The following is a 123,074-nucleotide window of genomic DNA, read 5'->3' on the forward strand; positions in this document are numbered from 1 at the left end:
TACCGATAAAACAGGAGTATGCAGGAGGATTTACCCAAATGTGCAGGGAATGTTGGCAGCTGTGAAATGGACTATGCCAGAAGGGTGCGTTAGGAGAGAAACAAGTTAAACCATGGCTGATCCCTGGAGACTTACTGTCACTTGTGGTCCAGTGGTGGAGCAGAGATGGACCAGGCCGCCACAAAGCCATCCCCTTTGCTAGCCTCCTCCTCCAAAGGGAAACCTGCCACCGTGTCTTAAGTTCCCCAAAAGAAATGAAAAAAACAACACATCCCCAATACAAACATCTGCTTGTATTTGGTGGAACATGATGCCAGATAAAGAAATGAACACCTAATTTGCCATGGGACAATTTCATAAGGCAGTGTTGGAAAAAAAGTTTTAAAAATTACATCAAATACAAATAAATTTGGGTACTTGTTTCCTAGCACGGCGCCCATCTCGTTGATTGTATGCCTTAACTTTAAGGTACTTAAGGCATACAATCAACGCGATGGACCCGATTTTCTGTCAATCACCAGCTAATTTGCCGGTGAAAGAGAAAATCGCGTTGATCGCGTCCATTGCGGCCCTTAATAAGGGGCTGCGATGCGACCGACGTGATCAACACAATTTTTCCATAGACTTTAATGTTAAATTATTTTTAAAGTGAAAATTGGGTTGATCGTGTCGGTCGCGGGCCATTATGCGATCAAGGCGATTTTACATAGGTGACAATGTCACATTGAATATAGTTGTAAAGTATGTTTACTGCCCCCGTCATTATTAACGCCACCACGCTATGGACGCCAACCCGAAGCGTGGAGTTGATTTTATAAAGTGCGGCGAGCCCGAATCGTGGCGAGCGCAGTGAGCCCCGCGAGGGGACGAGTATACCTGTGAAGTTATGCGCGTCCCCTCGCCACGCTTCGGGCCCGGTGACTCGCTGCGCTCACCACACTTTATAAAATCAACTCCACGCCGACGTGGATAGTGGGGGTATGAAAAGTTCGGACGCGTACCGCCGCCCCTCACGGGCGAGGGGGGTGGTGGAAGAGTCAGTCAGTGAGGCTGGCGGACAGTCAGTGATGGGGAGGGGGGGTTTGTGTGTGTGTGTGTGCGGGGGGCTTCTGGGGGAAGTAGTTACTCCCGGCCTCTGGGTGTCATACAGGGGCCACCGTGGCTGATGTGCCTCCTGTCCGGGGGGAGGGGGGGGGACTGAGTGTGCTAGGCCCTCCTCACCGAGCGCTGGGTCCCGCTTGCCTGTGCGTGTGCCGGGCCCTCCTGCCCGTGGAGAGAGGGAGCTGGAAGCGATCTTCCTCCTCCGGTGGGGGGGTGGTCCCCGGGTCGGTGGTGCCGCCGGGGGATTGTGCTGCTGGGGAATGGTACCAGGGATGCAGCGCTGCGCTCCTCCGGACGGATGCCGATGCACTCGGCGCTCCCCGGCAGACACAGCAGTCTCCAGCCGGGTCGCCGCAGCAGCCTCCGCTCTCTCCCCCTGCCTCTCCTCCGCCAATCTGCACGCCGCTCCGGAGGCCGGGGATGGTGGAGCTCCGTGGATGAGGGATCGGAGCTCCACGTGCATGCGACCATCCCCGGCCTCCACCGAAAGTGCGCCGAATGCATCCTTGGCACTGGGGATGCCGCTGAAGACTAATCCACACACGCACAGCTGCGAATGTTCAGCATAAACTTCCATTTGCAGCCTTGGGTCTCTGGTGTCTTACATTTGCGCGCTCCCTGTACGGGAAGCGGGCGGGCAGTTTCATCTGCTAACGTCAGCTGCCTGCACCACGGGAGCATTTACATGGGCATACTGCTAGGTGCGATTGCGATGGCGAACTAGCAGTTCACCATGCCCAATCGCACCCAGCGTCTGCACATGCGCATAAATGACGTTCAATATCGCTCCCCCATGCGAAAGTGCGGGGGAGCGAACATACCAAAATAAGGCCCTAAGCATAATCAAAGATAGATGAAATTGAAAATAAAAACAAGGAGTTCTACTTATTACTTATGGATAAATCTGAAATCTAAATCAAAATGCAAAAGCAATTTTCAGAGAGAACACACACAGAGGCGGAATTCAGCAAGTACTGGGAATGCCACCTGCACGAAGCCATTTTGAATAAAATCACTAGTTTTTTTTTGTATAACAGGTCGTGACGCCTAGATTTTCAAAGGAAACATAACCAAATATACATATAAAATGGATTACTATTTATTTGGCAAGTTTAGGCACTCCATTGATCAGTGAAGAAAATGTGTAGATATGAGGTATGAGATCTGTTAAGTATAGGAAATCATTTACATTCAGTTATTAAGTTATAGTGCACAGAAGATACATTTCAGTTTTACTTCTTATCGTAATCATTGAATTATACACATGGGGCAGTTCAAGAAGAGGTATAAAAATTAAGTGCAAAGCACAAAAGCATTCAATAATTTCAAAGATGAGCAATAATTTGCTAAATCTAGTTCAAACTCTTTAAAAATCAAGAAAAATCTGATCACATCCTTCAGAGGAAAGCAATCAAACACAAACATGTACTTGGCTACATTGCATTACTGAGGTTATTATAAATCTATATATACACAGTCCCTTCTTTTCAGACATCTGGATAAGCAGCACCATACTAGAACTGTAATGTTTTACATTAGCCTCATAAACTGTGCTTAATACAGTCAGGGTCACAAGTCTTTTAAGAGGACGGAATGATATAGATGAACAAAATCACATTGGATACTTGTGAAGAAACCGATTGAAGGCATCATAGATTGCTTGCCTAGAAAAAAAAGAGAAAAAAAAAAAAAGTTAAAAGCTCAGCACAAATATAACAACCATGTATACAAAAAATATCTATTTGGGCCAAAGCTGCAGATTGTGAACTTACATAATGTAAGTAAAAATAGCCAGTGCTGTGCAGTCATCTGCCAACTGTAGGAAGACTAAGGGTCTATTACAAAGCCATGGAGAGAGATCAATTACCAATCAACCAGCTACTAACTGCCATTCTTCAAACATAGCATGAGTCTTGGCAATTAGGAGCCGTAATTTAATTTTAGGCATATTACATAAACACAATATTTAATTACCGTATATACTCGAGTATAAGCCGACCCGAATATAAGCCGAGGCACCTAATTTTACCACAAAAAACTGGGAAAACTTATTGACCCGAGTATAAGCCTAGGGTGGGAAATGCAGCAGCTACTGGTATATTTCCCTGTATAAAAATACCAGGACACAACAGACTGCTCCCCTTGCATAATAGCAGGACACCACAGGCTGCTCCCCCTGCCTAATAGCAGGACACCACAGGCTGCTCCCCCTGCCTAATAGCAGGACACCACAGGCTGCTCCCCCTGCCTAATAGCAGGACACCACAGGGGGCTCCCCCTGCCTCATAGCAGGACACCACAGGGGGCTCCCCCTGCCTAATAGCAGGACACCACAGGCTGCTACTCCTGCATAATGCATTACAGGCTGCTCAGGCTGGGGGACACCACAGGCTGATTCCTGTGCTGACAGCTGGGACACCACAGGTTGATCCCCATGCAAGGGACACCACACACGGAGGGGGGAGGGAGCAGCCACCGCTTACCTCCTCCATCATCCGACTCCAGGGTGTTTAGGGTGCGCCGCTGACAGGCTCCACGGGGGGGGGGGGGGGGGGGGGGGGGGGGGGGGGTACGCGGCCGCCGCCACTGCCCTGCCGTCCACTTCGCTGCCCGGCTCCACTTTGAAAAAAGGCGCGGCTACGGCAACATGGCCGCCGGCCTCCTGCACTGAGGACATGTATAGTGCAGGAGGCCGGCGGCCATGTTGCCGTAGCCGCGCCTATGTTTAAAGTGGATGGCTGGACGCAGGAAAGAAGCCACTGACTCGAGTATAAGCCGAGTGGGGGCTTTTTCAGCTAAAAAGAAGGCTGAAAAACTCGGCTTATACTCGAGTATATACGGTAGTCCGTGGAGTGCCGATAATGGCTTTTTTTTTTGCGGATTAGCAATTTGTTTGCATTCTGATGCTCAGTGTTTTGACAAAAAAAAATATCTTCTGTGATGGATTCACATTAAAAGAGGAGTGCTGTCTTGTCTATATCCTTGGATATACAATTTTCTTATAATTAAGTCTGGACTGGCACCCCAACTTTTACTTATGCAAGAGTGCGGATTTCTCAAGCTTTGCGATAGATAGATCCGATGTCCGGCACTCAATCCCTCTTGCCTTGGTGCCATCCTCAATGCCCCTGTTGTATATAGTTGTGTGGAGAGGTGGCACTTTCTAGGACTTTGTATAAACTTAATGTATAAACTTATTCAGGCGTGAAACACCATTTAGATAAGTAAATGGTGTTTCATGCCTGAATAAGTTAATACAAAGTCTTAGAGGCTGTCGCCTCTCCATGCAACTATACTATATATCAGACAATAAGTTGCTGTACTACTATTATGGTAAATTGACTAGTACCTGAAAAGCCCTTGTTTGAAGAGGTAGGCACTGACATGACCTCCTTCCAGATATCGAATTTCACACCCTGGCCAAATCTCTTGGAGGCTGCGTACACCAACTCTCGGTACATAGGCATCCTCTTTGGCTTGCACAACTATTATTAAACTTGGATCCACTGGAACTGAATAGAAAATAATGGTAACAATTCAGAATCAACAGGCTACAATGTAAATAGATAGAATTCCCCATTAGTACATATTCCAGTACTGATTGTCATATTTCACTCAGTCCCTGAGAAGTACAATAGCGGGAACATGATTAATCTGTTAAAGCTGTATTAAGGAAAACAAAGGTTGTCTGCACAATATATTTGAAGAGTATTTCCTACACAAACAAGCCACTTCTGTTCTTGGATAGCCTTTAGGTCACATTGTAAAAACATTTATATTCTCAATACTGGCTTGTGCTTGAATCATCTACTAGCCCTCATGGCACAGGCCTTGGTAGGAATTGTTATTGAAGCAGAATAATAGCTTAACCTATGGCCTGCCTACCACCAATATCATTAAGGTCTACCAAAGATGCTAGGCACATTGGTATCCTTACACCTTAAATTGACAACAACTTTGATCCACCTGTATCAGGGATATTTTATTGTATGTTTCAGGAAGAGAACAGAATATAACAAACCGTGTACTGTGTATTGACACTTAGGGGCATATTCAGGGTCCGTCGTTAGGACATGCAGATCCGCCTGTTCTAGCTTTTACATCAGCTAGACAGGCGGATTCTGTTTCACCCTTTCACCAACTAGTGTATTCAGGGTGAATACAGGGCGGAACGCCTCCTGGCGTTAAAACACCTATCAGGCGAAAGGGGGCATGTCCAATTCGCCTGCAGGGGAGTTCTCTGGACACCCGGTCTGTATTCACCCTGAATACACCAGACAACATGCCTGGCCCAGTGGCTGAGTTCCCCGTCCCACCCTCCCTGCTGGGTACTCACCTATCCCTGTCCAGCTGCCATGCAGCAAGTAATACTGTCCCTCCGCCAGCTCCCCGGCCATGGCTGTGTCCTGCCGCAGCTGTCCGCCCGCCCACCCATCAATCACTGCCGGCTGTGTCCCCCGTCCTCCAGCCGTGTAGTGCTGCAGCCGTCTGCCCGCCCGCCCGCTGCCCGGCCGTCATGGCTGTGTCCTCCAGCCTGCATGTAGTGCCGCAGCCGCCCGCACGCTGCCCGGCCATCAATCACCGGCTGCCATGGCGCCCAGTGATACAGCTAGCGCCCGCCGATCTCGGCATGTAGCGCTTCCCCCAGCAGCCATGGGGAAAGTGCATGCCCGCTGCCCAGCCATAAACCCCCATGTATGCCCCCCTTCCTCCCCCGGTGTATCTATGCCCTCTGCCTCCCCCACTTCTGGCCACCTGCACCCCCTCCTGGCTGCCTGCACCCTTTGCTGCCCTCCTCTCCCTCCCCCCCTGCTGCCCTTCACCACCCTCCTGGCCACCTGCACAACCCCCCCCCCCCATTTGCTGTCCTCCTTCACCCCCCCCACCCCCTTGCTGCCCTTGACCCTCCTCCTGACCACCTGCACCCCCCTGCACCACAGAATGTCGACATGGGGATTAGGTCGACATGAGGGGGGGGGGGGGATGTCAACATGTGATTGGGTCGATATAGGAGATTAGGTCGACATGAGGGGGGAATGTCAACATGTGATTAGGTCGACATAGGAGATTAGGTCGACATGAGGGGGAATGTCAACATGTGATTAGGTTGACCTAGGTGAAGGTCGACATGGTGGGGACGGTCAACATGGGGTTAGGTCGACATGGTGGGCACGGTCAACATGGGGTTAGGTTGACATGGTGGGGAAGGCCGACATGTGGATTCAGTCGACAGGAGGGAATGTCAACATGTGGTTAGGTTGACATGGTGGGTAAGGTCGACATGGGGATTCGGTCGACGGGAGGGAATGTTAACATGCGGTTAGGTCAACATGGGGATTCGGTCGACAGGAGTGAATGTCAACATGCATTTAGGTCGACATGGTGGGGAAGGTCGACATGGGGATTCGGTCGACAGGAGTGAATGTCAACATGCGTTTAGGTCGACATGGTGGGGAAGGTCAACATGGGGATTCGGTCGACAGGAGTGAATGTCAACATGCGTTTAGGTCGACATGGTGGGGAAGGTCGACATGGGGATTCGGTCGACAGGAGTGAATGTCAACATGCGTTTAGGTCGACATGGTGGGGAAGGTCAACATGGGGATTCGGTCGACAGGAGGGAATGTCAAGATGTGGTTAGGTCGACATGGTGGGGAATTATTGACATGGGGTTAGGTCGACATGGTGGAAGGTTGACGGTCAACATGGGGGAAGTCTGACGGTCGGCATGGTTATTAGGTTGACATGGTGGGGAATTTTCATCATGGTGGGAATTTATCGACATGGAGTTAGGTCGACATGGTGGAAAGTTGACGGTCAACATGGGGGAAGGTTGACATGGTTATTAGGTCAACATGGGGAAAGGTCGACAGTCTCAAAATGGGAGTGAGGGATAACAGAATCATGGGTAAAAATTATCACATGGGTACAACACTGTATGCTGGGAAAGACAATGCAACATGGGTAGAGTAAAAAAAATATAAAAAAAAAATCTAAATATATTCATATGAGAAATAATAATTATACAAAATATATTTATAAAAAAAATAAAAATAAATGACATTGATTCATGTAAAAAACTACATAAATAAAATAATATTTTATGTTTTGTAGAGCAGTCCCGACAGAAGAAATTGTCTAGTTCACTTTGTCTAAAGCCTGCCTGAAAGCTGTAGAATCCATTTAGACAATCACACACTGAATAGGCTAAGTCAGATTAACATGGCTGAGTTTAGACAAAGTGAAACAAAAAGTCTAAATGACTCATTTAGACAGGCGAGGCAAACGAAAAGAGTTGACAGGTGAAATGCTTTAGACTGTCTAGAAAAAATGATAGTGAATACTACAATTCATCTAGACTTTTTTTTCAGGCGGAAAATATGCTGTTTTAGACAGAATGGACCTAACGACCAACACTGAATACACCCCATAGGGTGAAATTTAATAGGATGAGAGATTCAAAAGTGAGTGATTTGGGAAGAAATCTCCCATTTTTTAAAGCGGCAATCATTTATACTGCAAAACCAGTTTGATTTTGCAGTGTAAATGATTTCCGCTTTAAAAAAACGGGAGATTTCTTCCCAAATCTATCACTTTCTGAATCTCTCATCCTATTCAATTTCATCCATAGTGTGTCCCACCACTTTGCAGAAAACCATCAAAGTGATACCTCAAGACTTAAAGTAACTGGTGTGGAGCATGTCACCGTATCAAAAAGGGGAGGTAAGAGATTCAGGCAGCTTAGAAAAACAAAAGGGGTTTTGACAGTCGCACAGAAATTACTGGTTATAATCAACATGGGGTGAACCCTCTTATGAATAATGTCTTCAATCGGTATAGAACAATCGAGGGTGTGCTACCATAGACACTAGCAAGGAGAAAAAAAGTGGGTATAGAAAAGAGTGTCTGGGGCTGGTGCACCTGAAGAAAAACTTGACTAATAAAACATAATTTTTAATGGGTTACTTTTTAAAATAGTTGCGAAATAAAACCAAACATACAAACATATAACGACATGAAATAAAAAGGATAAATATCCTCACTTAGTGGACCCCACTCTGTTGGATTCCTCCCATGTTTAATGCAAAGCAGTGCAAAAACGAATGTGTGTTAAATTTGTAGACAATTTTTATTATTACTGGGGACTGTGCCCTTAATCACACTTTGGTTCACACTTTAAATAGACCTATAACAATCTTATACTTGAAAGCGCAATTTATATAATGTTGCGAATGTTTATACTTTGAAGAGGTCTGACCACAGCCGGCTGTACTGTCAGAGCCGACTGCCCTTAGACGGGGATATGAGTCCTGCCAGGCGCTGCCGCTCTCCACAGGGGCCGCTGATGGAAGCTGTGTGCCGTCTGTTGCCCGGGTCAGACGTGTGCCGCGTGCACAGTCTCACAGATACGGGTAGGCAGAGCAGCAAGGGGATGTGTCTCAGGCGCTTGAGACCACGTCACTGACAGAGTCACTGTGTGTATCGGGACCCAATTTGCACTGCTATTACAGATAATCACATTGGTATGTGGGGAAGGGAGAGTGGGGTATAAGACACACTAAATGTGTAAGAGGTCTGTGTACGCTTCGCAAAAAGCTTCCTTCTGATTGCCTCCCATCTATCCTGAACGAGATGGTAGAATTTAACACAGCCACACACCATAATGCCCCTGACACAATATGCTGCACACTGTAATGCCCGACACTATACCGCACACCGGAATGCCCCTGAATAAAATATGCTGCAAACTGCAATGCCACACAGTAAGGCTTTTAATTTACCTGCTAGTTGCCAGGGTTGTCTTGCTCGTTGCCAGAGGTGAAATGCTCATCGCCTGGGGGGTACATTGTCAAAGATGCAGCTTTGCTGAAAGCTGTGCTGTCAGCGCTAAGTGCTCCTGGCACTTCCAGGTAATGCTGTAGTGTTGTGCTCTGTGTCAGATGCTAGAGGTCAAATATGACTTCTAGTGTCTGTCTCCACTGAGGTGGAGGAGCGGTGCGAACCGGCAGAGAAACGGTGCAGGAACAGTGAAGGACGAGGAGCGGTGCTGGAGGGTGAGCAGTTTGCAGTGGTAGATCTACCCATATCGCTGCAGCGAACTACTGTTAGCTCGCGAGTGACGGGTTGGCGACCACTGGTATAGACCATATACATTGTACTCAATTTAGAACTCCTGCTTAGACTTATGAGCCCTACATACAGAGCAATATTCAGGCATTTTCTGAGCGGTTTTACATAATTTCACTGAATAGCTCAGAAAATGTCTGAATATCGATATGTGTGTAGTTTACATAGCGATTTAAATGCGCAGCCCAGCAGGTCTATATCTGGTACTGCTTAATAACTGGCACGTAGGTTATTATTCGGTCACTGAGAACACTGACCCAAACAGATCTCTCAGCATAAATCGTTAGCACATTGATGTGTGCTAAGTGATCAAGTAAAGCAGGAGTGCGCAAAATGTGGCCCTCCAGCTGTTGTGGAACTACACATCCCAGCAGGACATGGCATGGTATGGTTTTTCTATTAGGGAATTATAAATAGTGGCAAAGTGTGTGTGCATAGATAGGGATTACAAGTTAAAATAGTATATTTAAATGATGGCTGTTAGTTCTCAAGAAGGGATATGGCAATTTGCAAACCTGAGAAGTTGCCGACATGTGTGCACTCATCCATGACGCCTTTCATAAAGGAGAAGGCTTCCCTCTGTAGAGAGTCACTTTTCTTTGTCACTTCTCTCTTCACATAGCTGTTCACACCACCAGACATCGCTTGTCGAATATAGGACACTTTCGATTCACCTTCGAAACTTAGTTCATTGTTACGTGAAGCTTGAAAAGCATCTGTAGATAATGATTCCTGGGTGCGATTAAAGCGTAAGATACTCGTGGCAAGTTTTAGGTTGGTCAGGCTGTCAACGCTTCTTGGTGAATTTTTTACGAAATCCTGTCCCATCTTGAAAGAATCATTCTAGAGGGGCGGAAAATAAATGACGTAAAGCATAGTAACTCTCATAATGCCAATTCTAGCAAAGGCTCTGCCTCTTCTTGGGCATTAAATAGATTTTGTAGGGGTCATTGTTTCTATAAATGCCTTTGTGTGTGTGTGACTGCGGCTGTATCGTCATGCAAAAGTATATGTTACAGTGATTTCCTGGAAAACGCTCTAATGTAGCATTTTGTATGCATATACAGCCACAGTCACACACAGAATATAGACATGCTTATATTAATCAGCAAAATTTGCTTGTGCACCTTATTCACATAGCTATGCGAAGAAGATGCATTTTAATGTAAAAAGTTACAGAGTAACGCCATGGCATAGTATGACTAAACGGGCTATTGAATAGGCAATGAGGCTATATAAGTACTCAAGTACTCCTTGTAGAGAAGCAATCAACCTATGTACACACTATTTATTTTTCACAGGACCTACTTCAAGCCGGACCTAATTTCCCCTGAAGTTCTTTGGCAGCTTCCCGAGAGGGCTACATATGATTTGGCACTTGATGTGCCGATTTATCGCATGTAAGGACTCCCAGGAGATGCCGCCGGAGGAACAGGCTGTGGTAGCTGTGGACAGGCAGGAGATTTCAAAACTCCCATTGAAATTAATGTGCGGCTGTTGATTGGTTGAGAGTGCTACTTAAATATGATAGGCTTGCCTGAAGAGGTGAGTTTTCAGGGAATGCTTAAAAGTTTGGAGGCTAGTAGAGAGTCTTATTGTGCGTGGAAGAAAATTCTATAGGGTGGGAGCAGCCCCCTAAAGTCCTGTAATAGTGAATGGGAGCTAGTGATCCGTGCAGAAGAGAGACGCAGATCTTGAACAGAGCAGAGTGGCCGAGATGGGAGATATTTTGTGAGAGGTAAACAGATATATGCTGGTGCAGTATGGTTAATAGCTTTATATGCGTGTAGAAATATTTTATATTGAATACGGTAAAATACAGGCAACCAATGGAGGGACTGGCAGAGCGGATCAGCAGATGATGAGCTTCTTGCTAGGAAGATCAGCCTAGCAGCAGCATTTAAAATGGATAGCAGTGGCGAGAGTCTGTTCTTGGGAAGATAAGTTAGAAGACTATTGCAATAATCAATGCGGGATATAATGAGTGCATGGATGAGAGATTTAGTAGTGTCTTGTGTGAGATAGGGTCATATTCTGGATATGTTTTTAGATGCATGTAACATGATTTGGAGACTGATTGATTGTGGGGAACAAAGGACAGCTCAGAGTCGAGGATGACCTCTAGGCAACAAGCTTGTGGGGTATTGTAGATTGTCGAGTTGTCAACAGTTATGGAGATATCAGGGTGGTAATTGTTCTTGGCCGGTGGGAATATAAGTAATTCCGTTTTGGAAATATTGAGTTTGAGGTAGCTAGAAGACATCCAGGATGAGATGGCAGAGAGGCATTCAGAGACTCGGCGCAAGACCACTGGCGACAACTCTGAGGTTGATAGATAGATTTGCATATTGTCTGCATACAAGTGATACTAAAATCAGAAAGAGCTGATTAGTTTGCCAAGAGATGAGGTGTAGATTGAGAAAAGCAGAGGACCTAAGACTGAGCCTTGCGGAACTCCGACTGACAGAGGTAGTGAAGAGGAGGTAGAGTCAGAGAAGTGAACACTGAAAGAGTGATCAGATAGGTAAAATGAGAAACAGGAAAGAGCTGTATCATTAAGACCTAGGGAGTGTAGTGTCTGTATGAGAAGAGTGTGATCAACAGTGTCAAACGCAGCAGAAAGATCTAGAAGAATAAGTAGTGAGCAATGGCCTTTAGACTTGGCAGTTACCAGATCATTCACCACTTCAGTCAGTGAAAGAACATGAAAGAACTAGTACTTGCCTATGGATATAGAAAAGTTTACAGAAGTGTGGATATACAAATCTTATTGTACAGTCTTAAGCTCCGTACACACTGGTCGACTTTTACCCGAAAGCCGCTTAATTTAATCGTCTGAGCGGCTTTCAGCAAGAAAGCCGCCCAGTGTGTACAGGGGCAGCGATGAGCAGTGAGCGCTGATGCGCACTCCCACATCATCGCTGCCGGCCGCCGCTCAGCAGATAAGCGACGGAATGGAGGGCTTTCCATAGCGTCCTACTATGGAAAGCCGTCCATCCTTGGTATGTATGCACTGAGCGTTTTTCAGCCCAGCCATTTTCCCCATCATCGGGCACCATACATGCTGGCAATATCGCCCAGTGTGTATGTACCTTTACCTTTAGTAAAATCAGGAGACTGCTAAATGTTGAGACTGGTACAATGACATAGTCGATGGCAACATCATCAGTTCTAGATTGTCTGATCCATATTGGAACAGACCCAATACTGGAAGAAGACCAAGCAGGATTAACAGGTAGACATTTTATCAGTAACAGAAGTGACCTTGAGCTGTTTATACGATCCCTTTATTATTAAATCATGTTGGTTTGCAGACTAGAATTGCACTAAACAATTCTGTATTATATCTTTGAACTCTGAAAGTGGCAGATAGACACTAGAATATAGAAAATTTAAATAACTAGACACCTCCCAGTAATGTTCTATATAATATAATCAACCTACCCCACAGTACTCAAGGAGATGCAGGATTTCCTCCTCATAGACCGCCTGTGTGCAATACTGCTTTTGCAGCTCTCTCCAGTTAACAGCTTTGCTTAGAACACCCTAAATCAGACAAACAAAAAAGAAGGTGAAGAACATATTGATAACAGTACAATCAGCTTAGTTAAAGCTTCCTAAAATTGATTACAAACTACAAATTGTGTACAAATGTAGCACAAAATGAAGAAACAATTAGGGAATATGAAAATAATACACAGAGATATAAGAACAGATGCAGAGTGTGTAACAAACCAGGTTGTGTAGTTTTTCTTGCAAGTATTTGCACCATATGTGAACACATACACAACTGCCCATTTCCAGATTATTACACATTGAGACTGTGTCTAACCTTGCAGAATAGGGATGGGAAGAGGCTTAATCACATGGGCAAAGCTCAATAAGAGCACATATATGCAATTCCATGCATGCAGAGCAGAAAGAATATACATGTTAGAAAGTGTGTCTTGCTCAGGCTATAGTACATCTGCAAATATAATGAGGATGAGGAACTAGGCACATGTGCTAGGGATGTGGAAGGGTACACATCATGGGAGGCATTTATATATAAACTAGATTTGCAATCATTTATCGCTTGAGTAATGCACTCCCAATTTGCTATGAACTCTGCATCAGCCTATGAGTTAGCATGAAAGAAGACACTCACTGTTGTGAAGACTGCAGAGGCGGTAGACCAGGACAGACATGGGACTAATGGAATTGGTTTTGGCCAGTTGGTGACTGCCAGCGATGCCATCTTGAAAACGTATAACAAAAATAACAGTTCAACATGCAACAAAGCACAGATTCTATATACAAAACTGATGTCAAGTGAGAAAACAACTGCACTTGTCCAATAAGGTTGATTATTAAAAATCTGTTTTGGTACTCTTTACCTAGCACGGCGCCCATCGCGACCATCAAATGCACTAAAAAACGGGTGCGACGCGATGCCCGCGATTTCCCATACGGAACAATGTTAAAAGTGTGATTGGACGCGATTTTACTGTTCAATGCCCGCGATTTTTCCATAGGAAACAATGTTAAATGGGCCACAGAGCCCAAATAGTCCCCCTGAAGTCTGAAATGGCCCCCACAATTGTTAACGCCACCCCACGATCAACGTGAACCCGAAGCGTGGCGAGCGCAGCGAGCCCACGAGGGGCGGCGGTACGCGTCCTCCGACCGTTTCATACCCCCACTATCCACGACGGCGTGGAGTTGAGAATAGAATAGTGTGGCGAGTGCAGCGAGCCACCGAGCCCGAAGCGTGGCGCGCGTAGCGAGCCCCGCGAGGGGACGCGGATACCTTCACAGGTAAACGCGTCCCTTCGCGGGCTTCACAGGTATCCGCGTCCGCTCGCCACGCTTCGGGCTCGGTGGCTCACTGCGCTCGCCACACTATTCTATTCTCAACTCCACGCCGACGTGGATAGTGAGGGAATGAAAAGGTCGGAGGACGCGTACCGCTGCGCTCACCACACTTCGGGTTCACGTTGATCGTGGGGTGGCGTTAACAATTGTGGGGGCCATTTAAGACTTCAGGGGGACTATTAGGGCTCTGTGGCCCATTTAACATTGTTTCCTATGGAAAAATCGCGGGCATTGAGGCATTGAACAGTAAAATCGCGTCCAATCACACTTTTAACATTGATTACTATGGGAAATAGCGGGCATCGCGTCGCACCCGTTTTTTTAGTGCATGCGATGGCCGAGATTTTTTACCCCCGATGACCGCGATGGACATCGTGGGCGCCGTGCTAGGTAAAGAGTACCTCTGTTTTTACTATCTTGTTATCTTGAGCAAATGGGACACTATAACCCCTGGTTATGCTACATACAGTATGCCCTCTAATACAGTCAGAAAATTATACACGGCTGAGATGTTTTAGGGGCTTATTTCTGTAAAAACATCAGTTAAACCCCATTGCACAAAAAAAATCCAGACCCCAATCCATTGGCTTAATTGGCATTCTTCAAAAGAGACTGATAAGTTTATACAGAAGACTCATACTTCCTGCTGTACATGCTAATAAATCATGAGATGTATTTACTTACTGAAACATGACATCATGTTGGCTTGTTTTTTTTTTCAATAAATTAAGACAGAGCAAAATCTTATGTGATTATCGGTTATATTATTCCATTATTTCAGTTTTAGGACTTGATGGGGTGTCCTATTCTACAGGGTGGTGTGCATGGACTGCAATTGCTGCTGCTACTGTAAATCCCAAAGTGGGACTTCAACCTTTAAAAAAATAGATCCCCAAAGCTGCTAATGTGCATTTAACCATGCATGACTGCTACATCAACACTACAGTTTGGAATGGAAAAAAAAATGTCCATGACTTACGTGGCCCCCCATTGAAATGCCAGTCATCCCCAGAGGTCCATATCCTTCTCTCTCCAGCCAGTGTAGTAGGACAGCAGACTCCAGAACAAGAGCTCCACCCATCACAAACAAGTCAGAGACATTCTTTAAGCTTGACCGCCTTTTCCATGTAGGAAAAGAAAACACATTGATTGTAACAGTGCAGATATTGCAGACGTAATCTCTGCTATCCTGTACCATTTCCATTCTCGTGTCCCTACTCTGTTGCACCTTTAGCCAGTCACAGGCCATTCCTGCCACTGTGTTTGAGACTCTCCTGAGATACAAGATTGGGGTCTAAGCTGAACATGTAGGCGGCCAACTTGAAGAAGAACAGTTGTTTGAGTCTTTTTTCACCTGCACAGTGGTCTATTAGCTTTGCTGACAGATGACCATACATAGGCAAATAGCATTCATACACCAAAAACATTGACAAACATACCACATAACGACATATGCTGCAGTATCAGTACGTGGCAAAAAAAAAAAAAAAAGGATATATATATATATATATATATATATATATATATATATATATATATATATATATATATATATATATATATATATATATATATATATATATATAGATATATATATATATATATATATCTCACTCTAGAAAGCTCAAGAGAAAGCTACAGATAGCAGCAAAACACGTAAGTTATTTATCTCCATTGACACCAGGTCCTATTTACACCTTTGCCAGAGGATCCAGTCTCTGCAGCCTTACGGGATCGGCCAAACTTTGCCAAACTCGCCCCCTCCATTGAGACACTCCTCTCAGGTAACCCACCTGGTTCCCTTCTCCACTTCAGGGCACAAGAAATTTTGTTTGGAGGCACGCCACCCCCTTAAAAGGCCCACCATCCACCTTGAGGCACAAGAAATCTTGGAGGCACACCACCTCCTTAAAGGCCCGGTACCATTTGTGGAAGAGGACTTGATTTCAATACCAGTTCCTGAGTCCCTAAAACCTCAACAGTTGGATTACAATAAAGCTTCTGTTCTTGGATCCATAAAAACATTGCTTTTGGAGTTTTCCTAATTCTGGCACCACGGAAAACAATGGGTGACTATTGACCTGAGTATCAGTATGTGGTCAGCATTACATTTCCTCCCACTACTGACTAAATAGCAACATGCGTCATGTCTGTTATAGAACCTATATCACACCAATAAGTTCTCAGATCTTAACCCTTTGAGTGTCAAGTGAATTTGTCAAAACAAGTGCAAAATTTGCCAAACAAATATTTTTATTCATCATAATGACCTGTAATGTTTAACTTACATTATATATGAAATCAAAACTTTTTTTTACACAGCATTTTTTATTTGAATTTATATAACAAATGTGACGCTGGAATTTTTAGCGGATATTTTGCACATCTCTCACGGAGATGTTGGCACACAAAGGGTTAAGAGCATATTTAGATACCGTATAAGTCGACCCGAATATAAGCCGAGGCACCTAATTTTACAACAAAAAACTGGGAAAATTTATTGACTCAAGTGGGACCCTCACTCTAGTGCAAGCCGAGGGGGACTTTTTCAGCAAAAAAGTAGTCTTATACTCGAGTATATATGGTATGTAACTTAACTCCAAGAGGACTCCTAAATCAAAGCGGTCACTATATTATCCCTTACAATACATTTACATATATATTCTAACAATTTTCATATTACTATTCCTTGCATATTCTGTCCCGATTTTCAACCAGGACCTATGTTGGATCTTGCAGGCACAAGAATGACACTGGAAATATTCATCTAACCAAGTAAGAAACAATGGTCAGAATAATCCAACTAGGGATGCCAATCCCGGGGCATTTTTTCAATCCCGGGACCCGGGATTGAAAAATGCTCAATCCCCGGATTCCCGGGATTGGCATCCTTAGTTCGCAGGCGTGTGACCCATACCCACCCCCACACCGGCCGACCCGCACATTTACTTACATTGGCAGGCGGGCGGCCGGGAGTGGGTTCCGAGGTGCATGGTGCCCCTGGCACGTGCACCTCCTCATCAGCACTGCAGCCAGATAAGAAGCAGGGAGGAAGGCACAGGTGAAGGCGCGGGCGGCCGGCGTCGGTGAAGGGGCGGACATTCAGGTGCAAGAGAAGAGGTGGGAGGCTGGCGGCCAAGAGAAGGGGTGACACTGACAGCAGTGTGGGCGGCGTGTGTGGCCTGCGCAGCGTGACCGTCACGCTGCGCAGGCCGCACGCAGGGGTCAGGAACAGCGAGTGCTCAGACGCTGCCCGGCATTAAACTGCGCATGCGCAGTCTAATCCCGAAATCCCTGGATTGGATACTCCAATCCCGGGATTGAAATCCCAGACTTTTAGGGCCAAATCCCAGGATCCCGATGCCGGGATTGGCCACCCTAAATCCAACCTATTACACTGCATTGTCAGACACAGATAATAGGGGCCTGTTGAATCAGGATCAAACGGGACAAAATAGGAAAACCCAAGGGGCCTCTTCCCATAGGGGAAACACATGTAAATTATACTGCAGAAAACTACAACAATATACAGTTTAGGAAAATGAACAAACTCACAATAATACTTACATCTGGTCCTTTGGCTTTCTGCAGCCATGTAGAAAATTATGTCAAGGAAAGGAATTCTATGCATTTCATTGCGCGATTATTTCAGAAATGAAAAATACATTTTTATGACGGTTTAAATGTCATTTAAGGCTTCTGGGTACCTCTAAAAATGTTTTACAATACTCAATTACAAACAATGAAACACGCCATTGGTGTTTGGGATTATGCACTGTATAGCCTGAGCAGTCTCTTCACTCCCTATGCTACTCCAATCTGTTTTACCCAAATAGTGTCATACTTCACACAAATGTGCCAAGACCTGAAGATGCCCATACACTGTACAATTGCCGGGCTGCGATGACATTGCACAGCTCAAAAAGTACGGTATGGTACGGTACGGTACGCGTCCTCCGACCTTTTCATACCCCCCACTATCCACGTTGGCGTGGAGTTGATTGTAGATAGTGTGGCGAGCGTATCGAGCCACCGAGCCTGAAGCGTGGTGAGCAAAGTGAGCCCCGCGACGCGGAATACAAGCCCGAAGCATGGAGAGCGCAGCGAGCCCCGCGAGGGGATGCGGAATACATGTAAAGTAATCCGTGTCCCCTCACGGGGCTCGCTGCACTCACCATACTATCTAATATCAACTCCACGCCGACGTGGATAGTGGGGGGTATGAAAAGGTCGGAGGACGCGTACCGCCGCCGCTCGCCATGCTTCGGGTTGGTGTTGATAGTGGGGGTGGCATTGACAATGGGGATGCATTTAACATTGTAAGCACCCATCTGGATGCTTGTACAATTAAAAATCGCATTGCATGCCGCGATATTGCATGAAATATGATTGTATAAGATGCACTACGATGGAAATTGGGGGCGCCGTGCTAGGAAACAAGTACCCACATTACTTTATTTAAAAAAAGGATATAATAAGGATTTTCTAGTAACAGGGAAGCCATTCCAGCCTCTTTCAGCATAGGACGGGCCATGAGTGTTCGCCTTCTCCAGTAGTACTAAAATAGAGGAAAAATATAATGCATCATTCTCAGCAAGATACAAGATAAAGCAGAGTATTATAATATTACATCAAAGTTAACTATTGTTATAAGAAATCTTAAAGGTATGTTTTGCAAATATTTTATTGAAAGTATCCAAACTCAGAGGTGGTGTATAATGATGGCATTCTAAGTGATAGCCCATATCATCAGCATTTCAGTTACTGTCTGATAAGGAAGTTGATTGGTGTGATGCTCCTGTGGTACAGTTCAATGAGTTGAGGAAACGTTCTTGTGGTCTATACCAAATACCTTTAATGCTATGTAGTGGACCAAATTAATTAAACAGGTTTTAGCAGGAAGAGAATAACAAATATAAATTATACGGTACTTGTTTCCTAGCACGGCGCCCATCGCATCGCATATCATAAGGCATACGATGGTATGTGATGCGATGTTACGCGATGGCAGCCGATGTTATACAATTTTAAATTGTATACCATCGCATTGTATGCCATATACAATGGTATACGATTTAAAATTGTATAAGCACCCTAATGGGTGTTTTCAATGTTAAATGTGCCCCCTATAAGATAAATAATTGTATAAGCACCATAATGGGTGCTTACAATGTAAAAAGCACCCCCACGCTACCCATACTATCAACACCAACCCGAAGCGTGGCGAGCACAGCGAGCCCGCGAGGGGTTGCGGTACGCGTCCTCCGACCTTTTCATACCCCCACTATCCATGTCGGCGCGGAGTTGGTTTTATATAGTGTGGCGAGCGCAGCGAGCCACTGAGCCCGAAGCGTGCCCCGCAAAGGGGACACGGAATCCCCTGCGCTCGCCACACTATATAAAATCAACTCCACACCGACAAGGATAGTCGGGGTATGAAAAGGTCGGAGGACACGTACCGCCGCCAATCGCGGGCTCGCTGCACTCGCCACGCTTCGGGTTGGCGTTGATAGCGGGGGTGGTGTGGGGGTGCATTTAACATTGTAAACCCCCTTTAGGGTGCTTATACAATTAAAAATTGTATAGGGGGGCCATTTACCATTGAAAAAAACCATTAGGGTGCTTATACAATTTAAAATCGCATCGCATCGCATGCGGGCATATGGCATGCGATGCAATGCATACGATGCCATACGACTGAATATCGTGGGCGCCGTGCTAGGAAACAAGTACCAATCATACATACTTTCAATGCCAGCAGAATAATTTTCCATACAATGCATAGGAATCATCATATTTACAATTTATTCTGCAATCACAACAGGAGCATGACACGGTCTGCTGATTGGCTGCCTAAATACATAGATTAAGTTATGAAAATGTAAAAGCTGATAATTTTGAAAAGCATACAGAAATTAGAGGAGGACCCTGTAGAACTTCATCACAGTACAGTACAGTGAGGCAGATGCATTAAGCCTGGTAAAGTGATCAAGTGGTGATAACGCACCAGCCAATCAACTCCCAACTGCAATTTTTCAAACACAGCTGATTGGCTGGTGCGTTATCACTTTACACTTTGAAATTGCTAAGCTTCAAAAAAATAAAATAAATAAGTCTACAAAAGGTGACCTTTTGCTTATATGTCTAGATTAAAGGCACTTTTTTCAGAAATATATTTTACTTAGGAAACTTTGACTTCTAACTAGTAAGAATTAGAGATGCGTAGGTTCGGATGTACTCGGTGCTTAAAACCAAAGTGTAAGTTTGGATTTCTCTTATTGGCTATCTAAAATGCATGTCAGCCAAATAGCCAATAAGATGCCATTTTGAGATCCAAGTAAATCCGAACCCTCATATCTCTAGCCCCACAGTGATTCCGGTCTACTGCTTTTCTTTTGGTAGGAGAGCGTATGAAGTGTGTGAATACTACTGAGTGATATAAGATATGTAGACAGGTATTCTTCCCTTTTTGCTGATTTCTCACTGATCGTTAGAAGGAATATAGTAGTTATTTAGGAAGAAAAAGATAATTTAGTGGAAGTCTTTTGCCCATAAATTGGATTGGTGTATGGGGGCCTTATGGCACCTGCAGATCTGCCAAACACTAAGGTATCGCATGCAGCCTAGCTGGACTGCATACGATACATCGTATGCGGTCCTTCGGCATACGATGTATTGTATGCGACCCCCAGAAAGTCCTGCCGAACGCAACAAATCTTGTGTGCAGCACTTGTGATCTCCGGTCCCATTACTATGTGCACGGGACTGCGCATCAGATCAGAATCTGACGTTAGGTACATACAACTTGGGCACTTTTTACCCGATTCACAGTCTGAACCGTCAGAATAGGTGAAAAGGGGCCAAAATGGTGATCTGTGAGCACAGGTGAATTATTGCTATAAGGCCATCTGGATTCCTGCTACTCAAACTATTCAACAAAAGGTTTGTCATATATATGGTCGACCATGTCTAGGTCCACATTCACTAGATCGACCACTAATGGTCAACAGTAATTAGGTTGACATTGGCAGAATGACAGACACAAAAAAAGGTCTACAGGAACATGGTTAATAGAGAAAAAAAAATACAAATGCTGGAGTGATTAAACACTATCTCTTAGGCTATGTGCATAACAACCAAACAAAACGGTCACCCACCCTAGTGTATAAGTAGACTTAGTAACGCCACACACTTACATGGTCACCAGTGCCAGCTAAATGGATACACACAGGCCTGTACTTGCTCTTCCATTCTTTAGGGATTATAAACTGGAATCTATGAAAACAAAGACATTCTCAAATAAAAATGGACAGGGAGGAAAGAATATACAACATTCGGTAAGACTATATTCTGAAATGTATAATAAAGAACACAAATAATATCACATTTAGGGTCACTGCTCACAAAAGGATGTGCTACAATAGAACACACTATATGATGCGTACCCAGCCCGACATAGGCAAGTGCATACACCCCTGCTGATGTATGTAGCAACGTAGCAATAGCAGGGGCCATGCTGCATTTGGCAGTATGGCCCTCATTAACAACAATTCCCATCAGGCCTGCATGGATAACTAGAGACTTGCACACTGCAGTGCACCATTTTACTTAAACAGTATATCAGACAGCTGGTGTTACATTCCCCAGCATGAGGACTTTAGTTTAATAATAAATTATTTTTAATCTATTTATGAATTTATTATATTATATTTCTAATGTTATTAAAAACGTGTTCATATCTACTTGGATGTATACGTTGTGTGTGTATTAGTAGTTCATTTATTATCCGGTTCTGTGTTTATTACTGTATACTATGTACTAAGCTACTGTATGCCATTTGTAAATAGCTGAATACCAAGTTGGTCACGTAAAAAGTAAAAAAATAAATAAAAAAAAACATATAGCAGATGAAGCTGAAGTTAAGGGGGGCTGTGCCACAATAACCCAGATCTATTTTATTTATTTTTGGACCAGACACATCTGCACCCATATAAACATGCAACCCAATTTAGCATGCGTTTAGAATCCCAGCAGACCGAATGCAGGCAGTCACAATACCGATGCTGGCATCCAGACTACCACCGGGAGACTGGCGTCAGTATTCTGACCGCCATCATATGTATCCCCATTACAGATATACAAGTTTATGGCTGTAGACTAAAGGAAAATCTGTAGATATCTCACCGTGCTATTACTGTCTCAGCAGGCATTACGTCTGGCACATAGTGAACCATGGGGGAGGTAAAATGGCCATCGAGAATCTTACAATCTGTTTGTTCTTCAACCTAAACAAAAACATGAACATTTAAACACAATATATTAATATAAGACTTTTGCTTGTACATTAGTAAGTGCCAGATTTTTCAAAAAGTGTAAATACTGATACATTCAGGCCCATACACACTATAAAATTATCTTTCCAATCTGGAAATTTTGGGGAACAATTTACAATAAACCATTTGCTCCCAAAAGCTGGAAAATGGACAAAAGTAGTCATCTGCTTTAATTGATTTACTCATTTTGTCAGTGTTCCATGTTTAGGGGGGAAAAAAAATTCCAGATTTTCATTCCAACCACAGATTGGAAAGATAATTTTAAAGCCCCCCATAAACTAGTCCAATTTCTCCTAAGGACAGCTCACTTACGATTTGGCAATTGATGTGCCATTTTTACATGCAATAAATCCCATGCGATTTATTGCATGTAAAAAAAACTCCAGGGGAGCTGGCAGCAGCCAGGGGTGGGCACCAGCTAGGAGCATGTAGCCGCAGGTGCCGAGCAGCAGGGCGTGAAGTGGCTGCTAAATTATAATTTTTAAAAAAACTGGCCGTCTGGTTCTCTCAGTCTTTTCAAAATATTTTTTTAAATTTAACAGCCGCTGAGCCACCCGGAAAACGCTGCTATGTGCTCCCAGCCACCGCTAGGACCTCAATGCCCAAGACCCTGCCGCTGCACATAGGTGTGTGCCAGGGGTGCTTCACCACTAGCACACACCTACGGATTGGACCCACCACATCGAGGGTGCCACTGATGGGTCTGATCCGATTTTTCTGATTTTATGTGCTGCTCGACTCCAGAGGGGATGCCAAACACATCCAATTTGGGCCGGTTTCTCGTCCTGATCCGTCGGGATCGGGCTAAATCAGCCCACATTGGATAAGATATGGGCACCTCCATAGTGTATATGGGACTTTATAAAGGGCCCCATACTCTATAGCAATATGTCTGACCCTGAAGTCAGATGGAATTTCCCTTGAACTCCCCTGGACATTCCCGGGAGTGATTCCATCCGATTTTGTACTTTGGTGTCATTTTTGCTTAAGATATATGTCATGCGATTGATCAAGCTGAGATAAATCGCATGCAATATATCTTATGGTATACAATTGGGAGGCTAGAGGGACTGGAAAGGTCAGTCAAAAGCACTCCTTTTTCGATCCGATTCCATCCAATTTGGATAAATCACTGGCGCACTACGACCGATCTATTGTCCTATCTGACGCTCACAAGACTATGCATCGGACTGGATGGAAAACACAAACGATTTGACACTTTTCAAATGATATGTCGGCCGGAAACATCGAAATCGGACGAAATCATGCAAAATCATCTAGTGCATGGGATCCCTTTAGTCTGGAACCAAGTTATAAATGAGTAACTGAATGACAATACATAAGACAGGAGATATTTCATAGCAGCATTTGTATTTCTGATCGTTGACCTTAAAGAAATCCTTATCTCCGTTTGAATACCACTTCAGTGTGGAAAGTAGTTTCAGTCATATAGATATAGGCTCATACCAGGTCTTGTGGAGACAAAGTGGGGGAGGGAGGTGTGGAGCTTAACAGTACACAGAGCAGACAAGTGTTTAAAGGTTGTTCCAAGGTCTCTTATAGAACACTGCAGAATTTGTGGGTTTTTAAAAATATAATTTTCTCTGATCTTTTGAAACCATGCTGTTTAAATACAATAAACAAAAGCTTTATGGTGCCCTTGAATTCATAGGGCAGTATTCAAAGAGGCTGATTCGCCATGTTCTACGGCAAATGTGTGCTATTTTCGTGCTTAAGGTGATTCTTTTTACTGAAAAACTGATTCGCCATCTTTTTGTGGTGAACTGAACTGTGATCTTTTAAAAAGAAAGGGTTTTTTATTATTATTTGGTGTAAAAAAAATCTGTATTTTTTTTCTGTAAAGGGGCATGCTATTTTTTTCATGTACTTACTGCTCATGAATATATATTGCATTTTTAATATATATATTTTTTTGTTTTTACACATAACAGCCAGCAGGGGGCCGAGAGCCGCTCATTAGATATTCATATATTCACTGCTCCCGCTCATTACATATGCGGGAGCAGCGGCTACCTACATCAGTCCCCTGCCAGCTCTCCCGGAGGGGGGGGGGGGGGGGGGCAGCTTCTGCTGCCTGTGTCCCCAGGAGCCCTGCTTCTGCCCCACAGTGTCCAGCGCAGGCAGGGAGGCTTCCATCTCCCTGCCTGCCGCCGTTCACTGCAGGGGTTAACATTCGCCCCAGGGGCACTGAGCCCATGCGGCATTGAATACGGCGACAGGGAGGGCTGGCAGCGAATGCTCCAGCCCTCCGGAACACAGCGACTGTGCAGATAATCCTAAATAGGATTCGCTGCACATCGCCATTATTCACATTGAATACTGCCCATAGTATGTAAACATCAAGTCAGAAAGGCATTTATTGTGTGATAAATAATGGTTCTTATGGCCCTTACACAGAGCAATGTGCTCCGTACTTTTTGTACTAGATCACATCTAGTACAAAAAGCATGCAATGTACTACAGCAGCGTGCTAGTTGAACTAGATGAGATGCGATCTAGTACAAAAAGTATGTGCTGCACGTACATTTTGTGCTGTGCAATGTGTGCGGGAGCACACAACGCACGGGAAAATTAGCACCTTTACAGCTTTCCTGCACATGAGCCATGACAAGCACTGTTTAAGCATCACTCTCAGTCATTTTAATACCAAATTAACATTGCCGGCAGCATCAAAATAAACAGAAACCTTATAAGAAAGAGGAGGCGATTCAAAGTTGATTGCAAGTTGGACGTACCTAATTCCACATCACATATACGAACTCTGTGTGAATATTGTATATGGCTGTGGAAAGTCTATACCAGGGGTAGGCAAGTAATTTTTGATGGAGTCCGGAAGTTTAAAATTATTTTGTTCGAGGTCCACAAAATCACACAATGAGATATTTTGAATGTAATTAGTTTTTATTTTGATGCAGAAACGTATACTAATTATTACTTACTTTGTAATGTACAACTGCTTAGTAGTAACATACTGCATTTCTTAAAAGGAATTTTAACTATGATCGCAACCCGCGACCAGACAAAAAAAAAAAACATCTATTTTCAAACATTTGCTCATCAGTGGTGAGGTAGGGGTGGGGGGGCTGAGGGCTGGAAAACCTTCCTGCTCCCCCTGTATATTAAAGATAATAGGACACCACAGGCTGCTCCCCCTGCATACCAAAGATAATAGGACACCACAGGCTGCTCCCCCTGTATACCAAAGCTAATAGGACACCACAGGCTGCTCCCCCTGTATAATAGTAATAGGACACCTCAGACTGCCCCCTCTGTATAATAATTACAGGACACACAGAGACTGCTCCCCCTGTATAATAATTACAGGACACCACAGACTGCTCCCCCTGTATAATAATTACCGGACACACACAGACTGCTCCCCCTGTATAATAATTACAGGACACCACAGACTGCTCCCCCTGTATAATAATTACCGGACACACACAGACTGCTCCCCCTGTATAATAATTACAGGACACCACAGACTGCTCCCCCTGTATAATAATTACCGGACACCACAGACTGCTCCCCTTGTATAATAATTACCGGACACACACACAGACTGCTCCCCCTGTATAATAATTACAGGACACACACACAGACTGCTCCCCCTGTATAATAATTACAGGACACACACAGACTGCTCCCCCTGTATAATAATTACAGGACACACACAGACTGCTCCCCCTGTATAATAATTACAGGACACACACAGACTGCTCCCCCTGTATAATAATTACCGGACACACACAGACTGCTCCCCCTGTATAATAATTACAGGACACCACAGACTGCTCCCCCTGTATAATAATTACAGGACACCACAGACTGCTCCCCCTGTATAATAATTACAGGACACCACAGACTGCTCCCCCTGTATAATAATTACAGGACACCACAGACTGCTCCCCCTGTATAATAATAATTACAGGACACCACAGACTGCTCCCCCTGTATAATAATTACAGGACACCACAGACTGCTCCCCCTGTATAATAATTACAGGACACCACAGACTGCTCCCCCTGTATAATAATTACAGGACACCACAGACTGCTCCCCCTGTATAATAATTACCGGACACACACACAGACTGCTCCCCCTGTATAATAATTACAGTACACACACACACACAGACTGCTCCCCCTGTATAATAATTACAGGACACACACAGACTGCTCCCCCTGTATAATAATTACAGGACACACACAGACTGCTCCCCCTGTATAATAATTACAGGACACACACAGACTGCTCCCCCTGTATAATAATTACAGGACACACACAGACTGCTCCCCCTGTATAATAATTACAGGACACACACAGACTGCTCCCCCTGTATAATAATTACAGGACACACACAGACTGCTCCCCCTGTATAATAATTACCGGACACACACAGACTGCTCCCCCTGTATAATAATTACAGGACACCACAGACTGCTCCCCCTGTATAATAATTACCGGACACACACACAGACTGCTCCCCCTGTATAATAATTACCGGACACACACACAGACTGCTCCCCCTGTATAATAATTACAGGACACCACAGACTGCTCCCCCTGTATAATAATTACAGGACACCACAGACTGCTCCCCCTGTATAATAATTACAGGACACACACAGACTGCTCCCCCTGTATACCAAAGCTAATAGGACACCACAGGCTTCTCCCCCTGTATACCAAAGCTAATAGGACACCACAGGCTGCTCCCCCTGTATAGCAAAGCTAATAGGACACCACAGGCTGCTCCCCCTGTATAATAGTAATAGGACACCTAAGACTGCTCCCCCTGTATAATAATTACAGGACACCACAGACTGCTCCCCCTGTATAATAATTACAGGACACCACAGACTGCTCCCCCTGTATAATAATTACAGGACACCACAGACTGCTCCCCCTGTATAATAATTACAGGACACACACAGACTGCTCCCCCTGTATAATAATTACCGGACACCACAGACTGCTCCCCCTGTATAATAATTACAGGACACCACAGACTGCTCCCCCTGTATAATAATTACAGGACACCACAGACTGCTCCCCCTGTATAATAATTACAGGACACACACAGACTGCTCCCCCTGTATAATAATTACAGGACACCACAGACTGCTCCCCCTGTATAATAATAACAGGACAACACAGGCTGCTTCTAGTGTTGCCAAAGTAGCAGCCACACCACTAGTTTGAATACTGGCAATATACATAAAAAAAAAACATCTGCTCACCTTTATGAACTCAGTACATGGGGAGCGTGCAGGCCACAACCCGCAAATGCACTTAAAAGTGCCTTCTGGCTCCGTTGCCTGCACCTCCCTCTCTCCCTCCCTCAGACCAGGTCCAGTCTGGGGACACGGGGAAACGGTGGCAGCCCCTGCTCAGTAGCGACGCGAGGCGGGCTTGCAATGCGCGCCTTCTGCCCCTGAACATGTCGGCCGCGGCATCGACGTCAGCACCGGCTCATGTGGTGCGCGTCGTCAGCCGCGGCTCACGTGGGGTGTGTGGGGGAGCCGCGTACTCGCCCGTCGGGAAGGAGACATCATGTCTCACTTCCCCTGTCATTATAACAAAGAGCGTGGTCCGGAGATCTGGCGGCTGCGGTCCGGAGATGGACCGCGGTCCGCCAGTTGCCGGTCCCTGGTCTATACCCATCAGTGCACTTGGTTTCTTAGAGGTCATCATTATTACTGTGTACTTGCACAAGCCCCATCTTTGGTGCAAAATATCCAAAAACCATATTTCAGTGCACAGCACGCACTCAGCTCTGCATAGCCCACAATGCCATCCGTATGTCCTTTCTGAGCTCAGAATACATGCCAGCACCTTGTTATGCCCATTCAGCTGCTAGGGGAAGGTGTCCTAATTGCATGCGCACAGTGTAAAAGCACGTTAAGGCCCATACACACTAGGTGATTTTGAGCTGCTCAGTTTTAAGCTACTTTGAGCTCAAAATCTTCAAGTGTGTACCGCCAGGTGATTCGCGGTGAGCGCTGTTGCATGTTCCCGTATCATCGTCTGCCGCCGCTGTGTATCGGCTGAGTGAACCTCTTTCCACAGTCTCCTACTTGACTTGTGGTTCACCACCCGTGAAAATCGCTGGGCTGGGTGAAAATCGCTCAGTGTGTATGCACTGAATGATTTTCACAGGATCGCTAGGCATACACACTGGTCATAAACCGTCCAGTGTGTATGCACCTTGTTATGTTTGCAAAAACCCTGCATCACTCCCAAAGTGTTATGTACTTTCAAATAATTCCTGCCCTACCGATCATTATGGTACATAAAGGATTATGGTTTGCTTGTGGCAAAAGAATAAAGGTGTGGAGTGCTAAAACAGTGTTACCAGTATGTGCCACAAATAGCTTTCTTGCGGGTTGGAAATCCTTTAGATGGATAGCATGTATGGGTATTGATTTGTGTTGTGCTAAATAACCCAAAGTGCAAAGCAATTTTAGTTTTAAGACAACTGGAAAGTGGCAGCTAGCAACTGATGAATCCCCCGGCTTACCGAATCAATTTGCACTGGGTAATCTTTTGGCACTAGGCTCTGGCATTTTTCTCGGTTTCCAATAAGTTTTCGGAACTCAAATATCCTTTAAATAGAATAAAAACAGATGATAAAACATATGTAGAAAAATGTTAGTGTTGTCTAAATGATACGAAGCATGTAGTGTTTCACCCTGGTATACAATATGTTGCACCATACAGATGGCCGGCGGTCAGAATCGTGACAGGGGTCTGGTATTTATACGGGTGTGGTACAGGGGTCCGACAGTCGGGATTCCGACAGTCATTAGCCCGACTGGCCGGACCCAGACAGCATGGCGAGTGCAACAAAGCCTCTTGCGGGCACGGTGACTCCCTACGCAAGCCACCTATTTTATTCTCCCTCTATGCAGGTTGTGGACCCCCACTAGGGAAAGTAGCCGACAGCCATCGGGAACCCGGCTGTTGGTATTTTGACATTCAGGATCCCGACGTCGGGTAAATGCCTGTTGGGATCCCAACTGTTGGGACCCTGTCCGGCACCCATGTATACTTTCCTTTTCATTGTACCCATCAACCCTAACCCCCCAAGCCCCCACCACCACCGATGTATAAAACAAGCACCTAGAATGAGTCCCATTCATTCATAGCACACAAAGGGATGACAGCAGTTACAGTGTGCCACAGCTGAATGAGAACTACCAACTTAAAACACATCCACATCCATTATTTCGATGTTATGGTCAGAAATTAATGACTAAGTTACTTCAATTAATTTATGATTTGGTAGATAGCTAGATGAGATTGCCAAGATGAACAAATTTCAGGTACAGGAGAAAATCCAATTTATGGCCAATGTGACTGGTAGCCACCAGCACTGATTTTGCCTATAATACAATAAGTGGACAAACAAAAGCACAACCTTGGCCACCACCACAGAAATGGATGAGCATGAAGTACAATTTACTTAATTTAGTCATATTTGCAAATATCTAAAAATAATAATGGTGTAGGGGTACGAGAAATAAATTCTGATATGTTTGGGAACCATTGGACAATATTGCCTTTACACCAATAATGCTGGGTACCCATTGCACATGATAAGTATGCAATGGGTACCTGCAGGGTAACCAGCATCGGCAAGTGAATACACACTTGCCAATCCCAGCAGCAACAGAGCCATACTGTGCCTTAGCTAGTGATTGAGAAGGTCACTAATGATGCACAGGAGCGCGCATCATCAGCAAAATAGCCATTTGTGTCCCATATGTTGCTCTGGTCTGCAGGATTAGACGACATTTTGTCTAGTATGTACCCAGCTTAAGATACCCATTTACTCAATCCTTACTTTGTAGAGGCAGCAGCAGAGAATAATAACTGCATTCAAACTATTTTCTGTTAATTATGGTAATACATTTACACTATGGACGATGAAGAAAACTTGCTATTAGTCTAGTATTAGACATTGCAAAAAAAGAATAAAAAAAATAGATACAACGATTACCTTTTCAAGTCTTCAGGTTTTCCCCATCCTCGGATGAAAAATTTAGTCAAGAGTAACCGCCTGTAGAGAACATCCAGTTTACTCAGGCCCATTTGTCACATCTGAATATAAAACAAAGCAAGTATTAGATAAGATTTTGTAGCAGTATGGAAAAAAACTACATTTTACATTTACACAGAATATTTCTACTTCCTTACATCACCTTGTCATCTGCAGCCTACAGCTAAACACTGTATTCTAATCTAGCTCTATCGGGACCATCATTTCTTCATGCACTGATGATCCTGATATTTAATTTTATATAGATGTGTCCACATAAATCTAGTCTCTATGAGTGTTAAACATTCCCTGTTAAACATGCGTATTTGCGTGTGACTACTTCCATTAAAAAAGCATCTTATTTGCAAAGTAATATGAACAGGGAAAAGCAGCTTCTGCTGATTAAAATTATACACAGCATGCCTATATTCAGTATGACCGAATCTGTATACAAAATGCATGGATGGCATTGCAGGCCTTAACTTTATAGTGTTCATTCTAGCACCCTGCACCTTTCACAACCTGTGTAGCTCGTCTTACCTGACTGGGGTTGTCACTCTGCGGTGCTTCTAGCACAGGTCTGGTCTGAAAATCAGTGCTGAAATACAGACCACACTGAGCTAGAATCACCACAGCACAGAGCGACACCCCAGGCAGGGAAAAGGAACTGCACAGGTTTTGAAAAAATGCAGGGTGCTAGAATGAACACTACTTTATTTAACATTTTGACAAAGCTCAAATTATCAAGTTACTTCTAAGTAACTGTACATCAAACTGCTACAAATGTAGCATCTAAGTTTATCTAATGATCAGAAAGCTCATTAGCTAAATGCTTGATGCACAGTTACCTATAAATATTAAAGTGAGCTTTGCACCCTTATTCTTATAATTGAGATGGCATCAACTATAGGTGCACCAGTAAAATAAAGATTTCATAATCAAATCTTCCTGATAAAATGTAACACTTAATATATAATATGTCCGGCAAATCTCTATATGTTATTAGTATTCATTCTAGCACCCTACACCTTTCAAAACAGGTGCAGTTCCTTTTTCCTGCCTGGGGTGCCGCAGTCTGCTTTGGGATCTTCTAGTAGTCTGGTCTATATTGAAAAACAGGCCACAAAGTCAAGCAGGTAACACAGCAGACAGTGCCACCCCAGGCAGGAGGGAGGAACTGCATAGGTTTCAAAAGGTGCAGGGTGCTAGAATGAACACTCATATTTGTGTCTGCACATGTGGACTTCTTTGTTTAATTATTCAAATTTGGGTTTTAACTGCAAGTGGGCCAATGAGATGAAGGGTCTCTGCCTGTCTACATCAGTGACAGGCACCAGCATAAGGTGGCCCATTTCCTTTCAAAAGGATTAAGAGTTAAATCAATGTATTTAAAAAAAAATACCTCTATCTGTAATATTATATCAGCTGCCATTTTAAACAAGTGGCAAAAGTCTGAAAATTATGGTTCTCGCGACAAAACACCCGTGAGTATGGGTTCGTATGTAGTAGCAAACGGATTAGAGTAGCTCAAGGAGCTCCCTCCGGAAGCTATTCCCAGCGCTGTGAATTGAATCAACCCCAATGTATCATCCTGACGTCACAGCCGGGTGGCCATTTGAATTTGCTGGCCTAGCTTTGACCTCAATCGCTGCAGCAGGTATGGGTCGACAGTCATTAGGTCAACCTCTGTAGGTCGACATGGGCATTATGTTGACACAAGTATTATGTCCACATGAAAAAGATCGACAAGAATTTTTCATGTTGTTTGCTGTCTATGTCAACTTAAGTTGACATGGACACAGTATAAGTGTACCGCTGTGCTCGCCATGCTTCGGGCACACTATTATATTCTCACTCAATGCCCACTTGGTTAGTAAAGTATGAAAAAAACACCTTTTTCTAAAAAGAAAAAACACAAAAAACATTTTGACTATTTTCAGGTCGACCTAGTGACTGTTGACCTATAGTGGTCGACTGAATGCTTGAAGATCTCCACATCCCCCTGCAGCAAGTGTACAGACAGTCTCTGCAAATTTATTGGCCATTGGCTGTGCTGTAATGTGATCCAGTATGTCTAAACGACGCTGACAAAGGGCCAGATGCACTAAGCTTCAAAAGTGATAAAATGGAGAATGATTAACAGCCAGCCAATCAGCTCCTACCTGACATGTCACAGGCTGGGTTTGAAAAATGTCAGGCGGGAGCGGATTGGTTGGTTGTTTATCACTTTTGAAGCTTAGTGCATCTGGGTCCTTAATGTGTCTCATAAGCAGACAGGTACATACTTTATCCATTTAGTCCTATATACATTTTCCTTATCTTACTGTTTACCTATGCTTTTGTATCCACTTGCTAGACAGCACTAAAGAGGATAAGCATGCAGGATTACCACTCCAAGAATACAAGCATTACATCATGGTTTATTATTACGTAGGGTAGAAGTACTTGCAGTGGGCTAATACTGCGACAAGAACTATGTAAATGTATCACATGGGTAAAACACTTAAATAATGTTGCATTACTGGTTTATTATGTTAGTACATAACCCTGTTATTTTTATATAAAACACAGAACGAGTAATGGTTTGCTTACAAATGAATTGCACTTTTAAACGACAATACAATCTAAAGAACAAATAAATACTCCATGAATAGCTACACACGTGAGCTGCTGAGAAAGCAGCCTGCTGCAAATTCTAGCATCCACTGCATGCTGCCATGTGACAACTGACAGCCCACAGAACTTATATACAATAACCACAATAGGACACGCACAAGTTATTGCAATCGTGTGTTTCCTACATATATATAGCAATTCAACAGCAATAAACATGCATAAGACAGTATACAGAACAGTCACTGCCAAACCCACCTCTATTACAGTGATACAGACAAATCCTGACCTTCACATTTCACCCACATTTCTATCCCCTCCCACTGACTGAACAGCCCAATCATGGAGTAAAAGACGTGATCAGAGGCAATACTTGGCATGACATGTAAGGAAAGAATAGCACTACAGTATTTCTATGTAAGATATGGAGATTTCCCAGCAGCTAAAGCATTCTCTTAATGACTGAAGTGCAGCAGAACTGTCTATTTTCTCCTGACATCATGAGATTTTAAAATGTAGCTAGCAGTGTGTTGGGTAGCTTTATAAAATGACTATTCTAATAACACAGTGGTTCTCAAACTCGGTCCTCGGGACCCCACACAGTTCACATTTTCCAAGTCACCCAACAGGTGTGCTTAAGTAATAACTGACTTTAAAAGATCCACAGGTGGAGTTATCTATTTCACTTGATTCTGCGAGGACCGAGTGTGATCCTTAGGACCGAGTTTGACAAACTGTGTAATAACATTTTATGGGGCAAGGATTATTATTATTATTATTATTTTTTTTAGAAAAAAACTAGTTATGAGCAGTGAAACTTCCTTCTGTTCTCCTGGCTAGTAGCACTGCATTACAGCAGTCCATAATACTCACATACTAGCGACTAGTTTAATCAGAAGGGAAGTATTTCAGTGTATGCGGTCATTAGGTCGAAAATTAAAAGGTAGACACATGAAAAATGGCTGCCATGCATTAGCTCGACACAAGCAAAAAGTCGACATGAGTTTTTTGTGATATTTTGTTTTTAAACCGACTTGTTTATACTTAACCATCCCAGTGGGCACCATAGAGGGAGAACATAATAATGTGCCAATGCCTGGTGAGCGCAGCGAGCCACACGAGGGGGCGCGGTACACTTCTACGGTGCCCATGTCAACCTAAACACCCAAAAAGTGAAACACTCATGTCGAACGTTTTAATGTCGATCTTTTGACTGTCAACCTATATTATTATATACCCAGATTTTAGAGGTGCCAAGACAAGATAGTCAGAAAACTAGCAATTCAGCAGGTTACAATCTCTCCACTATACAGTAGCCTAAAGATAATGCACACATTAATGTATTGCATTATTGTATTTGCAACAGGTTTAACAGTCTCTACAATGTCGAAACGTGTGCAGCGTGTTGGGACTCTAATATATATATAGTGTTAACACTTGTGCTGCACAGTGGCAGGATCATAACACACTCATTACTGTGGCAACAGAGCTCCCCACCGCCGTGCACTGCCTCCCCCGCTGGTCTCCATCGCCGCCGGCGCTCGCCAGAGGGGACATTCTGCCGGGCAAGGACAAGAGGCGCTCCATCTGTATGAACACATTGGTGTTTCATTTCAACACACTGAGAATAGTGCCGGAGGGAGCTCCCGAAGCTGTTCAAGTCAGCACACTGCTAAGTCCTCCTGGAGTGCGAACAGAAATCTGACAAAACTAGGTTGGCGATGCTGTTTTGTGCCCTAGCATGGTGCAAACAGCATCGCTTCAGGGCACTTAAGTCGGAAAATACCCATTCTCACAAATAAACACCCGCGATTGTTGCACTCTCCCTCACAGCACACTGAATTGAATCAATCTCATTGAAGAAATTTGCCCAAAATGTTGTGTTTTTGGTCTCTTAAGGTCCATACACACTGGGCGAATATGCCCAGCGGTTATGGACAGCGATGATTGCGTTCACCGCTGGGGGGAAAGCCACTCAGGGCATACACACTGAGCGGCTTTCCCCCTGCCCGGCGGATGGCTTTGTATAGCGCAGAGCCATTCTCAAAGCCGCTCATCTGCTGGTATTACTAGCAGATAAACGGCTTTCCAGGCGATGATGCGGGAGCGTGCAGCAGCTCTCACCGCTCATTGCAGGGGCATTCACACAGGGAATGCTGTTTTGATTGACTTTTAGCTCAAAGTCACCCAGTGTGTATGAGCCTTTACAAAAGATGTGGATGAAGCACCATATTGTGTGTTAATATAGTCAAACACTGACTTTTCTAACCCATGGGAGCCACGGTGTACAATGTCTAGGTCGACAACTAAATGGTCGAGTGACAGAAGGTCGACCCAAGCTGAAGATCGGCATGTACATGGTTGACACTCAAAGGGTCATCACAAGGTTTTCAGGGTTTTTTTGGTGTCTATGTTGTCGACATGGATACCGTATAAGTGTACCGCTGCACTCGCCATGCTGCGCTCTGTACACTATTATAGTCTAACTTCCAAGGTTGACATGGAAAAGGTAAATAGAAAACAGTGTCAAAAGGTAGAAGTGGAAATGGTTGACACAAGTTTTTTGCGTATCCTTTTCTATGTTTCATCATATGAGACCAAAATTATTGCAAATGTATTCCCTCTTGGGCTCGTTTCGCTTGCCACATTTCGGGCAAGGGAACTTGCTGATACCACTGCGCTTGGCATAGGGTTTTATTTCTAATCGTAGTCCACATGGATGGCAAATCAAGAAAAAGTGGAAAAAAAATGTGATAAACCCCCAAAAAACTTGTCCAGTCCATCTTCTCTCTATACACTGGAAATTGGCCAATGCATGGCACCACCCACAAAGTGGCTAGGACATTGCAGGTTTAACTCACCCTGGTGTGTTCTTTCCTGTTATCAGTCACAAACACAGGCAGCAGAACACACACATGTGATGCTCAGTTACATGTGCGGTGGCCGGGTCACAGTGAGAGCATGCTAGGGGACCACGGCCATCCCCGAGGCTGCCCATCACTTGCTGCTGACACTCCATAGCAGGGCTGGAACAGGGGGAGAGAGGGAGATGCCAGTCTTGCCCTTTCCACAACAGACATCCATTTCCAAACACTGTTTGTATATGAATGTTCCACTCGGTGCCCACAGCAAGTGCACACTACACACCACTGCCCCTACACCAGCAGCACCCGTTGCCCGCTCCGAGTCCCTACACACAGTCACACACATACTCACAGCACAGGGTCATGCAGAGCGAGTGGACATGTGCCCCAGTGGTGCCTCGAGATGGCAGCAGCTCGCCCACTGGAGCGTTTCCCAGGCTGCTTCTGCTGGGAGGAGGTGACCGGGCCGACGTCACATCGCGCACGTACTCAGCTGCTGTGGGCCAGTGCTGCCCCCGTCCCGATACACCAAACAGGACCAAGCGGGCACGGCGTCCTCTCTGTGGTGCTACTTGTATGGAGCAGCACTGTGTTCAGTACAAGGCTCATAGCCTAGCAAGGACTGGCATTGGAGGCATCTGGCTCCGATAACATGTCTGTCTAGTGGAGACTGACAAAAGAGTATTGCACAAAACGCTCTCATATGACATTCGCATCAGATCAGTTCATGTTCACGCTGGCTTATTCACTGTCAGATTGTTACTGTGTGAACAATCGGGTAGTTATTGTTTTGCCCACAGCTAAGATGGCGTGAAAGGGCGGAAGGCGCAGTGCTTTGTCATGTGACCCACCAATAAATGTGCCAAAGATCCAGGGCTGCTGCTGCTGCACTGCTGCAGTGCTGTATGTGCATGTTTTCAGCAGCAGTGTGTATGGCTTTCTGTGCCCGGCCTCTCCTCTCACCCCCGAATCGTAACTATTGTATTATTCATGTAAATAAATTGTAGCTGCCAGTTCCGAGTGTCATTTTCTCCATACTTTGTTATCCGCGTTCTGTGTGACTGTATGCATGGCCTCCAGCTTGACACTTTCCCGGGCAGTTGTGGGTTGTTTGTAACATTTACATATACTGTATATGCAAGGGAAGTTTTGCATTTCAGAAGCTAAGCATTAATGTGCCTCCAGATCCCTTTATTGAGTCACTCAGCTTTATATTTTTACATTAAAACTGATCAGATAAAACAAGTTGAACTACAGTAGTCTTTGGGAAATCCTAGGCACAATTTGTGTTACTGTTGTTTATGGCAGACTTTGGAGAGGAAGGTTACATTGCTCCGAGATCTAGATTTTTCACATATTTTATAATATATCACATTATATGTTTTTAGCCTATATTCCTATGCACATTGCACAAATACCATTTTAGTTTGCAGGTGTGTTCTCTGTAGTTGAATGGTTTCATTTCCTGGTGCAACATTAATTCTCATACAGTATGTCTCTTGGCCATCAGGATAACATTTACTGCAGAGATACTTTTTACATGGTGTGACTAAGCCCATATATTGCAAGGCACCATGGCCTCGCTGAGTGAGGATGATGAACCCCTCTTGGAATCATCAGATGCAGGGTAAGGTCATGAATGTACATAAAATGCCAGTACAGAATAACAAAATAATGTTTTGCAGTAAAAATATATTGTGTTAAAAGATATTAAAGAAAATAGTTATTGTATGATTTTTGTTTTATAACCTTACATATGCAAATCTAACAAAAAACGATTCCTTCACAATACACTCCTGGCAACCTCACAAACTGTCACCTTATGGTTTGTGTATGCTTCATTTTTAATATTAACTACTATATTGAAAGTAAACATAGAGAACAAGATGCTGGTATGAACCTTAATTAATACAACACTCTTCCCTGAACAGCCGCATAACTGCTGTCGGAGGAGTGTGGACCTGATTCTTCTTAAAGACTGAGTTAAAATAGAATAAAATTAAAGGACCTTTCCCAAATCTAAACCTAACCTCCCCTCCCACCACCTTACTGTAACTTGCCCCTACCTTTAACCTCCCTTCAGTGCTTAATACTATCACCCCTGGGTATTCTGGATCCCACTCCTGCAGCCTTACCCTAGCCTCCTCCTAGTGCCTATCCCTAACCTCTCCCGGTGTGCTGGATCTCTAGCACAGCCTAATACTAACTCCACCTGGTTCGCTGGATCCCATTCCTGCAGACTAAAGGGGTGTACACACGGAGCAAATTTTTGCTATTTTCTAAGCAATCTGACTAGATTGCTTAGAAAGTAAGCACAGATCTCTCCGTGTGTATGCTCCGAGAGATTAAATATCTCTTGCTAACTAAGTCAGTGCATGCAGTCACAATCTAGTCAGATTGCTTAGCAAATGACTGAAAATCTCTCTGTGTGTACAGAATGAGAGATACTGATCACAATCTCCCATTCTGAACCATTACCCTGACTTTTTTTGCTTAAGCAAATTTGCTTAGAAAAATCGCTTAGCAAAATCACTTAGCACAAATCTCTGCATGTGTATGTGCTCCCCATGGGAGATCTTGACACCAGCAAAATTGCTTAGCAAAATAGCTTAGCAAAATTGCTTAGCACAGATCTCTACGTGTGTATGCCCCTTTACTCTAACCTCCCCCAGTACACTGGATCTCTCTCCTGCAGCCTAATACTAACCTCCCCTGGTCTACAGCATCCCACTCCTGCAGCCTTACACTAACCTTGACACTCCAGCTGTGGTTGAACTGCACATCCCAGCATGACCTGCATCAGTTTTGGCATGGCCAAATAGCAAAACTGTAGCAGGGCATGCTGGGATGTGTAGTTCAACAACAGATGGAGTGTCAAGGTTAGCCATCACTGCACTAACCTCACCCAGTTTTCTGGATCCAACTCCTGCAGCTAGGGTGACCAACTCATCCCTTTAATCTTGGACACCTATTAATTACACAGGTTCTGTGGCAGTTTAAAACCAGGTGAAATGGAGTCTTGAGGTGTGGCAGTTTAAAACCAGGTGAAAGCAAGTCACAAAACCTGTGTAATTAATACGTGTCCCGGATTAAAGGGATGAGTTGGTCACCCTACCTGCAGCCTAACCCAATCCTTTCCTCAGTACCTAACCTTCCTCCGATTCACTGGATCCTTACATGAGGTGTTGGGTCACATGGTTGTAACATCATCAGTAGTCCTTTTAGCCCACTTGGATCTAACATATACCAGTTCATAACTGCTGTTGGAATTCTGTGGGCCTAGTGCAGATGTATATGGAAATCCATTTGCAGTAGTGAAATTGTACACAGTAGCTGTGTGAAAATATGTAAATGTCGCAGTTGGCTAAATTAGTATTGAAATGCCCAAAGAAGGTGTAACTGATCTGCTGCCTTCAACCATAAATGCAACAATCAGACAAACATTGGCCATCTACGTAGCCCAGGCATTCCCAACCACGGTCCTCAAGGCACACCAACAGTGCAGGTATTAGTGATATCTAGGCTTCAGCACAGATGGTTTAATCAGAATCCCTCAGATACTAATTAAGTCACCTGTGCTCAAGCCTAGATATCTACAAAACCTGCACTTTTGGTGTGCCTTGAGGACCGGGGTTGGGAATGCCTGAAGTAGCCCTATGGTCTTGCAGCATGGCCGCTGGCAGTAAGGTGTTGGAGCGAATGTATCTGCATAAGGGATTGAAGTTGCATCTGCGGCATGCTACAGAAATGGTCCCTGACTGTCAGTGATGTTGCAAATAAATCCTTAATATGATCGCTGTTGCGAGACCATAATGGCACACGCACAGTCATTTAGTCACATGCACAGACCACGGATAAATCATTGACCCGCAAAAAAGTCCTATGATAATAGAACTCCGATGATGGAGATTCTACAGAAGAAAATAACCACAAATGAAACATAAAACTTTACAACTTTCATAAACCACATTCACACCTAATTACACATGAAACCTTTTACATATATGCATAGGATTTACTATAAATCATCTGTGGGGGCATTAAGTTTTTTTATTATTATTATTAATAACAAATTTCTACAGCACTGCCATTATTCATATATGTCTTTGTTACTGAGTTCAACTGTTAAGAAAACCAAAAGATGTGAAATAGGATGACAATGGGAATGTGGAGGAGAGTTTTTGTACCAATCCCTAGGCCAAAGGGATTTTATAAAAAAAATTCAGAAAAAAATATTATTACGTTAACTTGTGTTTATATGTCACCCTTAGGGGTAGTTATGTGGTGAGAGACAGGATTTGTTTCTGTTTGTCACATAAACTTGAGAAAACTGTTGCACAGCAAGGTCGTTTTAACACCATTGTGAGCCCTAGGCAAAGAAATGCACTGGGGCCCCTAATTAAGTTTTTAAAAAAATCATAACTTTCTGTGGCGTCTCCTCCTGTTATCAGCCATCTAGCAATTAGCATGCTTACAGCCAGTAACTGTTTGGCTGCAGGCTGGTAGAGAAAGTTTCCCAGTAGCTCTGATTTTGTGTAATTCACAACCAAAGCAGCCGGGCAGCAATCTCTACTAGCCACACCAGCAAATCCCTGCTCGAAGGCCCCTACAGTTGTGGGGCCCTTGCATTAAGATGGCCCTGTTGCACAGATAACTGTACAAAAAAGAATGTTTTAATATTTTGTGGCCTTTTGTTTGCAGAGTGGTTGTGGAAACAGAACAGCATCATAAAAGCCGATGGTGGTCAGTCCGAGTCATGTACCTGACAATGTTCCTCAGCAGCGTAGGTGAGTCCTCGCTCAGGCTTCAATTCAATGTTGTAAATAAACTGGAAGGTCTGATGTTTTTGTAAACTTAAATACCATTGTATACCATCTAGATCTCTGTAAAGCCCTGTATACCTGGGGTGACTTGTGCTACTGAGGGACCTAGTAAGCACAGATCGCTCAGCATACATCGCTGGCTAGACCGAACATACAGACAGCGATGTGTTAGCCAGTGTTTTCTTTGGCACAGGCAGGTGATCTATCTAGATCTTGACTACATGTGCTAAAGATCTGTAGAGGTGATGGCGGCAGGCGGGACCATGCATAGCGGTCACTATAGAGCATATGGAGCAATACTTGTTTAATTTCTAAGAGATGTAGACAGAGCGCTTACAAAACAGACTAAAATCGCCCCATGTGTATGCGGAAGCCATCATATTGTACACTGTTTGTGAATAAGATGTGTTCATTACTGGATTTGTGTCTGCATTGTAAGCTCCAGTATGACAGAGGGTAGTATTCAATGCGGGGGCGAGCGGCTGGCAAGGGGGTTAAACGGCGGGGATTGCAGAAAACCAGCGAGCCTCACTGTTTAACACCCTCGCCAGCCATTTACCCTGTTCTACGTTCTGGGGAAATACTCGCTGTCAAAGCAAGGATTCCCCCAAACAGCCAGGCTCACGGCTAATGCAGGGAGCCCGCTGCATTTAGCCGTGGGTCTCGCTGCTTCTGCGGCCGCATACGCCGATTCGAATTGGCGTATGAGGGGGGGGTCAGTTGAATACTGACTGACCTCGCTGTCACAGCTCGCCCCCAGCATTGAATACACCCCAGAGACTAATGTGAATGTAGCATGTAGATCTGATGCCAATTTCCCAGTTGCAGATTTGTATATATGATTGTGCAACATTTTTTCATTCATTTTTTTTTGTCTGTTTGCATTATAAGAATCCTTTTTTATTTCAGGGTTTTCAATTGTGGTGACCTCTATTTGGCCATATCTTCAAAAGGTCAGTTCTCTGTGATTTCCTTTCTAGGACAATGTCCACAGATGGATCTATATAATAGACAAACCATTTTGGGACAAACCATTTTAAGCATGTTGTATTTTCCTATCCTAATTAATCAATCAAATGATATTTCACTCAATTTCTAAAAATCTGTTACTCTGTTGTTTTTTTTATTTGTCAGAGAAAACCCATATAATCTACTGTTGTATTTAATGATTGTATACACAATAAAACACCTAGAGAAGAAATCACATGTAATAACTTGTATGTTTGCTGCTTAGGCTGCACTGTACCGGACTGGTTTGCCGATTGATCTTACATAATCATTTTTACTTTTCTTGTGGCAACTGTAAAGCCCCATCCACTACCTCAACTACTCCAAGGAGAGAAGTCGCAGCCAATCTCGCATTGAGCCACCTGGGAAGGTACCGGTTGGCAGGATAGCATTCGATATATCGTATGTGGTCCTTTTGCATGCAATCCCATTCCCGCAGCGGGAGCCAAAGGATCCTTGGTGCAGCATTGACAATCTCCGGCTCTTATCCAATTGTGCACCAGACTGCGCATCAGATTGGAATGGGAGGTTAAACACGTGTGATTTGGGCCCTTTTTATCTGATTCCTCAGCCCGATGCCTTGAAATCGGATGAAAAGGCCCAAATCGCAGAAGTGGATGGGAGCCTTTAGGTGTTCATTAAATAAACTTTCTTACCTTTCGTATAGATGGAAGAAGTCTATGTTCAATAATAATCCTTACTAAACACTTTCCTCGTTTTCCTCAGATTGACCCGAGTGCTGATGCAAGCTTCCTCGGCTGGGTTATAGCTTCCTACAGTTTGGGCCAGATGGTTGCTTCACCCTTGTTTGGCTTGTGGTCCAATCACAGGCCAAGAAGAGAACCTCTTGTTGTCTCCATATCCATACTAGTGGCTGCCAGCTTCTTTTATGCCTATGTGCAGGTGCCCGCTGCACACAATAAATATTACATGCTCATTGCCCGAGCATTAGTTGGCTTCGGATCAGGTGTGATACTGGAGAACTAAAAAACTTTTTGTTTTACAGCTGCTGTATATAAATTAAACATTATTATAATTAACTCTGCAGTTAGTAAGCATACTCAGTTAATTAAAACAATATAATACAGTATGATATTATCATTAAACTCTGGACCTACTTATTTTCCAGGAAATGTTGCAGTTGTACGTTCATATGTTGCTGGTGCTACTTCCCTATCAGAAAGGACGAGTGCAATGGCAAATGTTAGCGCCTTTCAAGCTCTAGGATTTATCCTGGGCCCTGGTAGGTGTATTGTGCGCGGTGACGCGGGGTGATTAAAGCTCTATAATTTTGAATCAATACTCACAGACTTTCTTTTCTGTTGTCAGCTTTCCAGGCCGCCTTTACTTTAATTGGTGAGAGGGGAGTGACCTTTGCAGCTATTGACCTTCAATTAAACATGTACACTGTTCCATCCCTCATGGGTGCTTTCCTTGGCATTGGGAACATCATTCTGATCTTTGCAGTATTCAGGTAATAAGTATCTTTTGTAGCAGATTTGCCCAAGGATTTCTCAGGTCTGACTTTGGACTTAGGGTCAATTCAGACCTGGTTGGTGAGCAGCGAATTTGGCCCTGCCTCCGACGGTGGCGGAGTACATATGCGCATAGACGCTCATGCGAACGCCATCGGTGAGTTTTACACTCGGGGAGTTTGCAAAATGATGGACAGGCAGCAGGGGGCTATTGCTGGGGGTCTGCCCAGCGTTTTATGGTCGTGCCTACAAAAATGGTGGGTGCACCCATGGAAACACTGGATGGACACCTACAAACAAAGGCGTGGCCCTGCCTGCTTGGGGCGGGTGGATGATGTCACATGATGTCAGCACCCGCCCCGAATTTGTACAAGAACAGCCATTATAAAGTCCAGGCTTTCTTTTATGTGCGTAAATAGGAAAAATGATTTGATGGTGAGTATCCATCGAATGATCTTTCCTATGTGCGGCTGCATGTGAAGGGATGTGTAAGCGTACAAATTCACTCCCGTCGTAGCACGGGGATTCGGGCAGCGATGCAAGGTGGGCATGCATTCGACGTTTACCTGCTTGCTAGTCATCAAATATACACAGCCTAGCAAGCAGGCCTGAATTACCCCCTTAAGCCTAACATAGGATGATGGAGGGAAAGTGTGGCAAGAACATATTGTTAAAGATAAAGAAAAAACATTCACTGGACCATTATGTAACTGTGCTGCTGTGTAAAGTCTTCAACTTTCAGCAGTAGAAGCTTGTATAAGCATTTCAGGAATATTCTCATAACCAGTGGCGTCACTATGGGAATGTGTTCCCTCGAATGGTGCTAGCTCCTCCGCAGTGACTTGGCTGGGTGCTGCAGTGTGACATTCTCCTGTAATGCTCCTGCTCGTAACACTGAGGAGTCCACAATGCAGGCCCTAGTGTCTGGGGGTAGCCCAGCATCTCCAGGAATGCCTGGCAGCACCTGGAATGCTATCATCTGGATTCACCAGAAAGCTACACCCCTTTATGTTTGGTCATACCCACTTTTGGGTGCAAGTGCTGTCACACAGGGGTAACGAGTGGGCACTGGATGTCACCAGACCCAGTGACACTTCTACACATATCTCACAAATGATTCTGCAACAAACCTTAACTCATAGGACTCCTAGGGGCTGATTTGTGTCGCACATAAAGCAGCCATGAAAGCCTGATTTACTACCATATACTAGTATCTGTAGGGCTAATGTAGGGGCTCGTGCATCTGCAAGTGTAAAGCTGTTCAAGCCTTTTATTTTACGCAACCTGCTGCAAGCACCATCTGCATTTGCAATGGCACAATGATAGGTGGAAGAGATCCATCAGAAGCATTTTCATACATACCCACAACCCTACCACTGCACTTCCAAAAGTCAGGGCAAATATATGCAATGGCACGGTCACTGCACAGTTCCCACTACCATACGCTCTTTTGTGCAGTATGGACATTTAATCTGACTCAAGACAACTCACCTTTTGTGTCTGTGAACAGAGATGTATCCTCTAACCCAGGGGTGGGCAATAACTGGCCCTCCAGCTGTTGATGAACTACACATCCCAGCATGCCTTGCATCAGTTTCAGCATAGTCAAATAGCAAAACTAAGGCAGGGCATGCTGGGATTTGTAGTTCATCAACAGCTGGAGGGCCGTTTATTGCCCACCCCTGCTCTAACCACACTTACAGTATATACCTACATTGCATTTGAACGCACTGAGTAGAATAATTTTCCCTGACAAACCATTATCTACAGTTGCCCTACCAGTCCTTAAATGGGTTCCCTGTATATAAAAGTAATTCTACTACCATAAAGTGCCATGAACAAAACTGCACCAACATAAATCTCTTCTCTTGCAGAGAACACCAAGTGGATGACCTGGGAAGGCACGTGGGAAGTATCAACTATGATTCTGAAGGTAATGTCTATTGCTAAGTATGCATACTATATTCACAAGGATTGTACTTAAAAGCGAAAAAAAATAACAAAATAGATTTAATTGGCTTCCAGCAGCGAATTCCAATTGCTGCACTTGATCACAATGACACTAAGAAAAAGTTTTGATGGAAAAAAGCCAAATATGTAGCAAAGAGCCCTACTGCCAGCTAATTCTGCAGCTATCACTTGTGTTAGAGCATTTTAGTGCTTTCAGATCCAGCATCGCTGGATTGCAGAGTATCACTCATCTGCCTAGTCAATGATTTCTACTTATTGTGGTCATGCCAATAAGGATATGTAAGGAATAAGGAGACATGGTAAAATATCAAAACATACCTACATAGTCTAAAAGAATTCTCTCCAGTGATATGATTTCTGTCTAGTCACAATTTACTGAAGTCCCTCTTCAGTGCCTTCAGTAAACGGATGGCATAATGGGGTACTCTTTACCTAGAAGGGCGCCCGACGCGATGCCCGCGATTTCCCATTGAAACCCATGTTAAACATGGAAATCGTGTCGGTCGCGTCGCGGCCGGCCATAAATGTACCCGCGATGCCCGCGACGCGATGCTCCCGATTTACCATAGGAATCAATGTTAAAAGGCGCGATGGACCCGATTTTACTGTTAAATGGCTCAATGGACCCGATTTGGCCATAGAAATCAATGTTAAATGGGCCACAGAGCCCATTAACCCTTAAATGTCCCCCCCAATTTTTAACGCCACCCCACGATCCACGCGAACCCGAAGCGTGGCGAGCGCAGCGAGCCCGCGAGGGGCGGCGGTACGCGTCCTCCGACCTTTTCATGCCCTACTATCCACTAGGGCGTGGAGTGAGAATATAATAGTGTGGCGAGCGCAGCGAGCCACCGAGCCCGAAGCGTGGCGAGGGGACGCGGATACCTTCACAGTTATACGCGTCCCCTCGCGTGGCGACACCGACACCTGTGAAGCCCGCGAGGGTACGCGTCTACCTGTGAAGGTATCCGCGTCCGCTCGCCACGCTTCGGGCTCGGTGGCTCGCTGCGCTCGCCACACTATTCTATTCTCACTCCACGCCCTAGTGGATAGTAGGGCATGAAAAGGTCGGAGGACGCGTACCGCCCCTCGCGGGCTCGCTGCGCTCGCCACGCTTCGGGTTCGCGTGGATCGTGGGGTGGCGTTAAAAATTGGGGGGGACATTTAAGGGTTAATTGTGCTTATTTGGGCTCTGTGGCCCATTTAACATTGATTCCTAGGGCCAAATCGGGTCCATTGAGGCATTTAACAGTAAAATCGCGGTCAATCAGCCTTTTTAACATTGTTCCCTATGGGAAAATCGCGGCCATCCCGATTTACCCGCGATGACCGCGATTTTTACCCCCGACGCCCGCGATTTCAATCGCTGGCGCCCTTCTAGGTAAAGAGTACCCATAATGGTTAGCATTACTGCCTCACAGCACTGAGGTCATGGGTTTGATCCCCACCATGACCAGGGGCGGGCTGGGCCGGGGGGCAGGGTGCCACATGCCCCCCGGGCCGGTATCTGCTGGCTGGGGCTGGGCCGGCTGTACCTGTGTGCATCTTGCCGCAGCCGCCTCCTCCGGGTCCAGTCACGGCGCAGACAGCCTTCTGTAAGGCGACGGCCCCTCACAAAATGGCCGCCGCCCTGGAGGAGACAGACACTAGAGGTACTGCCATACCTCTAGTGTCTGCAGGGTCGGAGCTACGTTAAAGCAGCTTCCTATGAGTGGTGGCCACTAGGGGGCGCTGCTAAGTTCGCTTAATACTATAATGAATGATGTCTCTAAAAAAGACATCCTATGGTGGCCATGCCATGTGACTTACCAGCCTCTGGTAAGTCACCAGTCTCTAGTGTGGTCACCACATGCACACAGCCAGAGATGTCCGTGCACATGCAGCTTCAGTGCACTGCTGCCTCTCCCCCTCAGCCAGACACAGAGAAGCTCCGCCTCCGGGGAAGACATGGAGCTGGTCTGAAACTGGGGAGCTGCATGATGATCATGTGAGGATCTTCATTGCAGCAGACAGTCAGAGACCCCAGCAGCCAGGGCTCAAAGTTGAGGCTGGCCTGACAGATCCATGGCATGTGCAACCCATCCCATCTGCCTTCTCCTGACCTGCTCTGCCCAATGTAGCTGCAGTGCTGTCCCTGAAGCTGAAATGCAGAGGTGAGCTGTTTTTTTTTTTTTACTCTAACCCTAAACACCCCTGCAGTTTGACCCTAGCCCTACCCACTAGTGCCTAGCCCAACACCCACCGACTACACCTCACCCTCACAGCTTGCAGCCTAGGCCTAACCCCCTCCCCCCCCCCTGCAAAGGACATAACCTAACCACTAGTGCCTAACCCTCACTGCCTAAACTTAACCCCCAAACAGCCTGTTCTAACCCCCACACCCCACCACCTAACCCCCCCATTGTATATGCCTAAACCTAACTCCCCACAGTGTAACCTTAAACCTTCCCATTACCACAGCCTAACCCTATGTCCCCCCAGGGTTGCATTAACTAAACCCCCCCCCCCCCATTCCAGGGTGCTTGCTTGCTAGCATCACACACTCACCAACCAGGATCCCGGCAAATACATTAGCAATTCTGATTCTCTAGGCCAGTGGTAGCCAACCCTAGCCCTCGAGAGCTACCAACAGTTCACATTTTCCAGACATTCTAGCTGCTGCACAGCTGCACTCATTAATCACTGACACATTTTAAAAGATACACAGATGGAGTTAATTAGCTCACTTGTGATTCTGTGAGGAGACCTGCAAAACATGCACTGTTGGTAGCTCTCGAGGACTAGGGTTGGCTACCCCAGCTCTAGGCCGTTGAGCTGCTAACATTTACAATTGAAACTGTTGGCCAGGATTGTAAAGATACGGCCGCAGGAGCCATCGCAGACTCGCAATTGTGTCCACATTAGCTGACTCTAAGCAATTATGGAAAACCTCAAAAGTAAGAGCTGGTCTGTGACTAAGCCGCCTGGCCACAGCAGCAGAAGATATACTGTACATTCCCAAATCAGCCATGGAACATCTGCATGCGCATTGCCAATGCAGCACATTCACAGTTTGCCCTGTGTAGGCCTACAGGGCAGGAGTGGGCATTTATGTGGGTTATGGCATGAATGGTCCACGGTCTGTAGGTTGGCAGTCACTAGACCGACCACTAATGGTTGACAGACAAAAGGTTGACATGGTCAAAAGGTCGGCATGGAAAATGTTGACATGGAATAAGTTTAACCTTTTTTTTGCCTATGTCAACATGGACACCATCTAGTGTGCCCTTGGCACACTTATAATCTAACTGTATGCCCACTGAGATGGTAAAGTATGAAGTCTTTTTTTATTAAAAAAAATCACGAAAAGTTCTGTCAACCTTTTTCCATGTTGACCTTTTGATTGTGTTGACCCTTTGACTATGTCAACCTAATGCATGTTGTCCATTTTCATATGTCGGCCTTCTGTCTGTCGACCTAGTGACTGTCCACCTAGACACTGTTAACCTAATTACTGGAAACCATTTATGTGTATGTGAGGGGTTGGCCAGAGAGTGTTTGAAAGGAGCAGGGGTGCTATTATTTAGCTTTGCCTAGGGCGCCAAGAAACCTTGCACCAGCCCTGAGTGTCTGTCAGTGCAGCCAGCGCTACCTGGAAGGGCGGATTCGGGTAGCGCTGGCGCACTATTTAAGGAACAATAGAGAATAGTTCCCCTTCAGTTAGAGTTTCTGCATTGTATAATAGCACTTTTCCATTATCCCAGCCAGTTCCTCTTCTGCAAATGTAACTATTTCCCCCCTGTATACCCTGGCTCTCCCATGCCAAAAAATAAATCACTTCCCCTGGCAACAACCAGCCCCCCTCCCATATGGAGTGCTACGTGCCCCTTCCTTCAGCAATGAGCAAGCAGCACTCCATAGCAACAAGCATGTAATTTACCCTAGCAATGAGCATGTAACCCCTGGCAACGAGCAATATACCTCTGACAGTGAGCATGTAGGTAAGCAGCAGTTATGTGTTATAATATGTAATAGGCATTATTTTGTTTATTGGGCATTACGGTGTGTGGCATTATGTGTAATGGGCATTACGGTGTGTGGCATTATGTGTAATGGGCATTACGGTGTGTGGCATTATGTTTATTGGGCATTACATTGTTGGTATTATGTGTAATGGGTATTACGGTATTGCATGTGTAATGGGCATTACAGTGTGTGGCATTATGTGTAATGGGCATTACATGGTAACATTTTGCAACGTGCCTTTGGCGCACACTATACCCGTTTCTGGTGTATGTGTGTGTGTGGGGGGGGGGGGGGGGAATGATTGTTTAATCCTTGCTGCATACTAGAGGGGAGAAGGGTGAGGGTAGGGTAGTGAATCGATGGCGGTGGGCCACTTGCTTGTGTTGCCCCCCAGGCTGAAAGTTGCCAGCCAGCCCCTGACCATGACCCTGTTGGAGTATGTATATTCTCCCCGTGCTTGCGTGGGTTTACTTCGGGTACTTCGGTTTCCTCCCTCAATCCAAAAATATACAGGTAGGTTAATTGGCTTCCAACTAAAATTAACCCTAGAATGTGTGTGTGTGTGTGTGTGTGTGTGTGTATATGTGGTCGGGAATATAGATTGTAAGCTCCACTGGGGCAGGGACGGATGTGAATGTTCAAATATTCTCTGCAAAGCGCTGCGGAAAATGTATGTGCTATATAAGAAACTGTTAGTAAATAAATAATAAATACATTTACTTATTAATCTACATTATAGTCCTCTGTTCCCTCAAATGTTTCCATATAGTTTACTGAACCTTTTATGTTTCAGTCACAGATACAGGAAACGACAATGAGGAGCAGGTTGACCAGATTGCTGTTGTCTCCTCAAATGTCCTCTTCTTCGTCATTTTGTTTGTATTTTCTCTTTTTGAAACGTGAGTATTGCTAAAATAGTTTTTTCTCTATTATCTAATAAGTGAAATATGGTAGAGGGTTGATTCGTCTTCAGAACTTGTAACTGTAGTAAATTCATATTATTTTATTTAGTGTTCCTTTTTTATTAATTTTCTCTTCCACTTCTATTGATATTGCGATTTTCCACTATTTTTGTTTTATCCTAATTTACATTTACCACAGTTTACCATATGCAAAAGTTTATTCATCTGAGGTTATCCTCTTACTATTTGTATTCATCAAGGATTGCCACACCATTAACAATGGACATGTATGCGTGGACCAGGTCACAGGCTGTGCTTTATAATGGAATTATCCTGGCTGCAATTGGTTTTGAGTCCGTGGCAGTATTCATTGGAGTGAAAATTCTTTCCAAAAAGTAAGTTGGGGAAATACTTCCCCTGTGATAGACACTTGTACATTTGTGCTCTTATGAGATGTTTAGAGTTTACTTATATTTACTATGGGATGCGGTCATTTGGTCTACTGCATTATGGTCGACAGTCATTAGGTCGAATCCATTAGGTCTACATGCTAAAAGGTCGACATGACTCTAGGTCGACATGGGAAAAGGTCGACATGATTCTAGTTCGAAAGGTCATTAGTTCGACAGGTCATTAGTTCGACAAGGTCATTAGTTCGACATTGTCTATGTCGACATTCACAAGGTCGACATGGAGTTATTTCCTTCATGCCATTGGTGGCCACTGGGACAGTGGGAAGGGGGCGGAGCCATGGCGACAGGCACCAAGTAGCTAACACTTTAGTGGTGCAGCCCAGGCCCCTCCTTCCCCACACTCCATCCTAGGTCAGTTTTTTTCTTGGTGCCTAGGAGCACAGGCACGTTTTTTAGTAGCTGCTGCAGTTTTCTGCAGCGTGTTTTTTAAAAAAAGTTTTTTTTTTTTTACACTTGCGGTGAGCAAGCCGGGTGGACCACCCAGGCTGCTCACCTGCTCCGGAGCCAGCTCGTCGTGAACTGCCACGGACCTGCAGGCTGGGTCCCAGCACAGAGGGACCGTGCGCCACGGAGCAGGTTAGCCGCACTTCCCCCCCTCCCTCCCCACAGCACGCAGCGGTATCGCGGCTGGGGGAGACGCGAGACAGAGACGCTTCCCGATGGAAGCTTGACTCTGTCCCGCAACGGTGACCGCAATGAGACGCGAGGCAGAGAGGCTTCCCGAGGGAAGCTTGACTCTGTCTCGCAACGGTGACCGCAACTAGGTGTCTAGATGTAGATGCCGGAGGGAGGGAGCCCAGCGCACTTAGCCGCCGGGGGTTGGTGCGCTCCCGGCGGTTTCCTGGCAGTGACACTCGGTCCCCACAGGGGAAACCGAGGCCACTAGACCACTAGGGCTGTTTTTTGTAGCGGTGGGGGCCGCCATATTTTTTCTCAGCCCTGGCAAGGTTCCAGGAGGGGGGGAGGTCCCTCACCTCCTCCCCGCCCAATCCCCGGCAGGGAGCCTCTATATGAGTTCCCGCCGGGGACTGCCAGCGTCCTGTCCTAATGGAGGCTTGACTCTGTCACGCATCGGTGCAGAGGAGCAGCAGGAAGCAGCTTTTGTGTGTGGACACTGTGGCACCCTTCCTTCCCCAGTCTTCAGACGGGTCAGGTTGTACTACATTGACACTGCACCCTTGAGGTGTTCAGTGCTGTATTTTCACACCCCTCTCTATATAGGGTTTTTTTCTGTGCAAATCTCTCTATTCACTCTGTCTTGTATTGAAGTGCAATAGAGCATAGCCATGACTTCTAAGTCAGGCTCAAAGTCCACAGGACCCTCGCGGTCAGGGGACGCTCCTGCCCTGAGGGCCTTTAAGTGTGTTAGGTGCAAGGAGAATTTTTCTTCCACCTCGAAAGACCATGGGGGTGTGTGTACACGCTGTAATGGTGGGGACTCTGTGGATTCGGCCCCGTCACAGGCATCCCATTCCGGGGAACCGGGTTGGGCGCAGGCCCTGACGACAGCCATGAGGGACCTTGCTGAACAGCTAGCCGCTTCCCGTTCACACCCTCAGCCCCCACCAGTGCTGAGTCTGCCTTCACAGGCGACTCTTCCACCAGCTCAACCGGCTCCGCTCACGCAGTCCCAGCCTCAGTTGCTGACGCTGGCGCCTGAGCCTGTTTGGGTACAGGGCCTTTCTTCCTCAGTGCAGGGACTGGTTCATGTTTCCTCCTCTCTACAGAACCTGCTGGGTGCCGCTAGCAAGCGCAAGAACCCCAGAGCCCGCACCCAGAGAGCTGACTCTACGGGGACGGATACTTCAGAGGACGACCAGGCGGACACAGATGACCCTGTTGACCTGGATGACCCGGACGACCCTGACGAGGAGGCTACATCCCAGGACGAGGTTATGACCCAGTCCAGGGTAGATGCGCTGGTGAAGGCGGTCCGCTCTTGCTTAAACATACAGGAGCCAGACCAACCCCCTGCGGAGGAGGCACCCTCGTTTAAGCGCAAGAAGAAGGATCCGGCTGTGTTCCCATCTTCAACGCAGCTGGAGGGAGACCTGGCAAAGGCCTGGTCTGCTCCTAATAAGAAATTTACAATTTCTAAAAGGATGGTTTCTTCTTATCCCTTTCCGGCAGACGGGCGCACGAAATGGGAACGCCCGCCTCAGGTGGATTCCCACATAGCCCGGCTGGTAAAGGCTACTACCTTGCCTATTCCCACTGTGGCGGCTCTAAAGGACCCCACGGATAGAAAGATGGAACATGTCTTTAAATCTATCTTTACTCATGCGGGTACGCTTAATAGGCCAGCTTTGGCCTCGGCCTGGGTGGCTAGGGCGGTAGGCAAATGGGCAGATATGTTGACGGAGAACATTACGTCAGGCATACGCAGGTCGGAGCTGCTTTCTCTGGTGGACCATATCAGAGAAGCCTCCATGTATTTGGGCGAGGCGGCCCTGGACACGGCTACGTTAGCCTCTAGGATCTCGGCGTCTTCGGTTGCAGCCAGAAGAGCCTTGTGGCTCCGCACTTGGAATGCGGATGCAGAATCCAAAAAGGCCCTGGAGGCCCTTCCTTTTGTGGGCGATATGCTTTTCGGTCCGGAGCTGGACAAAATTGTGACTACGGTAGCCACTTCCAAGACAGCCTTCCTCCCGTCGGCACCCTCTAAGCCGAAGCAGTCCTTTCGTTCCTTTCGGCCGCAGGGAAGGCCGAGGGGACAATCTTCAACAAGAAGCCGTCCTCCCAGGAGGGAGTCGTTTGGTAAGAGCAGACAGTCCCAGTCTGGCAAACGTCAGCCTCCTAAGGCCCCGGAGAAGGCCTCCCAATGACTCGGGGACCCCTCAGGTCGACTCCCTGCCGGTGGGGGCTCGCCTCCTCCATTTTGCCAACAGATGGAGGGAGACGACATCGGACAATTGGATTTTGAGTATCGTGTCGGAAGGATACTATCTCTCCTTCAACAGGCGTCCGCCGACCCGATTCTTTATCACGGGGCGCCCGGCCTGTCCTCTGAAGGCGGAGGCTCTCAGCGCCTCCGTTCAGACTCTTCTCCAGTCTCGGGTGATAGAAGTGGTTCCTCCTCAGCAGAGGGGCCACGGCTATTACTCCAATTTATTCCTGATCGGGAAGCCGGATGGTTCATTCCGACCAATCCTGAATCTCAAGGATCTCAATTGTTACTTGAACATTCCGCGGTTTCGCATGGAGTCCCTCCGGTCCATTGTACAGGCAATGGAGCCGGGGGATTTCATGGTATCTCTGGACATCAGAGATGCATACCTGCATGTTCCGATACATCCGGATCACCGCAAGTACCTCCGGTTTGCAACCAAGGATCTTCATGTCCAATTTCGGGCTCTACCCTTCGGAATCTCTACAGCACCAAGAGTCTTTACGAAGGTGATGGGAGTTATGGCAGCCTTCCTTCACCTCCAGGGAGTGCGGATTCTGCCTTATCTGGACGACCTTCTGATTTTGGGACAGTCCAGAGAACTACTCCTACAACATCTAGGCATTACGCTGGACCTGCTCCAGGCTCACGGTTGGCTAGTGAACTGGCGCAAGTCCAGCCTGGAACCCTCCCAGGAGATGATACATCTGGGAGCGCGTCTGGATTCCCAGGCCCAGAGGGTCTATCTTCCAGACAAGAAGCGGCTGGCTTTGCAGGCCCTCTTACGAGGGTTTCTCAAGCACAGGAGAGTCTCTCTTCATCTATGTATGAAGATTTTGGGCAAGATGGTCTCGTGCTTCGAGATGGTGGAATTTGCCCAATTTCACTCTCGTCCGTTGCAACACCAGATCCTCAAGTATTGGAACCGTTCACCACAGGCTCTGAAGAGGCAGGAGATAGTACTCTCTCAGGAGGTTCGACTATCGTTGCTCTGGTGGCTCAAGCCACGTCACCTGTCCATGGGACGGCCCTTCCTAGTCTCCGACTGGGTACTCTTGACGACAGATGCCAGCCTCAGGGGCTGGGGAGCGGTGGTGGAGGACCGATCCTACCAGGGAGTTTGGTCCCACCAGGAGTCGGGGTTGCCGATCAATATTCTAGAGCTCAGGGCGATCTACTTAGCCCTTCTCCAGGCGGCCCCCCTGATTTGCTCTCGTGCAGTCAAGGTACAGACAGACAACGCCACGGCGGTGGCATACATCAATCACCAGGGGGGAACTCGGAGCAGAGCAGCTTTTCTGGAGGTACAGCCAATTCTTCGTTGGGCAGAACGTCACCTCTTGGCATTGTCGGCAGTGTACATTCCCGGCGTCGAAAACTGGGAAGCAGACTTTCTGAGCCGCCAAGAGATCCACTCCGGAGAATGGTCTCTTCATCCAGAGGTGTTTCACTCTCTAACCCTCCGTTGGGGGAGGCCTCAGATAGATCTCCTGGCATCCCGGTGGAATCACAAGTTGCCTTGCTACGGGTCCAGGACTCGGGATCCAGGCGCATTTCTGGTCGACGCTCTGTCGGCACCTTGGCCGTTCGATCTGGTGTACGCCTTCCCGCCAGTGGCTCTTCTTCCTCGGTTCCTAAGAAGACTCAAGCGGGAACGGGTAAGGGTAATCCTGGTGGCCCCAAACTGGCCACGCAGGGCCTGGTATGCCGATCTCCGGCTCATGGCGGAGGAACCTCAGTGGCGGTTACCTCTCCGGCCAGACCTTCTGTCTCAGGGACCCTGTCAACATCCCAACCTAGCTCGTCTCGATTTGACGGCCTGGCTCTTGAGAGGGAGATCTTAAGAGACAGGGGGTTCTCAGATTCGGTGATAAGAACCATGATAGCGGCCAGGAAGCCGTCCTCAGCAAAAGTCTACTACAGAATCTGGAGTTCTTTCTTTCGCTGGTGTGAAGAGCACGAGAAGAATCCAAGGAGGTTCTCGTTGCCCAAGGTTTTGGCCTTCTTACAGTCGGGAGTGGATTTGGGCCTTCAACATTCCACTTTGAAGGTTCAGGTCTCGGCGCTCTCGGTTCTGTTTCAGAGGCGCATTGCGACAAGACCGGAGGTTCGCACTTTCCTCCAAGGGGTCATGCACGTGACTCCTCCCTTTCGGAGTCCCGTAGTCCCGTGGGATCTGCCTTTGGTTCTGAGAGCTCTTCAGGTGGCTCCGTTTGAGCCTCTGGAGTCAGTGGAGTTGCGTTGGCTTTCATGGAAGGTGTGTTTCCTTCTGGCAATTGCGTCAGCTAGGCGGGTCGGATTTGACCGCTCTATCTTGCAAGCCACCGTTTTTGGTTTTCCACCAAGATCGGGCAGTCCTCCGTACCAGGTTGGGTTACCTGCCAAAAGTGGTATCCAGGTTTCACGTAAACCAAGAAATCGTGGTTCCTGCTTTCCAGGATTCAAGAAGTGGAGGGGCTCTCGATGTGGTTCGGGCCCTTCGCATCTATGTGGATAGGACCAGGGAGATTAGAAGAACAGAAGCTTTGTTTGTTCTTTATGATCATCAGAAGCGGGGTTGGCCCGCATCTAAACAGTCCATTGCCAGGTGGTTGCGGCTTACGGTTCAGCAGGCATACCTCCTGGCGAATAGGCCGGCGCCAGCAGGGCTCACTGCCCATTCCACTCGCTCGGTAGGATCATCGTGGGCTGCGGCTTCAGGAGTCTCCGCAGAACAGCTGTGCCGCGCAGCCACATGGTCTTCCATGCACACTTTTATACGCCACTACAGGTTTGATACTTTCACCGAGGTCGACTCTGCGTTCGGCCGTGGCGTTCTTTCTGCAGCTCAGGAGCGTTCCCTCCCGTGAGGGGACAGCGGTGGGACGTCCCACTGTCCCAGTGGCCACCAATGGCATGAAGGAAATAAGGGGATTTTTGTCCTTACCTGGAAAATCCTTATTTCTGAATCCTTTGGTGGACACTGGGCGCCCGCCCAGACGCCCCTGATCGGCTGATGGGTTGGTTTTAGGGAATGCTCTTGTTCATGGTAATACAAGATCTCTCTTTTTCTTTCTTTCATTCTCTCCTTTCCTGTGCTCCTAAGTCCGGTGGTAGTCTAAACTGACCTAGGATGGAGTGTGGGGAAGGAGGGGCCTGGGCTGCACCACTAAAGTGTTAGCTACTTGGTGCCTGTCGCCATGGCTCCGCCCCCTTCCCACTGTCCCAGTGTCCACCAAAGGATTCAGAAATAAGGATTTTCCAGGTAAGGACAAAAATCCCCTTTTTCACTGTTTTTTGAGCCAACATGTGCCGACAGGCGGTATTTCATGCCCTTCCATCCACTAGGGCGTGGTGGGAGAATAAAATAGTGTGCCGAGCGTAGCGAGTGCAGCGAGCGATGCGAGGGGATGCAGTGCACTTTAAACTGTGTCCATGTCGACTGTGTTGACATTCAGGTAAAAAAACAGTGGAAAACCCCATGTCGACCTTGTGAATGTCGACATAGACAATGTCGAACTAATGACCTTGTCGAACTAATGACCTGTCGAACTAATGACCTTTCGACCTAGAATCATGTCGACCTTTTCCCATGTCGACCTAGAGTCATGTCGACCTTATAGCATGTCGACCTAATGGATTCGACCTAATGACTTTCGACCATAATGCAATAGACCAAATGATCCCAACCCTTTACTATACTGCTCACAAAGTTGATTAAAAAAAATTAGAATTTGAGCACATGTATTTGGAGTAATATACATACAATGATTACTCCCATTCTGAAAAAACACATTTCTGATCCAAACTGTCTAAACCATGTTACATCTAAAAAAACATATCCAACACCCGGGTGTTCTGAGCCTGGGGCTGGATACAAGGATGGATACTATAGCCCTGTATGCTGATGATGCCCTCCTCTTTTTGAAGGACAACAGTGTTGCCATGCCCCTGGTTCTCGCCACGTTTGCTACCTTTAGCCTTTAGAACTTACTCAGGCCTTACTATTAACTGGGGCAAGTCCGCTATAATGCCACTGCAGGGTGCCCCACCAGCTTGCCCAGTGATGCCTCTTCCCTTGTGTTGAGTGTCCCAATTCAAATATTTAGGTATTGTTATTAACAGTACTTCCTCTGATTATGTACCTCTTAATCTAGCTCCAATCTTGGCATATATCAAAGATAGATCCGGCCCCTGGTGCAAGCTACCCCTCATGGTGACAGGAAGGGTTAATATGATAAAGATGGTGGTGCTGCCAAAGTTACTGTATGCACTACAGCAGTCTCCTGTGTATATCCCTATTGCGTTTTTCAGAAAGCTAAACAGCATGCTAAGCTCTCTGATTTGGGCCAATCGACCCAGGATAAAAAATGGATACACTGACTAGGCCTAGGGTCGCTGGTGGCCACACCACACTTTAGGTATGACTGCTATGCCACACAGCTTGCCCATGTTAGGCTGTGGGTTCAGGATGCCAGTGTGGATTCATTACATTCTGCATTTATTCGTCAAGTGGTTCCTAGATGTACTCCAGTGCAGCTGCTCATGGGGGCCAAGTTGCCTCCTCGCTGCCCCCCTATATTGTCCCAGGCGTTAAAAGTATGGCGGAGTGCCAAGGCTCTGGAATGGTTCTCAGATATCGACCCTGAGACTTCCCTGTGGCACTCGACTCAGCTGTCTGAGTTGCGAACTCTTGCAGGGAAGCGATTTTGGACCTCCAAGGAAGTTATATCGCTCGGCCAATTATACCGGAATGGGGTGTTCAAATATTTTCAGCAACTGAAAGAGTATTTTGAGCTACCACAATATTTTTTTCTTTCGATACTTGCAATTAAGGCATGTCTTACAGGCACAGTTTAAAGACTCCCCTCCTACCTTATCTCCTTCCTCCGTTAGGTCTTTCTTAGCTACTCTCAGTGAACGGAAAACAGTTTCCTTAACTTACTCCCTCCTCCTTCAACCATCATATAGACCCCCTTACTACACTTAGAGACCAATGGGTGCTTGACCTGGGCCCTATAGATGATTTTGGCTGGATAGCCGCTAGGGAATTGTCTCACCTGGCAACTACCGGTGTTAGGTTTCAACAAATACAACTATTTATTCTACATCACACATACTTGACGCCAGTGAGACTGGCCAGGTTTGGGGCTCGCTCTTCCTCTGCTTGTCCAAAATGTTTGGCTGGGGTGGGTACCTTCTGGCATCTGCTATGGGACTGCCTGCTTGTTAGGGTCTTTTGGATTAAGGTACAGCAAGCTTTGGACTCCACGGGTATAGCCTCTAATATATTGACACCTAAACTATGCGTGTTGGGAGCTGCTGATGAAGGGGCTTTGCTTCGGGCGGAATAACGTTTATTGTACGTTATAAATGTCTGTGTACTAGCTAACAGTGGCGTAGCTAGAAATTATTCTCCCCCCTGCCAAAAAATTCCGCCCCCCCCCCCCCAAGAAGGGGTGAGGCGATTGACTATGGGCGCCACTGGCTGAGCTGACAGGCGACCCAGGCAGCAGTGAGCGCTGAGCATACGCCCACTCATTAAATATACACTGCGCTGGGTCCCCGCTCATTAAATATGCACGGAGCGGGACCAGCTCAGCACTCACTGCTGTCAGTTCAGCCCAGGCGCCCACCACAGACCCCACTGGCGCTGCTACCCCAAGCAACCGCAGGGTCTACCACATATGTAGCTACGCCACTGCTATCTAAGGTCATCATTGCCCACTCCTGGATGGCCTCCACCGATCCTGAATTCTCCACCCTATGGGCTTTGATCAATTCCACAATCGATCATGAACCATATGTTTATATGAGCAGACAGGCCGGTGTTAAATTTGAAAAAATTTGGTTTAGGTGGATGGAATCTACTTATTATCCATGAGAGGGTGCTGTTTAGGAGTGCAGACCATCTGTTATTAGGCAACCAGAGGCTTATGAACCTACGTTCAGCAATAGGCACTTGCGGTATGACAAATGGTTGGGCGGCGCATCTGTGGTCAATAGATCAAGACATCCAATTAGAACCCAGAATTACTATAATGGGGGGTTGGTAGGGGAAGGGGAGTGCGGGGTTGATTATGTTTAAACTCTTTAATATTTCGTTTGTTTGGGTTTTTTCAGGTGTGGGGGGGGGGGGAGAAAAAACTGTAATGATATATATAAGTGCACGTGCATATTTCTTCATATTGTACCAACGTGTGGTATGGTGTCAATTGCCTCTTAGCTACACGTATCTCTTTTTCTTTGCGCAATACGTACGGTTGTAATGTGCTCATTTATCCTAGCAATGTAATACTTGAGTAAGTTAATATTGGGTTTGTTATGTTCTCACATTTATATTCTCGGTCTATATGTATTGTCAAAATATGCGATATAATGATCACGCTGTACCACAATCATTCTTGTCAATAAACATTATTTAAACTTTATTTAAGAAAAAATCAAATCTAGGTACCACCCACATAATACTCATAGGTGCTTATGTATTATATAGCTTCCCTTCTGGACTTGCAACTTGGTGGGACTGCTATGCTATTACTGGTGCCTGTCCTATTTCCCTATAGATTGTAAGCTTGCAGTAGGGCCCTCCTTCCTCCATGTCTGTCTGTTTTACCCAGTTTGTTCTTTCAGTGTTGTCAACAATTGTAAAGTGCAACGGAATCTGCTGCGCTATAAGAAATTGTAAATAAATAATAAATAAATATAGTTCCCATTATTGTTGTACATTTTGATACAGGACTGGAGAGCGTATTCTGCTGCTCGGTGGACTGGTTACTATTTGGGTTGGGTTCTTTATACTATTACCTTGGGGACATCAATACCCCAAAATCCAGTGGGCAGGTAAGTAAGCTTCCCTAAAATTGCATGGAGGCACAAAAGATTTTGTCACCCCAGTTAGGTCAACTTACCTGTTACCCCTAAGTCAGTCAGCGTATCCTTCATCTCTGAAGGCTCCCTCCCCTGATGGTTGGTTCCTGCGATGCTAGGTCTGCTCCATCTCACTCTCAGTGGAGTCAATTTACTTAGAGGAGTTCTATTGAATATGGGATGTTATCCACAGTAACCAATTACATTTTTTTCTATTTTCTTCTAGAAGGTGCTAAATTCTCTGCATTCAGGAGATAGGCCATACCTTCTGAGATTATTATATACATAGGCACTCAATACTGTAGGTGACACTTCTCATATATAGTGTGGTTCCAGTTGATAGATCTACAAGGGGGACATTTACTAAGATGTGTATTCTACTTCACATGTGATGTTGCTATGGGCAACCAATCAGAATCGACTTCTTATTTAGCACCCTCTAGGACAGGGCTGGGCAATTGCGGCCCTCCAGATGTTGATGAACTACACATCCCAGGATGCTTTGCATTAGTTTTGCTATGTGGCCATGCTGAAACTGATGCAAGGCATGCTGGGATGTGTAGTTCATCAACATCTGGAGGGCCGCAATTGCCCAGCCCTGCTCTAGGAGCAAGTAGACAGGATCTGATTGGTTGCCCATAGCAACATCCCATGAGAAGTAGAATACATCATTTTAGTAAATTTCCCCCACAGTGTCTAGGTAGACAGTCAAAATGTCGACAGGGTCAAAAGGTCAACATTCAATAAGTAGACAGGGTCAAAAGGTCGACCTAAAAAAAGGTAAACACATGACAAGGTCAACATGAGTTTTTCATGATTTTTTTGTTTTGTATCAGCTCGTTCTTACTTCACCATCCATGTTGGCATAGAGGGAGATTCAAGGATGGCTAGCAAAGCGTTAAACTAATTGGGGACCATGTTGACATTGACACCCCAAAAACGTAAAAAAAAACTTGTGTCTACATTTTGACCCTGACGACCTGTTTCATGTCGACGTCTACCTATTGACTGTGTAGACGCTGTCTACCTAATCACACCCGTTTAATGTATGAGTTGCAGCTGTTTACTATGTGTAGGTGCTACCGTGCTCCCTTAACAAAAATTAACATATGATGGTAACCAGCACCTACTAGTGCAGTGGTTCTGAAACTTGGTCTTCAGGACCTCATATAGTTCAGGTTTTCCAGGTCACCCGACAGGTGTGCTCATTACTGACTGACACATTTTAAAAGATCCACAGGTGGAGCTTATTATTTCACTTGATTCTGTGAGGGGACCGGCAAAACATGCACTGTGTGGGGTCCTGAGGACCGACTTTGATATCCTGTGTACTAGTGTATACAGTAATATTCCAAATTAGTTGAATACATAGGCAGTTTCATTAAATTATCTCTTATCCCATTAAGCAATCTTGGGTCATCCAACCACCATTAAAATGGCACATGGAAAGCAATTTTTTTTGCAGAAAATGCAATATTCCAACTTAACAGTAGATCACCTTTTAATTTGATCAGTCCATTTGGAGAAATCCAGGTACAGGTCAACCAATGCATTTTGTCTATTTGAAAGACTTCATCAAATAAACATCATCAAGACTTAATGAAGTCCTTCAAATAGATGAAATGTATTGGTATTACTTGTACCTGGACTTCGCTAAAGGGCCCTCATTCTGGTTGGCTCGCATAGCAGCGTTAGTTATTTGCTTTGTGAGCTTTGTAGCACCCCCCGCCTTGCGTCTGAACACCCACCCCCCACTATTTGCCCATTTTCCCCACATCGCTGCGAATGGATGTTTTGCATAAACATCCAATCACAGCCTTGCGTGGGTGGCCGAAATCATTCGTTGGTCAGTGACCATCGAATGATTTTTGAAGCGCTCGCTAATCTAACTCACTCTCTGGTGCCTTAGATTAGAGGCACCCAGCGCTGTGAACAGGGTCGGCAGTCCAAATCTGATGACGTCAGCTGCCCATCCCTGTTCACATGGGGAAGCCCAGCGTTTTTCCTGAGTACACCCAGCGTTTGCGTGAGTATACCCAGGAAACGCAACCTCCCCGCTGCGAGCACCGTGGAGACTATGCAAGACCTGCATAAGCGATTATGCGCATGCAGAAAACTTTGGTCGCCGGTGCGAATGCGCAACATAGCGACCAGACCAGAATCACCCCCTATATACAGCTCTTCTACAAATGTGATCTAATAATGGGCTATCTTTGTCCACAGACATCCAGAACACAACAATTCATAACTCAAGCTATTGGGGCTCAAGCATCACATCTCCCAGGAATGACACCGTGGAGCCAACAGGATGTCCTGCGACGCAATCCTGGTGCTTCTATACACCAGTCATCCACCTATCTCAGTACCTCACATCTGACATTTTGATTGGGATAGGATATCCAGTCTGCAATGTCATGTCTTACACTTTGTACTCAAAAATCATAGGCCCTAAACCACAGGTAATATTTGACAATATTAAAATGTATGGCTTTATATCCTAAAGGCTCATGCTATGAGGGTAATTAAATGTGGTGCTCATTTTGGTTTGTCCTTTGCCACTTTAAATCTAACCGTTCTATCAACATGTTGAAGATGCCTAAAATTACACACATACCCCAATGACTTTTCATAAAATTGTCACCTAATTTATCTTGTATCTTAGTGACAATGCAGCCTTGTTTTTCTTAAAAAATATAAAAATGTAGTAGGCCCTGGTGCTTTAGGTGGCACCTCTGGGTTTTGTTAAATGAACATTATTTATATGTTTCTGTGCCCATCGTGGTTTATTCTAATGAACGATCTCTTAAATAATTTTACCATCAATGCTTAGGGGGGTATTCAATCCCTGTCGACCTTGTGTTTTGGTCGAGATTTTGTGTATCTTCTCGCCAAAAAGTTGAATTTTGCCATGTCGTCTATTCAAAGTTTTTTTTTCTCGCCCTCCGACATGATCTCGCCTCGGTCAAGTTTTCGTTTTGGTCGCTTGTCGAGGAGATGGCTGTTCGACCAGTCGTGATTTTTGTCGACCATGTTTCACCGAAAATCTTGTACAGCAATTCAAAGTGACCATTTTTCATTGATCTCGACGGAGCGAGGATAACTTCTCACCTTATTTGCCTCGCCTTTTGCAAGTGTCGTGTTAAAGGTCTGACTGTAATAAGTATTTATATTGTGAATTTAATGACGTTTGCAACAGCTGGGATTGTGTCATGTTTGGTCCAAACTACCTTTCTAATTGATTACACTGGGTATGCTTTTGTCTTCATTTAAACAACAGGAAAAACAAGAACCCTTTTTTTTAAATACCCAGCAGGCTTCAACTTGTGATGATCAAAGTCCATGATTGGTGCGGAAGCCATGTTGTGATTCATAGTTCCACAGGAAATGCCTATATATTTCCCGGACTTGTGCATACTGCTTATCCCCTTGTGGAATGCACAGGGCCATGGATTGAAGCAAACATGTTTCATCGTAATCAGCTGATTAAGGAATGGCAATCTATCTATGTGTAAAATCATTGCGCTTGTATAGATTAATGGATGTGATGGTATGTGGGTGATGCACTGATAGTGATGTGTTTGTAAGTTGGTAATTTCCACATCGTGCAGATATAGTAAACTAAGATAACTGTGTTTGGTTGTTCCAACAGTACATTAATATTGTAGTAAGCCATCATCAAAGTACGTCTTGTTTGTGTACTTTGCACTGATATGCTAAACTGCCATGACATGTAGTATGTTTTGTTTTAAGTACTGAAATCACTTATTAACGTCATGCAAACATGCCCCCTGTCCACATACAGGCAAACTTACCGCATTGATATGTTGTCAAATATACCCTTCATCTTCTACACCTTGCTTTATTGAACCGATTGATTTCTATGTCTGTTGTAATGAAATTTGCAAGATATATTGACACAGACTCACCAAACTCAGTTGATGAGGATGGCTGCTGGTGTGGACCAATCAAATGCATGGCTAGTCTTGTTTCTATGCTGGAAGATTTGTTCCCTTCACACCTGTTGTATGACTGAACTTGATTAGCTCACCTATAATGCACTCTGTTTACCTCAGATCTCTCACTCCTGGTCTGAGACTTTAGGGAGATCACAGCATATTGCAGTCTGCTGCTTTGGAAACGTTTTTTTTAGGGTAATTTGCGTTTTTACCAACCAGAAGACTTTTTTCAACATTGTCAACGATAATGGAGCCCTTCTCTGACACAATGATAGCTTTCTTGGTGGAGGTTTTTTTGGCACGCAATAGACATCGTCATCTGCAGGAAGCTGGGGTAAGCATTCGTGCTCAGAGAATGGCTGCATTGGGGGAGACAGTGCGGATCTCAATTCCACGTTCACGACAGTATCGCACTCGGCGTGAACTGGATACTCTCTCTGAGACAGAAGTGATAGGAACCTATCGCTTGTCATCTCAGGCAATCTATTCGCTGTATGCGCAAATGGAAGCTGACCTGGAGCCTCGGGTACGGTCAAACCATGCAATTTCTGGCCTTCAGAAATTGCTTGGTACATTACATTTTTTGGCGTCGGGCACATTCCAGCCCACTTTGTCTCAGAGCTGCGGTTTTTCACAGGCAACTCTATCACGGAGTATTACCCAGGTCCTAACTGCGTTCCGCAAATTAACGACCCAGTATATCAATTTACCTGCCACTGACAGCGAATGGAGAGAGGTCAAAATTGGCTTTTACCAAAAATGGCAGTTCCCCAATGTGATGGGTGCGATTGACTGCACACATGTACACATCACACCACCCAGGGAATCGGAAGAATGTTATCGGAATCGAAAACACTTCCATTCTCTGAATGTTCAAGTGGTTTGTGACAGTGAAATGAAAATAATGGACCTTGTTGTGGGTTTCCCTGGGTCAACCCACGACTCCTTCATCCTGAGCCAGTCATCTTTGTTTCATGATTTTGAGAACGGCATCTTCCCAGATGGCTGGCTGTTAGGTATGTATGCTAAGGAAACGTTTATTAGTATTATGTTCCTAATTGTCAACAAGGTTTCACTAGTGTACATTACATATTGTTTTGGGATGTTGTTAGCATTACATCTATTTCAACATTGCAATGGGAAACAATGGTATGACCTTGGTTTGCCTACTGCCACTCCACAACATGCGGAGTAATAGAGGTAATATAGAGATTTTTCCTTAAGCAGTTGTTTTCAAATGACCTGGTGTCACTATTTTAAAGACACATTGATAAACATATCAACCCATCCCACTTTTGCTCTTGCCTAGGGGCATAAACAATGAGACAGGCAAGTTATGTTGATTGATTAAACAATGTATATGGCTAACGTAGCTGCCAGAAAATAGCACTATCATGTAGCCGCCCACAAGATTTAACATAATTCACCACACATGGCCACCTTGTAATACTGACAACATGACCAGATAGACCACCAATGGCCAACATCCGCCCTCCACCTGTGGGGAAATGACAGATCTTACCATACTGTGCCAGACTGGACCTATTACACAATGCTGAAACATACTGGGGATGTACATAGTGAAAACATCTGGAGGGCCAATGAACAGGTGGGCAGATTAAACACAAATAATTGTCAAAATCCAAGGCTTATTTAGTTGATGTAAACGCAGGGTAAGGAGAATATATTTGGTGGCTATGTTGTCATGACCAAACACAGTTCTTTATTTCAAGCAGTGATTCCACTTCTCCGGTTGTTATGCAATGTTATTACAAGAACTAACCTAAATCTGTCTAACCTATTCATGACTAATGAATGTCCAAATACTGATTTAAAAACCAGAGCAATCAATCTGTAACTTAATTAGGAATTACACTGTCTTGCCCCAGCTGCGTATGCATGTTAAACCCTTGACAACATGGTGTCCATCATTCTGCTCTATTTCTTTGCCTGATTACTAAGCATACAGAGCAATTCCCACATATATAGATATATAGTACAATAATCACTTGCAAATCCATATATCTATATATATATACATACATACATTGAAATGTGGATGTAAGCTATGCATATAATTATGTATGCTAGGAATGTTTATTGCTCGAAATATAGATATGTGTCTGTGTGCATGCGGAGTTAAATAGGTTGTCCAAATAAGGTCTTTGTTACTCTTGTACATTTTTTTTGCTATTTTGATTACCCGATTTCCTTCTTCTAGGTGATGCGGGGTATCCCAATAAGCCATGGTTGCTAACCCCATTGCCTAATCCCATTGGTAGGGCAGAGAAGAAATACCAGGCCACCCACATAGCATCGAGACGTGTAATTGAGAGAACTTTCGGTGCACTTAAGAGCCGCTTTAGATGTTTAGACATCTCCGGCGGTGCGCTCTTATATTCCCCGGAAAAGGTTTGCAACATTGTGAATGCATGCTGCATTCTGCATAACATCTGTGTTGCAAACAATTTTCCGATGAATATAGATGCAGGTATTAATCTGCATGGGGACATTTTCTCTACTTTACCAGTGGGTGTGGATGAACGAGTTGAATCCCGCAGTCATCTTATCCAGACTTTTTTCTCATGTAAGATATCTTTCCAACAACACCCACAAATTCAATACAACATATTGACCTTACAATATGTTACAATTCATGTGTCTTTTCTATGGTTTGCAGAGATCCTTTCTGACGGAGTTCTTTATGTTGTGTTGCCAATATGGATTCAGGTGGCCAGTGCAAACATTATTATGGCTAGTTCCACACCAACGTTACGTACTGAAAGTGTTTTTCGCACTTCTTGTTTGTAAATATTGCATCAAAGTTACCTTGCATGAAAATGTAGTTTTGCTACATGAGATTTGTCCAAGTGCTGAAGATATCTTGGTATGGGAGCCTGGTTTTTGAAATGGACCCAAATTAATATTGAGAGGTAAAGGACTAACCACTCTTTTTCAGCTTTTCAACAGTCTTCAGTGTTGTGTGTTACCAAATGTCAAAACAAATAATGTCAATGTGCGAAAAACCTTTATTGCAGTTCAATAGCACACTTTTAATTAGGAAAATAACATATATCGGAAATACTTCAGCCATAACATCAATACCATATGACAATTGGACCTTGCAAAGTCAGATACATTTTCAACAAACACACATGTGTTCTGCTTTATAATGATAAATGTTGGCAACATAAAGTGCCTATGCTCTGATTTCACCATGACTTCACAGCTGCCAAATAAATATGTTCATAAGCAAAGTTTGGTCATGACAAAGGATAGTGCAGCCATACTGAGGTAGAGAATTGTGAGAAATCTGACATAGTGAACAGTATTATCTAACATTATGTCAGGTTGACATGTTCAATAGTCCAACAAACACCCCTATAACAAAGTGTTGTATTTACTTATTGAAAGATTCAACAAAGTTACATATACAAATAAATTAACATCAAGACCATAGTTTTGTACACTATGATAAACACACTTGCACACAATGCGTTTAGCTACGGCCATTTCATCCAGGCAAATTTGTCTGTGAAATGAGTCTGCAGCGAAACACCATAATTGTCACGTCAAACTCAAACATTTAAGGGGTTTGTAGGCGGGAAATTCTCCACAATTCAAAGCTGCTACTAGGCCACAGGGAAACCAAAAGAATGTTGGGTAAACCCAAAACAAATCGGTAGTTTCTAGGAGGCCCTTTCACACCACAATTGTAGCATAACATTTGGCCCACACAAACATTCACAAATTACAGAATGTGGCCAAATTACAGTAGGATCAAGTTTCATCTTTGCTCCTTTAGCCATGGCTATTCTATTGTTCTCAGCTGCAATACGTCTTGTACTGCAGCTGAGAACAACAGAATAGCCATGGGTAGCCATGGCTATTCTATTGTTCTCAGCTGCAATACAATACCTATTGCAGCTGACAACAATACAATAGCCATGGCTACCCATGGCTAGCCAGGGCCAAAGGAGCTAAGATGAGACTTGCTCCTACTGTAGGTCTATTCTATACAGAAATGGACCACGCAATTGAAGTGGCTATGTATGTTCTGACACTATTTTCCGATAACAAATGTGCTAAGTACTATGCATTCTCAAACATATGCTTTTAACAAACCACTGTCCACAAAACACAACCTTTGGAAATCAAACAAGCTGCAAACTTTGTCCAAAAGATACTCCGTCTGCTTGGCAGGTCATCTGAGAATAGAGAATATCTATTAGTTTTGATTAATTATTATATCATTTCCAAGTTTTTGCAAAGAGTGGCCTTGCAAATATGGATCTTTCCAAGATGGAAATACCATTTTCCACGGTCTTTTGTAAAACCAATTTGAACAATCACTGACATATTGATAGGTAAAGTGGTTTGATACCTTTCCATGGTATAATAAAGCAAAGCTTTAAAAGTTAATGGTAAGTGCCTTTGTAATGGCAATAAAGAATACATTACTACTCCATTTGGATCAGTGTTATGTGGTTTAAACAATAAACATAAATCATCCATCTATGAGGATTGAAATACACTAGCATGTACTCATTGACCTTGAATATGTCTGGTCAATGTATTGGGGTGTCACATACAGTATTGTACCATGTAGGTGTTGCCAGTCAGAAACCAACAGACACTTGCCTGGTCCCTGCATGACTATTCTTATACCATGACGTTCAATACATCCCCAGCTATGAGCATTGATTCTCAAAACATGTAGCATGATTTTGCTAATACTGTGCCGTGTATAGTACTGGACATGTGAAGAGGTTTTGACCAATCATGTAACGTTTAAATGATCATTGAATACACAATGTGAAAATAGGGAGAAATCAAGGAAATCATGGCAATTGTCTGGCAAATATATACTATATCCAACTGTGGCAAACACACAATTTACTGTGCACCTAGCCTTAGCAAAATAGATTGGCATAATTCCAGTGATGAACAATTGCAAATTAACTTACAGGTTATCAGTGACTTCATCTCCTGCACCAGTATCATCTGTTTGGTGAGTCCCATCTTCACTGTCTTCTTCTGTGGGCTCTGAATTGACTGCGGATGGAGCCGGTGCTGAGTAAGTAGGAAAAAATTTCTTATAGGCCTGATGTCTCTGTAGTGGTGTATACATTCTTGGTGGAGGTGGAGTGTATCCTGGCCGGTAAATTGGTGCTTGCAGCGAATTACATAACACATTTGGTGCTGTTGACATTCTGCCAATCAACTGTACAATTTCTTTCAGAGCTGTTGCCATTAGAGCATATGTGCCTGTGGATTGGCGCAGATTTTGACGCATATCCAGCATGGTTTCAGATAGGCATGTTGTATTATCCACTAATTTGTTCAGTGCATGTGCCATTATGTTAATTGCACTTGTGTTCCTTTGATGCTCTTGACATATTTGGACCAAGGCATCCTCTATTTTAGTACTGTCCGAAACCGCTTGAATATTAGTTCCAATGGTTTGTATGGATTCATTCATTGACTTGAGGTGGCCATTAATCACGTCACGGAATTGGTTTTGGCCAATCTTAAAAGAATTGACAGCGTTCCGAATTTCAGCCATTTCTTGACTCTGGTTATCTGGGTCATTACTTGCAACAATCTGATGAAGCTCTGGAGTTATTGCTGTAGAAAAAAAATGATAAAATATTTAACAATCATTACCTCAGTTTGATGGTCTAAAAGGAAGGATACAATATGGTGTGTAAACCCACTTTAACCACGCTATGATATCGCCTTATCCAAAATAAAAAGCTTGCTGTATAGTCAATGAACCCCGATGTCATATCCGATGCATCCTCAGTCAACCTCAAAGCAAAATAAGGTAACAGCACAAATATGTCAGGGCACCCAGTAGAAATATGCCGCCATTTACAGTCGAAGTTGAAGGTTTATGATTATAAACCAGCCAACATATAAACATTTGGAGAGGGACTAAATAGACAAGGTGATGGGAACTATGGGGGACCGTGGTAGAAAGATTGAATACTGCATTGTCATAATAATGGGAAATACAGGTTCCTAACAACTGACACATTACAATAACTGTATGTGACCCCCTGTAAACATATACTCATTAACTAAGCCAGTAGAAAATGAAATGCCTTTGTCCATTACGGATGCATGTCACCAAAAATGTCATTCACTGCAATTGCCCATTACCAGGAAATTGTGGGAAAAAAGTCTGTTCCATTACTCATTGCAACCATTAGTAAAAGTGTTAAAAAAATGACAAACATCCAACTATGTCCCCGCAACTACCATGTCCAATGCTCATTGAAATGGACTCAAACATTATTACACAAATCCCCAATCCTTGTTTTGTATGCAAAGAAACTTACAATCACGACTACCTTGGGAACTTTCTTCTGCCATGTCATCGGAGTTTATCTCCACTACATTATCATCTTGGTCTGGAATAGATTTTTCAGGTGAATCATTTAAGTCACGTAGTCTGGCACAGGCTGATGAAGAAACCTTCCATTAGTTTTTCAATACAACTAACTATCGCTTCCATTTTATTTCTCATTACATTGATAAACATTACCTTCTGCAATTAAACTCAGTTGCTCCTGAGAAGTTGATGCCGGTTTAATTTTTGCTGTATTATCAAGCACAAGAGATTTCTCTGACCGAGTACTTTCAAAGCCAATGAATGTGGTTTCTGTGGTTTCACTTTCATTAAATACACTCGGAGTGCGGTATTGTTCCTTATGAAGCACCTTTTTCATGGGTGTACTGTGTGTTTGAACCGTTGTCTCGTGAAACTCTGAAGATGCACATGTTTGAAGGGAACTCTTCTTCTTGCATGGACCCTCTAGGAAAGAGTAATGGAAATTTAGGATTGTGCATACAGTCATTTGGATATATACACTATTGTAACATGACATTACTAAACAAGTGCCTCTATATAGCATTGTGAATCAAAATTTGTCAGGTTAAGATGAAGGTACAATGCAGTGTTGAAAATTTATACATATCATCCCAAAAATAAGTCATGCATAACCAACCTTTGAATTGCCTACTATTTTGGTCCTTTTCTTTTCTTTTGAGCTTAGCTAAGGCATACACTTTTTCAATGTTGGGGTTAGTTGCAATTCGTCTTGCATCAATAATCCCTGTAACTCCTTCCACCATTATAGGATTCATCCTTCTTTTAATTATCTCTTCCCATGACTGCCATTTCACCACAACCTCGGGGCCTCCTCCTGTTGCCAGGTCGTGTTGTCGTTGCGCAGCCATTTTGCGTTTGGTCTGTCTGCGGCAATCACTGTACCGCTTGAGGCAGTTTCGCGGATCACGGCGGTTACCTGCGATGGCAGTGACTCTGGCGGCTATTTCGGCCCATATTTTTCGTTTTGCTTTGCTGGCTGTAATTGTTGACCTTGGACCATATAGCACATCATAAAAGCGCTCTACCTCTTCCACAAGTGTTAAATTTCGGCCTCGCTGTACCGCACCCCTTTTGAAGCTCTTTGACTACCTTCTAGTTCTCCATCTGTATCTAGTTGCTCCATTGTTTCTGGAGGCTGTTTGGGACGTTTGGCAGGTTTGTTTGATTTCTTAGCGTAAAGCATTGTCACATTTTCACTTGAATTTGTTTGCATAGGTAGTTCAATCTGTACAGGATAAACAGCATATATGTCAGGCAATGCATGAGTATCATTTCATTACCAAGAAAACATGTGAAACAGTTATGTTACCTCATTTGTAATTTTTTTATTTTTCCTTGCAGATACTGATTTCTTCCAATGCAGATATTCGGGGCTTTTTAACCAATCATCACCACTATCTTCAGACACACTTGCTGACTGCAACTTATTTTTGGTTTTGGAGTTTTGGGATTGTGGTGCCTGGTGAGTGGCAACAAAATGTATTTAGTAAGGTGTCTTGTGTAGCATAGCAAAAATGACAGCAATTCAATATGGCTATGTACCTTTTGTTTGCGACACACATGGGGGCTATCTGACTGGTCGTCCAAAAACTCAACCTCCAAATTGGACAGTGAATCCTCCTCAGATTCCGATGTGTTCTGAATACCCTTTATAATTAGGGGACACATAATACAGACATGTATATTCAGAAACACAATATTTGCACAACACTAGAGTTGCGTCTCGTTTCATTCCAGTTAAATTAGGTTATGTAATGTTAAGAACAAATAGAAAGATTGGATTGATGGTATGAGTCAAACCAACATAACACCAATAGATAATTTCTCTTGAAAACACACATGTAATAGTCGCAAAAGGGACGTTTTAAAAAGCAAACATACATGCCCCACAAAGCATCACTTTGCAAAACACTAATATATCAGTGTTCCACCAATAGAGTGTCTGCAAAGAATATAAAATGGGGCTGATTGCCATTTATTACACATAGCACAGCAGGCGGCAAACAAGTTTGCAGGGGCTACCAGAAATCCATAACAATGAAACCGGAAAACCTAGTAAGGTACTCCAACAATATTTGCAATGCAATTGTAACCTTATAATATTAGTCTGGCGACAAGGGTAGTTAATGTATGCCCCATAGCTATGCTTACACGGGCCTTTGCACTGAGCATGCCTTAGTAAAGATATGATCAGCCATAGCAACGTGAAGAATGCTGGTTTGAAAATTACCACCAAACATGGCTACGCCTGTAATATCTATATTTTACCAATAAAATGCACACATTGTCCACATTGTATTAATCCATGCTTACCCTATATTTTTTTCCTTTTCCTTTTTTCTTGTTTTGTGGATGGCTCTGTAAAGGTAACCTCGGATGCTCCCTCTTGACATCACTGTCCTCATCAGAGGAAGAGATAGTGTGGACAATCTTCTAAAAAACATCAGCAAAAGCAAAGATGTGTTAGACAAACATTGCATGTAACGTTCTAGCCAAATACCTCTACATATTGACTTGTATATATTAAAAAAAAATACATGGGTTAGTAGTCATTCCTATTAAAATAACATCTGTCAAATAAATATTTATTTTTGGAATACCGCTTTAGCTGTCATCTTTGTGTGATATCCTTCAATTGTCTTAGCCATTTTAGTTTCAACTGCAGTGTTTTCATCATCACTTTCACATTTGTTAGAAACATCGCTTTTCCGAGGTTTCACCATCGTCTGACCTGTACATCAAAGAGTAACACAACACTCTATCAACAATTGGACAGTGTATTGGACACATCGAGCAAGGCTATATCAGGGGCCCAAAGTACCCACCATCGGTACCCGGCCATCGATGGTGGACACCCCACCAAGCAGGGCGCGGCACATGTGCAGCCAGAACTCTGCCTGTGGGAGGGGGCATGATGCTATGCACCCACCATCGGTACCCGGCCATCGATGGTGGACACCCCACCAAGCAGGGCGCGGCACATGTGCAGCCAGAACTCTGCCTGTGGGAGGGGGCATGATGCTATGCACCCACCATCGGTACCCGGCCATCGATGGTGGACACCCCACCAAGCAGGGCGCGGCACATGTGCAGCCAGAACTCTGCCTGTGGGAGGGGGCATGATGCTATGCACCCACCATCGGTACCCGGCCATCGATGGTGGACACCCCACCAAGCAGGGCGCGGCACATGTGCAGCCAGAACTCTGCCTGTGGGAGGGGGCATGATGCTATGCACCCACCATCGGTACCCGGCCATCGATGGTGGACACCCCACCAAGCAGGGCGCGGCACATGTGCAGCCAGAACTCTGCCTGTGGGAGGGGGCATGATGCTATGCACCCACCATCGGTACCCGGCCATCGATGGTGGACACCCCACCAAGCAGGGCGCGGCACATGTGCAGCCAGAACTCTGCCTGTGGGAGGGGGCATGATGCTATGCACCCACCATCGGTACCCGGACATCGATGGTGGACACCCCACCAAGCAGGGCGCGGCACATAAGCAGACAGAGACAACCATCCCATGCAGAGCATTGACAGAGTCCTGCCATGCTAAATACGCGTTGCAAATCAGTTTTTTGGCACATTGAGAAATCAACCACTGTCGAACATAACACCTACCAATCGATGGCAAATACAACATACTGGAAAAGCACCATTTCACACATGAACTAAAGACACTACATAACTAGGCAGCATGGCAAGTGAGGTTAACCCTGGATACAAAAACTTCATACCATGCGGAATCCACTGTTATCCAGGGGATAAGCCATGTGACACCCTTCCTCCACGCTAGCATAGTCGCCCGTTAAGTATTATAGAACATAGAAACGTGACAGTAAACGGAAAGGCATGTATTACACAGATTTAACAATTTATGGCCGAAGAGACACGAAGAAATGCCAATAAATGCTAGCACATGGCAAACGCAACCACCCTAAGCACCTACATACTTTGTTAGAAATAACCACTGACCATACATGAATGGCATGAAATGCAGTTCAATGCATACACTAAAACATCTATTACCTAGCATGATGCATGACACCCCTAAAGAAATGCAATCACATGGCAAACGCGACCACCCCAAGCACGTACACAGTGTAGGAAACAAACCCACTGAACATACATAAAGACACTTTAGTGTGCTGGAATGAAAATGCACCCCCAATTCCTACACAAAATTATTCCATACATTTCATAGTACATCTTGCATTGAAAAAGCATACTTACCAATGATCTGAAATTGTCCCGGACCAACGGCAAGGCACAGAGTAACGGCGTACGTGACGGCATCCGCTCCAAAATGACGGGAATGAACTTATATAGGGTCAGGCGAGGCGGGAAAGCGAGATCATGGGATCTGACAACTCGATACATTGCACTGACGTCGACAGGAGGGGTTTCGTTTGATTGACACTTTGAATAGGCGACCTCTCGAATTGTCGTGCAAACCCGTAGCAGTCGAGCAAACCGAGCTCCAGTAAAAACGCGACTATTCGAGAAAAAACTGGACATTGAATACCCCCCTTAGAGTGCCTCAGGGCTAGAAATGTACACGGAGTCAGACGTTTTTTATTCCACTAGCTCTCTGGTCATTTGCAGAAAATGCTGTGAGCACTCTTACTGGCTGAGCAGAGGGTGTGACACTGCATCCTGCAGCAGAAGCAATGCGACACATGGTCTTCGGTTCATAATTGTAATAGTTTGCAGCCCCATTGTGTTTAGTTTTGATATGTAAATTCTGAGAACACTTATATGGTAGTGAGTTTTTTTGAAGTTTTTGACTATGTCCCTGCAACAGACCCAATTCCTAGTATGTACAGTGGGAGACAGGTAGTGCTTAAGATGCTCTTAGCATCAAACCTGTAGTAAGTGAGCCATTGAGATTATCACTTTATTTGTACAAATTGGGGTTCATTCTGATTAATTCGAAAAGGGACAATCACTCTCTAATGGTCAAAACCATGTGCACTGCAGGTGGGGCTGTTGTAACGTGCAGAGAGAGTTCGATGTGGGGGGGGGGGGGTGTACTTCAAACTGATATCTATATTGCAATGTAAAAATAAAGTAGCCAGTATTTACCCTGCACAGAAACAATAAAACACCCAAATCTAACTCTCTCTGCACATGTTACATCTGCCCCACCTGCAATGCATATGGTTTTGTCCATTAGAGAATGATTGTTCCTTTCTGAGTGAACCAGAATAACCCCCATTATTGGATGTGGTGGAGAACGTGCTTTGGCCTTTCTCTGAACGTTACATCTGCCCCACCTGCAGTACACATGGTTTTGTCCATTAAAGGAGTTTGCTTTGTGTCAATGTCGATATAGACCCCCTATTAGTGTAACATGTACCCTCGCATTGCTTGCTTTACTCGCCTTGCCGTGAGCTCGGTTTTGACCCTGTCAGCCTTTGGGGGTAGACCAGGCATGCCCTCTAGCTGTTGTGAAACTACAAGTCCCATCATGCCTTGCCACAGTTTTGTTATTAGGGAATGCTAAAACTTTGGCAAGGCATGCTGGGATGTGTAGTTTCACAACAGCTGGAGGGCCACAGTTTGGACATGCCTGGGGTACACCTATTAATTGTCTATCTAGACACTAGGGGGGATTTAATAGGATGAGAGATTCAGAAAGTGAGAAATTTGGGAATTTAAATTTTTTTAAAAGCAGCAATCATTTACACTGCAAAACCAGTTTTATTTTGCAGTGTAAATTATTGCCACTTTATAAAAACTGGAGATTTCTTCCCAAATCTCTCGCTCTCTGAATCTCTAATCCATGGGTCTTCAAACTGCGGCCCTCCAGATGTTGTGAAACTACAAATCCCAGCATGCCTTGCCACAGTTTTAACACTCCCTTTTAGCAAAACTGTGGCAAGGCATGCTGGGATTTCTAGTTTCACAACATCTGGAGGGCCGCAGTTTGAAGACCCATGCTCTAATCCTTATTAAATTTCACCCAAGATCTATCAACTGGAACCATTTAATTTGACATACAGCATAGGCTTCTGTAATCTCACTGTTTAGTTCTAGAAATGTAGGTTAAAAATTTTGTATGTACACCTACTTGCCAACTGAAAATGTTTGACATAGCAATCTCTACTATCACTACAAGGCTACCCACCTTCCTACCCTGATCTATCTCTTTCATTTTGCAGGGCTTATATATGGGGTGGTTAACTGCTGCTGGCAGTGCAGCCCGAACACTAGGACCTGTATTCGTCAGTGAGACCTATACACACTTGGGACCAAGGTGGACCTTTAGCATTGTTTGTGGGATTGTGGCAGCGTCTCTTCTACATTTGGTAGCTGTTTACAAAAGACTTATTGCTTTTTCTGTTCGACATGGGAGAATATAATCCAAATCACAAACGTATGAAAGACTAAGGAGGAGACATTGGCCTGGAGTTCATGACTGTCTAGTAATTTATGGTACAAATTTATATCACTGGATTCATTTGCTGCTATGGACGGTTACTGCATTCAGTGTAGGTTTAGGGTTAGCCATCTTAAATTAGGTAGGTGTAAGGGAGGCTGAGCACAAAACGTAAGGTATGCTGTCTCCGACTCATGCATAAATGTATGATTTAACCTTTAATTACATCTAATTATTATTATCTGTTTGAGGTTCACTTCTGTGGCCTAATATTGTTCACCTTTATGTATTCACCTTATGTATTGCCACCAATGCCGCGGAGAATGTTTATTTGAAATAATATCAGTACCCTCCTCCCCTCCCAGTGTGGAGAACATACATATCCCAGGTCATTGTACAGTTCTGACTAGCACTGACATCAAATATGTATCCAGTCCCTAAATGTTATTTTAATATTAAATCTGTAAATATTCTTACAAAAAATATAGTTTGAAAATTATGTTTTCTCCTTCATACTTTATGGCAGCCATTACATTGGGTTCATCCCTCTCTCCTCTCCAATTAGACAGGTAGTTTTTTCCCCCAGGATCCAGCCCCTCCTCTATATAATCTGGCACCTCCCCATTGACCATAGTCTTTTTCCTGTCTCCTTCTGTCTGTGACAGGTAGTTAGTCAGTCTTATCTTTTCTTTTGAGCTAGGCCTGGTAGGCTGGTTATGCTACCGGGGACCTGGGCGGTCAGGCTGGCGGTGCCTTAAGCCTGTGTATGTCCAGGGCCGGTGGCAAGGACTTTAGCCTGGTAGCCCATGGCGTTTCCCCATCCCCTCCCGCTTGGTAGTCGGCACGCGCGTTAGAGGAGTTGTTACCTGGGCGTCATGTTCGTCTGCCCTGGCTCCCGGTGGTCCGATAGGTGGTGACACCGGCGTGTGCATTAGTGTCACGCTGGGTCAGGCTCCCCCGGCAGCTCCGGCACTCTGGCTGCGCAGGATGGCGGGCGTCACTTCCGGCGGATGCACGCGGCGTGCGGGTCACGGCCGCGTGCGTTCCAGATAGCCGGAAGTACGCGCCGGCTATTGCTTCTTCCGGCAGGGAGGGGAGACGCCGGTCTGCGCGTGCAGTATCCATTTAAAAGCGCCTGGTCGGTGTTACAGGCGCTGGGCTGTTACTTACCAGGAGTTGATCATGGAGGATGCCTCTCAGAAAAATGTTACACCGCCGCCCAGGTAAGTCCTCTTATGGAGGACAGGTTATTTCATTTTGTTTACTTTAGCCAGATAGTTAGTATCTTTCTCTTTTTTGTAGTGTGCCTTCAGTGCCCAGAAAGAAAGTGGCTAAGACTAAGAATACTAAAGTCTGTCCAGGATGTGATAGAGCTTTTGTTGGAGAGACAGTTCTATGCTTAGAATGTCTAACAAAAAAGGATGTTGGAATGAATATAGCAGCACAATTAGCAGAAATGAGAGACTGGATGAAAAAGAATTTTATTTCTAAGGAGGAATATACAGGGAATAAGAGGTCCAGGTCACAGACTAGCCTTGATAAAGATGATGGGGATATGTCTGTGCATGAGGATGTGGACAAAGAGGCGTCCGGTGGATCATCAGCAGAGTCAGGCGAAGTGTTGGAGGACGAGCGCCTATTTAATGTGGAACTGGTAGAAGCAGTGCTGAAAAATCTTTATAGGACACTTAACTATAAGCAACCTGTAAAGTCTGAGTTTGATGCATTATTTGAGGATCGATCAAAAAAGGGGAGGTCGTTTCCGGTGCATAAAGTGGTGAAGGACATCCTAACTAAAGAATGGCAGGGTGTCGACAAGAGAGTAGGGTCGACTAAAAGAATTCAAAAAATGTTTCCTATTGAGGATGAAGAGTTTATTAAATGGTGTAATATACCTAAAGTTGACGCAGCAGTGTCAGAAGTGACTACCCGTACTACGATTCCTCTTGAGGATGGTGCGTCACTGAAGGACGCAATGGATAAAAAAATGGAAAGCGCTTTGAAGAGATTGCATATTTCCTCCTCAGTCTCGCTAAAATCAGGAGTGGCCATGGCCTCGCTCTCTCGGGCACTCAGGATTTGGTGTTCTGCCCTACAGGAAGACCTACAGGAAAAGGTTTCCCGTGATCAAATCTGTAAAAGTCTTACCCAGATTCAGCTTGCGGTGGACTATATGTGTGAGGCCTCTCTAGATGGTCTGGATTTTGCAGCGAAATCCCTGTCTTCAGGGGTGGTGGCTCGTAGGGCCTTATGGCTTAAATCATGGGCGGCAGATTCCCATTCAAAGAACAAACTGGCAACGTTGCCTTATGAGGGTGCTTTCCTTTTCGGCAGTCGTTTGGATCAGATGATTCAAAGAATGTCAGGTGGTAAATCAGTAAGATTGCCACAGGATAGAAGAGGGAGGTTTTCCTCATTTTCTTCTAGACAGGCGTATAGACAGGCCAGGTCATACAGGCCAGGCAGGTTGGTCCGGGATAGATACGCTCAAGGTACATCCAGAGCCTTTTTTCGACAATACATCAAGAAAAAAGGGGAAAATTCTGGAACTACACAAAAGCAGTGACGGTGGTCCCATGGTGGAGCAAGCCCCGGTAGCAGGAAGGCTGTTGGGTTTCGCTCGCATCTGGGAACAAACCGTCCGAGACAGATGGGTTCTGGAGGTGGTCAAGACTGGCTATCATCTGGAATTCATGTCAAAGCCAAGAGTGGCAAAGTTTTGTGTTTCAGAGCTCCCAGTTTCGAAGATAGAAAGGGAAGCTCTAAATTTAAGTTTAAAAGGACTCATCACATCAGGAGCAGTGGTGAAAGTCCCAGACGAAGAGAAAAGGTCCAGTTTTTATTCCCGTCTCTTCATCGTCAGCAAAAGTTCTGGAGGTTACAGAACTATATTAGATTTAAGAAAATTAAATTTACGCATAAAGAAAAGAAAGTTTCACATGGAGACTACAAAGTCTATTCTGATGGGGATAAGAAAGAACGATTATATGGTCTCCATCGACTTAAGAGACGCCTACTTCCATATTCCCATTTCCCCACACGACAGAAAATATCTGAGATTCTGCATAGGTCACGATCATTACCAGTTCACCTGCCTGCCCTTCGGCCTCACCTCGTCACCACGGGTCTTTACCAAAGGTTCTAGTGGTATTGATAGAAGAACTGAGAAAGAAGAAAGTCATGATATGGGCATATCTCGACGATCTATTGATTGTGGCACCATCAGAAGAAGAGGTTATAGCAACAAGAGATTACACCGTTCAGTTTCTTCAGGATCACGGGTGGCTGGTGAATTGGGAGAAAAGCTGTTTGAAGCCAACACAGAGTCTTCAGTTTTTAGGGGTTCTAGTGGACACTGTACAATTCCAAATGTCCCTGTCCATAAAAAGGTGCGAAAAGATCCAACAACTAATCTCGAGGATATACGAGGAGGATCGCATACCACTCAGGTCAGCAATGAGCCTTTTGGGTATGATGGCATCTACGGTGGACATAGTCCCATGGGCCAGATGGAGGATGAGGCCTCTGCAGTGGTTCCTTCTGGGTTACACAAGAAGGCTAGTGCCGCTGGAAAGAAGGATAAGAATTCCAGATTCAGTGAGAGATTCTCTAGTTTGGTGGGAAGCCGATCAGCTAATGCCAAGAAAGTCCTCACTAGCAAGCCCCCGTTACAGGGTGATCACCACAGACGCCAGCGCCATGGGTTGGGGGGCTCATGGTCTGGGCAAAACATGTCAAGGTCTATGGTCTCCCCGCGAGTCAAAGTTTTCCTCCAATCACAAGGAACTAAGAGCCGTGTGGAAAGCGATAAAATTCTTCAGCGAAGATATCAAGGGTGCGCACCTGCGCATTTTCTCGGACAACGCTACTACCGTCTCTTATGTCAACAGACAAGGAGGTACACGGAGTCACGTGCTCTTAGAAGAAGTACGAAACATCATGTGTTGGGCCGAGGAGAATCTGCTGTCAGTATCAGCATTGCATGTACTGGGGGAGGACAATCAGCTCGCAGACTATCTGAGTCGCACAAGCGTAGTTCCAGGCGAATGGGAACTGAAGGATTCAGTTTTCCAGAGAATAGTGGAGCAATTCGGTCAGCCAGAGGTGGATCTCATGGCTTCAGCAGTCAACAAGAAGCTTCCACAATTCTACTCTCGATACCCGACTTGGGGGTCAAGTGGAGTGGACGCTCTGTCTCAGAGATGGGAGTTTCAACTGGGGTACGTGTTTCCTCCAATTTCTCTCATTCACAGAACATTGTGGAAGGTCAGAACGGAGGGGGTCCAAGTCATAGCCATACTGCCCTACTGGCCAAGGAGGGCTTGGTTCCCCATGTTAGAGAGCATGGTGATTGCAGGCCCAGTATTTCTTCCGGTGACTCAAGATTTGCTCAGGCAGGGCCCAGTCAATTGTCAAGAACCTCACAAATTGAATTTAGCGGCCTGGAAATTGAAAGGCGACAGTTGAGAGACAAAAATGTATCCCCAGAAGTTATAGAGATACTTCTCCAAGCAAGGAAGAAGGAATCATCGGAAGTCTACTATAGAATATGGCGAGTGTTCGCGACATGGTCAAAAGGCAAATTCGATTTCCCTAGAGCGAACATAACACAAGTGTTACAGTTCCTTTGTGATGGGCTTAACAAAGGGCTTTCGGTGTCTACACTCAAGGTTCTGATCTCGGCGCTGAGTGTTCTACTGGACAAGAAACTAGCAGAGCATAGTTTAATTAAAAGATTTTGTCAAGCTATTAAGAAAATTCGACCTAGGGTTAGGTCAATAGTCCCCCAGTGGGATCTTAATTTAGTCTTGAATGGACTTATGGAGGCTCCGTTTGAGCCGTTGGACAGAGCTATGTTAAAATTCCTAACGTGGAAAATGTTGTTTTTAGTAGCAATAACTTCAGCGAAGAGAGTGGGAGAGATTCATGCACTGTGTATTAAAGAACAGTATTTGAAGATTTTCCCGGATCGGGTGGTACTGAGGACCAGACCGTCCTTTCTACCCAAGGTGGTTTCCTCGTTTAATTTAAGCCAAGAAATTATTTTGCCTTGTTTTTTCCAAAATCCTCTGACGAAGAAAGAGGAAAAATTGCATACATTAGATGTCTTGAGGGCTATCAAGATATATCTGCATAGGACAGCAGGGTTCAGGAAGTCAGAAGCATTATTCGTGATTCCCCAAGGGGCGAAGAAAGGATTGGCTCCGTCAAAGCAATCAATGTCAAGGTGGCTAAAATAAGTAATTGCATTCACTTACAAGAAAGTTGGTCGTGAAGTTCCAGAGGGTATTAAGGCTCACTCAACAAGGGCAATGGCGGTTTCATGGGCAAGAGAGGCCAAAGTTTCGGCTAGGGAGATTTGTCAAGCAGCCACCTGGTCTTCCTTGCATACCTTCTCCAAGCATTATGCATTGGATGTCGCAAGTCCTAATTTCGGAAGTGAAATTCTTAAGCAAGTCTTGGCTTGAGGTATAGTATAACCCACCCTACTGCTTTGGTACATCCCAATGTAATGGCTGCCATGAAGTATGAAGGAGAAAGCAAGGATTATACTCACGATAATACCTTTTCTTCGGAATACTTCATGGCAGCCCAAAAAATTTGTTGCCCTCCCTATTTGTGTTTTTTCCCTAGGATCAGGACGGAGACAGTCAAAGACTATGGTCAATGGGGAGGTGCCAGATTATATAGAGGAGGGGCTGGATCCTGGGGGAAAAAACTACCTGTCTAATTGGAGAGGAGAGAGGGATGAACCCAATGTAATGGCTGCCATGAAGTATTCCGAAGAAAAGGTATTATCGTGAGTATAATCCTTGCTTTTTTTTTGTTTTGTTTTTCAAAAGGGGAGGGTGGTGGTGGTGGTGGTGGGTGGGTGGTCTTGGTAAGGTTTTTTTCCCCAAAAAAACTTTGTGTACATAAGCCTTCAGATGTGAATGGGCAGGTGGAGGAAGAAAGCACTAACTATTGTTGGGAGAGCTCTTTATATCATCACCCCAAATAGTACAGACATTCTCAGTGATGCAGGAAAGAGATATGGATGTACAGCGCTAGGTTTATACTGAAGGAATGTACACTACCACAAAAGATATTTTATAAATTTAATAAAACATATTATATTGAAATGTACAATCCAATGAGAATTCTGATGTGCAAAGGAGCAAATTGGGGTGCAGTGGAGATGGTGCTCAACACGTTTCAACGCTAACTCGTGTCTTCATCAGGAGCTCCTGATGAAGACGCGAGTTATCGTTGAAACGCGTTGAGCACCATCTCCACTGCACCCCAATTTGCTCCTTTGCACATCAGACTGCACCAACTCTGCACCAACTCTGCACTTTATTCTGGACCAGTCATTTGTTTACTTCCAGGACCCCCCTTTCCTCTGTTCAGCACATACCAAAAGGACTGCCTCATACGAATTTGCTCTGAATAACCTGGATCCACTGGGAAATTATCCGGATTGGACAATCTATGCAGCAACATTAGCAAGGAGCCCCTTCCCCCCAAAATCTTCCAGTACAACTGGTAACTATTATATTCTGGTGCAATATTTCTGTGGAGCTTACATTTTTATACCCTTTGTCTACATCATTGTTTTAAATATTCAGCTTGTATTCATTGTATTATGAGAATTCTCATTGGATTGTACATTTCAATATAATGTTTTATTAAATGTATAAAATATCTTTTGTGGTAGTGTACATTCCTTCAGTATAAACCTAGCACTGTACATCCATATCTCTTTCCAGTACACTGTTTTGGGAGATTTACACACTCCCCGTACAGCAGCTTTGGCCCTGCCTATGGTTCTTTCTCTATTTTGAATACTATTCTCAGTGATGCAGTCTGTTGACCATGCAGTGTCAGGAAACTAGTCCTTATGCAGTCTATCTCCAGTATTGACTGAAATCCAGAAATATATCTGCACAGAGAGCTCTAAAACTTGGATTCAGGGTGTGATAGACTTTTGGGGCTTACATGCGGGGCGACATGTGAGCGAAGCTAGATCACTCAGCAACATTGCACAATGATGTGATCGGAGTGATCTGTCAGGACCAGTGTTCTCTGGTGAGAACACTGGCCCTGACTGGCAATCTGACTGGATTTATCCTGCATGCAGGATCTTAATAGCCTGGCAATAGAGACGCGCAGGGCCGCACATCCCTATAGCTATGGCCCCCACACATGGAGAGATGTAGGGTGATTTTATAAGCGATCTAGTCTGATCACTTAGAAAATGGGCTGAAATCGCCCCATGCGTAGGCCCCATTAGGCTACAGCTTATCTTGAGTGATTTGTGGTTCACATTAAGAATATGGGGAGCTCAGGTCCAATATCTCACATGGTATATGGCCATTAAGTCAACCACTGAAGGTCGACACAAGCATAAGGTCGACAGTCAAAATGCCAACATGGGTTTTTCACGATTTCTCTGCTTGAGTAGCTCCCAGGTTCTCAAAGTCGGTCCTTAGGACCCGACACAGTGCATGTTTTACAGGTCTCCTCACAGGGTCACAAGTGAAATAATTCGCTTCATCTGTGATCTTTTAAAATGTGTCAATGAGTAATGAATGCACCTGATGGGTGACCTGGAAAACGTGAACTGTGTAGGGACTTGAGAACCCCTGGTGTAGTTTGTTGTGATAGGTGTTCTCTGGATCCCAGGATAAGAATTCCTGTGATGATTGAGGATCAACCTGTAGCTGTGTCTAGTCAACATAATCTATTGCATTGGGGAGTTCAAGATCTCAGGATGGTTTTCAACTAGAAAGGTTCTTTTTTCTCCATTGAATAGAAATTTCCAGTCATGGATCTGGAGAGATAAACAGCTATAAGGAAACCTGTAGTGATTAGCATTATATGACAATATTATATGTGGTAGCCCCATTGTGATGCACATTTATCTGTATAAATGTATATGTACTAGGAAGGAAATTCTCTGTGATCATAAGAGACAGCTACAGTACCTAGCAATCATATTATCCAACCAACTGTCACCTGTCAGTGTTCCAATGAATACATGGCCCAGTGCAATACATTTCTCTGATCTGATAACACCTGTGCCTAACGGGAGAGCAGACTGTGGAACGAACATTTACCACAAACGGGACAAATAAGCCAGATCTCATTGTGGATTTCACGCCGAAGGAAATAATACTGAGGCTAAGCAAACTCAAAACAAATAAATCACCAGGGCCAGATGGGATTCATCCGAGGGTATTAATGGAATTAAGGGATGAACTAGCTACCCCCCTACATTATATCTTTAGCAAGTCACTATCGTCAGGTATAGTACCAAAAGATTGGAGAATAGCAGAGGTAGTGCCAATATTCAGAAAGAAAAAAAAGGAGGGTCCCGCTAATTACAGACCCGTTAGTTTAACATCAATTGTGGGTAAACTATTTGAAGGATTTTTAAGGGATGGTATCCAGGAATATTTGGACCATCACCGTCTACTCAGTACTAACCACATAGACATGCGCAAGGGGGGTGCCGGGGGTGCACAGGCACCTCCTAATGACCCCCAGCACAGCTGCAGGCAGCACCTCCTATGACCGGCAGTGCCCCCTCCCCCAGCCGGCTAGCAGTTGCTGCATTGGGCTGGCCTGGCTGGGCTCCCAGCAGTCAGCACGTGTCTCTTCAAAAGGGGGCGGGGCCACGGGGGTCCGTGATTAGGCCACGCCCCCTGCAATTTCCTGTGCCCGGGTGGACTAGTGCAGCTGCAGGCTGGCTCCTGGCTGAAGATGTGTGCAGAGACTGGGGACCAGTGAGTAAGTGTGTGTGAGTGTGACATATATTGTGATGGAGTGGGCTGTGTATGAGAATGAAGTGAGGGGAACAGGGGGCCTAATTCAGGATTGCTCACTAAGCAGCAATCTTTTGCTGCTTAGCAAGCAGAACACCTCCTGCCGAACCCCTGTGTAATGTGAATATGGGTCAGTATGTGCTAACAGCGGCGTAGCTAGAATTTATGCGCCCCCCCGCCGATATCGGCAGCGCCGCCCACCCTACCCCTCCCACCCACCTTCCCAAGTTAAGTTAAAACCCCCCCTTACCCCTCCACGTGCCGCCGCCGCATTCAGGGTCCCGCAGCCGGCTCCGTCTTCTCCTGCAGTTCTATAATGACCATCAGAAAATGGCTGCCCCCTAACAGCAGACAGTTTTTAAGGATGCTAGAGGAGGCCCGCGCCTCCTCTAGCATCCCAAAAAACTGTCTGCTGTTAGGGGGCAGCCATTTTCTGATAGTTATTTTTCATTAGAAGTACTGCAGCAAGATCTGCGCTGCGGCCGGGAGTCGGGACCCTAAATGCAATGGCACTGGCGGCGGCTTGCGGAGGGGTAAGGGGGGGGGGTTGTTAAACATAGTTGTAACTATAGCCCCGCAGATCGGCGCCCACAGCCCCTCAGCGCCTCCCCGCCACCGGGGGGGCTGCGGGGCTATAGTTACGCCACTGTGTGCTAATATTATTCACTACGCTCTGTGTAAAGTGAATATGGGTCACTATGTGCTAATATTAGTCACTATGTGCTGTGTAATATGAATATGGGTCACTACGTGCGAATATTGGTCACTGCGCACTGTATAATGTAAATATGTGTCACTATGCACAGTGTAATGTGAATATCAGTCAATATTGGTCACTGCGCACTGTGTAATGTGACTATGGGCCCAAGCGCTGTGTAATGTGACATTTACCGCTGCTCTGCCGGACCGATGATGAGGTAAGTAGAATTAAATGGGTGAACAGTGTACAGCGTGTGGGGCCCCCAGCGACATTTATGTGGTAGCATATGTAATAGCCATTACAGTGTGTGATATAATATGTCATTGGCATTATGGTGTGTGGTGTAATGGGCATTATGGCACAATGTGTAATGGGCATCACGGTGTGAGGAGTAATGTGTAATGGGCATGGCATAATGTGTAATGGGCATCACGGTGTGAGGCGTAATGGGCATCACGGTGTGAGGTGTAATGGGCATCATGGTGTGAGGAGTAATGTGTAATGGGCATCACGGTGTGAGGCGTAATGGGCATCATGGTCTGAGTCATATTATGTAAGGGGCATCATGGTGTGAGGTGTTATGGGCATCACAGTGTGAGGTGCAACATGTAATGGGCATCACAGTGTGTGGCGTAACATGTAATGGGCATCACAGTGTGAGGTGTGACGGGCATCACGGTGTGAGGCGTAATATGTAATGGGCCTTACAGTGTGTGGCATAATGTGTAATGGGAATTACAGTGTTTAGTATGTGTATTGGGCATTACAGTGTGTGGCATAATGTGTATTGGGCATTATGGCATGTGGTATACTATGTAATGGGTGTGTGACGTGTAATAGGCACGCACTGTCCCTATTATCCCTATTTTACAAAAAAAATGGGCATTATGCTGGGTGGCATTATGTGGAATGGGCATTACTGTATGTGGCATTATGTGTGATAGGCATTATAGTGTGTGGCATTATGTGGAATGGGCATTACAGTGAGTGGCATTATGTGTAATGGGCATTATGGTGAGTGGCATTATGTGTAATGGGCATTACAGTGTGTGGCATTATGTGTAATGGGCATTACTGTGATAGGCATTATGGTGTGTGGCATTATGTGTAATAGAATGTCTGTGTGTGCATGTATATGTGTTAGGGAATATAGATTGTAAACTCCACTGGGGCAGGGACTGATGTGAATGTTCAAATATTCTCTGTAAAGCGCTACGGAATATGTGTGCGCTATATAAGTGTGTGGCATTACAGTGTAAATTTTTGCAGCGTGCTTCCGGCGCGCACTTTCCCTGTTTCTGGTGTGTCTGGTGGGAATGATTAATTCTGAATTCCATATACATAAGTCACCTTCTATTTAGTTTGCATTGGTGCCCAGTAGGCGGTGATGGACACGCCCAGTAGGCGTGATGTACACGCCCCTCCAATGGTGCACCCCCTAATAAAATGGGCTGCCCACGCCTATGACTAACCAACATGGGTTCGTGAAAAATCGTTCATGCCAAACTAATCTACTAGGGTTCTATGAAGAGGTTAGCAAAAACCTCGATAATGGAAATGCTGTAGATGTGATTTTCCTAGATTTCGCTAAAGCATTTGATACTGTCCCACACAAGAGATTGATTAATAAAATGGAGAACCTAGGATTGGGTGAAAATATCTGCAGATGGGTAGGGAATTGGCTATGTAATAGAGAACAAAGAGTGGTTGTGAATGGTGCCGTATCAGATACGATACCGGTACTAAGTGGAGTGCCCCAGGGTTCGGTTTTGGGGCCCATTTTGTTTAACATTTTTATTAACAATATTGGGATAGGGTTACTCAGCAATGTATCCATCTTTGCGGACGATACAAAACTTAGCAAAGTCATCAAGTCATCAGAAGATGTCACCATGCTTCAAAATGATCTTGCAATTCTAGATGAGTGGACAAAAAAATGGAAGATGAGGTTCAATGTAGATAAATGTAAGGTTATGCACCTTGGGAGACACAACCAGTGTGCAAGTTACAACCTTAGCGGAGAGGAACTGGGTAATTCCATACTTGAAAAGGATCTAGGAGTCCAAATAGACAGCAAACTGGGATGTAGTGCCCATTGTAATGTAGCTACAAAAAAGGCCAACACAATTCTGGCATGTATTAAGAGGGGAATGGAAACTAGGGACTCAAGGGTAATTATGCCACTGTATAAAGCATTGGTGAGACCTCGCCTCGAGTACGGAGTGCAGTTCTGGGCCCCACACTATAAAAAGGACATCATAGAATTAGAAAAAGTCCAAAGGCGAGCAACAAATCTTATTAGGGGAATGGAGAATTTAAGCTACGGGGAGAGATTAAGCAATTTGGGACTATTTACATTGGAAAAGAGACGTTTAAGGGGGGACATGTTCAACATGTACAAGTATTTCAAAGGCCAATATAAGGAACTGTCACACACCCTCTTTTCTACTAGAAAGGAATCTAGGACACAAGGGCATGAGTATAGATTAGAAGAAAAAAAGATTTCATTCAGCTAGTAGAAAGAATTTCTTTACGGTCAGAACAGTCAAACTCTGGAACTCTCTTCCCAGAGAGGTGGTAACGGCTGGCTCATTAAATGCGTTCAAGGCAAAGTTGGACAAACATTTACTGGAGAAAAACATCCATGGGTACAAATAAGAAATATAATCTGTCTGTAAAATATCAGAACCTACCAAATCAGCAATGGATATCTATACCAGGTTGAACTAGATGGACGCAAGTCTTTTTTTAGCCTTACCTACTATGTAAAGTCTCCCTGATTCATATTTTACTGTATACTTTAATACATTGACCTCTATCAACATCCTATACTTACAGAAATATACATGCCACTTTGAGTATACTACAGCCTATTTAGTAGGTACTTCTTCCCGTATATTTACTTTGACTGATGTCTTATCAGTTAACCGTGTATCCCTAGGAAGATTTCTGGCCTTAACAATGTTTCCATACATTTGTATCCACAGTGACAGCGGATTGTCCTGCCTTCAAAATACTGATACATTTTGAATAGACACTGATATTTGTGTCACTGTTGTCTAATACATTTATATCTGTTTGAAACACATGGAACATTGCTAACGCATTATGATTTTCAGAGCACTATAAGGGGAATCCTTTCCACAGACTGACCGGTACAAAGAAACATCAAAAACATCCCATGACTATGAGACATTCATCTATTTGGGACCACTACATACATATACCGACTGTTTGAATATATATGGACTAGGACGAATATTTCCAGTGACTGGAGACTTTTTTTTTTTTTTTTGAGAATACTTTTGACATGTGACTTTCACCTTTTTCTTCATATTACCTATAGGAAATTAGGTGCACTGCCCGTCTGGCATATGCTCTTAATTTTAATCTCTTTTCAAACTTCACTCTTATTCTCTGTCAATATTTGTCAATTATATATTTTTATTTAATAAAAGTAAATCTTTATTCATTGAGGCGCACCACACAGGAACATTGTTTGGTTTTTGTGTTGATAATGAACATGCCTTTATGCGCGGAAGTGTACCAAACCTGCAGCATTATTAATGCATTTCTATTTGACTTATGTTGCCACTAAATGTAATTTCTATTCAGTAGTTATAATGGACAATTTATACCAGTTGGCACCTGCTTATGGATTTCATGCAGATCCCCAAAATACCCCATGTAAAGTTCATTTCTAGAAAAAAACTAAATGCAAAATGGATTATGTATACTTATTACATCCCTCTGCTAGCACCTCCATGTCCTGTACCTTTTCCGGCATGAGAGGGTTGCCATTTACCACAATGAAATTAAACCATTGGCCCCACAGCTCTAATGATAAGATTGGTACTTCTTCAGAACACATTTATGTAGCAATCAGGAGTTTGCAGTAAACAAACACTTTAATGCATGAACTCTGCACTCTGGGCCCAATTCAGAATTGGATGTTTTTGTGATTGCTGTTGCTATCTTCTGCCCTTCGCATTTGTGATGATATTTTAATATAGGCAGAAGCCAACCAGAGCATAGGAATGCCAACTGTTGCATCATTTCCATCCGATCGCGTATAGCAACTGATACATCAGTACCATTGTCGCAAATTCGGTCATATTGCAGAATGTGAGTGCCTTGTAGGCATCCAAGCTAAGCGGAGATGCAGAAAGCTCTTCAAGTACAGTAAGACTAGGACCTGGCCATCCCCTATCGCCAGCTCTAAATGCTGTCTTCTTGCGACTAATTCCTTGGTGTCATCGCAATTCAGTTGCTTTACATGCGCACTGTGCCTCAGACAAAAAAAAAGACAAAATTCGACTAAATTTGCTTACAATATCCACATCTGAATAATCCCATCTTCATATATTCGCAGGAACAGACTCAGTATGCATATTAATATTGAGGTAACAAAAAATAAAATGATTTAAAAAAGATTTCTAAGACACCAATTGAGTAGAATACAGGAATAACCTTAGCAGCAAGTACAGATATGTCCACATATATTTAGCTTCCTTGTGCGTTTAATCACCCTTCTAGTCTCACGATGCCATGGCAACTTTCCATTAAAATCCTTTTATTTGCAATGCGAAACAAATAGGATACACTGAGGCTGTATCTGCATATAAGAAATGTTACGTTAGTGGTTTCCAGTAAATAACTGGAACATAGCATTTTGTATGCATATACAACAGCAATTACAAAAAGAAAATGTACAGAATGGCCAAGAAACCATAAACGATGTGCAGAAATTAGTACAAACCCATGAATGTAATTAGGGTTAAAAACAAGTGGTTTATTCATAAAAATATACAATCGATAATGGATCCAAACCTGAAAATGCATTGCTTGGAAGAACATTACCTATTCGTCAGATGCACTTTGGACGCACCAGTAAAGAACCGCAGACTTCACCCACAAACCTACTGCGGTGGTGCCGAGCGCATAAGTTCAGACCTTGGTTTTTGCTTTTGTTGGCATTAGCCCACCGCAGCATCTTGGGTAAGGTATTTCTGTCTATTAGGGGATATTTGGCTGGTTGTGTTCTACGGGTGTGGATCAGTTGGTCACCAGCAAGTTGTTACAGTCATTAGGTAGACACCATTAGGTAGAAATGCATTTAGGTCGACATGAGTCTAGGTTGACAGGGTCATTAGGTACACTTTTTTTTTACCCTTATGTCAACATAAACACAAACATACCACTGTGCTCGCCATGCTTCGGGCACACTATTTTATTCTCCCAACACACCCTAGTGGATGGTGTCAGCGCAAAAAAACAACAACCTATGTTGACCTAAAGTCTTATCAATCTTACTGAATGTGGACCTAAAGTCATGTCGACCTATCTGCATGTCGACCTAATGATTGGTGATCAATGACCGTATGCCGTGTTCTACATCTGCCTTAATGATTGTATATTTTATGAATAAAATCACTTCTTGTTTTCAACCCCAATTCAATTCATGGGTATGTACTAATTTCTGCACATCATTCATGGTTTCTTCGCCATCCTGTACATTTTCTTTTTGTATATTGCTATATCTAAAGAGTTGGTATTACTCTTATATGTACAGTGGGCAGCATTTAGACAGACATATGTACTAAGCTTGAAAAGTGATAAAAATGGAAAGTGATAAACCACCAGCCAATCACCTCCTAACTGCCATGTCACAGGCTGTGTTTGAAAAATGATAGGTAGGAGCTGATTGGTTGGTTGTTTATCACTCTCAATTTTATCACTTTTCATGGCAGTACATCTCACCCATTGTGATTTATTGTGCAATCATCTTTAGACTCATATCTAGACCTATTCAGATATAGCCGCAGTCACACAAATTATAGGAATACTGCATATCATTCAGCAGAAGTGAGACTTGCAGCACGTGGTCCACAGATGTGGGCCCAACTGTACAAACCAAGTAGCGATTGTTGCCTGTTCAGTATACAAAATTAAATCAGATCTAGATCAAGTTATATTCAGCCAGTGTTGTCTGAACATACTGGAGCTCTACCTGCACTTACCATTGATATTGTAAAATAAAAGCATCAGTTTTGTAAAATTTGTATTCTGTACATAGTGTAGTGTTATTATCTCATGATTTTCATTAACTTAATTTATACTATACTGTAACTTACAGCTGTAAAATGGGGTGTGGATTAGATAGTCTAGATGTCAGTCAATAGGTCAACTCCAAAAGATCAACATCCAATAGGTCAACAGGGTCAAAAGGTCGATATGAAAAAAGTAGACACATGCAAAAGGTCCACATGAGTTTCACACTTTTTTTGTGAGTCAATGTTGACAACTGTTGACGCAGATTAGTTGAACGTTTACGCTCGCCATGCTTCAGGTTTGGTGCCACGATACGCTTGGCACACTCAAATGCTCACTCTATTACATGGTTACTGAAGTCAGAACAAGCCAGTTTAATAAAAAAAAAAAAAAAAAAACTCATGTTGAACTTTTGATCCTGTCAAAGAAGATGAGATCAAGATATCCTTTGGATCGATCAGTCAAGAGCTGGGTTGTCACGTAGCAGCTACAAAGAATGGGTAGTCACTCCCAATAACATTAACAAGTGGTTAAGGAATGGAGTGACTGCAATGAATATATCACGGTGCGCAACAATTTTAAACATATTAAGAAATAATTTAATAACACAAATAAAACATACAAAGATAATAATTAAAAGGATAACAAGAGAGCAGAATTCACAGCAACAAGCTGCATTTACAGTGGATAATCTACACCAGGGACTAATAGGAACAGACACTTGTCATTGCTAGACTCGGTGGGTGATTATACAGTCTACTTTAGGGCTACTAAACACACCATCTTTTTTCCATTTCATTATTATCAGTGTATGTTTTAATTGTGTTATTAAATTGTTTCTTAATGTTTTAAATTGTTACACAGCGTGATATATTCAGCGCAGTTACTCCATTCCTTAACCACTTTTGACCCTGTCAAACTATGTACAATCTAGCTTCAAACCGCAGATCTATCAACTGGAACCAGTAAAATGAATCCTTTCAGTACAATTGGCTGGAGCATCAGCATTTCTCTAGAATAACTTGTTCAGAAAAGAAAATCTGCTGTTTTATGCTATGGAAACTATTTAATTGCAAAACGATTTGTTAAAAAGAAGTAGATGCGCTCACGTCACTGCATTTATTATTTACAGTTCTGCAGGAACATTTCATTAGAGACTGGTTACAAATATAAGTTAACAGATAAAAAAAATATACTTTACATATTACAATGACACTTACTATACAAATATACTGTAGTTCGAAACAAGTAATATCCATGATAAATGTGGCTCTAAATTATACTCTTATGTACATCTTAAAGTGGAATATAAACATTGTTGAAAAAAATAATAAAAGATTTCCTTCAAAATAAAGAGCCCAAGCACCTGATACATGGTAATAAGACACATTTATGGGAATGGCCATCTATTGTTTGGTATACAGAGGTTCACAGATTCTCAGAGTGCTTCAGGAGTGGCTGGAAGAACTGGCAAAGAGCATTAAGATGGAAGAAAGGCACTGCAATTTATTTTTGATGTAATCTGGAAGTTTGTCATTTTCTCCATGTCTGCAAAACAAAATGGATTTTTTTGAATTTTAATAGTTTGTGAATACTCTAAAATCCAAGTGACAACCCACATGGGGGATCCGTGAATGTTCCTCTACACATCAGAGTTTCTTTTGAGACAAGTAAGACCATTGGGAAAAAAACATACATACTGGCATACAGTGTCATAGCAATGCATCCTGTACCTGTGTCGGCCCCTACACAACGTTATACTACATGTATGGGGTGGGACCACCGACAACACCAACTCTTAGGTAGAGCACTGCTCAGCATCCTAAGGATGCAGCAGGTGGCTCCGCAATAGCGCTAGTGGCTGCCATTCCCGCCACATGCACCTTTTCACTTAATGGTTTTACACATTTCAACACACTACAAGTATAATAATAATCATATCTCCAGTGTCCATCTGGGCTTTTGCTCAACTCTGTAATTTTTATATTCTTCCATTGTAATAGTAATGAGTTTCAGCTGGTTAAACATAAAAAGATCATACTGGGACTGATGCAGATTTCAATGTAACTCCACCACAGTTTTATCCTGCATACACAGAACTAATTATGCATATTCGTTCATACCTGAGCTGTGGCTGTGTTTGTGCATTGGGTTTGATACTCCTCTGAAAACTACCATATTTACGTCCATGTTCTGCACAGCCTGCAGACAATGAACTTTAACTACATGAACATGCTCTTTGAGTCAGATGCCACTGAAATGTGTAGCACTCTGCATTGTCCATAATTGTGTACTGGTTCTAGACTCGAGCAGTGGTAGCCAACCCTAGTCCTCGAGAGCTACCAACAGTGCACATTTTCCAGACAACCTAGCTGCTGCACAGCCGCACTCATTAATCACTGACACATTTTAAAAGATCCACAGATGGAGCTAATTAGCTCACTTGTGATTCTGTGAGGAGACCTGCAAAACATGCACTGTTGGTAGCTCTCGAGGACTAGGGTTGGCTACCACTGTTCTAGAGCATGCACAGCATAGAGCAACTTAATCTCTGCATCAGCTCCAATGTGTGTTCTGACAAACATGAACACAGTAGTGAAATCTAATGCAAACATAAACATGCTACTTTACCTGGTTACTTGTCCATTTGGTGCTGTATAAATAATAGAGGAAACTCCAGGCTGAACTACAAGCTGTGATCCATCATTGAATTGAACCCAAACAGCCCCAGTGTTCAGCTATTTAAAAAGGGATATTGGTAAAATGTTATAAAAACTTAAATTGCAATTGATAAAATCACAGAACATCTCCCCCCCCCCCTCCACAATAACCATCCATATTCTACATCAAGATATTTCTCTCACATAACCCCCCATATTTTATCCAACATTAATAATTTATTTACTTTCCGTGACAGATAGATAGATGACATTATATATATATATATATATATATATTACAAAAATTAGTGTCCCCCACCCAGCCACCCCATATACTTCACCAAATAACCCCTCCCAAATCGCCAGCAATATGTGGCAAAGACAGTCACCCCTATGGCTCATATCCCAGACCATTTAGAATACAGGGGATGTGCAAGAAAGCACCGAGATCCCATTTGATTTAGCACTAACAGTACTTTGATTTGCATAATAAACTTTAACCTGCAGTGTAGATCAAGTCAAGACACTTATAGTAGCTAGAATATAGCTGATGCAGTCATCTAAAGCTGGATGTTTTCTCAGTGCAAATCCCCTGCTTACCTGAGATGCCCAGCCAACATTTTTAACAAACACAGACTTCAGAACTTGGCCAGGATCGGGAGTGTGATCTTTTGAAGCTTTGGTGGAAGTGACACTGTGAGCAGAAAACACAGATCCTTCACAGGAAAGCATCTGTTAACACAAAATACATTGCACTTAGCCTCATATAGTTACAATGAACCAATATATTACTCAGGCACCAATAAAGTTGCACGTACTGCTAAAAAAGTTAATTTACTGCAAGCTAAAATGTTCCTTTATAAACAATTCACTGCTTAATAGTCTACTTATTGCAGTTCTGATGTGTAAAGATTGCAAAAACAAAAATCAAATGCATGAGCGTCAGTCAGCTTCTTTCTATTGGATACAATTATGCAGAGGAAGTGTAGCAGCTTAAGCAAAACGCATCCAGAACATTCCAGAGCTTAAAAAAAGAACAGAACATGTGAGGAAGTTGGAGTGGACAGATAGGAGACAAAACCAGGATTATTTTGTATTGTGAATCACAGCAGCTTTAAAAAGAACAGCTAATTATTGTTGCTAAACTTGCTCTTCATCTGCTGTTTACTAAGCATGTTTTGAGGACTTAAAAAAAAGAAAAAAAAAATTTTGGTCAGCATGTATAATACATTTGCAGGAAGGACTGATCTCCAGGTGCCATTTCACTTACAGAAGGATTGAGGTTTGGCATCTGGTTAGGGGAGGTTGCATTGTATACCCGGTTAGTGGGACTCTGATCCCTTTTCCCACATACAGTCTCCACAGAAGATGTAGGTCGCACTAAAGGTTTTGGGGAATCCAGGTTGGTTGATCTTCTATAAAATACACACAAAATAAAATATTTTAGTATAAGCGCCAACAGTCAATTTTTAACAATTCTGTTCAGTTGCTATATCAACTCTTTGTCCAGATTACATCTTTCATCATTTTAATTTTTTTATTTCTCAGGACAATTGGAGCCAATCAGCTCCCAACTGCTGTTACAGTCTGTGCTTGTAAAATGGCAAGAGCCGATTGGTCCGTACTTGATCATTCTACAGGGCTTAGAACATACACTACTAAACAGTATAGCAGGGCCATATTTGTGTACTAGAGCTATATGATAGTTGGTATACAATTTTTTTTTTATAATATCTGCTCTATGGGAGTGTTGGCCATAGGACAACATGTAAGAGAAATAAGATATCCATTTGAAAACTTTAGTTGAAATAAATTTAAAGAGAGCTCTACTGATTGATAAATGAGCCTCCAATCACCATGCTACTGTGGCAGTATGTGTCTTAAGGTGCATAAACACTTGGCGATATTTTGTTCATTTTGCACCTTTTAATTGATATTGTTCAAAATATCGGCCTGTGTGTATGCGATGAACGATGCGCACTCCTGCTGATCATTAAAGGGGTTTCTGTCATCTGTACATGCAGCTCAATATTGGCTGTCATTCATAGAAAGCTGCATATTTCTCTACCTATATATAATTTGTCCTATCGTGTTAATGCACAATATTGTTTGTCGTGGACACTAGAATGTTCAAGGGAAATTGTTTAAAACTATCGTTCACTGAACACATCGTCTAGTGTGTATGTGCCTTTAGACATAGGCCAAGTATGCTGCATGACCGCTCCATTGTGTTAATCAGAGTGAAGAACAGGCCCCTCAGTCTACGCAGAGCATGCGCCCACTAGCAGCCTTGCTTCCAAAATTAAAAAGAAAACACACCTTCAATTAATTTTTAATATATCCAAGTCAAATCTTACCTCCCAAAAGTGATTGGAAATAATGTGATATTTTCTCCCTTTTTCTCTTCTATAGTAATTGCAGTTTCCAAAGAAAGACAAACCTGATGACTCTGTAATACAAGCAGTAAATTAGGATTACAAATAGACTAAATTCTTTGCATAATCCCAGGTAAATGCAATAGTTACTGTTGCTTTAAATGTATTTTGTATTCCTAGAACATCAACTGGATCAGACCCTCTTATTAAGCAAAATTTATGCTATAGACAGGTATTTAAAAGTTCAAAGTAGCTACCAGTTCTTAAAAGGCACCCCAAAGAGATGATTCATACTATGCCGATTGCCAAATAGGGTTAGTTTAAAAAAAATATTTCACATACGGTCACTGCCAGGAGTAAATCTTCCATGTAAAGCAAACGGCATTTAATATAAGACATCTAAAATCCATTACCTCATTTGCATGATCCACGTAACACTTAATCTCATCACTTATTCTGCTGCCTTCTTTCAGGGTGTAGGAATTTCCAGATTTCTCTATTACTCGTATTATATTACCCGTCTTATGTATTTTCGCTCCTAAATAAAAAGTAATACTAATAATAAAAACAAATAATAATAATAATTCTAATAGAAATATTATTTAAAAAAAATATAAAAAAGACTGAGTAAGCCCATGAATTAAGTGAAGACAAGAATGTCCAAGTGTTTTGGTGTCAAATTATATTATCTACATGACTAAATTTAGAAGTCTGAGTTATTAATGCTGAATAGCCTCCGGCTTATTGTAATTGTATAGAATCAACATAAAATAGCATTTCAGTACAACGCATCCATATTTATTGGGTCTGAAATATATATTTTAAATTTGGTCTATTTTTTTCCCCCCAAACAGGAATGCTGGAACCGTTTTACCACTGCTTATCTGAACTCATTGCTAATTAAAAAGGTATTTTTGTAAAGCTTCTAACTTACCATCATAGAAACAGACTTCTACATCGGCATCAGGACCATTCTCCATTAACATACACTTTGCATATTTAGAGTAGTAAGTAACTTTAGGTGTTTTGGATCTTACAAGTTGTATAAATTTAGTAGCATACTGGTATTTTTTCCAGTACTTCTCTATCAAAAAAAAAAAAGGATAGAAATTGTTAAGACACGTTTATTACATGCGTATATACAAATTTAATTGAACAATATAATTTACAATCTAAAAATGTAAATTATAGCAAGTCTGCTCTCATCTATATTTATATTACACATTTATGCTATTATTGTGGTCAAGAAAAAAATTCTGCCATGTTATTATGGACCATGTGGTCTTAATATCAGGGCTTAACAAAACCCGGGGACCAGGTCACCACAGCGACCAGTTTCGCCAGGAAGCAGATTGCGCTGGCTTGCCTTAATGTAATAGCCGGGCAGAGCAATGGACAACCCCCACCTGGCTCCGGCTGTATCAGAGAAGGTGGGCGGCTACACGCTCCTAAACTTTCATCTGGACTCAGATTTTTTTTTTAAATTGGCGATCCCTGTCTTATATAACGTTAATAAAAATAATATCAGACATTCGCCAGTTCTTACAGAGTACCTCATTATGGGCCAGATGTATCAAGTTTCAAAAAGTGATACAATTATAAAACAAGCCAATCAGCTCCTGTCATTTTTCAAACCCAGCCTGTGACATGCAAGTTAAGAGCGGATTGGCTGGTTGTTTATCACTCTCCATTTTATCACATTTTGAAGCTTGATACATCTGGCCTCAAGTCACTTATTGGAGGTATGGGGAACTAAGGGGGGTATTCAATGTCAGGGGTACGGCTGTCGTGCCCCTGTCCCGTTCTCGCTTTGCTTGACATGAGCTCGGCGGTCGGGATTCAATGTCCTGGCCGCCGAGAAGGGGGCGTGGCTGAGAGCTGATGACGGAAATAGACGAGCTCCAGCCGGGAGCTCGCCTATTTCCGGCTTTTCTCGCCAGAACGAGCCCGACAGCTTGTGAGGTCGGGCTCGTTCTGCGGAGAACCCCTGTTCAATGCTGTCTGGGAAGACACCATTGAATAGGGCCCCGCAGCCATCTCCCCCATTGGGAGATGGCTGCGGGAGGTCGACCAACATTGAATACCCCCCTAAATCTCACAAAACAAAACAATATTAATCAGCCCTCGACACACATGTTAAAAAATACACTTTAAATAGATAAATGGACATACAGTATTATTAAGTTTATACCTGGTAAACTGTCAAATGTATAACTTAACATGTTTTCTGGAGGTGATGGGGGTCTATCGGCCACAGGAAATCCTTTGCCTTCATTTGGGTGATAAACATAAATCTGGTGAGAAAAGGATATTATTAAAATTTACTATTTTGAAATTGAAGAGAAAAAAGGTCAAATTCTACAGCATTATTGTTTACAAATCTAAGTTAAGCAATTAAATTAAAAGGTTGAGTATCCCTTATCTGAAACATTCGGGACCACAAGAATTTTGGAATATTTTTTTTCACTCCATCTGCCCCGATGTCCACGGTGTCCTTCAAGATCCTCTTTAGTGGCACCTCCAGTCCCAGGGGAGCATTGCATACTCGCGCAATGCACCGCTGGGACCGGACATGCCGCTGAAGAGGATCGTAAAGGCCGCTGTGGACATTGGGGGGGACGGACGAGATAAATATTGAAAAAAAATATTCTCAAAAACCACGGTTTTCGTAATATTTTGGTTTTTGCAATACACGGATAAGGGAGACTGACCTGTATTAGAAAACTTTGCAATGTTTATAGAGGTCTTTGCAATAAATTTATTAATCTCACCATGCCATTGTATACTATATACAACTAGTTGCCAATAGAGGAAGGGTGGATAACCATGAACTTCATAAACAGAGTAAGCAAGGTGCATTGTGGCCAGTTGGCAGAATGACCTCTACTGCTAATGGGTGATTCTAAGGTTTCAGATCACATTTAGGTGGCCAAAGTGAACAATTCTGGCTATTTGGCACTCAGACACCGCATCACTGTCATTCGCGGATCACACTTACAGGCTGAAAAGTGTCCAAGTTCATTTAGACTGAGGTATTTCGGTCTTGATTTGTGGCCATACAGGTCACAAATAATCAGGTGAAATTCATCATATAAACTAATAAAAACCAGCTTGCACCAGCTCCTTTTGTGATAACGAACTATAATTTGATTTGAAGATCAATAACAATCGTTTGCTAGAAATGTTTAAACACACAATAGTTAATGTTTTTGTCTTTTTACAGAGGACAAAATAAAATAATTACCAAGTTCCCATCACAGGATATACGCAAAACTTCTTTCACACGTTCCCGAGAATGCTGTTCTTTCAAAAACTCCATGCAAACGTCTCCATTGTCCAGAATGCTCACCTGTTAGGGGAACATCCAGTTAGCACGCCCAATTAGGAAAGCAGACTGCAGAAAGTAATAGCCGACATACATACCACAGCATTCTTGGTTTTCTGTCTAATTGACTTCAACCTTTCTGAATTTAGAGGAGGAATTAGGCTTCTCACAGAGCAATAACCTGCAGCTTGCTGGGGAATCCTGGGCTTAAAATAGTGCTGGTTTTCTTCAGCTTTACAGTTTTCAGAATTGGTCTGTTTTCTTAGTCCTCTGTCAAAGGAAGAGTCTGTGACTTTTTTCACCTTTACATCATTCCAGCATTGTGGAGCCTCCTGCTGTATGGCAGGTTGGCAATAGTAATTTGCACTCGAGTTACTGATACTGCTCACCTGCTGAGAGTTTTGTGTTTGACCTAAAAATAGAAATTTGTATAGATTATCTGAAACCTCAATGCACACTTTTGCAAACACGACGAAGTGGAATACTGAAGGACTGAAACAGGAATTTATTTATTAACAGTTTCTTATATAGCACACACATATTCCGCAGAGAGATTATTTGGACACTCACATCAGTCCCTGACCCAGTGGAGCTTACAATCTATATTCCCTACCACATGTACACGCACACACAGACATTCTAAGGTTAATTTGTTGGTAGCCAATTAACCTATCTGTATATTTTTGGATTGTGGGAGGAAACCGGAGTACCCGGAGGAAACCCACGCAAGTATGGGGAGAATATACAAACTCCGCACAGGGCCATGGTGGGAATCAAACCCATGACCTCAGCGCTGTGAGGCAGTAATGCTAACCATTACACCATACGTACTGCCCCAATACTGGAGGAATACTGAAGGACACATCTACGGAGCTCCACCGAATCACTTTGATGCAATAGCTATGCTCCTGAGAACTAAGGCACAGAACTAGCTCATTATGAAATTAGACAGACTGACTTTTTAAAAACGCCAGTGTAAATCTTTGGGCCCGGATGGCTTTGGTACAGAATTCTATCAAATGACTCAGGAATTGGTGGTACCTCACCTTACCTCCTTATTTCATTCCATGCTTTCTGGGAATCGTTCCCCACACGGGTTTACTGAAGCCAGAATTGTTTCCTAAGCCTGGGAAGGATCCTACTAAAGTACAATCCTATCGCCCCATATCCTTGTTAAATCAAGATTTGAAACTCTACTAGATTGTTAGCGAGATGTCTACAGCTCATATTGCCCAGGATCTTACACCCTGCGCAGAACGGGTTTGTTAGGGGACGCACCTCTGTGCACAATGTTCGTATACTGGTGGCTGATATTCATGGAGTTCATCAACTCACCAATACTGACGCTATAGTTATTAGCGATGATGCCATTAAAGGCTTTTCTGGTAAAATATCCTTCGGATTAAACAACTTGGTGACGGATTTATATTCAGAATCATCTTTATTGGCCAGGTATACTTGCGTATGCTTGGAATTTTTTGTGGTAACAGTGCAGCATCAATCAGGAACACAAAGGGGGTGGGAAGAGAGGCATAAACATACATCACACATATATCTAGAACAGTTTGAGTTAGTATTTAGTATTTGGTACGTTCAATACTGTTTAGTTGGTGGACAGCTTTTGGGAAGAAGCCTTTTGTAGTTCTTGTCGTCTTTACTGGGATGGACCTAAAACATCTGCCTGACGGAAGGGGTTCAAACAGGTTGTGGCCAGGGTGTAGCTTGCCCTGCCAAGATCTTTCCTGCACGCTTATTGACCCTGGCTAGGTATAGTTCTTGGACAGTTGGGAGCTCCGCCCAAATGATCTTTTCTGCCATCCTCACCACTCTTTGCAACCTTCGTCTGTCATTCTCGTTTGCTCCTCCGAACCCGATTGTGATCGAGGAGCAAAGGACAGACTTTGTTCCTCGCAGGGTGTAAGATCCTGGGCAATATGAGCTGTAGACATCTCGCTAACAATTTAGTGAAGTTTCAAATCTTGATTTAACAAGGATATGGGGCGATAGGATTGTACTTTAGTAGGATCCTTCCCAGGCTTAGGAAACAATTCTGGCTTCAGTAAACCCGTGTGGGGAAGGATTCCCAGAAAGCAAGGAATGAAATAAGGAGGTAAGTCCCACCCTACTGCGCATTTGCTAATAAATGGTTTCAATTCCCCCAACCTTCCATTATCTAGGGAGACTCAACAGGGTTTTTTCTTGTTTCAAATTGTACATTTTAGTATGTGGACTCTAAAGGAGCGTACCGCTTCACTCGCTGTGCTTCACGCCAGGTGCCTCGCTCTACAACCGCTGCGCTTGGGACAATTTACCATTCAGCGTGGATAGTAAAAGTATGAAAAAAAATAAATAAAAGAAAACCTCTATCTCCTTATACCGATTGCCATGAATGATAGCGATGTCTAGTGTATTCAGATCAGTGGTTCATGCGTGGATAACAAGAAGAGTTAGCAAGAACTCCATTGCATCCTGAATAGATACAGGTTGAGTATCCGGTATCCAGACATCCCTTATCCGAATTATTCCAAAAACCACGGTTTTTGGAATCATTCAAATTTTTTTTTTTTAACCCCTTAACCCTCTTTTCATACTTACCAAGTCCCCGGGCGTCCACAGCAGGCCTCCGGCATCTTCTCCAGGACGTCACCGGTGCGCGCGCACACTCGCGCAATGCATTCCTGGGACCGCTGGAGACCAGGAGAAGATGCCAGAGGCCTGCTGTGGACACCCGGGGACTGCGCGGACACCATCAGGGGACAGGTAAGTATGGCTACAAAAAAATATTCCAAAAACCGGAAAATTCCCCTATCCGAAATGCTCGCGGTCCCGAGCATTTCGGATAGGGGATACTCAACCTGTATTGTATTTCCCCACCATACAATACATACCATTTAGTTGCATGGCTCCAAACCATTGCTGTACAGTTGCAGACGAACACTTGTCATCGGACCTGGCAGCGATAGTTTGAGGACAGAAGAAGTCAGACCTTGAAAAGCAAAATGAAAAATAATCAGGATGTCAAACCCCAAATACATTTTGATCATATATTTAAGCTACTGTTCATTTTTTGTAAATACTTAAAAAAAAAAAAAAAAAAAAACATTTTTATTGGGTGAACTTTTGTGATTCGATAGAAAATAGATAAAAGGACACAAATTAGAGAAGTAGCTCATTATTCTATAATGCAGACATCCGGCAGATTTTATAAAGGCATCTGCCATTGACTGTTTGGTAGTAGAGTCCTTTACTGGGAATGAACCCGCGATATGTCACTCTAACAGCAAAATATCTCAACCTACAAAACAGGTACCATCGATCAGATCATGGGGCTTAAGGGAATACTGTAATAATCACTTTTCGCCATTTACTTCTCTACAAGTTCCTACAACACCACCTAATAAAGGTTACACTGGGCTCCACATTAATCAAACATTATTTACCTGCATTAAAATGACAGACCACCAGTCATGTTCCAAGAAGAAATCTGGCCACTGAGCACTGATATTACAGATCTGGTTTTATATCACAAGTCAAGTCTGAAATCTGAATCACGTAAGTGTCACAGGAACATTATCAAATGCCCCTGGGGTCTGGCAGCCATCTGCATAAGATAATCATTCCCCTGTGGCCATTTAGCAGAATTGAACCAACTGTTAAGGGGCATACACAGTGAGGTTCTGGCTATGGCCGATTTGACTACACGCACTTGCAATTTTAACTAGGTGTAATTTGGCCAAATACGCTGTATGCGAGTCAAAATTGCCTTGACTGCAGTGTCTATTTTTCTTTGAGACACCGACCTTGCATGGCTGCTCATCGTTATTGCAAGCAGTACAAACACTGTGCGATATTGTCTAATTTTACAATTTTGATTTGTAATTGTAAGCCAAAATCGCACCATGTATATGCACCTTTACACAGTACAGAGGTACGTGCTAGCTACATCAATTTTAGTGTTCATTCTAGCACTCGCCATATTTGAAAACCCATGCAGTTCCTCTGCCTGGGGTGCCGCTGTCTGCTGTAGTGCTTCTAGCACAGTGTGGTCTGTATATCAGCACTGATATGCCTACCAGACCTGTGCTAGAAACACCACAGCAGACAACGACACCCCAGTCAGGGAAGAGGATCTGCATGGGTTTTCAAATATGGCGAGTGCTAGAATGAACATGAAGCTTATTAGGAAGCAGGTACAAGTTGGATGACATAAGTATCTGCTTACCTTGCAGATAACAGTGATTCATAATGCCATAATAGCAATAACTATAACTGAGAAGTGTGCACAGGATAAAACAGTTACCATTTAAAAAAAACAAGGATACGTGCATGTGTGGTTCAATCTCCACTACAAGCACACACCCTATAAGAGCACTTAAGTCTAGCATGGATTTAAAAGCGATCAAATACCTTGTGCTAAAGGAGATGACCACTGTAAAAGTTAAAAATGTTTAATAATCAGATACCCGTTGCCATATCTTATCTGTCAATTTGATGACTTTGGTCAATGGGAACGCATATACAGCTAAATCAGTGGCTCACACACTGCCAGAAGAAAATAGTTATAGGTATTGGAGGTGACTATTTTTGAGACAAACTATTATTTCATTAACAGTACTGTGCTTCCTAACCAAGAAGTACTTAACGGGAGAGAAAAAAAAAAAAACACAACAGCAACTTATTAGACTAGCCAATATTTGCTGTACACTAAAATAAACGAAAGATTTATCTGTTCAATCTATCTGGTGAGAACAAAAATATTGAACAGATAAATCTTTAGGTGTGTAACAAGCTTTACTCTACTAGAGGATAATCAATAAACGGATTTTACTTACGGCGGTCTTTCTTTAACAGGTGGAGAAGTATGTCTGTCCAGAGAGCCACTAGTAGCTTTTTCAGAGAACATCTGGGGAATATCTCCATAGCTGTTTGCAGGAGATGAAGCAATGGTCCTGTAACCAGTGATCTGACCAGGTTTATGCAGTGCTTCCACAGAGTAACACCTGTCTGCAAAGCTGTTTGGTTTTCCATGAGCTTGGCTGCGTGAGGTACCGGTTCTGTCAGAAGAGTGAGCCCTACGGAGGTAGCGAGAATGTGGCCTATCTTCACCAACAACTGCTTTCCTTCCTCTCCCTTCATAAAAATCATTCTCTTCTCTTTGAGAAACATGGAAGCTTCCACCTCCCACTGGTAAAACATCACTTGGGGGCCTGTCTTTGAATGGAAAGATGTTTATTTTGTTGGGTAGTGGAGGGCCAGATAAGATTCTTTTCTCCTGTAAGCGGCCACTAACACTGACCCCAGAAGAACCAGTAAAGCCAGTAGAAATTGTAGCATGTCCACTGTCGATGGAGTCTTCAACAGCTCCTAAATTATCACAAGCTGAAGAAGAAGAATAGCTGGTCATAAATGGATGGTCCAGCACAGATGAAAGATTTAACCGGTCCGCAGGGTTTTTGCGTAGCAACTGAAAAATTAGGTCCTTAGCCTCTCGCGACAGAAAGTTGGGCATTTCATAGTCTGCCAGAACTACTTTATTTAACGTGTTCTTTACAGTGTCTGTGTCGAAGGGAGGTCTCCCCACAAGAAACGTAAACAGCATGCAACCTAAAGACCAAACGTCAGATTCAAGACCATGAGCGCCCCTGGTAGCAATTTCAGGAGCGATATAGTTAGGTGTGCCACACATCGTGAAGTGCTTCTCATTCGGCATTTTTAACTGAGCTGCCAATCCAAAGTCAGCAATCTTAATATTCATGTCACTCGAGAGCAGAAGGTTGGAAAGGGTGAGATCCCTATGAAGAATGCCATGAGAATGTAGATACAGCATCCCCTTAACAATCTGTTCCATTAAATGCCGAGCTGCAAAACAAAGAAAAATTTATTGTAATGTCTCCTCCTACTGATGGCTTAGAGGCGGAACTGTCAGGTACCATTTACAGTAAATCAAAAACTTAAGGTGCATACACACGGAACCATGTTAGAAACTATCCGAAATAGTTAACAATGGTTTCAAAACATTTATCGTGTGTACACACAAAATTATTTGAAACACCACAAAAGATTGGTCTATGATCTTCCCGCATACATGAAAGATCATAAAACAATAGTCGGGTACTTGCTTCTTAAACAATACACGGAATGAATTTAACGATTGGGCGTTCCGATCGGTCGGGAACACCCACATCTTGTTCAAATCTTTCTGTGTGTACGCACCTTTAGTGACCTTTGCTTTAAATTATACCGCATAAACCCAGAAGCCGAAGAGTAAAGGTGCCCATACACTGCTGCGATGTCTCGCAGCAGTGTACGGACACCCGACAGCCTGCAAGCCGCCAGGACCTTCCCGGCAACAGGTACGCATGCGATCCGTTGTGATGGATCGCATGCGTCCCTGCTTCCCGCCCACCTCGCCGCCAGGAGGGAGGTCCCAGAAAGGGTGGTCGGACGGCCTGCCGGTCCGACCACATGGTCGGGTCCGAAGCGCACTGGACCACACAGACTCCCCGATGCCTAGGATTACATACGATACATCGCATGTGGTCCTTTTGTATGCTATGCAATGCCATTCACTACCCCAGGATATAAATCCTTGTTGCAGTCATGGCAACCTCCAGATCCGACACGCACGGCACTGCAGATCGGAAGTAAAGGGCATACTATATGATAGTTTTCACACAATATATTGGCCCAAATGGTTCTAAATCGTGTGAAAAAGGGCAATCTCATACTGGTGTATGGGCACATTTACGCACCTCACATATACAACCTCTATCTCACCTTCTTTTTCAGTAAATGGCTTCTTTCTGTTTTTTAAAAAGCGGTTCATCTCTCCACTGTGACACATTTCAAGGATCAGGTACACATAATTGCCATCTTCAAAATAATTGTAAAGCTAGATAAAAGAAAAAAACAGGGATGAAAGTGGACCTAAAACAATGTATTCAGTGTCCATAAAATATATACAAACTTACCTCCAAAATAGATGGATGTTTCAATTGGCAATGGATCTCAACCTCATTTCGCACCCGTTGTACCATGCCAACCTTCTGCATTGCTTTTTTGTCTATCTAATGTGGCAAAACAAATATGAAATATATAAGTGAAAAGTAACAAGTAGGGCTAAAATAAGTAAAAATATGACACCAAAAATGTCACAGCATATATAATCACCACATAGTAAACAAGGAATAGTATAATATTCTTCTGCTAGAGCCTTACCATTTTGATGGCTACCTCGATGCCAGTATTTATGGACTGTGCCCTGTAAACACAGGCAAATGAGCCTTTCCCAAGGAGGTTGAGGACCTTGAAGTCCTGGTAAAAAAGCAAACAAAAAAAAAAAACGCATTAGACAACAGCAAGCCCAGTGACAGCTGCGTGTGTATATATATATATATATATATATATATATATATATATATATATACATACATACATACATACATACATACATCATACATACACAAATATACATACACAGGGAAGGGAGTGCAGAGACATAAGTCTCTTCTTTATACCTCAATGCAGTTCTCCCCCTGCAGGAGTGTTGTGCATGCCCCCTCTGCCTGCTTCTCATGCCCCACATCAGTGCATGGGTCTTTAGAGGCAAGTTTGGGGAAGAGGAAGGTAAGGACCCTCTCCAGCATGTTACCGGCCTGGAGACAGCAGCCGGGAGGACGTGCGCACAGTGCGGGAGCAGCAGCGGTGTGAGGTGTATGAAGTGCAAGTGATGGGGAGGACCAGGACGTCCCGGCTCTGTTCCCGCTGCCATAACTGACAGCGGCAGCTACCACAACAACACATGACAACAAGTGCCAGCCACCACAACACGGCAGCAGGGGCGTCTCCTGGGACACGCACAACAACACACACACACACGGAGAGCCCCCGGGGGGCGCGCCGGCTGCAGCTGCTGAATCCCAGAACACTCGGTTACATTACATACATTATGGCCGCACGACCTACTCCTCAGGTGCACGGCTTGGTCGTGGCTCACGCCCTAGCATTGGAAAGGGGGTACGGGAGGGTTTACGGGATGGAGTACCTCTATCCTCCCTCCTATGCTGCTCGCCATCTTCCCTCTGCGCAGCCCGGACTCGGCTCATCCTCGCGGCACCCCGCGCGTCTGTCTCGTAGCTACTGTTGCGCAGGCCGCTTGATCCCGGTGGCGGCGGAGGTAGGGGGGTTCCGGGCTTGCGGGGCCCGCCTCCATTCCCGCGGACCTACTGTATTTGTTATTTGAAAAATTCCGCCCGTTACAGGCACGTAATGCGTGAGGCTTGTCAGCGCGCTGACGTCAGCGTCCTGTACATCTCGTTACGGCGTCAGATGAGACGAGACTCGAGACTGCCTGCCCTGCTGGTGAGAGTGCGGCGATACTGTTCGTTTTCAATAAAGTTTTCCTGCTGTACTTTGTCGGCTGCGGTTTGTTTGAGCTTTGTATGTACTGTATACATCTGTAGGATCCAGACAACACAACAAGTAGAGCGTGAAATATTTGAATATAGTATAAGTGAAGATTAGAAAGAAAAAGTGTTTAAAATATGAATGGCCACTGCCTATCTGTATTTAACTTTACTTTACATTAGTATTATTGTGCCTATATGCTCTATGTATCCTTGGTCTTGCTATATAATAGTAATTTGACTCTTTGTGACTTCTGATATTTACCAAATAACCACCTTAGACTGTAAGTTCACTTTGTATCAGTTTTGTCTCAGTCTTATTAATAAAGTATTCAAGCTGAATTATTATGTCTTTTTTTGTATCAATACGATTTTAATAGCAAACCATAGGAATATTGTCAGTTTATTTATTTATAACAGTTTCTTATATAGCCCAGCATATTCCGTTGGACTTTACTATAGGAGACAGTGTGCTATTGTATGCAATTTGCTTCTGTTTGTATACATTTTATGATTGGCAGCCCCCACCACTAGTTTTGCCCATAAATAATTTGAATTGGTTCTTGACCACCAACCTGGGGCACCCCTGCAAGTGTTCCGAGGCACACAAGGGAGCCACGGCACACAGTTTGTGAACCACTGCACTATACACTATAATTCCAGACACTACAGTGCATTCATTTAAAAAAAGTTTGGCTACAAATTCAATAGCTGAAAATGAAATATAAATATGGGATTTCGCTCACAGCTGCATTATGAAAAATATACTTGCCTGGCAATAAATATTTGTGACCGGAGCACCCAGCTGAGCAGTCCCTTATACTGCACATGGTTGCAGCATTTAATCGGCGCCCCCCCTCAGCAGCTGCTGGTGTTGCAGCCTGGGAGCAGGGTGGGAGGCAGGGGTGTGCAGAGTGCGGCTGGCTGCTGGTTGCAATTTTGGGACCAAATCTCAGAATCCCGATGATCCTGATTCCGGGATTGGCCACTATCCACCACCCGTACACAGCGCCGGGCTTCAGTCCCACTCCTCGAGGTGCCCGGTCGAGGGCTAATCAGCCATGGTGTTCATGTTTCGGCCTGGGAACCTTGTATAAAAAAAAGTTGCCATGACACCGCTGGCTAAAAAAAAAAAAAAGAGAGAGAAAAGGTGGAGCGCTAAAAATTACACCGCTGGCTGTTCTAAGAGCCCAGTGTTGGTTTCTCCATATTTAGGAAACCCGGATTGGCTCAATAAGTCCAGGGCTGGTTAAAATCTCCAGAAATCACAAATTATTTCTGACTGTCTAAAAACCTATTGCATGTGCAATTTGTAGCCAAAAATCGCACATGTGCTATATGGTGCGATACCCTATTACATCTTGCCCTAGGGGAGAGTCAAGCAGCAGCACTACTCAGAGCCATAGGATCCAGTTGCAGACGATAATCTAAAAAAAAAACACAACAGTGGAACATTTATTAATGACCTCAGTGATCGGCAATCACTCATGATGTATATAAAATTATTAATAGGATAAACTGAGCAGAATATTAGGAGAAATGTTATGAAAGAGTCTAAAATGGTAGGTGCTGGATTGCGGTGTTATACTTACACTTGTGCACCGTGCGCCTCTTGATATTTTCATGTTTCTATCGTAATCTAGCCACTCTAGCAGGGACATCCCTGCACATGCCAGTGGGGACATCCCTGCACCTCACACCAGCTTCTGACCTCCAGAGGGCTTTCACAATACAGAGGCAATTTTGTCTTAACGCAGGTCTGGCAGATTCATTCTCAGCAGAGAAACTTGTGTTTGGCACTGACTACGGGATGCAGTTTAAATCCCGGCGGTCGGGATCCTGGCGTTCAGAATCCCGATGCTGGAATCCCGACCGCCGAAATCCAGCATCGGGATTTTGAATGCCGGGATCCCGGCCGCTGGGATTTCATACTGAATCCCTGACTACCTTTTCCAAATGTTGACAGAAGACTGTCCTGCTACAGTACGTTGGCACAGATCTCTTAACGTTGGCACAGATCTCTTCCAACCTTAGTTACAGCCATTGTTAATATCATTTATGCGCCCCTGCATCTGGCACCTCTGCAAAATGGCCTTGGTTGCATTGCAGGTGACTGCCAAGTCCTTCATTTAGCCTACTCTATGCAGCTTTAACTACTACAGTGATGGAAACACTTGTGTGTATAGGGTGGGATGTGCTTGGGGGGTTACCAAGTAACCATTGTGTTTCAGGGTGGGTTACGGTTCCACCGCTACGGAGTTTGCTGGAAAATTGACCACCACGCCATTTCCCTAAAGATCTGCATATGTGCAATAGGGTTTCCTGCAGCGTGGCACTAGTGCCGGCAGAGAGAGTAGGGAGCCCAGATAGAGGAGGCTGCTTCTGCTATGAGGCAATGCTCCTATTTACCAGAACTTGCAAACAGCATGTCCACACACACACCAAGTGTCAACTCAGGCAGGAATGTCACTGGCTAGGCTGCCCCTACTATAGACAAGTGTCTGCTTTGTCACTTCATCCTCAGTAACAGGAGCCAAATGCTGCAGGAGAATGTCACACTGCATCACCCAACTCCTCTCACTGCAAATGAGCCTGCATATGGGGCCCAAATCAGACCTGAACACACGGCTGCAAATTTGCACAGCGCCCGATAATCGTTAGACTGCGCATGCATATGAGTCACCATGAATGTGCGCAATACTGGCCAGCGATAAAGTCCTGCTAATTTTTCTATTAGCAAGGTGATTGACAAGAGGAGGCGTCTGGGGGTGGTAACTGCCCATTTCACGGGAGTGCCCAAAAAATGCTAGGTGTGCCAGAGAAAAAGCGCTGGAAGGTTCAGGGAAAACACAGGCATGCCCAAGCATTTTAGGGGAGGGTGTGTGACGTCAGCTCCAGGCTGGATATGCCTACTTTCATTGCAGCTGCTAAGTTAGTCTCTGGCTACTCCTAGCTTTCAATGACTGGTGCCATATGCGCACTCAGGGAGGGGGTTATGAGTACCTGGAAACCGCCCCTGGCCGCAATCTATCACCCAGCAGCTGATCGATGTATTTATTTATTTTATACAGCAAATGGTCCCCCGGAACTCTGTAAGCAACTGCAGCAGCTGCCTCTGTTACACAGCAAGGGGATAGCCGCTGGCAGGGGGAGCAGCTCCTCTCAGACTGCTGCTCTCATGTGGTGCTGCTTGAGAGGTGTAGGTAACTGCGCTCCCCATTGACTGACAAAGCATAGTGAGTAATTGAATATTATTATTACCATTGAACAGAGAAAGCAAATGGGGAGGGATGGGGCTGTGCTGCTTATCTATGGAGGTGGGAATGATCATGGTGGCCATCTATCTGTGGAGGGGAATATATGCGAAATCCCAACAGGGTGCAGGTAAGTATACATAGACTCCCCCTGCCCCCCCAACCCTAACCCTTCCCACACCTGACCCTAACCCACCCCAGTATACTTATATTCGGCATTCTGACACCGGGATTCTGGCTCTGGAATAGTGTACAGTATAGTGAGCTAAGGCATCCTGCCGGCTGGAGGGGGAGACTGTGCAGTCTATCTATGGAGGGGAGGTGGTGTTGGGGGGATTTTTTATTAGTTCTTTGATTATTTAGAAACCCCCCTTTCAAAATCCTGTGTTTGTCAGGGGTTGCGTCTATCTGATCGCTGTTCGCCTGTGCAATCAGGTCTGAATTATCCCCATGGTCACTACAAATGAGCACTCAAACACCCCCCCCCCCCCCACCATGCCCCCTAGTGATGCCACTGCCTGACAGCACCCTGTGAATTATAGCTTTCAGGACACAGGCTGAGGTGTTAAAGAGATTTTACTGTTTAGGGCAAGGTAGAGACAGACTCTAAGGTTACCGCCTGATGCAGGTGGGAGGTCATCACACTTTTTCTTAAATGGGCTATAAACATTCTTATGCTTTGTTTATGTTTAACTGCAGCTGTAACTGATTGCTTTCACAGTAACTTTTACTGCATTCATATATACCCACACTACTTGTTATAAGCAAAACAGCCTATGGGGTGATTCTGGTTGACTAAAACAATATAGTGCGTTTGGCCCCATCCCAATGTTTTGTGGACTGCACATTCGCATGGTCTATTATGCGCATGTGCAGCTCCCCTTTGCGAATGCAATGCGATCCCCTTTGCAAAAGTAATGCTTGCGTATGCCGAGCCGTATGCAAGCATCAGGGCGGGCCGGTGGCGAGTAGTGGTGGGAATAAGCCTCGTCCATGTGAATGCCCAGCATTTTATGGGCGTCCCCATGAAAAAGCTGGGCGATCCCATTGGTATGCGGGCGGGCCGATGCCTGCTGGGATGGGCGACTGACATCACAGGACGTCAGCCGCCTGTCCCGTCATCGTCCAGGCGCACACAAATAAAGTCAGTTTTCGCTGGCTTCTATTTCATTGATGATTTCTACTGCAACGGAGGCATGCAAGGGAATTTAGTTTTGTTACACATACCCTCGCATGTTACCAAAGGAAAACAGCAACGGTGGGGGGTGTACAATGTTGCAGCTTACCAAGCCAACCTGAATTGGGCCCTATGTATCTTAACCTCATTACTGTGCTGCTATGTGCTGTGTCATTTATCCATGATGTAGTATGGGAGGGGGATTTTGTGATGACTGTAGATTATTAGTATTATTGTTATTGACACAGTGTTTAACAGCTAAGTGCCCCACAGACATCTGTGCAGCCATGTGGGATAAGCGCCATACACAGTAATGACGGGGGCCGTGGACGATATCATTAATAATATTGGCCGTGGGTCCTAATATTGTGCGTACACACTGAATGATATCGGCTGGCGAAAAATGTTCAGTGATGTCACTGGGATCCGCTGAACAAGTTTGGCTATATATATACTTTTATTTTCGCCGCTGATCGCCGATTACATGGTGGGCATTGTCATCATCTGACGTCAGCCGCCCACCCCGAGCATGCAACACCATGCCTGCATTCCCAGGGGAATACCCAGCATTTTTAAATCACTGAGCATTCCCCTGCTGCAACCCCCTGTTCCGGCCCCTCTGGAGCAAACCACCCAGTGAGTGTGTAACTCACCGAAGCCGTTCGCTCCCAGGGTTTGCACATGCACAAACCCCAAGCATCAGGTAAGGGGCCAAATTCAGCCTGCTATGAGTGGGTACGAATCAGTACCTAACTTGCATACGCAATATCTTCATGATAATTTGGATTCACAGTGGCACATGGGGAGTTTGACTGGTGCAGAAAACATGTCAAACAGCAACAATTTCCCTTGAAATCCAGAATACTCCTGGCCAAATAATATCATGCACACACACACACACACACACACAACTGAGAAAACGGTTAGATGCAAATCATATAACACATCATTGCCACATCGTTCATCATGCCTACACATGGAACCATGTGTGCCATATCATACAGGAAAGGTCATTCACCTATCCCTCTGCTGAAGGGATCAGTGATCTGAATGAACGACCGGTGGGCACCCACATTGGATTGTGATCATACCCACATACTGTATGGGAAGTTTTTAAACTATTGATCGTTCCGAAAGGGCCAAATCGTTTTAAAAACACTTATCATGTGTGGGCAGCTTTAGTTTCAGCACCATACCTGTCCAATCCTTTTCATGTTGCTACATAATAAATAATGTCTGTTTTGCCTTCCATTTCATACTAGTGCTGAAAGCGTTAGATAAAGCTACACACAGCTCTCAAGGACAATTTCAGTGAAGCAAGATTACTTTTGTCAAGTTCTATTCAAGTCTACACAAGAAGTTAATCTCAGAGGGTTCATAATAAACACAACATGGAAATAAAATATTTTAAGAAGCTATAAGCAAGCTAACAAATTCATATACCTTTGTTTACCTTGCTGCATCTTTATACAATGTTTCACAATATATATTTATATGCTTTTATTAGCTAACAGACCAGTTTTATGTATATTGTATCAGTTTCCTGACTTAAGTATTACACTACATAGTTTTTATTCTTCACATTACAGTTCTTTGGCTTGCCATCAGTAAACTTCTGATAATCTGACAGAAGGTAGTGCGCACAAAGATGATGGTGACTTCGGTGTACACACGACCAAGCATGCCTTCAGTGAGATCCATGAGAACTGCTGTTGCTAAATGGCAGTGTCCCGCGGGTGTGGTGGGGGTCAGATTGGGGGAGCCAGTGATAACAGAGCCAGGGACTGCCTGGATTCTCAATGAGCACTGGGCACGCCCCCAAAATAATGCAAATAGGGGTCATGGCACTAGACCATGCCGCTTATGCCCTATACCAGAGGCTTGGCCCCTCCTTCTGCAGCCCTCCCCCTTTTTCAGTGCAGCAAATTCCGCTCTCATGATTTCCAAATTTGGGAGGTATGTAAATGATGCATGTTAAATATTGAACTATTGTATTGTGTTCCTACTCTTTAATTTGTAGCTTTTACTGTGCTCTCAATACATAATTGTAACATACTGACATTAGAGCAAATATTGGTAAACCAGGTGCCTAACTAACTCCAACCTCAAGTGAAAGTGACAAACAACAAAAAAGTACATTTGAATAAAAGATCAAAATGTTGCAACATAAACAATAAAAATATGGGGTAAAGTATTTCGGTCATCTTCATCGGTTCTCGGCCTTTTGGCTAAGATCAAGTGTAGTACACTGGTGAGGGTAGAGCGGACAGACATTATCTGACTGTAAGGCAGCTCTGCATCCTTGTCTCTTGGACCAACAATGGCCCTTCTCAGCGCTACTCCAACTGGCCGAGAACAGCGAAAGAGCGAAGATGTCAAGACTACGAGGAGGAGAAGACTGTGCTGGAAGAGACTTTGCATCCCTCTCTAGCCACCTTGGAGGGATAGACTTGCTTTGCTCTGACCTCTGAAGCAACCTCCGATCCTCCTCTTGACACTGACAAAGACCCTTCACCCCGAGTTCAGCTGCTTCAGCCGCCACTTTGGGCCCCCCCCCCCCCTCACTGGGAAGAAGCCCAGGAAGATGGACAAGAACCTGGCCAAGGGTCAGACCAGATTGGCCGGACCCAGCTCCTCTGCCTCTTCTGTGACACCAACAACAGTGCCCTCCCAGGACCACTCCAAGGGCCTCCCAACCCTGGAGCCCTGGATGAGGCAGACCATGGTGATGAAGCTAAAGGAAGCAGATGGACAGGTGCCAGACATGACATTTGACACCTTTGGGAAGAAGATGATCTTCAACCAGGGATTCTCAAGGGCTGAAACACTTCTATCCAGAATTACCTGAAGGGGATTGTCTATGTCACCTTTGCCTCCATTGCCATCTGTAAGAGGTACTGGAAGGCAGTGAAAGCAGCGAGACCCAAATCCCCTTTCTCTTCCTTTGTGAGCAACTGCCCTATTCAAGGGGAGGAGAAGCGGGTGATGGTTTCAATGTGCAGCACTCACACACCAGCCGGACACATCACCACCTTTCTGGGCAGATTCTGCACTGTCAACAAGGATCCCACAAGGATTCTCTCCGATGGCATATTCTGGGGTGGAAAGTGGGCGGTGATCGCCTGGCTGCAAAAGGACTCCTTGTGCCCAGAAGGAGTCAAGCACCTTCCACAGTGCTTATCTCTAGGGGGAAGAGCAGTACTTCTCCATTACACCAACTAGCCATGCAACTTCAGGAAGTGAGGTGGGAAGGACCACATGGCGAAGGAATGCAAGGTCTCAGCCTACAAGCATTGTCACATGGATGGACATGAGACAAAGGACTGCCCCACGAGGAAGAACTGCAACCTGTGCGGCAAAATGGAGCATGTATACCGGGGTGAGATGCTATGCCACAGCAGTATCGGGTGTGGTCACTGCCCCCAAAGTGCCACCCATGCCTGTACCGAGGAAGCAGAATACCAAAAACAAGGTTCCAGACCCTCCTCCCCTCCCTCCCACTGTGACAGCAACCCCCACCCCTGCTGATCGCACCCCCCCCCCCTCACCCTCCAGACCTGTGATCCAACCCACCCTTCCTCCCACCACCCCTCTGTCCCTCTCCCTGTACCTCACCTCTCCGAGGAAGAGTTTCCACCTCTTGTTCCTGCAGTGCCCCAGAGAACGAAGAGGAAGGAATTGAACAGCCCAGCTTCTGATCCTGACTCCTCTAAGAAAGTTGCAGTTGAGCAGCCCCAGGAAATTCTACCTCTGGAGGAAGAAATGGAAGCTGTGGCAGAAGGCCTTGTGGCACAAGGTGCTACAGAGCTCGAATCCATGTGCCTGTTTGACAAGCTGATGGAAAGTATGGAGCCACTCCAGGAGAGTAACCCGGCATCTGACCCCGTGGAAGCTCCACCCGAGGGATTGGTAACATAAACGTACTGTAACCTAAACCTTTTTCTCTTGGTAGCTTTTAATCTTTTTACCATTAATGTGAGGAGTATTCCAAGGTGAAGAGTCTGGAGAAAGGTGAAACTCCACTCTGGCCGCACGACCCTGACTGAGCTGTGAGATGAGAATGGCATCCCCAGACAAGGGAAGGAGGACGTGATGAAAGTCGTCCGCGACTACTATAGCGACCACTACTCCCCTAAGATGACAGACAATGACAAGGCTGATAAGTTTCTGTCAGGTATCGTTAACACTATTGATCCTGCAGACAAATCTGCTATGGACACTCCCTTGGCATTGGGGAGGTGCTTTCTTAAATCCTTTAGGCAAGGTAGGATCCCAGCCAGTGATGGTCTCCCAGCAGAGCTCTATGTTGTGCTGTGGGACCTCATTGGTCTGGCCCTGCTCGAGCTGTATGAGGAGATGGTGGTGGAGGGCAAAATGCCCCCTTCGCTGAGAGAAAAAATGATCACGATTTTGAATAAGCAGAAGGGGAGAGATGTGACCTGAAAAATTGGCATCACTTCTCTCTCCTGAACGTGGACTACAAGATCCTTGACCAAGGTACTTGCCAATCGGCTAAAGGCTGTCATTGGGAAGAGCGTTCGTCCAGACCAGACCTATGGCATTCCTGGCCTCAGAATCGATGACAGCCTTGCCTTCCTCAGAGACACAGTCCATTATGTGAAAGATCGTAATGTGCACACTGGCCTGATCAGTCTTGATCAAAAAAAGACCTTTCACCATGTCTTGGTGAATTGTTCTGTTTGTATGTTAACCTGATGTACCTTGACATTCACAGATCAGTGTTGGTGAACGGATGGAAGACTGACCCCTTTCCAGTACTGTCCGTGATCAGACAAGGCTGCCCTTTTTCACCTCTTATTTTTGTTTTTGTAAAAGTGCTCTTCGCTTTAGACAAAATCCAGATATCAGAGGGATCACCACACCGGGTCCAGACCACCCAGAGGCCAGGTGTTCGCTGTACATGGATGACATCACTGTCTTCTGTGCAAACCAGAGATCAGTGACGGCCCTCATCCAGACCTGTGAAGACTTCGGCCATGCTTCAGGAGCAAAGGTCAACCTTGGGAAGTCAGAGGCTATGCTCTTTGGAAAGTGGCACCTGACGTCCTCCACTCCATTCCCATTTGATGTCAAGCCAGACTCCATCAAAATCCTGGGTGTCTGGTTCGTGGGAGATGGAGCGGCCCTGAAGTGCTGAGATGAAACACTTGCAACAATGATTCAAAAACTTGGACTGTGGAGTCTCAGAGACCTTACCATCGAAGGGAAAACACTTGTGCCGAGGAATGAGATTCTTCCCATTCTTCAGTATACAACCCAGGCCTGGCCACCCCGGGCCACAATCGGCAAGGCCATCACACGGGTCATTTTCCACTTTATCTGGGGCGCCAAAATGGACAGAGTGAAATGGATTGTTATGTATAAAGATCCCCTCAAAGGCGGCAAAGGCATTCCAGACATTCCAACTATGCTGAGAGCCTTCTTTGCATGTAACTGTATCCGCAGAACTCTTATCACAACGTGTACCAGCTCTGCTGGGAACTCCATGTCCCGCTTCTTCCTCCTACCTCTGTGGAAGACCCTTAAATGGGACAAGTTAGACAGCTCCATCCCTTACAACTGGAATATTCCATTCTACCTGGATGTGTCCAAGTTTGTGAGGAAACACTAACTGGAGGGATTGAAACCTAACTTGTGTAAGCCAAAAACTATCCACAAGCTCATCAGAGCCAAAGACATTATGGAACTGATTTCAGGGCTCCCTTCAGCAACTGTCAAGTTTGTCTGGGAATATGTGGCCTCCAAAAGGATTACAAATAGACACAAGGACATGTCATTAATGCCAATCCAAAAGGGCTTGCCTCACCGGTCATTCATGCACTCCCGAAACTTGTTTATGTACAGACATTGTCGCTGGTGCCTCATTCGTGAGGAAACATCTATGCACCTCTTCTGGGACTGCGCCTACACACAATTGTTGTTGGATGCCCTAGAGACTGAATTTGAAGAGTCTGTGCCCAGGAACTGTCTTTCGTACCTTTTGGTATTTTATGGAATATTCCCCAGCACCCATACAGACTTATAAACTGTGTTGAGGACGCTTTGTGGTTTGCCAGAAATCTTCTCATACTGAGGAGGAAGAGAATGTCCATCCAGAACTGCCGCAGTCTGGTTCACAGCCTGCTCAGAGACTATTCTATTAGGGATAGCCCTAAGGAAGAAGAGGACTAAACCCCCTTCTTCTGGTCCTTTCCCTGTGTTTGAACTGTTTTATAAGACTTTGGGACCGTGGTCCCTTCCCCATCACTTCACAATGTCTTGTTCCCAATGATGTTTTGTTGATGTCTTTCTATTTATTGCCCTCCCCTTATAAGTGTCTGTCTGATCAATAAAGCTTCAGGCTTGTGATTCCTGCTCCCTCACCCCCTACCCTCCACACCCATAGCCTTGTATACTGTTGTGTATTGTTAATGTTAGAATGCATAGTGCATAGTATAGTCTATATAGGCCGATATGTAATAGGGTGCGAGTTCCAAACTCGCCAGAAATCGCACCTTTAAAAATCGCGTTTTTTGCCGCGAATTCGCATATGTAATGAGATGCGAATTAGCGGCAAAAAATGCGATTTGCCGCGATTTCGGACGATTTTCAGTCATGAAAATGTGCGCATTTTCAGTCATGAAAATGTGCGCATTTTCAGTCATGAAAATGTGCGCATTTTCATATATGCGATTTTGGTTTAAAAAAAAAAAAAAAAAAACGGCGTGGGGTCCCCCCTCCTGAGCATAACCAGCCCCGGGCTCAAACAGCCGGTCCTGGTTTCATAAAATCAAAGGAACAATCAAGTTGGGGTTCCCTGGATTTTATAAAACCAGCACCAGGCTCAAGGGCCGGTCCTGGTTCCCAAAATACGGGGGACAAAATGACTGGGGGTCCCCCGTATTTCAAGAACCAGCACTGGGCCCAACCAGCCAGCAGGGTAATGCCACAGCCGGGGGGAGACTTTTTATACAAGTCCCCCCCGGCCAAAGCATTCAGCCCTCTGACTGGTCAGCATGGGCAGGGGCCCTGGGGGAGTGGGGACCCCCCCAAAGAAGGGGTCCCCCCCCTCCAGAACTTACCAGCCCATGCTGAAGCCCGGGCTGTCCTCGATGCCCCTGGGCTGTGGGCATCGAGCTGATTAATGGTGTAAAAAATAGATAAAATCCTATTGTGTATTGCTGTGGAACTATGAGTCCCAGCAAGCCTGCACCACATGCAGGGACTTGGAGAACCACAAGTCCCAGCATGTGGGGCAATAAAGCGCCTGCTGGGACTAGTAGTCCCACAGTACTACAAATAGTTAAATAAAGACACACACACACAGACAGTACAACTTTAATACACACCAAGCCCATTCATCCATACTCACCTATGTTGACACGAAGCTTCAGTCCCCTTGTCCAGTAGAATCCAGAGGGGAGGCTGTGGAGAGAAATCATACTCACCACAGACGTCTTCAGCGCTTCCCCGGGAGCCCTGCAGCATTTTCCCCACGATCACCGTTCTCCGGTGTTCTGTTTACATCTGGGGCTCCGCCCCCAGACCGGGACTTAGCCCCGCCTACCAGCCAATGATGGTACGGGAAAACCCCCATGCTGGACCATCATTGGCTGGTAGGCGGGGCTAAGTCCCGGTCTTGGGGACTCAGTGCTACAGAGGCTAAGAGCGCGATTGACTGAGCTATGCGTCTCCATGGAGACGCATAGCTCAGCCAATCAGGACTGAGCTATGCGTCTCCATGGAGACGTATCGGCCAATCGCGCTCTCAGCCTCTGTAGCGCTGGAACAGCGCTACAGAAGCTGTTAGAGGCAACGGAGAAAGCCGGTTCTCCCCGCTGCCTGTCCGTGCGGGGGGAGCCGGCTGTGAAGCAGCCAGACCAGCGCTGGATCCAGGAATGGTAAGTAACGCTGGTGTAAAAGTGAGGTGTGTGTGTGTAATAAACTTTTACTTCTCTGTGTGTGTGTTTTTTATAAACATTCTTTTTACAGGTGGACTACAAGTCCCAGCGGGCCCATTAATGCCCCGCATGCTGGGACTTGTGGTTCTCCAAGTCCCAGCATGCGGGGGAGGTCTGCTGGCACTTGTAGTTCTCCGGTATAAAGCAATGTAAGTATGATCGATTTAACCCTATCAGGCCGGCGTCCACTGGCCACGGACGCCGGTGACAGCCCCGGGCTTCAGCCCTGGACGGGTGAAGCCTGGGGGGGGGGACCCCTTTATTGGGGGGGTCCCCACTCCTCCAGGTACCCCGTCCAAGGCTGACCAGCCACGGTGCTCATGTTTTGGCCGGGGGACCTTGTATAAAAAGTGTCCCCCGGCTGTGGCATGACACCGCGGGCTGTTGGAGCCCGGTGCTGGTTTCAAAATACGGGGGACCCCAAGATTTTTTGTCCCCCGTATTTTTGGAACCAGGACCGGTCCAAGAGTCCGGGGCTGGTTTCAGAAATACGGGGGACCCCTATGCTTTTTGTCCCCCCGTATTTTTGGAACCAGGTCCGGCTCAATGAGCCCGGGGCTGGTTATGCTTAGGAGGGGGGACCCCACACCGTTTTTTTTTTAATAAAAACACTTTTACACATTTTTATTAACAGGACCATGCACAGATCTCAATGATCTGTGCATGGTTCTGTCAAATTCGCCTGTCAGAACCTGGTCTATTTTTTTTGTGATTTTTGGTATGGTGACACATGCGAGTTTAAAACTCGCATCCTATTACATGTGCGAATACTATAGCTTTCTTGCGCAAAACATCTGGATGCGAATTACCGCGAGTCTAAAAATCGCAAAAAATGACAATTGCGAGTTCAGAGAAAAAAGTGCGAGTTATCACGCAATTCGCACTCTATTACATGTGCGATTTTTGAAAAAAGTGCGATTTCGGAAAAAATCGCGAAAAAACGCAAAAATCCACAAATCGCATCCTATTACATATCGGCCATAGTGTGAGTTTATCTTGTACAGTATTTTATAATATGTACTATACAGTTTGCATTTGTACTGTGTTTTGGCTGTGCTGCGACACGGTATACATGTTATAATTGTTATCGTTATAATTGTTTTTTACAATGGAAACCTGCTTTAAAAAAAAAATAAAAAAATATTGTCATCTTATTGATATGCCCATACCAGTTTAGTAAAAGATGGAGACAAAATAAAATAAAATAAAAAAATTGTTCATTCTCTTAAAAAAAACAGTGCTTGCTATGCATTTTTTTTTTAAACACTATA

The 123,074-nt window shown here is 44.4% G+C and overlaps 4 protein-coding genes and 1 long non-coding RNA gene across 7 annotated transcripts; 1 reads left to right on the forward strand and 4 right to left on the reverse strand.

Moving 5' to 3' along the window:
- Window positions 1-2,184: 2,184 nt before the first annotated feature.
- On the reverse strand, window positions 2,185-36,709 carry ABHD18 (abhydrolase domain containing 18). Its single transcript, XM_083174067.1, has 13 exons — window positions 36,310-36,709; window positions 30,442-30,542; window positions 28,960-29,044; window positions 22,267-22,367; window positions 21,279-21,357; window positions 18,554-18,640; window positions 17,650-17,675; window positions 15,062-15,200; window positions 13,376-13,465; window positions 12,673-12,774; window positions 9,744-10,071; window positions 4,451-4,613; window positions 2,185-2,765 (listed from the first exon to the last, which is right to left on the reverse strand). The coding sequence occupies exons 2-13, from the start codon at window positions 30,531-30,533 to the stop codon at window positions 2,714-2,716; spliced, it is 1,344 nt and encodes a 447-aa protein (XP_083030193.1). The 5' UTR covers window positions 30,534-30,542; window positions 36,310-36,709; the 3' UTR covers window positions 2,185-2,713.
- On the forward strand, window positions 36,409-77,600 carry MFSD8 (major facilitator superfamily domain containing 8). 2 transcript variants are annotated; one of them, XM_083174045.1, is made up of 13 exons: window positions 36,409-36,949; window positions 37,468-37,584; window positions 40,659-40,744; window positions 41,690-41,733; window positions 42,515-42,755; window positions 42,918-43,031; window positions 43,118-43,262; window positions 45,138-45,196; window positions 50,033-50,138; window positions 50,402-50,536; window positions 60,220-60,323; window positions 62,574-62,809; window positions 76,871-77,600. In XM_083174045.1, the coding sequence occupies exons 2-13, from the start codon at window positions 37,532-37,534 to the stop codon at window positions 77,069-77,071; spliced, it is 1,524 nt and encodes a 507-aa protein (XP_083030171.1). In that variant the 5' UTR covers window positions 36,409-36,949; window positions 37,468-37,531; the 3' UTR covers window positions 77,072-77,600. The 2 variants fall into 2 exon arrangements, with proteins under 2 accessions (XP_083030171.1, XP_083030181.1); XM_083174055.1 differs by having other exon boundaries at window positions 36,409-36,929.
- LOC146060648 (uncharacterized) lies at window positions 68,274-71,907 on the reverse strand. Of its 2 annotated transcripts, none has more exons than XM_083174089.1 (5): window positions 71,320-71,907; window positions 70,857-71,126; window positions 70,663-70,773; window positions 69,274-69,934; window positions 68,274-68,514 (listed from the first exon to the last, which is right to left on the reverse strand). In XM_083174089.1, the coding sequence occupies exons 1-5, from the start codon at window positions 71,549-71,551 to the stop codon at window positions 68,511-68,513; spliced, it is 1,278 nt and encodes a 425-aa protein (XP_083030215.1). In that variant the 5' UTR covers window positions 71,552-71,907; the 3' UTR covers window positions 68,274-68,510. The 2 variants fall into 2 exon arrangements, with proteins under 2 accessions (XP_083030215.1, XP_083030205.1); XM_083174079.1 differs by having other exon boundaries at window positions 70,651-70,773.
- Window positions 72,013-73,137, reverse strand: LOC146060664 (uncharacterized). The gene is made up of 3 exons (XR_014470459.1): window positions 73,017-73,137; window positions 72,246-72,350; window positions 72,013-72,162 (listed from the first exon to the last, which is right to left on the reverse strand). It is a non-coding gene; the product is annotated as an uncharacterized LOC146060664 (long non-coding RNA).
- Window positions 77,601-93,692: 16,092 nt separating the features above from the next.
- On the reverse strand, window positions 93,693-109,346 carry PLK4 (polo like kinase 4). The gene is made up of 16 exons (XM_083174129.1): window positions 109,051-109,346; window positions 108,225-108,320; window positions 107,978-108,073; window positions 107,784-107,898; window positions 105,839-106,865; window positions 103,895-103,992; window positions 101,105-101,418; window positions 100,926-101,030; window positions 99,873-99,975; window positions 98,616-98,765; window positions 98,095-98,219; window positions 97,664-97,755; window positions 96,577-96,721; window positions 95,907-96,038; window positions 95,278-95,384; window positions 93,693-94,194 (listed from the first exon to the last, which is right to left on the reverse strand). Exons 1-16 carry the CDS (start codon window positions 109,078-109,080, stop codon window positions 94,095-94,097), a joined length of 2,835 nt encoding a protein of 944 aa, XP_083030255.1. The 5' UTR covers window positions 109,081-109,346; the 3' UTR covers window positions 93,693-94,094.
- Between the last annotated feature and the right edge of the window lie 13,728 nt (window positions 109,347-123,074).

The sequence above is a fragment of the Crinia signifera genome, chromosome 1, assembly GCF_055691185.1.
Source record: "Crinia signifera chromosome 1, ASM5569118v1, whole genome shotgun sequence".
Lineage (NCBI taxonomy): Eukaryota > Metazoa > Chordata > Amphibia > Anura > Myobatrachidae > Crinia > Crinia signifera.

Coding starts and splice junctions, on each gene's coding strand:
- PLK4 (XM_083174129.1), bottom strand. CDS start 109,080: ATGGCGAGCAGCATAGGAGGGAGGATAGAG. Junction 108,074..108,224: donor TCGAGGTAGCCATCAAAATG/GTAAGGCTCTAG, acceptor TTGCCACATTAG/ATAGACAAAAAAGCAATGCA. Junction 98,220..98,615: donor AGAAGTCTGTTTCTATGATG/GTAAGTTAGAAG, acceptor CTTTTTATTTAG/GAGCGAAAATACATAAGACG.
- LOC146060648 (XM_083174079.1), bottom strand. CDS start 71,551: ATGGCTGCGCAACGACAACACGACCTGGCAACAGGAGGAGGCCCCGAG. Junction 71,127..71,319: donor AAATAGTAGGCAATTCAAAG/GTTGGTTATGCA, acceptor ACTCTTTCCTAG/AGGGTCCATGCAAGAAGAAG. Junction 70,774..70,856: donor ACTGAGTTTAATTGCAGAAG/GTAATGTTTATC, acceptor TTTCTTCATCAG/CCTGTGCCAGACTACGTGAC.
- ABHD18 (XM_083174067.1), bottom strand. CDS start 30,533: ATGGGCCTGAGTAAACTGGATGTTCTCTACAGGCGGTTACTCTTGACT. Junction 22,368..28,959: donor ACCCAGTGCAAATTGATTCG/GTAAGCCGGGGG, acceptor GTTTTTGTTTAG/GTTGAAGAACAAACAGATTG. Junction 17,676..18,553: donor TACTAGAAAATCCTTATTAT/ATCCTTTTTTTA, acceptor AATTTTCTACAT/GGCTGCAGAAAGCCAAAGGA.
- MFSD8 (XM_083174045.1), top strand. CDS start 37,532: ATGGCCTCGCTGAGTGAGGATGATGAACCCCTCTTGGAATCATCAGAT. Junction 41,734..42,514: donor TTTGGCCATATCTTCAAAAG/GTCAGTTCTCTG, acceptor CGTTTTCCTCAG/ATTGACCCGAGTGCTGATGC. Junction 43,263..45,137: donor CTGATCTTTGCAGTATTCAG/GTAATAAGTATC, acceptor CTTCTCTTGCAG/AGAACACCAAGTGGATGACC.